This window comes from Scardinius erythrophthalmus, assembly GCF_964197995.2.
Source record: "Scardinius erythrophthalmus genome assembly, chromosome: 3".
Lineage (NCBI taxonomy): Eukaryota > Metazoa > Chordata > Actinopteri > Cypriniformes > Leuciscidae > Scardinius > Scardinius erythrophthalmus.
This window is the reverse complement of record NC_138223.1, coordinates 52,556,034-52,682,385: the sequence shown is the minus strand read 5'-3', so window position 1 is coordinate 52,682,385 and position 126,352 is coordinate 52,556,034. Positions and strand designations below refer to the sequence as shown.

Sequence of the window (126,352 nt, the reverse complement as noted above, 5' to 3'; positions counted from 1 at the left end):
GCCCATCAGCGTACTTTCTGTGTCCTAAAGAAGAACAATCTATGTAGGAAACTGCTCTACTGCTCAGCAATAAAGAGCACTCTAACATACTGCACTGTAAGACCTTACCAGGCTTTTTTTACTGTGAAATACTGGCAACACTGTTGTCAGTAATTTACTGTTAATTGTACAGTTCTTTACTGTAATCTTCAATATGTTACTGTAAAAATGCACAAAATTAAAACTCGAGTTAACTAATTTCACTTACAGAAACCGACTGCCTTAAATTGACCAACTGTCATTTAAACGTATTAACTAAAATTTATAATGCATTAATAACGTGAGAAAAGTATTACTGTGAACTAGTGATGGCAGTCTGACACTGAAGCTTTGATACGTGCTTCAAACCATTAACTACAATTCTATTTGAAGCACTGCTCCGAAGGTTGCTTTGGTACGGAAAAATCACGTGACATATGACGTCCGAAGCAGCAACTGTTTCATTCTCTGAATGAATCACCTGAGTGGTTCGTAGCACATGGTAGGTGCGTGCACTAGATTTATTTCAGTCGTCTTAAAGCCTCCTTCCACTCCCGCGATAGCCTTGGCACTTCACTAGACGAGATCACTGTAACTGAAGCTTTGAGTAATGAACCCATTTTCAAAACAATTCTTCTAAGTGGTTCAGTGCTTCACCAAAGCTTCATTTGCCCATCACTACTGTGACCTTATTTCATTTGAGACCACTAAAAAAATATTGTACATAAAAAGATTTCCACTGGACCAGCAACTACACAGTCACCGCCAGTTAAATAAAGCAACATGCAGCAAATCATCAATGTTTGTAGATCTTCTCCTGGACTGACGCACAGGCTCTACTCTTCTGCACAATGGTGACCCAAAAAACGAAATTTTACAGTAAACCAGTTTCATAACTTACAGTTTATTACTGTTAAAATACAATCCACACTACAAAGAGTAAAAAGTAACACTAAGACAGTGTTGCAGTGAGATAATTAAGTGAATATGGTAGTGATTGTTGAGCATTAGTGATGAACACCTGCTGTTAACAAGCAGATTCACTGAAGGAAAGAGGAACACAAGAACAGAAAATAGAGATTTTTACATTATACATTATTACACTTATTATTACCCAGTATGACTTTATTTCTGTCACACATTTACATAAGTTATTATTGAGATGTTTAATTGAAAATATTTTGTTTGAAGTTACCATTATAGAGATCCGTGTTTGCTTTAGTTGGGATGTTGACTCTTGACTTTTTAATATTAGTTTTTCTCTTGCTGCTTGAACTGTGTTTTAACAGGTCACACTTGTGCTCACACTCATGCAGTTTGTTGTATTGATTATGATGACAAAAAGTCATATAGCCTGTTTATTTATTAATCTCATTCAGAGTTTATTCCTCTATCAAAAGTGTTTCATTACCAGCACTATGAAACTACAGTAATGAGTTACTTTGACACATTGTTTTCACACATTATGCACAACCAAATAAACAAAGTTTTATTGTATTGCAGAAACACAGAGATATCAAATATCTGCACATGAATCTCAACAATGGTGGCTGATAGAAGTCTATAATGTATTATGTGAAAGCTAGGTCAAAGAGATGTGTCTTTAATCTAGCTTTGAACTGACAGAGTGTGTCTGCTTCCCGGACAATGGTAGGAAGACTGTTCCAGAGTTTTGGTGCTAAATAGGAAAAGGATCTACCGCCAGCAGTCGACTTTGATATTCTAGGTATTATCAACTGGCCGGAATTTTGAGATCGTAATAGATGTGAAGGACTATAATGCGTTAAGACCTCGCTCAAGTACTGCGGAGCTAAACCATTTAGTGCTTTTTGCTGAAAAAAAAATGCATTCTGGGTCAAGGGTCAAGAGAACAACTAAAGCAAACACTGATCTCCATCATGGTGATAACTTTATTTTCAATAAAACATCAACAACCAAATATATGTTAATTCTCAACAATAACTTTTGAACATGTATGAAATAAATGTTAAACTGGTTTGTAAAATGGTTTCACACTCTGTGGTGGAAGTCAGTAGTTCTCTTTTTTCTGTTCTTGTTTCTCTGTCCTCCAGTGATTCTGCTTATCAGGTGTTCATCAGTTTCTCAATTCACTCACTTCTTTTCATTCACTCTGTCAAGGGGACTATATTAGTGAACTAATGTAGGGAATAGTGAATGAGGGTATAGGGTGTGATTGGGAAAACAGCCTCTGAGTGTCGACTTTGATCGATGTTAATTCACAGTACATTCCTGTAGGCTACTTTCTCAAAAACGACAAATATGACCCAGAATGTAGAAAAAAATTTTCTACGGTATATTACTGTTTTAATGGAAAATGGTATGATACTGTCAGAATTTGGCCTTTTTTTACAGCAAGAGTTAAAGGTGTATATAAATGTAACAAATTACAAATTATTTACATCTTTCAGTTTAATGTCATTTATTAAATAAGTGAATTTGCATTAATAAAACTCACAATCTGTTGCGTTTTCTGACATTCAAATGAATGACGTGAATGAATGATGTTTGCGCAGAAAGAACTTAAGAGTTTTCTATTAAAACGGTGTTGTATTAGCGGCCCCTAAGTTAATTAATGATTGTTGCTACAGAAGTGAATCAATCAAAACTAACTTTAGCTTGACAATAACTTTATCCTAGAGCTGCTGTAAAGTCAAACAACATCTGTTACTGTAATATCCTATGATCACTGTAAAGCTGCTTTGGAACAATCTACATTGTTAAAAGTGTATAAGGTGACTTGACTTGACATATGAAACAAATCAGATCAAAACTGTCTGGAATCCACAAACAAATGAAAGTGAAAGTTATGAAGGAGAAACTGAAGTGCGAGTCTGAAGCGGCTCCCTCTAGTGTTCAGGTGATGTTCAGCACCACGGACAGCAGCTGATCTGCAGCAAATGACTGATTCATCACGACACACACATTCACTGTCTGTTCAGACGATCTTCTGTTCTCATCTGAATAACTGACTATGAAGAGCTGCGTATGACAATGAAACACATTATATAAATCAACAGATCATTAATGATCATTAAGTGCTTCATCTGGACAGACTTGAGCTGCTGAGTTTGCAAGAACATTACTTTCCAATGAGATTTGATGTTAAAATAATAACTTTGTTGCAAAAGAACAATTATCTTTAGTTATAGACAAATAAATATGTTTTTCTTAAGTATTTTGAGCAAATAACAATCTTAAAACGGTCAATCACTCCATAACATGTATTAAACAGTAGGATAAACTGTATTAGTATCAGAGGGGTTTATGGGTAGGCCTAATTTTGGAGTTGCATAAACTGTTATAACAGAATCAAAGGGGTTTGTGGGTAATTGTGGAGTAGCATAAACAGTGTTACAAGAATCAGAGGGGTTTGTGGGTAATTGTGAAGTTGCATAAACAGTGTTACAAGAATCAGAGGGGTTTGTGGGTAATTGTGGAGTAGCATAAACCGTTTTAGAAGAATCAGAGGGTATTATGGGTAACTGGGTGGTTGTGCAGTCAATGTGAAGTCTGGTGTCTTTAATCTCCTCATACAGCGGTTGAGGAACCTGAGAACAGAAAGACAAATTATTTACAGCTTTTGATGAAGGTCGTTCATTCAAACACACTCTTATGACTTTACACACCGCTTCACTGTTTTCTGTTCCAGGTTTGGATATTTTAGAGGCTGAATCAGGGGCTGTAAAACAAATATAGTACATTAAATATAGCCATAAATAAGAACAATAATAATTCACACTGATTCTAAATATATCAGACTTGCATTGACTAGTTGTGACCAGCAGGGGGAAGCAACATCTTTCTATTCACTCATTCCACAGACAACAATGTAATTGACTGGCGAACAACTATAAACATTATTCTGACAAATAAATGACTATGATAAACTTCTAAACTTCTGAAAACATTGTTGGCTGGTTTACCTCGAGTCTGATGCTTCTTGTAGAGAGTCACTATACATGACATGAATCCAATGATGAGCAGAAGCAGAATCACAGTCACGCTGATGATCAGAGACGAAGATGATGAAGATGATGATGGTTTAGATGATGATGATGATGATGGTGAAGATGATGATGATGAAGATGACAAAGGTGGTGGTGTTGTGTTTTGCTCTAAAAATATAGAAAAGCATTCTTTGTGACAAACAATATGTACATTCTCAAGCTCTAAAACGTACAAGCTTTTTAAAACTTAAAAACTGTTCGTCTTCCAAGCCACCTGTGATGTAGCTACCATGCCTCTTTCATTCATTTGTTAAATGCTCATGTTAAACAAGCTGTTTTTGAAATAAAGCTGTTTTTAATTTTCATTGATTACTGATTATTACTGTGTTCAAACATAGACCTATAATTCATTGTAATCGACCTAAATGTTTTTAGACAATTTTTCAATGAGGAGGAGTAAGCTTCTATATAATCATTGTATTTGACAATGTTAATGTGTTTGCTCTTGGTGTAATAGATCTGCTACACTGCTGCTACTGTTGAGCAAGCCCAGAGACTCTCTCCTGTCAATACACTCACAGACATGCTGCTACTGCACATGTAACATACATGAACTAACCCCAGGAGACAAGACATGAGAAAAGGCCAGAGTCCTCCGCCACACACACATCTTTTCCTAGTAGTTAAAGGCTGTTCAGTCAATGTCACAGTAGCTCAGCTTTACCCAGACGCTCTTCATTTGGAGAATAGAGCACAGTTGTGTAACAACTGAAAGAGACTATTGCTATACATTTGTCACCCTGAACTGATGCACAGGGTAATGGGAGAAATAGACAATGCAACCTACTGTACCTGAAATTTATAATTTATCAACTTTGCACCAGTGAAACTGTTACTTCCCAGTTTATATATATAAATATTATGGCCTTATTTTATTTGATGACCAATTTTCCTGTTCCCTTGTAGTTCATTTCTACTACAGGTACACTTCTAATAAACATAAGCACTTACCCAGTTTAACCAGCAACAAAATCTCTGAGTAGACATCAGTCAAAGGCACAGTCCTCCTCACAACACACCAGTATTGGCCTTCATCCTCTGTTCTCAGATCAGTGATGGTGACGGTGAAAACTCTGTCCGTCGTGTCGTCAGTCAGAGAGAATCTCTCGTCTTTAGCTGGAGATCCTGATTTAACCATGATGTTTTTATTTCCATAGTTACACTCCCCTTTACAAAAATACTTTGAATTTGATTCATATCCAGATTCATATGAGCATCTGATGTCAACTCTCTCTCCTCTGTATCCAGTAATTCTCTGTGGAGCTCCAACAACAACAGCTGAAAACACAAATATCATTATATAGAGCTGTTATGTGTGAGCAAGAGACATAAGCAGGCCAGAATAATAACTGACAAATATCATCCATATGAGTCTGATGATCATGTGATAACAGAGGAAAAACAAGAGAAGATGTCAAACTCTGTGTAAAAGAGCTGAGAGTCTCAAACTCACCTGTACAGATGCTGGAAAAGAGCAGCAGGACGTCCAACATGATGAAATTTGACAAGCGTTTCGCTGAAATAAAAGACCAAACTCTGTGTGACAAACGTTACTGTCGTTCTCTTCCGTACTGAGTGATCAATGTGCGTCAGCAACTAGTATGAACATTTCCTTCCCCTTCTGTATCTCTAACCACATCAGCTCTACAGGACATCATAAAAGAGCTCATTTACTCTGACAAACAGCACATGCTTTGCTTATATACTGATCTAAACAACACAATACTTAGGTTCATTATATGAATGTCATATTTGTTTTAATCAAAATCAAAATTAAGATAAGGTTATTATTTGTATATTTGTAGGTTTTGTAACTGGTTTCATTTTTTTTTTATCCTAATTCTTCCCATTAAGCAAAAGTATGTCCAAAAGACATCTTTTCAATGTATTTGACACAAAAGCATACGTTGAAAAGAGTTCTGCACTTCCAATACAAGGCTAAAAACTAGTTCAAATGTGGTCATTGTGGACATATTTTTATATTTAGACAATTTATATTATATTAAATTACAATTTATTCAAACAAACACTCTCAGGATTCATTCATTTTAAACTTTTATTTATTTCAGTGTATTTTCATTCATGGCAATTTCCATTTGTAAAAGCAGCTCTTCAGAAAGTGTGTGTTTGTCAAAAAAAAAAAAAAAATCCACTCACACATTAAGACAACTTAGCATCTGTAATTCACACATCTTTGGATCATTAGAGAAACAAGATCTGAAGGAAAGACTTTCTTGCTTTGAGGATACAGTGTTTCCCACTGAGCCACTTGTGTTCCTCTTAATCTCATTAATATTTACAGAATATTCCTGTCGGACGTCTACAGAAGTTCTTATTGAGAATTACCAGGGGTTTAAATTATGATATTTGTGTTTCATTTGCATTCACCATGTTTAGCGTCATTTGATAATCGTCTTTGTCGAACCCTCTATTCGCCTATTGTATATGTGGAGTCATTTGAAACAATAGATGAATAACAGAGCATTACTCTAACTCGCTTGCTGCTGAAATCAGCCCGAAGACACACCTGTAAAAAAAAAAAAAAAAAAAAAAAATCAAACTTAATAAAGAAATAATAAAGGTGTATTTGCTGTTGAAAATATTAGCTAACTTCATTAAACATTACACACAAAATTACTAAGAATTGCTAAGAATTTACTTAATTTCATTTTTAATTTCAATTAATAAATAAGTGAATTCACATTAATAAACTCACAATCTGTTGAGTTTTCCGACCTAGTTTTGCTTGAATGACATATGAAACAAATCAGATCAAAACTGTATGGAAACCACAAACAAATGAAAGTGAAAGTTATGAAGGAGAAACTGAAGTGCGAGTCTGAAGCGGCTCCCTCTAGTGTTCAGGTGATGTTCAGCACCACGGACAGCAGCTGATCTGCAGCAAATGACTGATTCATCACGACACACACATTCACTGTCTGTTCAGACGATCTTCTGTTCTCATCTGAATAACTGACTATGAAGAGCAGCGTATGACAATGAAACACATTATATAAATCAACAGATCATTAATGATCATTAAGTGCTTCATCTGGACAGACTTGAGCTGCTAAGTTTGCAAGAACAAGAACATTACTTTCCAATGAGATTTGATGTTAAAATAACTTTATTGTTGCAATAGAACAATTATATTTAGTTATAGACAAATAAATATATATGTTTTAAAAATAAAGAAGAATGATGATGATGATGATGATGATGAAACAACAACTGAACGTCTGCACTATTAAACAGTAGCATAAACTGTATTAGTATCAGAGGGGTTTATGGGTAGGCCTAATTGTGGAGTAGCATAAACTGTTTTAAAAGAATCAAAGGGGTTTGTGGGTAATTGTGGAGTTTCATAAACAGTGTTACAAGAACCAGAGGGGTTTGTGGGTAATTGTGGAGTTGCATAAATAGTGTTACAAGAATCAGAGGGGTTTGTGGGTAACTGGGCACTTTTGCAGTCAATGTGAAGTCTGGTGTCTTGATTCTCATACAGCAGTTGATGAACCTGAGAATGAGAAATTATTTACAGCTTTTGATGAAGGTCATTCATTCAAACACACTCTTATCAACAATTTGACTTTACACACCGCTTCACTGTTTTCTGTTCCAGGTTCAGATATTTTCGAGGCTGAATCAGGGTCTGTAAAACAAATATAGTAATAATGATAATAATAATTCACATTTAGTAATATGTAATAATATTTCACAATGACACGCAAGGTATCAGACTTGTACAGGTTTCACAATGCATTGACTAGTTGTGACCAGCAGGGGGAAACAACATCTTTCCATCCACTCATTCCACAGACAACAATGTTATTCACTCTCAAATGGGTAACAAATAATATGCAAAGCAAACTATCCAACGACTAAGAAGAACATGGTTATGTTTAGATCTGTATAGTTTCATTGTTATTTGGTTTCATTTTCCCTGTGTTCCCAGTCTCCCTCTCCCTCCTTCTCTGCCAATACTAGCAACTTCCTCGGCCTTACTCCACTCTGCTGCACAGATCTGCCTCAGGTCTTGCTGTCTCATCCGGCTGCCGAGTCTATTACTCCACCTCAGTCTGTCGACCAGTCGGCTCCAGCTTGACTCTTCCGTCCCTCGGCTCCACCTGGTGCCGTAGTCAGTATGGCTCCACCGGGCTGCCTTGTCCCTCTGGCTCTGCCTAACTCAGTTTTCGCTTTTTCTGCACCACAGGCATCCGTGGCTTCAGCTGCACTTCGTCCCACCACCCCTTCGGCTCCATCGATCTCCGCCTTCGCTCTGGCTCCACCTTGGTCCTCGTTTCCACCAGCTGGGCCTCCGTCTTCCAGCATCCTGGCTCCACCTCGGCTGCTCGTCACCACGGCTCCACTTTGGCTCCGGGACCTACGGTGTCACATTATCTGTGTGTCTCCTCAGCTCCACCTGGGTCTCCTGGCTCGACCACTGGTGATCAAACATCTGACTCCACCTTGGCTCCCCCCACCATCGCTTTCACCATGTACCTTCGTCCTGGATGTGCTCGGGGTCTTCAGCTGTCTTATCGATCCCAATCTCCTGCCTGGCTTCTCCCTCCTTTGCCTCCTTTTGTTTTCCCTGTTCTCATTTTGACCGAGTTCCCAATCATTGTTAATTTCCATAGTTTACTCATTATTTCCACACCTGTTCTTACCTCTGTTAATTCTTCCCTGTGTATTTAAAACCTGATTTCTGCCAGTTAATTTTCTCCTTGCATCTTCATTGTTGTGCATGCTAGAAGCCACGAATTTAAGTTTTTCTAAAATCTCCATTAAGTTCCAAAAATATATTTCTGAATGTTCTCTGAACTTTCAAAGCATCCGTTTTTTTTTTTGTTTTTGTTTTTTTTTACACGAAAATGATCTAACTCAACTCATCTGTAACTGAGTTACAGATCATTTTCTGTCGCGTTTCAGAATGAACTTCACATTGCGAGAGACGGCAGAACGCGCATCATGTTTATTTTCTTTATTTTACGAAAAACACAATATTTTGTTTTTATTATGAGTGTACACAACAGAAAATGATCTGTAACTCAGCGAATGTTTGTCACACGTACTTGAGATGTATGTCTTTACAAAGCTTGAAGTCTCCATTTTTAAATGTAAAATATATCAAAAACAAATATTCTCTGTTTAAGTAATCCATATTAAAGCAACAAAAACGCACCCTCATTAACTCTAATGTGACCACACCCACGTGCGCGAGATTGACATGCAAATAGTCCACGTGAAGGAATGCAGGCCTGTAAACGCCCATATCACCTTAAAAACAAAGAATCAGAGACTTCAGTAACGTACTCCTCTGCTTTTCATCGAGTTTGGAAGACTGTTTGTGCTGTGCTGTGCACCTTGGATTTACCTCAGAAGAATTAGAAGAACGTGATTTGAAGATGAGAACGATTTTTAAGGTAAGACATTTCCACCTATAATTGTAACCATGTTATTGTAAGCATGTTATTGTTGTATAAACTTTACATGGTACATTTGGATTATGTTGTGTTGTAAATAAATCCAAACAATCAAAAAGCCATTATTTTTTAAATCTCCTCATTCTTTGTGCAAGGTTGCTCAGAATGATAGGGCCTGATAGCACCTATTGAATTTTATTCAATAGGTGCTATCTTTTGAATGTTCTCTAAACAAATATTAAAGACCAGATGAACAAACTTTCTTATGTTACTGGAAGAATGTTTGTTCATAACATTGAGAGAACCTTACCAGAATGTTAGCTAAAGTTCTGAGAACATTTTGTTAGCTGGTTTACCTCGAGTCTGATGCTTCTTGTAGAGAGTCACTATACATGACATGAATCCAATGATGAGCAGAAGCAGAATCAGAAACAGAGTCAAACCGATAAGAGACGAACCTGAGAAAACAGGAGATATAAAACACAACAAGAATCTGATTCTCTCTTAATGTCTGCAGGCAAATGTATAAAAAAATAATTAATCATTAATCACCAGAATACCATTTGAGATAGATGGAGAAGCTGATGTGAAACCAGATGTTGATGGCGGGGAATTATGTAAAATAGGTGATGATGATGATGATGATGATGATGATGATGATGATGACAGAGGTGGTGGAAATGTGTTTTGCTCTTAAAGACAAAGACATTAGCTGTGACAATGATGTACACACTTTCAAACGTTAAACACCATAAAGTTTCCTTTTAGTAAATGGTAAATCCTGTTAATTTTATATTTATTATTATATTTTATTTATTATTTATTATATACTTTATATATTTATTATTTTTATAAACTTAGATTTTTTTGAGAACTCGTGAAAATTAATAGCCTTTTATTATGATCACACTACACCTTCAACTATAAATATCACAAAATACAACTTGGGATTACCGGTATGTAAAAATTTATAAATATGTGTAATAAATGTCTCTAGTAGAACATACACTCCAAATGTGCTTATCACACGATTTTTTAGCTCGGTTCTTGTCTACTTCAAGGGAACATTTAGCAATATATGTGCACATCATGACGTCTTATTGTACCTTCAGTTGTTTTGAACTTCCTGTTGACTAATAAAGTCTATCTTAGTGCCGACATTTGCCCTGTAACATGCATTTGTGCTAAAAACACTGCAAACTAAATTTTCTATTTTTCAATACAAATATCTAAACAATCTTGAATCAAGATACATTTATTTAATATTCAAAATGACATAATTTCTGCAAATTATATACAAATTTAAGTGAGTTTATGTTCTAAACAATAGAATATATCTGCCAATGTGACTTCAATTATAAGAAAAACTATTTTTGCTAATTAAATTGCCAAAAAAATAACAGCATTTGTGATGTTCAAGTTCAAAGTACATCTGGGTTACTCACTTGTTATAATGTTCAGCTTCACTTCAGTGTAGAAATCTATTTCTTTAGGAATATCAACTCCACACTGGTACGTCCCAGAATCCTCTTCACTCAGATCTCTGATGGTCACAGTGAAGACTGATGAACTTGTGTCGTCATACAGAGAGAATCTTCCAGACTGAACCCATTTATCTTTCTCTTCAGCCCTGATGAGGTCAGAGCACCATCCAATCTGCAGTGTATCTGGCTTCTGACCTCTACAAAAATACTTTGTTTTTTGAGTATATTTTTTCTCATATTTGCATTTGATCGTGACTCCGGCCCTTGAACATCCTGTCACGCTCATGTAGGTCATGACACCTACAACAAACCAGCACATTTTAATACATCACTACAATATGTTGATTATGAGGCTTAAATATTCAAACTGCTTGCAAACATTTTATCAGATTCTTACCAGGAATCATCAGCAGAGTGAAAGTGAAGATCTTCATTCTTCTCTTTTGAACCTTTTGTATCAGTAGGTTCAGTTCTTCTGAAGCTCTCTGTGTGTTTCAGGGTTTCCTGGCACTGTTTTCGTCATGAATGTGAAATGCTGACTTCCTCTTCCTTTGTCTTCTGCTGCTGAATGTGTCACAGGTACAACTGAAACGGAGAGAGAGAGAGAAAGAGAGATGCGTAAAAATGCATCACCAACATAAGAACAAACCCTTGATTTCCACATTCTCAATTCATGGATAAATTTAGTTCTGAAGAACCTACAGAAAGCACACTCACATTTTACAGCATGTTTGATCACACTGTTTATGTTTAAGTCAATGATTAGAGTTGAATTAAATATGCTACATTTATTCATTTAGCAGACATTTAGACATGTAAAAATACCAGCAAATTATCAGAAGCCAATAACAGCTAAAGCAGAAGTAAAACTGTGGAACAGAAGTAAAAAATATATATATATATATATACATATACATATATATATATATATATGTCACAGGTCGGGGTGGGCCAAGCCAGACTGCACCCACCCCTGGAAACCGGGTACCACCTCGAGGAACGTGTCAAGGACCAGACAGACAAGGGAATAAAGGAATAACAGTTTTCTTTATTAAGGTAAGAGCAGTAATTTGAAGAATCCTAATTAAAATCTTCTTTCTTGTCACCAAAGGGAATTCGATGGCCCCCTGGACCGTGGAGGGGAGAACGATCGTGGCGGCCCTGCAGCTCGTTGGAGAGGGATCAGAGGGAAACTCACACCGTCTAGGTAGGTCACTGGGTAAGTACTCTTTACAGGACTCAAGAGGAAGTCGTGGTTATACGGATCCCATTTGGACTGGAACCAGGTAAGTACTCATGGACAGGAGGGGAACAAGTCCCAGATGCTGCCCCAGAGGTAAGTACCCAGGGAGCGGTTGCCTCAGACTCGGACGAAGCACAGGGACACAGGTGGCGAGCGGACCGGGCCAGGAGGGGAAACAGGTAAGTATATCCCGGTAGGTGTCCTTTATGCCAGACCAGTTAGAACGGGGGCCTTTAGCCGGGACGTGAGGGAACCTTGGACAACAGGAAGACACTTCAATCGAGGCACGTGCCGCAGCTATTCCTTTTCCTTCTCAACATGGGCAGCGGCTTGCAACGTAGGCATGGAGGGCCACCAGGCAGAAGAACACTTTGAGCGAGGCGCTCCCTTCAGCTGTGTACTGCAACAATACAACAGGGTTCAACGGTTCAGCGGTATACAAGCGCTCGACAGTGATACCTTCTCTCTTTCTGAACAGGGCGGAGGCCTTCAATGGGGCATGTGGAGACCACCAGGCGGGGAGGACACTTTGAGCGAGACACTCCACTTCGGCTGTGCGCTGTAACCAGGTAGCAGGGTTTAACTATTCAACAGCATATAAAACATTCAGTTGAAATACCTTCTCTCTTTCTGAACAGGGCGGAGGCCTTCAATGGGGCATGTGGAGACCACCAGGCGGGGAGGACACTTTGAGCGAGACACTCCACTTCGGCTGTGCGCTATAACCAGGTAGCAGGGTTTAACTATTCAACAGCATATGAAACATTCAGTTGAAATACCTTCTCTCTTTCTGAACAGGGCGGAAGCTTTCGATGGGGCGTGTGAAGACCGCCAGACGGGGAAGACACTCCACTTCAGCTGTACACTGTAACAGTGCAACAGGATTTAACCATTCAACAGTAGATGAAACATTCAGCTGCAATACCTTCTCTCGTTCTGAACAGGGCAGCGGCTTTCAATAGGAGCGTGTGGAGACCACAAGGCAGGAAGGATGCTTTAAGCGAGTCACTCCACTTCAGCTGTACACTGTAACAATGCAACATGATTTAACCATTCAACAGTAGATGAAACATTCAGCTGCAATACCTTCTCTCATTCTGAACAGGGCAGCGACTTTCGATAGGAGCGTGTGGAGACCACCAGACGGGGAAGATGCTTTAAGCGAGACACTCCACTTCAGCTGTACACTGTAACAATGTAGCAGGGTTTAACAGTTCAACAGCATATAAAACATTCAGCATTAATAGAACCGGGCTGTCTCAAAATGGTAAGTTGGGCGCTTGATGTATCCAAACCTTCCTTGGAGACAGCAGGTGAAAGACTGTAAGGAGAGAGTGCACAGCAGGCGAGGCGCTCCCTTCAGCTGTGTACTGCAACAATACAACAGGGTTCAATGGTTCAGCGGTATACAAGCGCTCGACAGTGATACCTTCTCTCTTTCTGAACAGGGCGGAGGCCTTCAATGGGGCATGTGGAGACCACCAGGCGGGGAGGACACTTTGAGCGAGACACTCCACTTCGGCTGTGCGCTGTAACCAGGTAGCAGGGTTTAACTATTCAACAGCATATAAAACATTCAGTTGAAATACCTTCTCTCTTTCTGAACAGGGCGGAGGCCTTCAATGGGGCATGTGGAGACCACCAGGCGGGGAGGACACTTTGAGCGAGACACTCCACTTCGGCTGTGCGCTATAACCAGGTAGCAGGGTTTAACTATTCAACAGCATATGAAACATTCAGTTGAAATACCTTCTCTCTTTCTGAACAGGGCGGAAGCTTTCGATGGGGCGTGTGAAGACCGCCAGACGGGGAAGACACTCCACTTCAGCTGTACACTGTAACAGTGCAACAGGATTTAACCATTCAACAGTAGATGAAACATTCAGCTGCAATACCTTCTCTCGTTCTGAACAGGGCAGCGGCTTTCAATAGGAGCGTGTGGAGACCACAAGGCAGGAAGGATGCTTTAAGCGAGTCACTCCACTTCAGCTGTACACTGTAACAATGCAACATGATTTAACCATTCAACAGTAGATGAAACATTCAGCTGCAATACCTTCTCTCATTCTGAACAGGGCAGCGACTTTCGATAGGAGCGTGTGGAGATCACCAGGCGGGGAGGATGCTTTAAGCGAGACACTCCACTTCAGCTGTACACTGTAACAATGTAGCAGGGTTTAACAGTTCAACAGCATATAAAACATTCAGCATTAATAGAACCGGGCTGTCTCAAAATGGTAAGTTGGGCGCTTGATGTATCCAAACCTTCCTTGGAGACAGCAGGTGAAAGACTGTAAGGAGAGAGTGCACAGCAGACTACTATTACTTCTCCACACGATGAACTTCACTCCAAAACACAAAACGTGTGAATCGTCACTTCAGGCACTGCATTCCACTCGCACACCGTGCATTCGGGCCAGCACTCACCCACCGGTCTTTCTCCTACCAGATCAACTCTCGTCTCTCGCAAGGGCTCAACTTCTCTCCGGAGACAGCAGAAGACGGGTGCAGCAATCGTCACATTCAGCGAGGAGCGGACAAAAGTTGGAGACAGATCAACAATTCACTCAGTGTACTAGTTCACTCGTGCCACACACTTTCCAAACTCTCAACACCACTTCAGTGTTAGTGCATATAAACAACGAATCCGATACTCATCACTTTGCGTCTTCCCCACTGCTGACGATATTCCTTGGGTTTTCGTTGATAAATTCTTCACTCTCTTCTTTCCACTTCTCAGCTTCAATCTTCGCCCGCTTCACAGCCCAGCCTCAAATACAAAACAACCCGCCGACAAACACAGTATCTCACGGGAGGAGAACCACACGACAGTCTGCTTCCTCTCTATTTTTAAAGCCCCATCTGAAACGTGTCCCTCTCACAACGCTCTCTGTAATTACTCCACACCTGCTGTCAATCGGGCAATTGGCCTTGCTGCCATGGCAAAAGATTCACAGTGCAATAGAGACGGGTGTCCACTGGAGGTCTCCACAACAACACGGCATTCACAAGGACTTTAGTCTTTTCTCTAATTTTTGTCACACCGTGACATATATATATATATATATATACAGTATATATATTAGCTCCTCCCTCCATCCTGACAATGGGTGATACCAACACAGCAACTTAAATAGCAAGGCAAACAAGTTTAATGACACACAGCTCAACTAAAAAGTAATAATTTCTGTTAACATGACAAATATAGACTGGTGGGAAAACTGAACAAAGGAAGACAGGAAACTGGTGAAAACTAACTAAAAGTTCATGATAATGAAACTAAGTGTCTGTTACATAACGCCCCTCCCCAAAAGGCGCGACCTCGTGCCATAACCAAAACAGAAACAAACAGGAGATGAGGGCAGGTGGGTGGTGATTTTGGAGGAGGACGAGGTGGTGACGGGAGGATTGGCCAGATGTTGCAGACCCAGAGTGCAGTTTGGATGACAGACCACAACGGAGTCAATGGAGGGAGGAGCCAAGGTGTTGACATGGCTGACGACATCTGCGGGACGGCCAAAGGAGACGGAGTTGATGTTAGGGGATCCCATGGCGTAGACAGAGAGCTGATGGACCTGAGTGACACCGCTGGCTCTGGAGACCAAGGCAAGTATGTTAGACGTGTAACTGGAGTATCCGAGGACTGAGGTGGAGCCAGTGTGACAGAGGACTCAGGTGGAGCGGAGGGAGGGTGAAGCCCGCTAGAGCCAAAGGGGTTGAGAGCCGGAGCGTGGCGATTGGCTCATATGTCCGCAGCGCAGGCATGGTGAGGGCTTACCGAGGTGAAGCCAGAGGGACGAGGGAGCCTGGTGAAGCCGCAAGGCCAGAGATCTCAGGTGGAGCCAAAGGGTGGGAGGAGCCAAGCCACTGGAGGCGGAGCCGGGAGATCATCACGCTTAGGCGAGGTTGGTGAGTGCATGGCCTTATGCTTGACAACACCGCAAGGCGTCAAGGGGGAAGGCGAATGACTGCAGGAAACCAATAGAGGCAGGGCTGAGGGACTGGCTGAGATCTGCAGTGGAGGTGTGAGGGAGGCTGGGTGGAATCAAAGACGATAATACACTGTCTATACAGGATGACAATAATGCCATTATGCTGGGCTGAACCAGCGGCGATGAAGGCACAATACAGACAATTCAGGGTGGGAAAAGGTGGGAAGCAGTACCTCAGAGTTCCAGTCTATTAAACAGTTCTCAGTCTCAAGATCCACCAAGACTCCCACTGGTACGATGATTGCCGGCTCACACCCCTGGCCAGACTCCCTTTGGGGCATCGGCTCCGGGGTGATGTTTGGCACTGTCATCACAGGCGGCTCACTCGCAGCGGTTGGATGCTCTCCGTCTACGGGTGGCTCAGGCATCGTCTCCATGGTGCTGGGTGATGGTGGGCTGATCTCTGGGTCTAGCTGTGAGATATCTTCGAGGTGTGGCTGGACGAGGCTGATGTCATCCTCTGCTTCACCCACTGTGAATAGGCATCCCTCTGTCCACAGGGCGAAAGTGATGTAACTTTCTAGGGTCCATCAGGGAACGCCGCAGGGCATGACGAAGCAGGGATCTTCATCCAGTCCACACCGAAATCCCTCCATTAAGCAGACGTCTTTGCAGGTGGCTCGATGGCAGGTGTTGAAAAACTCATCCACGTACTCCTTAATAGATCTGCTGTTCTGGAACATTAAAACAATCCCTCTTTTCAAAGTTGTTTGTTTCCCCTTCATGGGGAAAAATCAATGGAAGCGATCTCCATTTTCTTGTTTGGTTTGGTCATCTGTCATCTGTAAATGCAACTGTTTAATTGAGCAAAATGTATTGAGCTGTATCCCTGTAAACCCATTTGATCAGACGAGCCAATGCCTGCATTTCAAATAAAAAACAAATAATACACAAATAACACCCGTAATGAGTATAATATGACAACCAATTGCAAAAAACTGCAAACTTTCTCTGAACTTAACTCAACTTTAGCTCCAGTGACTGACATTCGGCATCTGTTCCACAAAATTAAGCAGACGAGGGCATGATTCCTCATTTAAACCCAGATCTAGTTAAAGTTTCTTCTTAAAATATGGGATTGTTTTTGTCCTGTCTCTGTTGCATTTTGGGTTAAACTTCCACTTCACAAAGCTGCTTTGAGACACAGTCAGTAAAAATGTCACTAAGGTCTCTTTGTTGTTGAGAAGATCACTGGATCATCTGGATTATCTGTAGTGGAGTAGATCACTGGATCACCTGGATTATCTGCAGTGGAGTAGATCATTGGATCATCTGGATTATCTGCAGTCGAGTAGATCACTGGATCACCTGGATTATCTGCAGTGGAGTAGATCACTGGATCACCTGGATTATCTGCAGTCGAGTAGATCATTGGATCATCTGGATTATCTGCAGTGGAGTAGATCACTGGATCACCTGGATTATCTGCAGTGGAGTAGTTCATTGAATCATCTGGACTTTCTGCTGTAGTGTAGATAGTGGTGGTGGTGTCTTTGTTCTTGCACTGGAACTCGCTGATTTCCTGATAATTATGTTCATTCCAGTCAATGTCCTGAAAAAGAACTCATGATATAAGATCATCATCACCATCTTCATCATCATCATCGTCTTCATCACCATAAACACTCACCTCTGCAGTGATTTCTGCTCTTGTATTCAAAGGCAAAAGCCCGATGGCGACTGTCAAAACAAGAGGAGAAATAAAGTTACATTCAAACAGCAAACATTAGAAAGAGATGTGTGTGTACCTGCGTCTTTAGATAAACTCAATGACTGACTGTCAACATCTTTTCCACAAGGTCAACCAGATGAAGACATGATTCCTTAAAAAACTCCGGCATAGTTTTCACTGCTCACATAGTATTTATAATTAGCTATATGTGACCCCTCCACCCGGGCCCCACTCGCCCCGCTCTGTGCGGGCCTCGAACCCTAGTCTCCAGCGTGAGAGTCAGGCGCTGTAAAGACTGCAGCTTCTAGCGTCTGCCGCTAGAGCACGTATTGAGATCAGAGGAGTGAGGTTTACTCGCACAGCGACTACTAGCTGGCCTCCGTTACATATATATGAAAGCAATAGATGTCTATGGGAAATCTCCATGTAGAGAGCAGATGTAAGTAAATGTGTTTGTTTAGTTTCCAGAGAAAGGTGCATCTAAATCTGACCGTGCTGGGAAAGTCCTGATTGTGTAACTCTTGGTGATTTCTTGCTTCTCTTTCTACACAACACCATCAGCGCCATGAGGAAGATGATCATGATGAAGACTAACCCAACACAGATATAGATGACAGACCCTGAATCAGAGCCGTGACCTGTAACACACATTTAATGTACTTTAAACTGATATATAGAGGCATCACACTCAAATCCCCAAGAAATAAGAGTCTTAAAGAGTGGCAGCAGATGAACTGACCTGATGAGTTGGTATGATCTGTGTGATTCATGCTGGTGGATTGTAGATTCAGATCTGTTGTACTGAAATATGATGATGTTGTTTTTGTAAAAGAGCTGATAGTTGAAACCTCAGTGGTCTTATTATCTGATGGATGACAGGAAAGATCAACTTAAAGTCAATGTTTCTAAAACACTGACACTTAATCCAACTTAAAATAAATAAACAATAATTTGTTGTATTGTCTTCTGTAGAGCTGCTTTATAAGTGATTTTATAATGTATTAACTTTGCAACAATGAAACTGTTATTTCCCTGTTTATTACTGTGAAGCTGCTTTGAAACAATATTTATTTCTGCCTTATTTATTTTATTTGATGGCAAATTTTCCTGTACCTTTGTAGTTCATTTCTACTACAGGTACACTTCTAATAAATACTATAAGCACTTACCCAGTTTAACCAGCAACATAATCTCTGAATAGTCATCAGGTCCAGTCCTCTCCACAACACACCAGTTTTGGCCTTCATCTGCTGTTCTCAGATCAGTGATGGTGACGGTGAAAACTCTGGCCGTCGTGTTGTCAGTCAGAGAGAATCTCTCGTCTTTAGCTGGAGATCCTGATTTAACCATGATGTTTTTAAATCCATAGTTACACTCCCCTTTACAAAAATACTTTGAATATGATTCATATCCAGATTCATATGAGCATCTGATCTCAACTCTCTCTCCTCTGTATCCAGTAATTGTCTGTGGAGCTCCAACAACAATAGCTGAAAACACAAATATCATTATATAGAGCTGTTATGTGTGAGCAAGAGACATAAGCAGGCCAGAATAATAACTGACAAATATCATCCATATGAGTCTGATGATCATGTGATAACAGAGGAAAAACAAGAGAAGATGTCAAACTCTGTGTAAAAGAGCTGAGAGTCTCAAACTCACCTGTACAGATGCTGGAAAAGAGCAGCAGGACGTCCAACATGATGAAATTTGACAAGCGTTTCGCTGAAATAAAAGACCAAATTCTGTGTGACAAACGTTACTGTCGTTCTCTTCCGTACTGAGAGAACAATGTGCGTCAGCAACTAATATTAACATTTCCTTCCTCTTCTGTGTCTCTAACCACATCCAGCTCTACAGAATTTTAAAAGAGCACGTGACCCTGGACCACAAAACCAGTCACAAGGGTAAATCTTTTTCATCATTCAAGCTGATATACACAAATATACCCGTGCGACTTATGACGGTTTTGTGGTCCAGGGTCACACTTACTCCGATAAATTTAACATGGTTTGCTTATATAGTCATCTAAACAGCACATCTAGGTTTTGTGTCTCAGTTTCTTTTGAGTTTTAATCTTGATTCTTACCTTCACTAGTTCATTTTAAATGGACCTGTGGTGGACAAGTGTTGTTTTTTTTAGAGTACAGATATTCCCTGTAATCTTTAAATCTTAATGTAATGAGCAAACTGCTGTTCAAAATGGTTTCATATAAAATATAACAGCACTGGACAGGTTGAGTATTTCCATGAATATAAGGCTGGAGAGTTTGAGACTAGCCTGTATATGAGTCGTTTCATGAGTTCACTGTCTGTTTGCAGCTGATTTCAGTCAAACAGAGTCATTTCAGATGGAGATTTGAAACATATTAATAGTGACAGGAGCATGTCGAAGCTGTGTAGTATTTTACATCACCTGTAGATGGCGCTATGTAGCGCAGCTCTCCAGTAGCTGACAAATATGAGTTTCTCCACAGAATTGGACTGCTTTAAACTTGGGTTTTTTTCCCCTTGCAAGCTGAAGGTCTGACACATTGTATAAATCAGTGACGGGCAACGTTGGTCCTGAAGTGCCGCTGTCCTGCAGAGTTTAGCTCCAACCCTGATCGAACACACCTGAACAAGCAAATCAATGTCTTCAGGATCACTCGAAGGCAGGAGAGTTTTTATTTATCAGGGTTGGAGCTAAACTCTGCAAAACACTGGCACTCCAGGGCCGACGTTAACCATCCCTGCTATTAATAATGCTTGTATTGGAATAGTTTACCCATATTATATTTATATTAGACAATACAGTGATTTTTCCAAGTTAGAATTGTGTGTGATGCATAACAGTGACTGTAAAATATCTATTTTAGGTATGGAGCATATTTTTGCATAGTTCTGATGTTTGAGCTAGGGAAATTGGGCTAGTATTGTTACATAAATCTGGCAACCCTGACTCTAAAGACGGGCGTTCAGTGTGCGAGTTCGGACACTCTGGAGGTCGCGAGCCATTGCACACGATACTAGTCAGTTAACCTGATAATCATATTAAAGCAGCTGATACACGGCACGACTGTACTGCGTCACATGAGCTTTCACACTAAACACGGACGAGGAGCTTTGCATGTTGCTGCTATAGCTTTGGATAGAAAGACAATATAAAGAGACAAGTGTGCAAATGACTCTGTGAAAAGTAGAGAACAGGCAGCACAGTCAATCCTTTCAATAAAAACGACTAGAGAGAGTCTGTGTGTGTGTGTTAGTTTATGCTGTAGGGTTGCAGCCACTGGGCTATAACACTATATTAAGTTATTGATACTTATACAACCTTCTAGGGTCATAGGGCTGGAGCCTATCCCAGTTTCTTAGGCTAGTGGCAGGGGAAAACACTCTGGACAGATGGCCAGTCCATCACAGGGCTCTCTCTCACACACACACACACACACACAGGCAATTTTGACTCTCCTAAGAGAGACCTAAGAGTCTTTGGAGTGTGGGGGAAACCGGAGCAAACCCACACTGACACGGGGAAAACATGCACCTGGCTCAGCCGGGGCTCAAACCGGTGCTGTGTGACGGGGTTGTGTATGTTAGGAAAGAGAGCTAACCAGTGAGCCACCATGCTGCACATAATACTATATAACCTATATATTCATAGATCTGTGTGACGGGGTTGTATATGATTTGGCAATAGGAGACTATACGCTGGTCAAAATTGGGCTGATTCCCTGAGTATTTTAAACATGTTTGAAAATGATTGGGAGGTTGGGAGATGCTCGTAACGTGCTCGGCTCGACTCGCAATTCCTTTCACACAATGCGAGCCGTGACCATACGAGCATCAACGATTGCCTCGAGAGAGAAAAAAGTCACCTGCGAACAAAAACAAATTGTACCATGTGTGCACAGCTTAAAAATGCTAAAAAGAAAGGTAGGCATATATATATATATATTTTTTATTTTTTTTACTTTATTTAACTAAATGAAGTGTACTAATTACAAAAAAAATGGAAATTCACACCATTTTTTTTCTTTCTGTTATCAACTTAGCAACCTAACTTACTATGAACTTTATTTATACATTATACATTTTATAAACTGTGTTTTGTACAGAAAAGTGTGTCAAAATCTCGATTAATTAAAGCAATGTAGATTTTAGCAGATTTTGACAGTTTTTCATTTATGGTTGATCACGAATATATCGTTTGACCCTCGTTTGTTGAGATGTTTTGTGGATGTGTTACTGTTACGTAGATCAGTTCTGTCCCGCTGTCCTGTGTTGCTTCAGGAGACTTTATATTGGCATAATGATCAGCGGCTGTATCTGTCACCTGATTGGTCGAGTGGGTGTGACTGGGGTTTGAATCAGGCTGCTGATTGGTTACTGTGGCGTAAACAGTAGAGACTTCTGTGCAGTTGCTGAGGTGTGATGCAGCCGTCTGATTGGATGAAGATGGAGGCATCTGATTGGATGAAGATGGAGGCGTCTGATTGGATGAAGATGCAGGTGTCTGATTGGATGAGGACGTTACCGCGGTGACGTCTGTGTTTTGGAATCTCTTCATACATGCGGTCAGTCTGAAAAAAAAACATACATTGATAGTTAACTAGTTAATATAAATAATACTCTCTTTTCTTCAATAAACAATAGTTTTACAGTTTTGATGAAATAAAGCTGCATGGAGCATGAGAATGAAAAGACCAGAGCTGTGTCCGAAACCGGTCCCTATCCACTATATAGTGCACTATATCGGGTGTCGGCCATTTTCTAGTGTGTGTGTGTGTGTGTGTGTGGGGGGGGGGGGGGGTTCTACTTTTTTATTAATCATTACTTGAATAAAACATTAAATTAGATGAATGTTAAATTTAAATGAACTGATATTAATAAGGTATATTATATAGGTATATTATTATTTTGATTAAAATAAATTATTTAGGCATTAACTCAATTTAATGTGTTTTACTATAATCCATGTGTTTTAATAATTTGTGGCATTGTTGTTAACTCATTAAACTGTAATGAAGAGATGATAATTTGGTGGATGATTTAAAAATATTCGTTAATCATCTGTAGGAAACGCATTCATTCGAATGTAATCATGATGGTCGCCTGAGAGCGCTCAACGACCACGTCATCTGTGAGCGTTTCAAACTATTTCAATCGATGAAACTACAAAGCTGGCACAGAGGTATATACAATTACAACATAAAGTCATTATGATTGTTTAATATTATTTTTATTAATATTATTTATTTAATATTATTTTATAAAGTAAGTAACATGTAAGATAAAAGGAGTCTTATCACTACGTGTGATGAAGCCGTTTCTGCGACAGCTCTCTCAGACGCAGTGTAAACGTCAGCGTCCGAATTCACTCACTTCATTTCATTTATTCCTTGCAGATATAGTGCGCTCAAATCCTATATAGGGATTAGTGAATGAGTGAATGAGTGAGCGGTTTCGGACACAGCTCAAGTCAAATTAATTTAAACACTAAAAACATTTTAGGACATTTAAATCACAAATAAACTGTTACCTGTCCCAGATTTCCTCTTCCTCTTCTTCAGGATGATGAAGGTTCCAGAACACAGAGTCAGAACCAGCAGAACCGAACCCAGACCGCCAATATTACCATTACTGTAATATTACAAATATTGTAAATATACAGTTGTTATATTGTGTAACCGAAGTGAAACTGCAATGGTAAACCTCAACTCCACAGAAGGAAACACTTCTCTTTACGGTTGATGTCAAACCAAATTAACCACATGAATTCTGATATGTGTGTTTCTCAACAAATATTCAAAGCAATTTCCTTTCAAAGATTGATCATGTGATCAGAGAATTGCATTATGGGTAGTGTAATTTGTGTACTTACTAGTGTTTGTCTGATAGAGTTGAACTGTAGTGTTTCCTGTTGTTGTTGTTCTTGTTGTTTCAGTTTCTGTTTGATGAGTCTCTGACAGAGAGAAACATCAGTGACTGTGAATCATGCAGTGAGAACATGAACACATATAAACTCTAAAGCTCCACATTCACACACAAACCATTCACATCACGTGAATATGAACAGAAGTTATTCTATTATAACACTGATTACTCTCAACTAAAACATGTTTTAGTGTTCATTTTGAATATTTCTACTCACATGTTGGCTGAAGATAGTGTTATACTATCTTCATCTTCATCTTCGTCTTCACTGGAACTTAAGCGTTGCAGTCACACTGTGAGACTGTAATCATTTGTCATTAGTTCATCTTTCTTACACACATAGATTTTGAATGAAAGAAATGTAATAATATGAAGTTAGTGAACACGCTTCTCACAATTTCACTTGAGTTGAATTAAATGTGTTAAATTTATTCATTTAGTTTAAACATGTAGGAAACACACCAGCAATGTATCAGGAGCCAATAACAGCTAAAGCAGAAGTAAAACTGGAATAGAAGTAAAAAAAAAAAAAAAAAAAAAAAAAAAAAAGGGATCCTGTTATACACAGATGAGCCATCCGTCACAACGCTGGGAAGCTCTTTATTTGTTTATATTTATTTTCATGTCTGTTTCCCGCTCTGCTTTTCATTTAAAGATGCTCTAAGTCAGTGGTTCCCAAACCTGTCCTGGAGGACCCCCAACACTGCACGTTTTCTTTGTCTCCCTAATCAAACACACCAGATTCAACTCATCAGCTCATCACATGGGTTAAAATGAGCTGATGAGTTGAATCTGGTGTGTTTGATTAGGGAGACAAAGAACACGTGCAGTGTTGGGGGTACTCCAGGACAGGTTTGGGAACCACTGCTCTAAGTGATGTCACACATTTTTTAGGCCAAAACATTTTTTTGTCACATCCAGCAAACATCTCCTCAACATCCGCTAGCTGCCTGTCCCCTGAACACACTGTAAACAAACGCGGTCTCTGTAGACACCACAGGCTCCACAAACGGCAACAAAAAAACAAACTGGCCCAGCCTGGACCACGAAACATAACAAACAGTGTTCCAGCCAATAACCGACAAGAATGATTTGGGGGTGGGGGGTTAGTGCGCGTGCACATGAAGGGGTGTGTGGAGTGGAGAGAAGCATGAAGAGGGAAGTTAGCTAGAGGAGAGATGTCCTAGACAACGACAACGACTAAAGTTAGAATTATATTCTCTTGAACTTTGATATGGCCGACACACGACCAAAGAGACGACGTTCCGATGAACAAATAGCAAAGAAGGGGGAAAGGGAGAAGGAATGCGCAAAGTCCCGAATTTACATTGGAAAAGCACGGAAGGGAGGGGGAGGGGATGGGATGAGGAGGAGGGAGGGTCGAGCTAGCCTCCGTTTTGTTTGACAATACTTCGAATGTCAACAAGAAGTGACGTCACCCAACATCGCTTAGAGCACCTTTAATTAGTCAAAGCACTTCTTCCTTTATGTCATTTCAGCTGCCTGACCATAAACGCAACTGTTTAATTCCAATGCCTGCATTTTAAATAAATAAACAAATAATACACAAATAGCACCCATAATATGACACAAAACTTGCAAAAAAACTGTAAACTTTCTCTGAACATTATAATCGATCCACAAATGCTGAAGAGCGTCTTTTGGTTACTCCAGTGATTGACAGTCAGCTTCTGTTCCACAAAATTAAGCAGATGAGGGCATGACTCCTCATTTAAACCCAGATCTAGCCGAAGTTTCTTCTTCAAATAAGGGATTTTTGTTTTGTCCTGTCACTGTTGCATTGTGTGTTAAACTTCCACTTCATGAAGCTGTCACAGTCAGTAAAAACGTCATTACGGTCTCTTTACTGTTGAGAAGATCATCGGATCATCTGGTTTATCCACTGTTGAATCCCGTTCATCTACAGTTTAATCTGGTTTATCTGCTGTGGAGTAAATCGTTGAAACCAGTGCATCTGTTGAATCTCGTTTATCTGCTGTGGAGTAGATCATTGAATCCGGTTCATCTGTTGAATCTGGATTATCTGCTGTGGAGTAAATCGTTGAAACCGGTTCATCTGTTGAATCTGGTTTATCTGCAGTGGAGTAGATCAGTGAATCCGGTTCATCTGTTGAATCTGGATTATCTGCTGTGGAGTAGATCATTGAATCCAGTTCATCTGTTGAATCTGGTTTATCTGCAGTGGAGTAGATCATTGGACCGTCTGGACTTTCTGCTGTAGTGTAGATAGTGTCTCTGTTCGTGCACTGGAACTCGCTGATTTCCTGATAATTATGGTCACTCCAGGCAATGTCCTGCAAAAGAACTCATGTTATCTTCCAAACCCTTACACATTTGAACATTGAACCATTATTTGTTATCACTAGCAGATACATGTTGAGTTTTAGATGCTGGTGAGCAGAAGAGAGATGTTCAGAGTCACCAGCACCAAACCAATGAGCACCAATCAGCTTTTACCAGCACTGACATTACAGCTGGTGTTTTCAATAGCTCACAGATATATCATCATCATCATCATCATCATCATCTTGTCATCGATGGTTGCAGGAAGACAGACAGAGACGAGGATTAAACACAGGACAGCAGAACAGGCAGCAACACACACTAAATATAACGGAGATCGGACTAAGAATGACAGAACAGACGGAACTTAAATGCAAACACAGATTACACTGATTAACAGAACACAGGCGATACAGATAACGATGATGACTAAACAGGTGATACAACTGAACTGACCATAGCAATGAAGGACAGGCGGGAAAAGAACAAAGGAAAACAGGAACAAATCAAAACACAAACTGAAAGACCAAACAAGCATTGACACGTGACACATCTTCATCATCACAAACACTCACCTCTGCAGTGATTTCTGCTCTTGTATCCAAAGGCAAAAGCCCGACGGCGACTGTCAAAACAAGAGGAGAAATAAAGTTACATTCAAACAGCAAACATTAGAAAGAGATGTGTGTGTACCTGCGTCTTTAGATAAGATCAATGACTGACTGTCAACATCTTTTCCACAAGGTCAACCAGATGAAGACATGATTCCTTCTTAAAAAACTCCGGCATAGTTTTCACTGCTCACATAGTATTTATAACGAGCTATATGTGACCCCTCCACCCGGGCCCTACTCGCCCCGCTCTGTGCGGGCCTCGAACCCTAATCTCCGGTGTGAGAGTCACAAGGAGGCTAAAGACTGCAGCTTTTAGCGTCTGCCGCTAGAGCACGTATTGAGATCAGAGGAGTGAGGTTTACTCGCTCAGCGACTACTAGCTGGCCTCCGTTACATGTATATGAAAGCAACAGATGTCAATGGGAAATCTCCATTTAGAGAGCAGATGTAAGTAAATGTGTTTGTTTAGTTTCCAGAGAAACGTGCATCTAAATCTGACCGTGCTGGGAAAGTCCTGATTGTGTAACTCTTGGTGATTTCTTGCTTCTCTTTCTACACAACACCATCAGCGCCATGAGGAAGATGATCACCATGATGACTAACCCAACACAGATATAGATGACAGACCCTGAATGAGAGGCGTGATCTGTAACACACATTTGATGTCCTTTAAACTCATATATAGAGGCACCACACTCAAATATTCAAGAAATAAGAGTCATAAAGAGTGGCAGCAGATGAACTGACCTGATGAGATGGTATGATCTGTGTGATTCATGCTGGTGGATTGTAGATTCAGATCTGTTGTACTGAAATATGATGATGTTGTGTTTGTAAAAGAGCTGATAGTTGAAACCTCAGTGGTCTTATTATCTGATGGATGACAGGAAAGATCAACTTAAAGTCAATGTTTCTAAAACACTGACACTTAATCCAACTTAAAATAAATAAACAATAATTTGTTCTATTGTCTTCTGTAGAGCTGCTTTATAAGTGATTTTATAATGTTTTAACTTTGCAACAATGAAACTGTTATTTCCCTGTTTATTACTGTGAAGCTGCTTTGAAACAATAATGTGGCCTTATTTTATTTGATGGCAAATTTTCCTGTTCCTTTAGTTCATTTCTACTACAGGTACACTTCTAATAAATAACCCTTTTTATAAATATAAGCACTTACCCATTTTAACCAGCAACACAATTTCTGAATAGACATCAGTCAAAGGCACAGTCCTCTCCACACCACACCAGTATTGGCCTTCATCCTCTGTTCTCAGATCAGTGATGGTGACGGTGAAAACTCTGGCCGTCGTGTCGTCAGTCAGAGAGAATCTCTCGTCTTTAGCTGGAGATCCTGATTTAACCATGATGTTTTTATTTCCATAGTTACACTCCCCTTTACAAAAATACTTTGAATATGATTCATATCCAGATTCATATGAGCATCTGATCTCAACTCTCTCTCCTCTGTATCCAGTAATTGTCTGTGGAGCTCCAACAACAACAGCTGAAAACACAAATATCATTATATAGAGCTGTTATGTGTGAGCAAGAGACATAAGCAGGCCAGAATAATAACTGACAAATATCATCCATATGAGTCTGATGATCATGTGATAACAGAGGAAAAACAAGAGAAGATGTCAAACTCTGTGTAAAAGAGCTGAGAGTCTCAAACTCACCTGTACAGATGCTGGAAAAGAGCAGCAGGACGTCCAACATGATCAAATTTGACAAGCGTTTCGCTGAAATAAAAGACCAAATTCTGTGTGACAAACGTTACTGTCATTCTCTTCCGTACTGAGAGAACAATGTGCGTCAGCAACTAATATTAACATTTCCTTCCTCTTCTGTATCTCTAACCACATCAGCTCTACAGGACATCATAAAAGAGCTCATTTACTCTGACAAACAGCACATGCTTTGCTTATATACTGATCTAAACAACACAATACTTAGTTTCATTATATGAATGTCATTTTTTATCAAAATTTAAACTAAGATAAGGTTATTATTTGTATATGTTTAGGTTTTGTAACTGGTCTCAGTTTCTTTTGAGTTTTAATCCTAATTCTTACCTTCACTAGTTCATTTTAAAAGGTGGCCAAATCATCTCTAAAAGTAGGCTACAAACAGACAATCTCTTTTTAAATCTTTTTAAATCTACAGCCAGTACTCCTGTCTCACAGCGTTTCTTTTATCATTCTACAGGTGAGCAAAAACGATTCAAAAACTGGTCGAAACTGATGATAAACACTCTGTTTCAAACATGTATATGTTGATTTTTGGTGGGTTACTGAGAAAGACTGTTAGTTTTATTAATATACATGCAGTAGTATTTAGTCAAATATCAGATTACACACGAGTGACAAATATGTGAATTTGAAGTGAAATGAGAGAAAATACTCATGTGAAAAGAATTTAGGGATGTTTCTAAAGTGTTTTAATGTGTTGATTGTAATTGGATGATAAAGTTTAAGTTGGTTAAATGTACATTTGCTACTGGAGTTATCTCGAGCCAAAATGGCAGTGCATGTATGTGTGAACTGGAGCCAAAATGGCAGTGCATGTATGTGTGAACTGGAGCCAAAATGGCAGTGCATGTATGTGTGAACTGGATCCAAAATGGCGACTTGCATGTAAAACATGAGGTTAGTGTGAAGCCAAATGCGAGATTCATTTATGTGACAGTGTGAAAATGGAATTAATGTTCATGTTAATGTGAAAACACTGTAGCAGGTCAATGTATTGTGATTGATAATAATGTGTTTCAGAACAAGTCAAGTACAGACAAAAGTAACTTCTGAAAAGCATTTATTGAAAAGTTAATTTCATGTCGTGAATACATTGAGAGCTAAGAAAAACGAGAAAGTTAATTAAAGTTTGCCAGAGCTTAGAGCCAGTACTCATGTCTCACAGCGTTTCATTTATCATTCTACAGAGCTGGCAAAAGTGGTTAATTCACCTCACCCACTGATGTGGGTAACATAAACAGGGTAAAAAGAAGGGCATTTACCTTTTATAAGCTTTAACTGTAGATGAGGTTTTCTAAATACAAAAAAAAAAAAATGGAACTTTTTTTTTTTTTTACATTTTTGCATTTATATATATATATTAGGGGTGTGCAAAGCAGCTGGTATTTGTATCTGTATTTGTATTTGTATTTGTTGAGGGGGGAAAAGTATTTGTATTTGTATTCGAGTAAAATTCAAAATAGGTGTAAAAAATCCAGGTTTTTTTTTTTTTTTTTTTTGCGTTACACTTCTAATTTACGTTATAGTGTAAGTATTCTTTAATTATATCCATTAAAATAATTATGGATATTCAATATGTAAAATATTTTTTTTCAAAACTGCATTCATATTTAATTTTAAAAGGGCTTTTTAAACCTGCTAAGAGTTATCCAGCCAAGAATACGCCTAGAACTGCTTTTCTGACGGACTGATATTAATGACATAATGACGGCTTTTTATTTAATTTCTCATCTCCATAAATATATCTAAAGCTAATGCAAGGGCTATAAACAAATTAATTATTTGCTGATACTTCCTCGTCATCACGAAGAGCGCAGTTCGCACAGCTTTCTCCTTTTCACAAGCGTTGTTCTCTCGCGGCGTCTGTTGTTGCTATGCAACCGCGGCGCTGGCTTCTTTTATATAGCGCGCTTACCGCGCGCCTACATTTGAAATCTGCACGCGCAAAAAACGTGCTATGTAAACGGCCCCTTATGACAACGTGATATTAGCCTAATCCAAAATATTTCCATATGTGTGGTTCTTTCCTCCTTTCTTATCAACAAGTGGATTTACCACCACCACATCAGCAGCACCGACGGTCGCCATGTCTCATGAGGAAACGCAGCTTTTTGATATAAAGTTTTTCTTGTTCCCGAATACAAATATTTTTAAAGTATTTGTTGAAATAAGTATTCGTAAAAAAAACACATTATTTGTGCCTTTCCGAATACCGTATTCGGGTTCGGCTCCACCCCTAATATATATATATATACATATATATATATGTTTTTGTTTTTGTTAGCAACATATCTTGTCCCGCTGTCCTGTGTTGCTTCAGGAGACTTTATATTGGCATAATAATCACCGGCTGTCTCTGTTCTGCTCTTGAGTCTATGGCGGCCCATAGAACCGTTCATATGAAAGTTTAATATAAAAAATAAATATAAAACTTGGCACACAGATAGAGGACGCTCTGAACATTATCCACATGTGAAATCTCTAACTCAAACCCTTCAGTGCCACTATCTTATCAAAGTTGTGCTTATGTTTATGCTAATAGCATTGAAATATGCTACTATTTGTTAGAAACAAAATTTGGTCATGAAAACTTTTCTGTCATTTTGAATTTTCTGAAACCCTTTTTCTTTTAACTCATTTCTGTGGCCATTTTATGGCTTTATTGGACAGGAAAGTATATATCAGACAGGACATCATGGGGTGTAGAGAGAGGAATGGGATCGGAAGAGGATATTGGCTCCGACAATCCTGCTGTTTTTTTTTTTTAATTTTTGGAGACAGTTGGTCCAATTTATAAAGTCAATTAGCCCAGATCCCAGGTCTTCAGACCGTGATGGCAAAAAGTTATTAAAAACTTTTGATAGACCAGACCGTACTTGTAGGACGCTTCAACAAATTTGATGGCGAGTTTGCCACAGTGGATGTGAGGCTGTATCTCCAACACTGGAATATTCAGACAAAACTTGGCACACTTAATAGCCATCACACCCTAAGGGTTCGTGAGGAGTTTTGGCACAGCGCCACCTAGTGTTGCCAAATAATGAAACATTTATATTTTTGCCTATAACTTCAGAATAGTTTGACCAAATATCATACCACTGATCTCTTTACATTCACTGTGTGGCATATCGAGCTGAATGAAACCCAAATTTCTCATGTCGGCCATTTAGAATTGTGTAGAAATACGCTGTATTTTCTGAAAGCAACAGCATATGGTTGCGAAACATGATATGTGTCATTAGCACCGAGGAGCCTAATAAGATTGGGATTATCACTGCTCAAAAGATGATCAAATGTACAAATATGCTTCTAACCTTTGTGAATTGTGTTTGATGCTATAAATCTTACCTCTTTGTGTTATTTGGGGCTTACAGAATCTAATGATAAACAGTTTTACAACACAATACACACATAAGCATTGTGAACTCCTGCTAACACAATTTCACACAAATCATCATCAAATTATGCAGGTAAAAAAGTTGTTAAAAAACTTTTTAATACCTTAAACCAGTTTCACATAACTCATTGTCAAATTTAATATAAAAGAGCCACATATAGTGGCTTACATATAGCTACTAATTTTCACTGCTTGTTTTTTTTTTTTTTTTTACATTTTTATTGTTTTTATTAAACTATATAAGAGGTGTTCTAATTACAAATAACACTGAATTAAATGTATTTTTTCATTCTTTCCCTTTTTTTAATTTTAATGGTTAGTAACTTTCCTTGTGAACAATATTACATACAGAAGAATACTGATAAAAAAATGTTGATGATTTGACCAAATTCTGACATTCTTTTTCATTTATCAGTGATCACTGAATATATCGGACCCTCGTTTGTTGAGATGTTTTGTGGATGTGTTGCTGTTACGTAGATCAGTTCTGTCCCGCTGTCCTGTGTTGCTTCAGGAGACTTTATATTGGCATAATAATCACCGGCTGTATCTGTCACCTGATTGGTCGACTGGGGTTTGCATCAGGATGCTGATTGGTTACTGTGGCGTAAACAGTAGAGATATTTGGGCGGGTGTTGAGGTGTGATGCAGGCGTCTGATTGGTTGAAGATGCAGGCGTCTGATTGGATGAAAATGTTACCGTGGCGACATCACTGTTTGGAATCTCTTCATACACGTGGTCAGTCTGAAAAACAACACATACATCAATAATTGAATAGTTTACATAGATTAACCACTCAATCAATCATTTAACATGTATGTCTGATCTTCTACAGGCAAAGATTTGAACACTCACCTCTGTATTGTGCTGCATGTTTTGCTGAAATAAAGCTTTATAAAACCAGAGAAAAGTCAATTCACACCAAAAACAAGAAAATAATAATAAAAATTCTCACAAATAAACTGTTACCTGTCCCAGATTTCCTCTTCCTCTTCTTCAGGATGATGAAGGTTCCAGAACACAGAGTCAGAACCAGCAGAACCGAACCCAGACCGCCAGCAACAGAAGCCAGATCTGAAGGCAACGCTAAACACATGATATGTACATGATGAAACACAAACTGATTCTGATTATACTGGAAAATCAACAATAACATTCGAATAACTAATATAAATTCCTTTGATTATTGTACCATTAGGAATATTGTAATATTGTAAATATACAGTTGTTATATTGTGTAACTGAAGTGAAACTGCAATGGTAAACCTCAACTCTACAGAAGAAAACACTTCTCTTTACGGTTGATGTCAAACCAAATTAACCACATGAAATCTGATATGTACATCATTTATATTTATACAGTAGAAAATGTGTCTCCACAAATGTTCAAATCAATTTCCTTTCAAAGAGTGATCATGTGATCAGAGAGTTGCATTATGGGTAGTGTAGTTTGTGTTCTTACTAGTGTTTGTCTGATAGAGTTGAACTGTAGTATTTCCTGTTGTTGTTCTTGTTGTTTCAGTTTCTGTTTGATGAGTCGCTGACAGAGAGAAACACCAGTGACTGTGAATTATGCTCATGCAGTGATATAATAACACATAAAAATAATAATAGACAAAAACACACTTTACATTGTTTGCTATTGTTGAACAAATTTGTTTTCTGTAATCACAAGAACATCACAACATCTAAATACAATTTTGATTTATATTTCACAGAAACTGAAACTTTGAAACTTTGATGAAATTCATGAATGCATCATTAAAATTGTGTATAGAAGCTTTATCTCTTTATTCAGTATAATCACAGTAACTTTACATGAGTGCAGATGTCAGCGGGTGCAGTGTGCATGTGTGTGTGTGTGTGTGTGTGTGTGTGTGTGTGTGTACCTGTGCTGGTGTGTTCAGTGCTGCTGTTTGTATTCGGACTAATGCTGGATGTTGAGATCTGGACATGTGTTGTTGTCTCTGGAGCTGAGAAATGAAGAAGAACTGTAGATAGCTTTTTCATTGTCATTCAACTGTAAATTTAGAGTGCACATATGAACAAAATTCCATTCCACTGGCTCATAAAATATAAAAATAAAATAAAAAAATGCTACAACGTGCATTCAAATATAACACTAAAAAGAGTTTGACAGCAGCATAGATATAATGATGTTGCACATGATAATTGGCGGCATGTAAATCCAATCGTTTGCCCTTGTTAAAGGGATACTTCACCTCTGGGAAGATGAATGTTAATTCCGTGTGTTATTAAATGTTATTAAAATAGGTCATTTAAGTATAAGAAATGTGAAGAAATTTTTGAATTTGGAGCTTTCTAGACTGAGAAAAGCCAGAAAATGTATTTTTGGCTTATGTGGATAAAAGACAACAACTCCCAGAATGCACTTGCTTCGCTGCCTTAAGAGGCCACGCCTACCGGTAAGGCAGCGCAGTTGAAAACAAGAAGGCTAGCCTACGTGATGAGTTCGCCCAAAATGTCCGGGATTCGGCTTTTGCGTTCTACAGTCGGCATTCATCATGTTTACTGTGGCGAGCAGGACGAGGCTGACGGCCGCGGGAGAACGATGCGAGGCCGGTGGCGTCATTACATACTGAGACGCGCCGGGTCTCGCATCGCTCACGGAGGAGAAGGAATTTTCTTAGCAATGGTAAAACGCACATCAACCGATCACTTGTTTAGCGTTCATGTAAACACTACATTCAGATTCACCAATCGGAATGAATTCAGTTAGATTGAAACAAGAGGTGTGCATGTAAACAATGAATGGCGACCGCAGAAAGCAAAAGCCCGAATCCCGGACATTTTGAACGATCTCGCCCGCCGGACAAGTCCGGGAAAAGGAGGATGTAACCCCTACTTACTCAGCTTTCTCCTACTATTCAGCTTTCTCCTATTATTCAGCTTTCTCCACAGAACAAGAGCCTGCTAGCTTAGCTTCCAAAGAAAGACGTCTGACACTGTGTACATTCTGTGAGTAAGATCCAATCCTCTATGGGCGGGCTGAAAACATGCGGAACAACGCCATCTACTGGCTGTAGTCTTTAGTTTCTGGCCAGAAAATCCTCCGATGATGCAAAATGACGATTTTTGCGTCATCGGAGGATTTTTTACAGACAAAAAATGCATAAATCTCTTGTCTCAGGGGGATATGAGAGTGGAAAGCATGGTAATTCGAAAATATTACAGGTTTTCTACTAATACAAAGCTTAATGCTAAATCCTGAAGTAACCCTTTAAGTGGTGGCATAAATAGTTATTCCACATTAAAAATAAATACTATAATTGTAATAACCCGGTCCAGTTCACATGAGGCTCACAGCAGAGGATTCAGTGAGATATAGTGGTTAAGTTTTTTTGAGTTCAGGAGTCTGACAGTTTGTGGGAAAAAGCTGTTGCATTTATCTGGCTGTTCTGCCCCGAATGCTGAGAAACCTCTTGCCAGAGGGCAGCAGAAAAACACTCCATGATAAGGATGGGTGAGGTGTTATGTAATGTTTTTGGCTGGGTCAGACAGCGTTTGAGTGCAGTGAAGAGCCTATGATCTTTTCTGCTGTCCTCACCACTCTCCGTACAGACTTCCAGGCTGAGGTTTGCAGTCCCCAAACCGAGATGCAGAGATGCAGCTGGTCAGTGTGTTCTCCATAGTGCCTTGGTAGAAAGTGCTGAGGATGGGAGGGGGAAGGTGTGCTCTTCTCATCCGGCACAAAAAGTATAGATGCTGCTGAGCTCTCTTTAAAAGAGAGGCAGTGTTGAGGCTCCATGTCAAACTCTCTGTGATCTGCACCCCCAGGAACTTCGTGCTACTGACTACTTCCACCACAGTGTCGTTGATGAGGAGTGGTGTGTGGCTGTGTTGCTTTCTCCTGAATGTCGACAAAATGTAGAAGATCATTGTTGACTTCAGGAGAGCTTGTGGACAGGTTGTTTGTGTCGCACCAGTCCACAAGCTGTCTCACCTCCTCCCTGTAGGCCTGTTCATAACCAGAAATATGGGGGGAATACTCTGGGTTCAGGGTATATCTGGGAACTTTTCTCTGATATGATTATTTGTAAGTGTGAACTCGTGAAGTGGTTTGTGCTGAACCTGGCATCACAGTGAACAGTAATGGACTCAGGACACAGCCCTGAGGGGAGCTGGAGATGCTATTTCCAAAACTTACAGACTGAGGTCTGTCTGTTAGAAAGTCCAATAGCCAGTTAAACAGGGGGGTGCTATGGCACAGGGGTCCCAGTTTACTTAGCAGATTCTGTGGGATGATTGTGTTGAATGCCAAGCTTAAGTCCACAAACAGCATTCGCACGTGAGTGTTCTCCTCCAGATGGGCCAGGCTACAAAGGAGCAGAGAGGAAATGGCGTTGTGGAGTTTGGTGCGGTAAGCAAACTGGAAACACTCATAAGGGTACAAAAGCTGTCACTAGGACGGTACCCTTCAACAAGGTTCAAATATGTACCATTTAGGTACTAATATTTACACTTTTGGTACCAATATGTATACCTTTTGAGTATGCACTCTTTAGGTACAAAGGTGTACCTTTTGAAAAGATACCGCCCCAGTGATAGCTTTTGCGTGTTTTTTTCTGAGAGTGGAGGGGAGTTTTGAGATGATATGGTACTTTACCAGCCTCTCGAAGCACTTCATCATTATAGAAGTGAGTGCAACAGGACAATAATCACTGAGGAATGTAATTGTGTATTTTTTGGGCACTGGTATTATGGCAGCAGTCTTGAAGCATGAGGGAACTACAGCCTGATTCAGCGAGGTGTTGAAGATGAGGACAGGATCCAGCTGATCAGCGCATTCCTTAAGCACCCGTCCTGGGATGTTGTCATGAGGAACACTTTTTCTCACAGGAGTGGTGTTTAGTGCTTCAAACCATCCAAAATATGTGTTGAGTTTGTTGAGAAAGCATGTGTTGTCCTCACAGGGTGGTGGAGTCTGCATACCCTGCCACATGCGCTTGATGTTCGCAGGGTTGCAGAAGAAACCCTGTATTTTCTGGCTATGGGCATGTTCTTCAGCCCTAATGGCACGGTTCAGGTTGGCTCCAGCTGTTCTGAGCGCCCCCCATGTGACCAGCTTTAAACGTAGCGTTTCGTGCCTTCAGCATTGCACCTACCTCGCTGGTGATCCAGGGCTTCTGATTGGCTCGTGTGGTGATGTTCTTGGTGACACATGCATCCTCCATGCACTACTGAATATATGTGGACACAGGTGCAGCACACTCCTCCACATTGATGTGTATCCCAATCAGTGCAGTCAGAGCGGCCCTGTAATGCTGACATAGCACCCTCAGGCCAGACCCTCACCTGCTTCACTGTAGGTTTTTCCTGATAAGCAGTGGCCTGTGTGCAGGAATTAGCATCACGGAGAAGTGATTACTTGATTACTTTGATTACTAGAAAATTCCCAACACAGAATTTGAGGAAAACAAAACATTTCATAGAAATATTTTGTTTTTATAACTAAAATTGTTGTTTTTATTAATATTAAAGCATCACAGATGAGGGCAGACTCTATCATTATGTCATTATGGTCGCTGTGACCAAGGCAGCTTTGGCATAATGTCAATAACACTTCTACAAATGAATTAGTTTCTTCACAGTTATTGAGGTCTAAATTACCAAAAAAAGGTATTGTTGGATACCGGCACCGAATCTCAGGTACCGCACCGGACCCAACCACTGTGGCATGAGTGATTCTTTTCCCCAAACCAGTTAAGCGCAAACCACGCCCCTTAACCGAAAACTCTTGTGCATGTGTGTTCGTGTGTGTGTGTGTGTGTGTGTGTGTGTGTGTGTGTGTGTGTGTACCTGTGCTGGTGTGTTCAGTGCTGCTATATGGACTAATGCTGGATGTTGAGATCTGGACACGTGTCATTGTCTCTGGAGCTGAGAAATGAAGAAGAGACGTCACACCATAATAAACATATTCATAAAACAATAAACATGAATGATGAAGTAGATTTTGTGTGTTTGTGTGTGTGTGTGTGTGTGTGTGTGTGTGTGTGTGTGTGTGTGTGTGTGTACCTGTGCTGGAGTGTTCATTGCTGCTGTTTGTATACAGACTGGTTGTTGAGATCTGGACACGTGTCGTTGTCTCTGGAGCTGAGAAATGAAGAAGAAACGTCAAGCCATTCAAATTAAACAAATATATTAATAACACAATCATTAACCACAGCATGAAACATAAACATGAAGGATAAAGAAGATTGTTGTAAAACTACATGAAATGTCCCGTGAGAGCTATTACAGTTTTTCACGGTATATAATAAGGGTACATACTGTTAAGCAATTAACATGTCTTTACCGTTGCTTTTTTACAGTATTTTACCGTTTAAATTACGAACATTTTTTACAGTGTAGCCACCCTCAGGCCAGACCTCACATCAGTGATCTCAAATTCAATTCCTGGAGGGCCACAGTTCTGCACAGTTTAGCTCCAACTCACACCTGCAAGGAAGTTTCTAGTAATCCTGAAGACCTTGATTAGCTGGATCAGGTGTGTTTGATTAGGGTTGGAGCAAAACTGTGCAGAGCTGTGGCCCTCCAGGAATTGAGTTTGAGATCACTGCCTCACATGCTTCACTGTAGGTTTTTCCTGATAAGCAGTGGCCTGTATGCAGGAATTAGCATCACAGAGAGGTGGAGCCAATGTGGGGGCAGGGGACTTCCTCAAATGCCTTCTTGGTGTTAGTGTAGGCTAGATCCAGTCTGTTCATGTTCCTGGTAGCAAAATCCACATACTGATGGAAATGAGGGAGATCTGTCTTCATTTTAGCCAAGTCCCCTGCCACAATGAAAACACCCTCCAGATCTTCATTTTACAGATCACTGATGGAGCTGTAGAGCACGTTCAGGGCCTCCTTACTGTTTGCACTGGGTGGGATGTATAATGATGTAATGATGATAGTTGTAAATTCTCTGGGCAGATATAATGGTCTGCATTTTATAGTCAACAACTCTATGTCCGAAGAGCAATGACTTGAGACCACTGTGTAGGGTTGGGTTCTGAGCTCTACTTTTAATGGCACCGACAGAATTACGTCAGCACTACCAAGTACCGATTCACATTAAATCAATAGGTGTCAAATTTTAGTACCTGAAAACGCACCTGGGCGCGAGAGTAAGACGAATCCTGCATGTTCTGCGTGTCTCTGTGTGAATGAGTGACGCAGACCCTCGGTTTCATTTACCTTACACACAAACACACACACTGAAGCACGCATGATGCTTGCGGTGCCTCTGCATTCTCACTACATGAGAACATGAATGCATGAGTCACTGAAGCTCATCAGCTTATTACAGCATTTTACAGTTTCATTTAAGAAAAACTATCATTATATCATTAACACACGGAAACTCGCACAACCCATCAAAATAAACTTTCAATTTAACTTGATAATATATTACTGTTGTACAGTAGAATTTAGATATCTCAATTTAATAATAATACTAACACTAATAATAATAAAAATTATCAAAAAATATATATATTTTAAGGAATTATCACACTTTTTTCTATGTTTTTTCTAAATATAACAGTATAAAGTTGTGCCACATGTTCCTTGACAAAAAAAGTTGAATTTCATATTAAAGATCAATAAAAAAAAATGTTATGTCTTCATTTGATTACTAGAAAATTCCCAACACAGAATTTAAAGAAAACAAAACATTTCATAGAAATATTGTTTTTAATAACTAAAATTGTTGTTTTTATTAATATTCAAGCATAACAGACGAGGGCAGACTCTATCATTATATCATTATGGTCGCTGTGACCAAGGCAGCTCTGGCATAATGTCAATAATACTTCTACAGATGAATTAGTTTCTTCACAGTTATTGAGGTAAACATGACTAAATTACAGAAAAAAGGTATTGTTGGATACCGGCACCGAATCTCAGGTACCGTACCGGACCCAACCACTGTGGCATGAGTGATTCATTTCCCCAAACCAGTTAAGCGCTGTGGGAATCCAGATTTATTAAAATGTTTAATTTAGGTTTACATTGAATTTAGCATGTTAAGGTTAGGTATAAATTATGATTATCAGAGTTTTCTAGCAAACGACTCTGGTCAGTCCTGTTTTACTGAAACTCTTGGAGTTTGTGTTTTAGCAAGAAAGTCCAGCCAGTCCTGTACTCAGGTCTCAGTGTTTGAATAGATATGCTGAGTGGATTAGGGTGGGCAATGCTCTGTCTAAAACCGGTTCCTAAACCTGTCTTTTTCGGTTCCTGCCCCTAAATGTATATAAACTGTAAGAAAACATTTCATGTCAGACTTGGTGACTGCAGCTACCGACAGCTCGTGTTCTCAATAAAGAATCCTGCTGAAGAAACAACCAAGTCTCCTGGTCTTTCGATTCTAAGTTCACAACAAGTATGTTGCTCCCGAATCACTGCTGCCATATTTGGCTCAACAAATACACAATTTGGGTCACAGTGGTCCAGCAACGATGAATCACAGGTTCTCAAATCAATGGTGGAATCCAAAATTCAGAAATGTAGCCACAGAAACAGCCAAAAGGTGTGTTACATGTCAGAAAAATAATGATGTACCAGCAGCCATTACACCAGCAGCACATACCCCAGCTCAACCAGGACCATTTCGTCATTTGCAAGTTGATTACATATCGTTGCCTCGTTGTAAGGGAAAAACTGACGTTTTGGTAGTAATAGACAAGTTCTCAAGATGGATAGAAACTTACCAACCCTAGTGTTGGTCATTTGGAAAGTTAACAATAGTTAAGCTGTGTTAACAAGTGTACCCTCTATTGTAGACAGTAGAGAGACGTTTTAATGTTTTGTGGGAACAGAAATTCACAAAATGTTTAGGAAAAGTACTAGACAGATTACACCTTTTTGGACAGATAGTGAATTCAAGTCTTTGTTATCAGAGCACATGGACTCCATCGTGACTGAGCCAGTCAGATTGAATTTAACAAATAAATTTGGCATTGATCCAGAGAAAGTGTGGTCAATTGAAGATTGCAAGAAAGTGTTGGGTGCATGTATCAGGAAGAAAAATATGAAAGGCATCATCTGTTGTCACCGAGAATTTAGTTATCCATTGCACAAGAACAAGCTCGTTGTATTGCTACTTTAAACGATCAGAACAAACAATTGCACACTTACATGTTCTGTCTCAAGACAAAGTTGGGCCATAACAAAGCCTCAACCAAATGTGATTTAGAAGACCAAAAGTCAGATGAAAGTTATCCTGATTTACAGTCTTTTGATAGTATAGAGGACAATGTCAATGCAGATGTAAATGCAGTTGAAGTGTGCGTAGCTAGACAAAAGCCTCAGGGAAAAGGTGTTGATACAGTTCCATTTGCAACCCCCATATTGCAGCCACAAGCAGTCAAAACATCTTTACGTCCGAAAGATATTGAGAGAATTGCTGAAAATTTGCCATCAGTGCAAAGAAATTTTTCTGAGTTTAGGAGAGCATTGTTAAGTAAAATGCATCTTTACGACATGTCGTTGCCGGAAGTTACACAGCTGATGTCACAAATTCTAACTGAATCTGAATTCAACAATTTTGAGTCTGCTGTTACTTCCGAACTGCAACCTGTCAGTAAAGGCGATTTGAGAGAAGGTGTTTTGAAAATCCTAAAGAAAATCTTAGGACCGAAAATCGATTGGTCAAAAGTTACTAGCTGTGTACAAAAGAAAGAAGAAACTGTGAGTGAATATACTGAGAGGTTCTGTCAGGTAGCGGTAACGTACAGTGGAATAGTGGATGATTCCGAAAGTGTGTTAGCTGACAAAGGAGCTCTAATCCGAATTTGGGCAGATGGTCTTGTAGCTGAGTACAGAACAGCCTTGCCATTCCTAGATATAACGTGGCCTAAAAGAACTCTCAGAAGTAACCTAGAAAGTTTAGCTATTTGGGAAAGAGACTCTGATGTCAAAGAGAGAGTAAGAATTGCAGCAGTTTCTGTTAAGGTCAACTCAGAGAAGCCAAAGAAACACAAAAGTCCTAGAGAAGCCAGTTGTTCTTTCTGTGGCAAGCAGGGACATTTTGGAAATGAGTGTAGGAAAGGCAAAAATAATTTTAAAGATGTAAATAAGGTTACTCAGCTTCTGCTAAGCCTGCTTGATATTCTGAAGCAGCCCCTCCCCTCCTCGTTAAACTCGTGGGGCAACGTGATACAGTGTTAACCATTTGGGCTGTGAGTGCTTAATTTCCCCAGTAAATCACAACAAAGGTGAAAGGCTTATTTTTGTTCAATAGAACAAAAGGAAAGTGACTGTCTCAGCCTTTGTTTGGGGGACATTAAGACTCACAGCCTTAAAATGTTATACTGCAGAACACTACAATCAGACACCATCCTCTGTTAATGATGTTTATTAGGACTGATGTTTCACTGGAGAATGGAAATGTGCCAATTTTCTCACACTGTACAGTGTGTACACAACACAGGGATAGGATAGGACACGGACCAGTGATGTGCCCAGGGGAGAACTGGAAGCAACAGGCTTTCGGGGGCCAATCCTGCGGTGAAGATTCCCTTATAGGCCCTTCCCAACCATAGTCCATCCTCACCTCACTGTTCCTTTTTAGGTGTCTCATAAATTAAGAAATAGGGAAAGAAGGAACCACAATTAGCAGACTCAGATTGAATAGAGGATACAACCCTAATGTTTGTAGTCTTTACAATGAATACTGGTCTGTTGCAGTTTTTCTTTGTTTGTTTGTTTTTAACCATATGCACTGACCTACACACCCGCATATGAAGAACCAACCTCCAGAAAACAACTAGACCAACTGCAGAGACTCCAACCAACACAGAAGAAAAAAAAAAATACACAACGCAGACTCACCTACAGGGAACTTCAGTCATCCCTCATCATGATCAAGATTGTCGTACTACTACTAACCATCATGGACATCGCACAAAGTGTGGACCCCAGAAACATCTTCTTAGAGCTGATGAATATGTCCTTGTTTGGTGGAAAGAACGTTTGCATGCCACATGCACCTTCAGTAGGAGCCGGAATCCCATGGGTTGCACCCCCTATCTCTGTCTACAGCATCCTACCCAGCCAATTCAACGGCAGGTGCACCCTGGTTTATGTTCTACCAGCTATCAGAGAAAATACACACTCCACCCCAAGCTCTCCACAGCTACAAAATTCAGCTCCTTCTATCAACAAAGATGGCTGCATTCCAGGACTCACTTGTGTTCAAACGTGGTGGTCAAGAACTCTTGGAACATTAATCTTTTCGTATGGTGTACCTGAGTGATGCACCCGGTTAATGGATCCAACAGAGAATTTGAACAAAATCCAACAAGACATTCTTGATTTTTCAACAAAAATACACCAGATGACTGAAGACAATTCTTCATGGTTCGGAAACTTGATAGGTAAACCCTGGCTGTGGATTAAAGAAATAGCAATGCTGCTGTTATTTCTCCTACTGGCATTCTACGTATGCTTCCACAGTATCAAGTGTTTCATTCAACAAATGACTCACGCCTCGCACAAGAAAATGACTGGTCCAACCATAAAAGAATATTACCCGTAAGAACTTCACGGACCCTAATTGCATGTTTTGTTTCTGTGTCAGCATGCAATTACAGATGAACAACACAGAACTTGCTATGTGCCTGTAACTTACACAAGTTACAAGAATTAACTTTTAAGTGTATAAATTTGTATTTTGTGAGAGTTTTTTTTAGACTCTCAAAGGGGCAAGTGTGAGAATCCAGATTTATTAAAATGTTTAATTTAGGTTTACATTGAATTTAGCATGTTAAGGTTAGGTATAAATTATGATTATCAGAGTTTTCTAGCAAACGACTCTGGTCAGTCCTGTTTTACTGAAACTCTTGGAGTTTGTGTTTTAGCAAGAAAGTCCAGTCAGTCCTGTACTCGGGTCACAGTGTTTGAATAGATATGCTGAGTGGATTAGGGTGGGCAATGCTCTGTCTAAAACCGGTTCCTAAACCTGTCTTTTTCGGTTCCTGCCCCTAAATGTATATAAACTGTAAGAGAACATTTCATGTCAGACTTGGTGACTGCAGCTACCGACAGCTCGTGTTCTCAATAAAGAATCCTGCTGAAGACACAACCAAGTCTCCTGGTCTTTCGATTCTAAGTTCACAACAGCGCAAACCACGCCCCTTAACCGAAAACTCTTGTGCGTGTGTGTTCGTGTGTGTGTGTGTGTGTTCTTGTTCTTCTATCCCGGTGGGGACTTCAACCTGAATGCACACAGACTCATGGGGACTCGTGTCACCGTGGGGACCTAAATTGAGGTCCCCACCGGCAAAGCCCCCTAGGCACCTCCCAGACAGTGTCTAGACCCGCCCCATGCAGTTTTTTCTGAAGTCCTCATGAGGACCGTTTTCAAGACAAAAATCTGTGTGAGTGTGTATCTATGCGCCCCTGGTGGTCACACAGAGTATTGCTGTCCCCACGAGTCACATTGTTCTTGAAAAGTGTGTCACTCTCTAGCGCCCTATTGGGGGTATTGGTCAATAATGAAATTAAAGTATTTAATAATAGTAATAGTAAGATATGAGTTAATAGGGTATATATATATATATATTTATACTGGATATTAGTATACTATTTAGTTATTTATATTACTTTATAAAATAAACATAATTAAATAAATTTACTGTTGATACACTAGAATGAAGATTCTGGATAGACTGAGCCACAAACTAAATATTATTTTTTTAATTTAGCAAATTCTTCAAATGATTAGAATACAACAGATCTCTTAAAAATGCCATTCATGTAATTAATCAGGGATCTACAGTATCTATATTCATATACTCATTATTGATGACAATAGGAAAGAAATCAAATGAGGTTTGCCAACTCCAGGGTTTCAGTCTCGCCTCTCCGTGGACTGTTGTATTGGGGGGGGGGGGGGATTATATACTAAATCTAAATCAATTAATTAAATTAATTAATAATTAATTAATTAATTAATTAATTAATTAATTAATTAATTAATTAATTAATTAGTTAAAAACACTCCAAAGTGATTTTGTTAATGTAATTATAATACATTATTATATCATTACTATAATATGTAATTATCATTTAATTCTAAACTAATTAAATCATGATCAGTAAATGATAATAGATTTTCCACTCTGGGATACCCTTCTGACAGAGCCTTTCTGCATACATTACACAGAATCAAAGAGGAGCATATATATATTAATAAATGAACAGGCCCTGACAATATACAATCTTTGTTTCTAAAATTGTCAGCTGCTGTTATTTCTAATCTTCTGGCTTTTTTAATTAAGTATATCACAAATGGGATTCAACATATTTTGGTCTGTTTTTGTAATTCCTTTGCACAAATGGTGTGATATTTGATACACACATTCTCTGTGCTCTCTCAAAAGCCTTAAAAGTGAACTACTAACACACTATTTATAAAAATGTTTCATGCCTTTATTATCTGGTAAATGCTAGCCGCTAGGCTAACAGAGCAGCACATGACACCCTTATCATACCTCATATCTCACAGTATATCAGTAGTCTTCAACACCCTGTGCCTTACCTCTCCCTAACCCTAACCCTAGCAGCACATTACACCCTCATCATACCTCATATCTCACAGTTTATATAGTCTTCAACCCCGTGTGCCTTACTAGATGCTGTGAGCTAGCAGAGAGAGACTGACACTGCTTTAGCAGAACTCTCAGCAGAAGAGTGCTCAGTGTGAGAGAACGGGCCAGACACAGCTCTTCTCATGAAGCTAACGGAAGTGAACAGCACAGCGTGAGAGATAAACAGATGTAGAAATAATCTACTGATCCAGCATCCAGATGTGCTGCTGTAAAGCAGAAGAGGGGCAATGATGGCTAGCTAAGAACATGGCTAATGCCCCTGTGCTGCTGAGGTAAGCATGTGCCAGCGTCTGCGCTCCCGTTCCCAGTGTCACAGCAGGAGCAGCCACAGGCCACAGTGGAGGACTGACCATCACCAGCAGTCCTGTTAGCAGAGCAGATAATAGAACCAGCAGGGCATGAAGCAGAGGTGCTGTCAGCATCTGGATGTGGTGGACCAGTACCCTGACCCTAACCTGACCCGACCCCACCCTAACCCTAATGCTGTCAGCATCTGGATGTGGTGGACCAGTACCTCTCCCTGACCTTAACCCTAACCCTAACCCTAACCCTAGCTGCACATTGACCTCTGGGTCCAGATGTTGGTGAGAGCAGGTGCTAAATCATTATGGCTAATCTGACCAGGTGAACTCAGATCCTGGACATGATGAGCACTGTGTCATAATCACTAGTCTAACACACACCAGTGTATGGATGTATGCAGTACACATGCAAACGTAAATGTCTACAACACACTCTTATTTCTGTTTAAGTTAGGTGTTACTCTAAGTAGTTTCATGTCATTGTGGGAGAATCTGCACCAGTGCTGAGCCGGAAGGGTTCCCAGTGTGGAGAAACTGCTTCAGCGTTTGTTGAATTATTTTTACTATGTGTTATTCTTACCATAAATGAAATCACGTGATAGTGTTTTTAACTTGAATTGACAGTTAATTTATGTAGTTTGCAAATAAAGTCTCTCTCCATTCTCCTCTACCTGGCGAACTGCTGTTTAGGTGAGCGCATTTACATGTACATTTATTAATTTAGCAGACGCTTTTATCCAGAGCGACTAATGAGGAATACAACAAGCAGTGTGTCTGGAGAGAAAGCAGTAGCAGGAGAAGTGCTAGCAATACATGGTGTCAGTCATTATCTTGAACAGCAAGGAGAGCACTTTCTGTGAAGATGTTTGTTGTTATTTTAACAGTAGTGAGGAGGAGAATGCAGTTAAAGAGTTTCAGAATCAGTATAGACAGTTTCTAAAGGACGTTATCGTGTGCGGAGGCCTCGTATCCATAATAAGCCTCACTGCTTTCAAACCTATTTTATTTATTTGATCTCCTCTCAGAGGGTAAAAATAATATCTGTTCTGGTGAGTACAAGGTCTACTAATATTTTTTTTATTTTTTTTTATTTTTATGAATGTCAATCTTTTTGTGAGTTGTTTTAAAAGTTCCAAATTGGTTCCATTCATTAATGTGTTTTTTTTAAATATCACATTTAATATGTATTTTAACATCTACATTCTGAAATTTTATTTGTACTTAAAAAAAAACATATCTGAATTTGAGCAGAAAATGTATTTCTTTTATAACATAATATATCCTATACACTATATTATCAGAGCATATGTGCATACATCATTTTTTAAAATAATACAAAAACTGCACAAGAATTTTTTTTTTCGCGGGTAATAAACATAGCTATATATATAGTGCGCCGAGTGAATGTCAGTAATGGCGGACCCAGATCACACAGAACCTGAGGTTCGAGTCCCCACCGCGACCGTCCCCTCCCCCACTCTCCCGGGTCTCCCCCCCCCCCCCCGCGTCTCACACCTGCGACACTCAGATGCTCGAGAGGCAGGGATGAGACGGACACGGCGAGATGGAGACGAGAGGAGACGAGACATCCGACGAAAAAGTAAGTTTTTGACTTTTTGTACAAGGTTCTCAAAATAATATGGTGCTGTTTATTTAACTTATTGTTTGCACATATATCGTAACGTAAATGTCACGTCATTTTATTTTCCATAGCGCTTTTCACATTAATCATAATCTCAAAGCAGCTTTGCATAAAGTATAGATTAATCTACCAAAATGAAAATAATGATAGTCTAACAATAATATATTAATTAGGGCTTTAGATTCCTAAGAGTCTTAAGCTCATGTTTTAAGGCCACAGTTAGGATTGCATGGGTGACTGCATTTTTAGCGGTAATCCGCTTTTAAACTTCGCCTAATTTAATATGTTGTTGTCTTTGTTACTTCTGAAAGACATATTTTGCGTCCCTGTTACTTCACCTAGATGTTTAGCTCACTTTTGGTAACATTAATGTGAGATGGCCAGGAGTTGGATCTTTTGCGGCCTACACGTGCAGCCATGAGGAGTCTGAGGCCAGGCCTGAGATTCATGCGTTTTATCACTATAAACACTAATAATGGGTTTCAAAAAAGCAAGAGGGAAGTTAAATTCAGAACAATTTTTTCTACTTCTGTAATGCAGTTTTCAAGATCAGACAATAAATGGCATTTATTTTCAGTATTGTATTGGCTTATGTTACAGTGTCAATTACTTTAATACATTGCCAAATTTTATCATTGCAGTTTTAAATACAGTGTAATGTGATGTTTGACCATGATGTCTGACTGTCTATGACACATGTGCTTGCAGACTAACGTTACGAATGGCAGCTCTGGATGCACAGGTGAGATAATGCAACGCATTCTCACTCTAGGGCGTCAGTTGCTTTTGACGTCGCGTCTACATCGAACGCACATGGCATCCTAGGGCGTCATATACTGACGCGCCTTCTGGCCCATATATATCTGCGTCTCATATTGACGCTAAAGGGTGCCATGTGCGTTCGATATAGAGGCGATGTCAAAAGCGTCAGTATATGACGCCTTGGGCATTCTCATCCTAGGGCGTCATATACTGACGCGCCTTCTGGCCCATATCTATCTGCGTCTCATACTGACGCTAAAGGGTGCCATGTGCGTTCGATATAGAGGCGATGTCAAAAGCGTCAGTATATGACGCCTTGGGCATTCTCATCCTAGGGCGTCATATACTGACGCGCCTTCTGGCCCATATCTATCTGCGTCTCATATTGACGCTAAAGGGTGCCATGTGCGTTCGATATAGAGGCGATGTCAAAAGCGTCAGTATATGACGCCTTGGGCATTCTAATCCTAGGGCGTCATATACTGACGCTTTTGACATCGCCTCTATATCGAACGCACATAGTAGGTTACAAAACACATTTTACTCATTTGTGGTAGGCTATGTCAAATTGTAGTGCGTCATTTATTACTTAAAATAGCCTAATTCTTAAAGCTTATATATGTAGCTTAATGAGCCAGAGTAACCAAGGTTTTTAAAAGCACAATCTTGGAGAAAAAGAAATATCCAACATAGCCCCCCATGCGCCCTCCTTTCATTCTCTTGCAACACCATGCCAAGTTCATGGATGTGCATGAAATTCAATTTTTTAATCTGCTATCTTTTGTTTAGGTAAATAATGTTTTAATTAATAACCGGTCAGTTTAAATAGAAGTTTAGAGGCCACTACATTATCACAAAGTAATTAAGGGATGATTGTAGTAATTAATATAATCTAAGGTTGATTTTTGTAAACTTACATTTTTTTTTGTTATAACTTGATCTGTACATTTTCTTTACGGTTTGATAAAAAAATAAAACAGATCATCTGTTAGAAATTAAAGTCAAGTAGGTGATTATATCTGCTTATTTTAGTGAAAAAGTTCATTTAAAAAAACATTTCAGTATTTTTACTTTTTTGTTAAACATTTGAGACGCTTTCAAAGGACAGAAGATTTGGTATTGTGGCATTAAACGAGATAAATATGTCTAGCCATATGATCATGTTATTGTGAAACCAAGTGTACTTTTCTTCATGTTCAATATAAAGATAAAAAAATACCTCGCTGATATCTAAAAAATGTATTTTACATGCATTCATCGTTGGTGAAAATGAATTTCTAATGGCTAAATAAATTTGGCCAATTATCCCTAAACTTGACATGTTAGTAATGTCCAGTTACTGAACCACTGATATAATTAACTTCGTGCTGAGGAAATACAACATGTTGTCCTGTGTACTGTCAATTTCAGCCGATACGATAGTTAAGTTTTTGTTGTAATTTTTTATCATTGTATGAAATTAAAAGTCACAGTTCACATTAAATTTGTGGTAAATACAGGTTTTGCTAAATTGGTGTCATTGATATCAGCCTTATTTTGATATACTTATTTTAAATGTATTAGTTTGTTATTCGATACTGATGATTCTCTTGTTTAAGCCTAATCCTATAGACCTTATGTAGCTCGTTGTCTTTTGTCTTCCGGTCTGTATTTTCACAGCGATCTTGTCTATTTATGAATGAACGGCTCGTTTTAAAATCTTCCCGTTCTACTGACATTTGTTAAGACATCTTCGTTAACTTTACATTAAGAAAATCCACTTCAAAAGCTAATTACTCCTGGAGAGCGAATGCCAGAGAGATATACAGAGCGTCCGCAAAAACGGAAGTTCAAAGACAATATTCTAAAGATGCAGCGCGCTTGTTTCTCTGGTGCATAAGGGCTATAGTAGGAGGAAGTAAAATGGAAAAATATTTTAAATAACAATACTTTTTTTGTCTTTGTGATTTACATTGCAGTGAATGATGTGACAGATGATGTGACAGATGATGTGACAGAAGAGAAGACAAAGGTAGGCTATATCCACAGATAAACATATATATATCTGCCATCTGAAATTTTCTTATAGAATGATCATTTTTATCAAGCTTGTATATTTAAGTTCTGTAATTTCACTTAAATTACAATTAATAGGTAATCTTCATTGTCATTTAAGTGAAATTATTGAATTTAAATATACAAGCTTGATAAAAATGATCATTCTAGAAGAATCTGCCATCTGCCATCAGGGTTATATAAATAAAACTGTTGGTTGAGGTAAGGGACAAAACAGTTTTAGAAGTTAGTTTTTAGTTTTTATTATTTAATACTACATTATTATAAATTGATATATTTCTAGATTAAGGTCTCAGCTAATGACCCATATAAGGGAACAGGTTTTTCTGAAAATGAAATAACTTCGTTAGACGCATTAAAAAGCATGCTATTTTAATTTGATTCATCCAACAGCAGTGTAAAGTATGTTATAATGTAATTATTGTGTTCAGTAAAGGAGCTGACTGACTAACTGATTGACAAGACAACAAATTTATCAACTAACTAACTATATAGTTGGCAACCAACTGAACCTATACCGGACAAACACAATTGTGACGCTGGATCACAAAACCAGTCTTAAGTTGCACGGGTATATTTGTGGCAATAGCCAACAATACACTGTATGGGTCAAAATTATCGATTTTTCTTATGCGAAAAATCATTAGGATATTAAGTAAAGATTATGATCCATGAAGATATTTTGTAAATTTCCTACCTCAAATATATGGTTAATGAGGATAGGAGCAGGCTTCACTCAATTTTTGATAATACACTTTTTAGAGTGCTGGCCTAAAAATATAATACATAAGAATAGGACAGAGGCCGCACTATGCATAAACGTTGTGCAACGAATAAAAAACGTTTATGCATAGTGCGGCCTCTGTCCTATTCTTATCTACCTCAAATATATAAAACATTTATTTTTGTGAGTGGATGCAGCACAATCGCCAATAGAAATGGACAACTTTAAAGGCGATTTTCTCAATATTCAGATTTTTCTGGACCCTCAGATTCCAGATTTTCAAATAGTTGTATCTCAGCCAAATATTGTCCTGTCCTGGCAAACCATACATCAATGGAAAGATTATGTATTCAGATTTTTGTGGTTTTGTGGTCCAGGGTCACAATTGTGTTACAGGACACTGTATCCATAACTAAGACATTTCTAATTTGAGAAATTCTATTTTAATTCTATTTTATCCTTTTATTTTGCTGCTCTTTATGAGTTGTTCCGTGGAATATAGGGGATCCCCTGTGGCTCACATGGTAGAGTGTTTGCTGTCAACTAGGGCTGTCAATCTTCCTCTATAATGCTATTCGAATTCCATTCCTTATTTTATTCAATATTCGAATAATATTCGAATATTAAATGCTCAAATGTATCCTATTATTAATATTTACGACATTACACAGTCTTATGGATCGCCAATGCGTGATGTTGATCGGTCTCATATCTTCACAGATAAACCGTGTCAGTTTGTCTGTTATTGCCTTTTATTACATGGCTTGGTTGAATTCTAATGTAGAATGCTGTCAAAGAGTATAGAAGTACTTCTATACTCTTTGATGCGGTCTGTTATTTCTTGATAACAGACCGCTGCGAGTGCGAAGTATAACACGCATTGCCATGAAAAACAGCGTTGCTATGGACGCGGAACGGTCTATGTTCTTTAGCGGAAGCAGTACAATCGTTTTTAAATCAATAAACTCCTTTTTAAATCAATATTTTGTGTCAAATTGTTTATTTATTTTGTATAGCCATGTAATAAGTTCAGCCTGTCGGGGTTGTTATTCGCTATAACAACCGCCTCGCTATAATCCCTTAACGTGCGGACAGCTCGTAACCGTGATGAGGAGAGAGGTAGAAAAGAATAATTCTTGCCTGTTTTAGCGGCGGTTCCTCGGACAGATCGCCTAGCTTGTCAGGGTGTAACGTTGTCAGTTTTTCCATTAAGGGTTTGAAATCCAAACACCTTCAACACATCGCTTCTCAAATTGTCAGGAGTGGTGATCTCCGTTTTCGTGCATACATTGCTCTCCGCGATTTTTGACAGTATTGTTATGATACTGCGTGCGTGGATAACGTGCACAATTGTGTTACGATTCAAAAACGTTATTGTTCATCTGACGAAACAAAAGCATTTCATTTTCACATGCGCACAAGAAAGGCAAGATTGCATTTTTTTTTTTAATGTACAAAAGCAATATTCGAATAGGAACTTCAGCATTCGAATAGTATTGATTTTTTAAATATTCGAATTATATTCGAATTTCGGAATTCGTTCCAACAGCCCTACTGTCAACAATAAATCCTTATTTGAAGGTTCAGTTCTGGAGGTAGCATAAATGGCAAAAGAAAAGCTTCCAAAAACCTTTTTTGTTTGTTTGTTTTGTAGGTTCAAAGCTGTCACTTGGGTCACCTCCAGAAACTTAGAGCACATCACAATGCTTGTGAATACCGATACATGAAGGCGCACACAAAAACTGTAAATGATGAACGGGAGAAGACCATGTTTTTATATCAGAGCATGAAAACAAAGGTTAGTTGTATTAAATGCTTTCGTTTATATACCTTCGGTTGCTAGGTCATTCTTATGTTCGTAAAACAAGTGAACGTTGGGGCATTTTTCAACATCATAACATTGAGCTTGCCGTTTTCAGTCAGCAGGCCCTTCTAGTCAGCAGTTGGCCCACACATTGGTAATTTGTTGGCATGCAGTAGAGGGCCTGGGTTAGATTTGAGCCCAGGTCACAGTGCTCAGTCTGTACCCTAGACAGTGAGCCACAGGGTTCCCCAAAATAAAGCCACAGATCCGCCCATTGCAAGGCCTCTTCAGAAGCCTCATGAATGTTCTTGATAGCTCTTCTTCCCTTTAAAACCGAGAAGTTTTAGAGTCTGCTGAACTAATTTCCCAGCAAAGCTCTGACATCCAACTTCAACTGGCTCGCACAGAGATCTCCCGCCATTGCTCCAACACATTGAGACGAGCTCTTCATATTTTGCTGTATTATCCTGTCAATCCTGTCTTTAGAGCACAGTTAGTTAGAATATTACTGGAAGAACAGTTTGAGTGTGCTTACTGATATTTAGGATTGCTTGTTTAATATTCTTTTACTAAGAGAGCTATTATTTGTCCAGACAAATCAGTGGAGTCCACTAATGAAGTTGAACAACCATCCAAAGGTAATACGATTTAAATTAAACAGGAGGATTATGAAGACTTCTGATATTGTTTTCCTTTTAAAGAACCAGTACTTTATGATTTGCATGGTTTCACTTGCTTTTATTTTTTTTCATATCATTTCATATCAAAATAAACCCCAATATATTTGGTAAATTAGATGTATGGCACAATTACTGGTATCCATTTAGTCAGCATTTTGTGCCATTACTGTATATTATCTGTATTTAAAGTCTCCTCTGTTGTACTCATATGTTTTATAACAGGCAAGGATAAAGAACTGCAGCCAATTGGCAAGCACTTGGACAAACCACACACAACAAAGGGTAAGCTGTTTTTCAAATGTCTTATGAAATGTCACACTTTCCATTTTTTTGTGAAAGTCAGAATTAAGTCATTTTAATTGGAATCTACAAAGAGACCCATTTATATTGACAACAGGGTTCCCTTAAAGGGTTAGTTCACCTAAAAATGAAAGAATTCTGTCATTAATTACTCCCCATAATGTTGTTCCAAACCCGTAAGACATTTGTTCATCTTTGAAACACAAATGAAGTTATTTTTGACGCAATCTAAGAGGATTCTGATCCATTCATATGCAACAATGCCATTGCAACTTTCAAGGCCCAGAAAGTTAATAAAGACATTATTAAAATATGTGCACAAAAGGTTTTCTCATCGCTTCATAACTTGGACTATTTAACAATGTCTTTACTTCCTTTCTGGGCCTTGAAAGTTGTAGTGACGTTGCTGCCTATGTAAGGACCGAATCCTCTCGTATTTCATCAAAAATATCTTCATTTGTGTTTTGCAGATAAACTAGGGTCTAACAGGTTTGGAACGACATGAGGGAGAGTAATTAATGACAGAAGTTTCATTTTTGGGTGAACTAACCCTTTAAATTTAATGTGGAGGTCAAATTTGGTGAAAAGTGGAAAACGTCTTTGTTTCAGTGATCTGTGCTGATGGAGCTTTGTAACAGCAGCATGGCAGATCCAAAGTGGAGGAAGTGCTTATTTTACTGGCTACTTCTCTCCATACAGCGACTGTGTACGGACCATTTCTTAATCTACAAGTGTTGTATTGGACAGAACTGTCTGAGAATTCAGGCTCGCGACTAGATACCCTTACGGAATGAAAATATATTTCCAATATTTATGATCAATATATTATGATAAGTATATGGTGTAAATATACTTATTGGAGAAATGTATTCACAATATATTTACACTGTAAAATGTCATTAGTTGAGTGTACTTCGAAAACGTGGAAAACATTTATGGATTTGCTTAAATTTCAAGGGCGTTTTAATCAAATTTGAAAGTTTCTAATAGAATGACATACAAAAGAGTGTCGGGACAATGACTGTGAATTTATTTGTATTTATTCACTGAACTTTACTGAATAAATACAAAAAAACATCAACTTAACATAGAAGTTAATAGAAATCACTTCAATAGATTTCTACATTTTAAATAAAGCAACATGCAGCATATTCTCAATGTTTCTTGTTCTTCTGCTGATGTTATAATGTTATAAAGTCGAGAGCCCAACTAAAATCAAACACTGATCACAATCTGGTGACTAATATTATGTTATTTTCAATAAATCATCAACATCTAAATCTCAATCTAAATCTAAATGTTAATTCTCAGTAAGAACTTGTGTAGACGTCTGACAGAAATAAAGTCAGTCTGGTTAGTAATAAGTGAAGTTGGTAATGCTGTTTGTGGAGCTGTTTAACCCTCCTCTGCTGAGATCTTCACAGACCTGTTAGTGTTTAATGTTCTGTTGGGGTTTAAAGGGTTTGTGCTGAAGAACAGAGCCTGTGCTTCAGTCCAGCAGAAGATCAAGAAACATTGAGAATATGCTACATGTTGCTTTATCTAAATTGTATTGGAGTTATTCTTTTTTAAATGCATATATTCAGTGAAGTTTCAGACATGCACAAAGTATTTACAGTTTAATAAATAGAAATAAATACAAAGTCTATCATTGTCCCAAGACTCCCAACACCCTTAAGTCTTTGTACTAGTAACTTACAACTTTGATTAAAACACCCCCTTAAGAAATGTAAGGAAATCTTGTTCCTCGTGTTTTTGAAGTACACTCAATTAATGACATTTTACAGTGTAAATATATTTTAAATATATATTTTTCATAAATGAAAAGTGGCAATTCCTTGTGTATTATTCAATATATTGTATTTCATATATTTTTCAGTATATTTACACCATATAATAAATTGATCATAAATATGTAATTATATTTTCATTTCCAAGCAAAATCCTTATAATTGTGTTTTTTTTAGATCTGTTGCCGTTGGTCACCGTGGGCCAATATAATTTAAGCTTGGGTAAACCCCTCCCATTATGTGCAGCTTTAATTAGGTCCTATATCGTAAATGTTTCATTTCTAAAGGCTTAAACATGTAAAGAAAAGAAAAGGGAAAGGTCCTACAAATTTACTTCTTCAATTTCCCAAGCAGTCATTTATGGTTATGACCAATAAAACCTAAATATTTTGTCATGTTTGGCTTGGTCCATTTTCAGCCCAGATCCAATACACATCTTAGATAGTGACTAAATTACCAGCGATATTTTTGTCAAAATAGTCCTTATTAATACAGTATCACTGTTTATATTGTTACTAGGTATCATGCTTGCAAACATGTGCCAGAATTTACAGATTTTCAACCATGCGAACTAGATTTTAGCAAAAAAGTATGTATAAAACTGTGAGACAATGAGAGAAAAACTGAATACCATGTATTTATTTGATGTTATTCACGTTCATGTCGTGTGGGTTAACAATTACTTTTATCCCAATCACAATTACTAATAGCCTATTTATTTTTCTTTTATTCAGTATCTACACAAAACCCACGGAGAAAGTGGTCTAAAGAAGAGATCCAGGCTGTGGAAAAAACTCTGATGGACTACATCCACTCTGGGAAGGTTCCTGGTAAAGCCCAGTGCATGGAGTGCATTGAAAGGTCACCAGCGGCACTTCGGGGGAGAAGTTGGGAGGGGGTGAAATTTTATGTTAAGAATCGTATTGATGCCTTAAAGCGAAAAATGTAGAAGAAAAGGAAGATGTTTGTTGAAGGCAACAAGATGTTCAAAATGTGTTTCAAAACACAAGTTAAATAAATGTTCAAGAGCATTAAGAAATTGTAGATTCTTATTTTTGTTGTAATTACCCAAATTTCCAAACTTTTCTTGGGGAGGTTTATGGGGGGTTGTACATCAAATGTCTTCTACTCAAAAGAATTCAGTGTGGTCCAAAACTGTGGCACGTTTGCATACATTTTTTTAAAAAAAAACTAAATATTGCGAATTATTCCACAACGCATTAATACACATCGCACTCATTGGGTTTCATAGGTTTCTGTGCGTGAAATATTTTTAGGATGACGAATAAGAAAAAACACAAATAGCAAATAGCAATATATCTTGCAACCCTGTTGAATGCCAGCATGTGCTCTTGTTTTAATTCAGAGTTGATTCCAGTATGCACAAATAATTATTCAGCAAACACAATGATACCCGTGAACATTTCCTGCTTGCCATACAACATGACTGTCTTATTTATCCAAATGTAAACCTTTTCAGATTCTCAGTTGAAGAATAATAGATTCCTGTTAAACAGGAAGTGAGGTGAGGCTGTTGTCACTGTTTACATCCATACAAATGCTCTATTCAAATACAAGAGTTTATGGGAATTTGTAAATTGTAAAATAAAGTAAAAATCCATAAAAATATAAATATAGACAATTCTCCCTTTTAAACAACTCTTTAATGATGATGTAAACTTAATATTTATTGTTTATCTGGTACAAGTTTAAATTTGTATTAAAATTAGATAACCAAAAGCTAACTCATAATAGCGCCCCTCGGTGGTGGTTTGGGGTAAGACACAATAGGCAGGTCCCCACCGGAATAGAAAAACCAGACAAATATTCACCTTTTTAAAATTAAGAATTTCTGAAAAAAAAGTTGATTTTTGGGATTCAAAAATTCCCCCAGACACTTCTGACTAAAAATTATGGCTTTATTGTATTTAGAAATTGGTGTCCCCACGTGTCACCTTCTAGTCAGGAGTCCCCACGACGTAGCAAAAACAAGTATGTGTGTGTGTGTGTGTGTGTGTGTGTGTGTGTGTGTACCTGTGCTGGTGTGTTCAGTGCTGCTATACAGACTAATGCTGGATGTTGAGATCTGGACACGTGTCGTTGTCTCTGGAGCTGAGAAATGAAGAAGAGCCGTCAAGCCATTCAAATTAAACAAATATATTAATAACACAATCATTAACCACAGCATGAAGCATAAACATGAGTGATGAAGCAGATTGTTGTTCAATAATGAATATCAGGCACCTCTGATCACATTTAGCTGGATTTGTTGGTAGTTTTCATGTTCAGCTCCAGCTCTACATCCGTACGGTCCAGCATCTTCCATCTTCAGGTTACTGATGGTCACTTTAAATGAACTGGTCTGAGGATTATCCTTCAGCGAGAATCTGCCACTGATATATACAGTCTTTTTCCCATCAGTTTGTAGTATAAGGTCCTTCTTTTTAGAAGGTCCTCTGTAGAAGTATTTGAAAAATTCTTTATATCCTTCTGGATAAGGGCACGTAATGATCACTCGTCGTCCCTCTGTTCCTCTCACTGTAATGACCTCAGACAGTGAACTGCTCACTATACACACACACACACACACACACACACACACACACAAACTGCTTTACTCATGTACACTGATAACACACACCATAATGTTAGATAATAAACACTTTTAGTAGAGATCTTCAGCTCTTACCCGTCAGCAGAAACACAAACTATCAGTGGAAACTTCATTTCTTCATCAGTTCAGTTCAGAAAATCAGTCTGAAACTCTCAGTAGTTCCTCACACGACTCTCTGAAACTCAAACAGCAATAATACTGCTCTCATCTATATGTGGAGAGTAAAATAATACGCTTGTTTCTCGTCTCACGTGTTGAGAGTCAAACTCATACTGTTCACTGACTGTGTGTCTGTGTTTCCATGTGGCGTTAGATGTGAAAACGCATCACAGTTTTGACCAGGAAATCAATTCTGAATTCACGAATCACAACCTGTTTCCTGTCCTCTCTGTTTCTGTTCTGTCTTTAATATGTTTGAGTGCTTTCTGTTTTTTTTTTTTTATACATTGTTTTTAAATTAAATTTGTAAGCAATAATCAGATTTTAATAATGAGTAACAAAGAAACATTAAACATGTCCTTAACCAAATATCTGTGAGTAAAATAATGTAGCCAGGAGAGCAAATGAAGAGAAGAAGTGAGAGAGAGAGAGAGAGAGAGAGAGAGAGAGAGAGAGAGAGAGAGAGAGAGAGAGAGAGAGAGAGAGAGAGAGAGAGAGAGAGAGAGCAGAGCAATGCATGAGCTTTTGCCAAAATTTATACCAAAGTTCAGATCAGATCAGGAAGAGTATTTTAATCATGTCAAGAATCAGCTCTGGCCTCTTGGTTTCATATTCTGCAAGCGTAGCTCAACATTGTGGTTTTAACACTATAGAAGCAGCGAGAGCCAAATAAGTATTTTCATAATGTCTGGACTTTCTGCTAAACTCATGCGACAGCTAATATTACACCAGATACCAGACTTTGCAGGGGAACATGTCTCACTTTATAGAGAAGTGATAGCAGAATGTAGACATGTACTCTGTCAGAGCGGAGGTCTGGTTTGAATAGGATATATGAGTATATTATATCAAAATATACAATAGACAAAAAAGATTATTCATAAATTAATTAATACAAGAATAATATATTTGAAAGGAATAATCCTGCAAAATAACCATAAAAGAATAATCATAATAGACACAAGCATACTTTTTTTCTTATACACCAATTTCAAAACATGTTAATAACATATTAAGCGCTTATGAAAAAAAAGTAAAACATTTTAAAGAAACAATCATTGCCAAACCCAATTTCTCCATCATATAAGTTCTGAGAAGAATTGTATTGTGGAAATGTAGTGTGTTTAGCTGAAGCCTCAAAGCTCTTCCTGTGGCTGTAGTTTCACTTCCTGTTTGCCCAGTAATGCCACGAACATCACATGATTAACTGAAGCTAAAGGCCTCCTAGTATTATAATAATAAAGTTATTCTTTAGTTAAAGCTTCTCAATAGCAGTTGTTTTTAAGATCCTCCAAAAATCTGTGGCAATTAAACATTTACACGTTGTTTTCAATGATTTATCAGAATATGCAGCTTCTTTTGATGGTCATGAATGGAGAAGAACGCTCTTTGGCTGCAGATTATTGTAGTTACAACATCAGCCAGCAGGAGTGAACAGATGAAACTATCCAGACAAATCCATATACACATTAATAATGAAACAAAATGTATGCTTACTTGCAATTCAGAATAAAATGGTGAAATGTGTCCATTACACTAAAGAATATAAACATCACATGAAGATTCAGCTTTAAACATTGAATAGATTTAGCTTATTTCTATGATCCATATTTCTGTATGTCAGCTGTAAACATATCAGGATCAAATATGACACTGTTACATGACTGATAATTACATTTAACAAGACCATAATCAAATCATAATGAATCTGGTCTTTCTGAATTATGAATAGAAAAGACAAAAGGAGATTGGTGAGGACCCAGTTTCAGTACAACAATGAAAATTATGAGAAGGATGAAGATTTCTCGTGGTTCTTAATATGTTTATGAACGTTTATTATATAATAGGCTTATTAGTTAAAATGAGCTCATTTGTGTTGTGGTGTTGGTTGAGGAAACACAGCTGATGTAAACCACTGTTGTTTCTGTGTCCTTGTCCTCTGGATTACAGTGACGTCCAGTGTCTTTGATCTACAGTCACAGGAAACTTCAGTTAATTAGTTAAAGTGCCTCTATTATGCTTGTTGGAATATTCCTCTCATGCAGTGTGTAATAGAGCTGTCGGTGAATGTAAACGGTCTGCAAAGATCTGAAGTCGAAAGTGCACGATAAATAAGTTACTGTCTCCCAAAAGAAAGAATCGACTCTGAAGCACCTAAACGAGTCGTCAGTAACTCCAGTCTCACTTCTGTGACATGCATACATAATGCAGTAACACATTTGCATAATGCCTGCCTATGGTTTTCATTGGCTGCACCACATTCAAAATGTGGAAATAAACATATTCCTTTGTGTCTGAAGAAAAGTCTTGAGGAAATAAAACAACTGATTCCCTCCACACTGACCTCTGATGGACAACATGAGAAAATGAACCAATATTACACTTTATTACATCTTTATTGCATCACTGAAGCGACAGAAACAAACTAGATCATGACAAAGTGATGCAGTCTAATGTTAACCTGCTGAAGACTTCATAATGACTGATGTGACAGACTAAGTGCATGTATGAAAGACACACTGACCTTTCCATTCCTTTAGGTGTGTAATTGTGTTTTAGAAAAAAAGCTTTTGTTGTAAATCTATTACATGTACAGCATCTCCACTAATCTCACAATACAATTATAAGTCATTTAAAGGGGTGGTTGATTATGATTTCACTTTTCTAACTGTAGTTAGTGTGTAATGTTGCTGTTTGAGCATAAACAACATCTGCAAAGTTACAATGCTCAAAGTTCAAAGCAAAGGGAGATATTTTCTTTTAAAGAAATTGCTTTTTAAGGACTACAACAAACGGCTGGCAGGGACTACAAAGCATTCCTCCTGGGTTAGTGACATCACCAACTCTAGAATTTACATAACCCATTAGCCCCTGCTGGTAGATGTCATATTAACCCATTAACCCCTGCTGGTAGATGTCATATTAACTCTACTAACCCCTGATGGTAGATGTCATATTAACTCCATTAACCCCTGATGGTAGATGTCATATTAACCCTATTAACCCCTGCTGGTAGATGCCATGTTAACCCATTAACCCCTGCTGGTAGATGTCATATTAACTCCATTAACCACTGCTGGTAGATGTCATATTAACCCCATTAACCCCTGCTGGTAGATGTCATATTAACTCCATTAACCACTGCTGGTAGATGTCATATTAACCCATTAACCCCTGATGGTAGATGTCATATTAACCCTATTAACCCCTGCTGGTAGATGTCATGTTAACCCCATTAACCCCTGCTGGTAGATGTCATGCTAACCCCATTAGCCCCTGCTGGTAGATGTCATATTAACCCATTAACCCCTGCTGGTAGATGTCATATTAACTCATTAACCCCTGCTGGTAGATGTCATATTAACCCCATTAACCCCTGCTGGTAGATGTCATATTAACCCTATTAACCCCTGCTGGTAGATGCCATGTTAACCCATTAACCCCTGCTGGTAGATGTCATATTAACCCCATTAACCCCTGCTGGTAGATGCCATGTTAACCCACTAACCCCTGCTGGTAGATGTCATATTAACTCCATTAACCCCTGCAGGTAGATGTCATATTAACCCATTAACCCCTGCTGGTAGATGTTGAAACTAGAGGTCTTCATGGGTCCAAAAATTCATGCCTGAACCCGAAAGAGACCCATAATGTGCTAAACCGAACCGACTCGGACCCGTCTATTATTTCAAAAGCTGGACCCGGACCCGTGCAGATCCGAGAAATGCCTAACCGGACCCGACCTGGACCCGTCTATTATTTGAAAGCTGGACCGAAACCGCCGCGAAGACACAGACCCGATTGTCACATATTCCACATTAAACTGCTATTACAAGTCAATAAACCTGTTGCGAAAAATACAACTTTTTGTCTTACCTAATTTAAGGAGCCGTTGTAGCGTAGTAGTCTCCTCTCCCTTCCTTGTAACGTTAACGTTACCAGACTGGCTGTGATCATGCATTACAATCCTCCGACAAGAAAGTTATTCATGTTATTCCTCTCGTTATTCCAAGTCCAAGCTTAATCCACTCATTATTTCAGCTTCAAAAGTCCACTTGATGTCACGGTGACGGATGACAAATGCAACTTTGCACATGTAACTTACATTCTGACTCGAGTTAACTCGCATAATAACTTTGACTGTTTGCCCTTTTGAACTATAATAACGATTGCTCGTTCAGTGCCATGGCCGCTGACTTTATTTATTTGCTATCATCTCCGTGCTCTCTGCTCTGCATCGAGTCTGAATCTGAACACTAAAACTTTAAGATTAAACAAGACGGTTAATTTATATTGTAAAATCTAAAGCGCGGTTTGGCGGTCCCTCACATAGACAGTAGGTCCCTCACTGAAGCGGTAACTGGTTGCCATAGAAACATGACACGTGCTTGAGACTGCACATGCACGCTAGCTGGATCAACCTAAAATATGCTTTTTAACGCAATTTATTTTGAGTGTCCTAATTTTACAAGTTGCAAGTTACAAAAAAACACAAGCAGTGTCTAATCACGGCCGGGTTTTCTCCAAGTCTGATCTGATGACTCCGATCGCACGGGTATTACACACAATGTTAAACAGACCCGGGACCCGAAGTAATAAATTCGGACCCGACCCGGACCCGGCTGATCATTTGAAATATAGACCAACCCGTACGGTTCCGGGTCGACGGGTCTCAGGTTCACTGTGAAGACCTCTAGTTGAAACTACACTATACGGCTTCAACAGCATCTTTCTCCATTGACGTCCATTCAAAAAAAAAAAATCTTTATCGTTTGTTATATATGAAGTTATATATGAACTTTATTTATACATTATATACTTTATAAGCTGTGTTTTGTACAGAAAAGTGTGAAAAAAGATTGAATAATTAAAACAATGAATATTTTACAAAGAGTCTTTTTCATTTATGGTTGATCACTGAATATATCGGACCCTCGTTTGTTGAGATGTTTTGTGGATGTGTTGAGATGTTTTGTGGATGTGTTGCTGTTACGTAGATCAGTTCTGTCCCGCTGTCCTGTGTTACTTCAGAAGACTTTATATTGGCATAATAATCACCGGCTGTATCTGTCACCTGATTGGTCGAGTGGGTGTGACTGGGGTTTGAATCAGGCTGGCGATTGGTTACTGTGGCGTAAACAGTAGAGACTTCTGTACAGTTGTGGGGGTGTGATGCAGGCGTCTGATTGGATGAAGATATTACCACGGTGACGTCTGTGTTTGGAATCTCCTCATACATGCGGTCAGTCTCAAAAACAACACATACATCAATAATTGAATAGTTTATGTAGAAAACTCTCTCTGTTGATCAATAAACAATCATTTAACATGTATGTCTGATCTTCTACAGGTAAAGGTTTGAATACTCACCTCTGTATTGTGCTGCATGTTTTGCTGTAATAAAGCTGCATGAAAATAGAGAGTAAGTCAATTTACACACTAAAATAGAGCTAAATAATAACACTAATAATCACAAATAAACTGTTACCTGTCCCAGATTTCCTCTTCCTCTTCTTCAGGATGATGAAGGTTCCAGAACACAGAGTCAGAACCAGCAGAACCGAACCCAGACCGCCAGCAACAGAAGCCAGATCTGAACGTATTATATTGTATAAAACACAATGCTGATTCTGATATTACTGTTAAGTGAACAATAACATTCTTATCATTTATATAAATAATTTGTATTATAGTACAATAGAATATTATATTGTGTAACTGAAATGAAACTGCAATGGTAAACCTCAACTCTTCAGAAGGAATCGCTTCTGTCTGTGGTTGATGCCAAAGCAAGTTAAACACACGAGTATGTGCCTCTACAAATGTTCAAAGCATGTGATCAGTGAGTTGCATTATGGGTAGTGTAGTTTGTCTTCTTACAAGTGTTTGTCTGATAGAGTTGAACTGTAGTATTTCCTGTTGTTGTTGTTCTTGTTGTTTCAGTTTCTGTTTGATGAGTCTCTGACAGAGAGAAACACCAGTGACTGTGAATCATGCAGTGAGAAGATGAACACATATAAACTCTAAAGCTCTACATTCACACAATATTGAAGAAATAAGAGTCATAAAGAGCGACAGACAGAGGAACTGACCTGATTGTGAACTCAGTTCTGTTGTACTGAAAGATGACGGTGTTTCTGAAGAAGGGCTGATGGTTGAAACTTCAGTGGTCTTTTTCTCTGAAGGGTCACAGGAAAGATCAACTTAAAACACTGACACTGAAGTTCATTTACAGTAAAATACATACAATCTTTCATTCAATCTCTGTTTTAATCACTCTGTTTCTTGTTGTGCCAAAGAAATCCAGTAAAGTCACTGTAACGCACTACCAAGTCATAGTTATAGTGACAACTGGACCCTAATATGAAGTGTGACCAAAACATGGGAAATCTTTTCTTTGTACTTTTGTCAGTAAAATATATAACAATTCTTAATTTGTATTGCATTTTACAAAATGATCCAACTTTTCTGGATCTTGATCTCTCACTCTCAGTTTGTTTCCATGCAGTTCATCTCTGCTATTAACAAATGTGATCACTTACCTTCTTCAACCAGCAACATGATCTCTGAATAGACATCAGTAAAAAAAAAATCAGAAATAAAAGTCCTCCTCACACCACACCAGTATTTGCCTTTATCTGCTGTTCTCAGATCAGTGATGGTGACGGTGAAAACTCTGGCCGTCGTGTCGTCAGTCAGAGAGAATCTCTCGTCTTTAGCTGGAGATCCTGATCCAACCATGATGTTTTTAGGCAATAAACACTCCCTTTTACAAAAATACTTTGAATGAGATTCATATCCAGATTCATATGAGCATCTGATGTCAACTCTCTCTCCTCTGTATCCAGTAATTGTCTGTGGAGCTCCAACAACAACAGCTGAAAACACAAATATCATTATATAGAGCTGTTATGTGTGAGCAAGAGACATAAGCAGGCCAGAATAATAACTTACAAATATCATCCATATGAGTCTGATGATCATGTGATAACAGAGGAAAAACAAGAGAAGATGTCAAACTCTGTGTAAAAGAGCTGAGAGTCTCAAACTCACCTGTACAGATGCTGGAAAAGAGCAGCAGGACGTCCAACATGATGAAATTTGACAAGCGTTTCGCTGAAATAAAAGACCAAACTCTGTGTGACAAACGTTACTGTCGTTCTCTTCCGTACTGAGTGAACAATGTGTGTCAGCAACTGAAATATATATTTCCTTCCCCTTCTGTATCTCTAACCACATCAGCTCTACAGGACATCAGTGATGATTCACCAAAGTATATTACATATATAAGCAGTGTTTTTATTTTAGCAACAGTACAACTTCTCAAGTATCAGTTCTCTTCCTGTGTTCATCGTCATAAGAAAGAAGAGTCTTACACTTGTAGTCCAGCCGGCAGTTCACATCACACTGATTCCCTCGACAAAAACACAATAGGATTTCCCCATAGGCTTTTGGATTATTGCAAAAAACAGCGACAAAAGTTCATGATACACACATGTTTCAGATGAACACAACTTTTATGAATATTGAAGCCTAAATGCAGTCGCCAGAAGTGAAAAGCTAAAGGTCGGCTATAAATGAACTACATCACGATCACATGACTTCAACGTCACCATCACTAAACTTCAGAAAACTCTTTCAGTTTCGATCTAGAAATATTTTCCCAGAAGGTTTGAGTTAGAGTAGTTTATAAAATCTCAATGATAAGCATATCGATGCTGTAAAAGCACTGAGTTTACATGTTCGGCTGATGGCGTTTAATCTCCTCGACTGACTCTGTCGTCACATTTAGACACTTGTTAGCAACCGCCTTTTTCAAGACAAGTAACAGCTTCAATAAATCACAAGTGGGGAAATACTGATGTGTTTTATGTCGTAGAATAAAGCGTGTCTTGAGCTTGTGTTCACCACAGACCTTATTTCAGCCATTTAACCAAAACCCATTTCATAAACCCACTGACTTCGGGACGATGAAACCACAAGTGCTTAAACTCGCTTCCAAGATTTGTCCTACAATCTGATGTCAAACCTGCACCTCTACAGCCATCTTACCCTGAGGGAACGTGAGGAGCTTCGGCACAGCGCCACCTAGTGTTGGCGGATAATGGACAATTTATATTTTAGCCTATAAATCGTTTGAACTTCAATAGTTTAATATCAAGCTGAACGACACCCAACTTTCCCATGTTGGCCATTTACTATTTTGTAGTAACATGATGTATTTTATGAACTCAATAGGATGTTATTACGAAACTTGGTTTGTGTGATCATGTCCTGAAGGAGCATGAGAAGATATAAAGAGCTGTGTAGTGTTTTATACGATATCTTGTCAAAGCTGCTGCCTTTTGCACTTAAACTTCATCATTGCTCTGATTCTCTGCTTTCTTAATGTTGCCTCTTGTGTGAATTGCCTCATAATCGCTGCTTGCTGCTGTATTTTACATTTTTAATAGCTTTATTGAACTTTAGATGAGGTGTACCAAAGAATATTGAATTTTGTGTCATTTTTACATTTTATTTATATAATTTTTTTTAGTTGTTAGTAACATTTCTGGTTAGTATATACACTTTGATAAGTAATATTATACACTTTATAAACTGATAATTACGGAAGCCCTGAACCGTAACGTAAAAAAAAAAAAAAAAAAAAAATTCTGAAAAAAAATGCTATCATTTCTAGATTAAAGTTGAAATGTTTCGAGATTAAAGTCGAAATGTTTCGAAATTAAAGTCGAAATGTTTTGAGATTAAAGTCGAAATGTTTCGAGATTAAAATCAAAATGTTTCGAGATTAAAGGGGGGGTACAATGGTGTTTCATGTATTCAGAGTTGTTTACAGTGTTAAAGAGATGGATTCTCATGCTAAACATGGCCAAAGTTTTAAAAAAATATTTTGGACGAACAACAGAGAATTTCTGTGCCGAAAATCTTACTTCCGGGTTGGTACAAGTTTCGGCTGTTTTTTTTTCGATCGTGGATCTAATGACGTAGACGAGAGTGGAACTCCTTATATGAGCATTTCTCTCGGAAAAGCGCGCCCGCGCACACGTCGACCAGAGGAGAGCGAGACCGCGCACATCAACGCGCTTCAACAGGAAATCATCGGCAGCGCTGCATAGGTTAACAAGGCCCAGTTCGACGCCGGATTTGCAGATCGTCTAATGCTTAAGGATGGAGCAGTCCCAACGATAAAGGTTCACGGTCGTGCGTTGGAACCGCAGGCGGTGAGTAAAACTGCTTCAAATGCCTGTGTGTTGTTAGCTATCGGCGCTCCGCCCACACGGCACACCTCCAGCCGCTCGTTTTTTTCCGGAAAGACTCGGTACAGCCTATCTTTCTTTTATAAATATAATTAAACTAAAGACTTTTTGGAGATATGAAGGATGCAATACTACTCTATAGGTACTCAAGATTAACATGAGATTGACTGAAACTGAGTGTTTCATCCCCCCCCTTTAAAGTCGAAACATTACGAGAATAAAGTCGTAATATTTTTTTTAGTAAAGACCTGCGCTCGTGAAGTCGAACTGCTTTTGACATGGATCTAAACATAATAGTAGCTTTTTACTTTTATCTGGGCTTTCAACAAAAGGAAATTCTACAGGTGCTAATCTACCAACATGGCATTACCATTTGTCTTAGGACTGTAGCGACTGCGAGGATGAACCAAACACAAACTAATCTTCTTCCAGAAGATTAATTCAAACTTTCCACTTCCCGCAGAACAAAGGGGCAGATTTGGTCAGGACTTCGCATCCTCATCAATCTTGTCATGGGGTCCAGGCGCCACCAGTCTGGCAATTCAAAAGAGCCCCCCAGCACTAACGAAATAACTGGCCAATGCTAGCTTTGTTGCCAAACACTGATTGGTTAGGAGAATGACCGAGACCAAGGTCCCATGAGAGATGAACAAAACAGCTTTCAGCAGGAAATATGCATGACCTCAGATTGGAATGTCTTAGACCCCATCTTTCGTAAGGACCTCTGAATGACACAGAGTAAAATCTCTTCAAACCACGAGAACTGAGATTTTACCCATAACAATAAATAAAATCATTCCAGAACAATTCTCGATGGACTAATAATCAAACATCATGCAACTATATGATTCTATTTTGTGTCTACAATATGTGTGTTTGTCTAATATGCTTAGATCCCATATAATTCATGTAATTGTTATAACTATTAGATGTGTGAATGAAAGTGTGTACTGTTTCATATCAATGCTATCTTACGAACACAACTAGCAAGATGGCTGGAATTAAATCTGTGTAAAATGTTTCGTATTCTGATAATTAGAAATCATGCCTAAACTGTTGCATCTGGTCTCCAATTAAAGCTAGAGAACTGACACCCCCAGAGAAGACATGATTTACGACTTTGAAAACAAAGCTGCAGTCAGAACTCCCATTTGTAGGAGTAACAAACCTTTTTTTGTTGTTTTAAAAAACCCTTTAAAAACCCAGCGCAGAGCGTTAGTTAAGTTGGGCAGAACAAAAATGCAGCGGGAGATGAAGATCTAAACCAGATCAGTAACCATGTAGACGCGAAGAGACAAAGAACCCAAATTAAGATCAGAAGAACGGGTTCAACAGCTTTTTCAAGCCTTCTTACTACTCTCGTCTCAATTTTCTTTCTTTTCTGAGTTTTCCTTTATTTTCCGTTGTGAGTCTCGGTTCTAAGTTAAGTTTTGCAGCAAGATTTCGGTCCACGTTTCTTCTGCAAAGCCACCTTCAACAAAGACTTTCATTCACACCACATGACTGGCCGCCCCATCTATCCAAGCACGGGGACACCAGCCAACGAACGAACTCGGGAAACCCCCGTTGACACCGACCAAAGGAATTCCCAAAAGCAAAACGAGCAAGTAACCTCCAGACTCTAAAGCTGAACTGGTGTATTTTGATATAGCTTTAATAACCTACGAAACGATAGAAAGGTTAAATTAATGTTTGATGGTTCGTTCAGGTCATGTCTGTAACACACAGCAGATGGTCAGATCACCAGCTCTATCTCTCTATATGTTAATGTACTGAAATTAGCCTGTCTTCTGCTCTGAGACCTAATTAAATCACTGGTGTCCTAATCCACAAACACCTCTATTGCCTCAAGATTCTGCCTTCCTGGACACCAGACCCAACGGCGCCGATAAATGGCGCAAATCATTAACTGCCTAATCTGAAAACAGAGATTCCTTACTGCTGACCTCGGAATTATGGCTTGGCGAACATCCGCTGACCAATAAGAGCAATCTCGAGAGAACCCCAAGGATCCTCTCTCTGACATTCATTTACATTTAGACACTCAGTCAACACGTAAGAAAACAACCAGACTCTGTTTGACCGCTAATCTAATCAAAACTAGTAACACATAGACTCTCATCCCGTGCTCGGGGACAAAAGTTCAACGCAGCAGGATGAACCTTCAGTGACTCTTCCAGCACACACACACAAGGAAACACACACAGAGGAGCTCAAATGCCCGGACATTGTGATCAAAAATCACCCTTTTCCAAATGTATTCTTGAAATGTATTTGTGTTATATGTCACGGTCCCTATAAATCAGACCGATATAATCTAGTTTTATGATATACTCAAAGAATGAAATGCTTGATATAGTGAAAAATCTTACATTTTCATGACTTTAGACCATAGCATGGTCGTTCGCGGTATTGTTCTCTTCCAAAAATCTCAACGGTGTTGAATCTTTGACCCAAAATCTCCGAAGACGCATTCTTTTATTAATTCCAGTGTTATTAACGTTAGGAACAAATTTAGCTTCTCCATAACTATTAGGAAGGGGCGTGAGCCTCCGCAAAACGTCAGGAGGTAGTCACAATCGCCCTTCCAGGCGATTGGGTCATGCACCTAAAGAGGCTGGGCTTAACCCCTTCAAAATGCCGCGCTTCTCTGATCTCAGGGCACATCGCCAGAGAGAGAGAAACGACACGCCTTCTTCCATCCTTGGAAGCTTCGTTCGCGTTTATTTTCATTTTTCTTCCAAGTTTTATTTTCTTGAAACTACTTTTACTTCAGTTGATAGTCTCCTTCAACCAACCAACGAAATCAACTTAAAGCTAAAGTCATCTTGCTAAGTTTTCGCTCGTTTCCAGTCGCCATAGCAACCAGACGCTGTGACCTCTGTTTCGGTGACCACGTGACCAGACGCTTTGTCTACTCCGACTCGACGCACGGACACACAAAGGCCGAGCTTCACCCCGAGTAACGTAGATTTTAAATTTACAATCTGAAGTGCTGTTTAAAGTGTCTAACATTACTATGTCTATTGGGGTTTCGTGTGAATGACTGAACTGTTCTACCTATCTCTAATTTCTCTTCACTCACACTTACACACTCTTTGACGCACACATCTGCACATACACGCCCACCTATTCACGTGGTCCTAGACAGCAACACACGGCCACGTGCTGCTAAAAGCGTGCTCCTACACACACACACACACACACACCTCTCCTTACCACGCTCTCAGTGTACACACACAAAACCCATTCTTAAAATTCTCTCTCTCTCTCTCTCTCTTATATTCTCCCTTTTTCTTCCCCTGCTCTAACCTTTGATCTTACGTTTATTTTGTTATATTCCTTATTTGCGATCGTATATTGTTTTGTTTATGCATATTTACTCCTGTGTGATTTAAAATTAGTATATGTAACCAGTAGCTCGTTTGAATAAACTTTGTTAAATCATTTGAATTAAGTTTGCCTGTTTGTTTCAATACTGAGTCCCTGAGTAGTGCAGATCTTTACCTCTTAACGCTCTACGATAAATTTTACTATTGAAAGAAATCTCAAATGGTCTAAAACACTAGGATAAGTTATTTTCTTGTGGCCACAGAAAAGAAATTGTCTATCAGTGTTAAAGACGTGAGATTTCCGTTCAGATATTGTACCTTTTGTGTGCTGGACATACAGTTCGTACAATAAATGAACATTCTCCAACTTATACCTACAATTTCCCCAAATTGAACCTATTCTACCCGTCTATATCAGGGAGTACTACAAGTAATTGTGTAATCGCTGATATAAGCCGAGGTTTTGACCAATTCCCTATTTGGTAATTCTTTAATTCATGTAAGCAACATATGCATATTCACATTAAGGCTAATTTGAGCTAATTAATTCCCTAACATAAGTCATTGTTGTTACATGTCTTATAAGTGCATATAGAAACTTGGGATTTCATCATCTCACTCTTAAAACTCATTTTTCCTCACTCTCTTTCTTGCTGCAACTCGTATGAATGTGTGTGTGTGGGTGTGTTTGTGTTAGATATTAGTTTTATGTGTTAGTAGCCTATATAATCAATAAAGTATTGTTTGTATTTGAAAAGAGAAGTATTACTTGTGTTATGTGCTTACGAATTTATTGTCTTGAACTGTGATCTAAGTTACCTATGCTTTTACCCTTGATTTATTTCTTAATTTACTGTTGGCTGGGGATTATTCTTTCTTGGCCAGGAAGATATTATATTTCCTAGAGTTAATAATTGTTTATGCTTTCTGTTCATTGGATGAACTGATAAACTGATCATACTATTGATTCTGCTACAGTAAATTCTGAAAATAATTAAATTATTAATTATTGATATAATAATCCGTTATGAATAATAATTAATTATATTTATACGGGCGTATAAACGCTACATTTTTGTTCCCCTGATTTTAAAGTAACCCCTTGAATTTCTGTGTTCTGCCTAATCCACTGGGCTAAGGGTTCAATAAACAAAGAGAAAAGTAGTGCCAATGTTCCACAACCCTGGCGGGTTCCTCTTTCTAATTTAATAGATTTGGATAAATCCCCGTTTATTTTAACTCTGGAAGTAGGTTTTTTGTACAGTGCACAAAATGTCTCAACCAAGTCAGAATGAAAGCCAAATTCATCCATTACTTTATATAAAAATGTCCATCGTACTGAATCAAACGCTTTTTCTGCATCCAAACTTATTTTTTCTAATTTGCATTGCCTGACATGTTTCATTATCAGAAGCGCTTTCCTAATATTGTCTTGCGTCTGTCTCTGTCTAATAAAGCCTGTCTGGTCTTTATGTATGAGTTCAGGTAACATTACCTCGAGACTTTTACATAATATGGAAGTAAATAATTTGTAATCGATATTGAGTACACTCACTCGATAGTTTACACAGTCTAGTTTGTCTTTATTTTCTTTGGGGATAATATAAATGATGGCTTCTCTCCACAATGGAGGAATAGTCTTCGTTTCAAGTACCCCGTTAAATGCTTTCATTAATGTCGGTGCCAAGTGATCTTACATGAGTTTATACCATTCGGAATTGAATCCGTCTACACCAGGGGCTTTTCCGTTTTTTTAATCTCTTAATTGCGGATATAATTTCTTCCTTAGTAATTTTGGAGATTAGCTTCTTGTTCTGGTCATTTGTGACTTTAGGTAAATTTAGTGGAGATAAAAATGAATCAATTTCAGTAGCACTTCTTAATTGAGGCTGAGAATATAGTTTCCGATAATACTCCTCAAAACACTGTTGTATTTGTTCTAGGTTAGTTTCGGGATGTTTAATTTTGAATATTTTTCTCTCTGCCTGTTGTTTCCTTAATCTATATGACAAAAGTTTAAGGGCTTTCCCTCCAGTATCGTAATATTGTTGTTTTGTAAAAAGAAGCTTTTTTTGAATGTCCTGTGTGTTTATTTATTTTATCTCCTTCTTTACTTCGAACATTTTTACTTTCACTGAGTCCTGTAGAGAAGATGAATGTTCTTTCTGTACTTCTTTAAGTTTAGTCTCGAGATCTAGTAATTTTTGTTTTTTTCAATTTATTTACCGTAAAAGAAATTGCAATAATTTCCCCATGAAGCACTGCTTTTAAAGCATCCCATAATATAACTGGTGAGACTGCATCATTGTCATTGTATTCCAGATAGGATTCAATTTCAAATTTCAATTTATTCATGATTTCCTTGTCATTCAGAATATTCCTATTTAATCTCCATAGAGTAGACTTTATTTTACCATTAAGGTTAAGATACAGATATACCGGATTGTGGTCCGAGAGTGCACTTATTCCTATGTCACAATTTATCACACGAAACATATCATTTTTAAACAGGAATAAGTCTATTTTGGAGTAGACATTGTGCGCCCCAGAATAGTGAGTGTAATCCCGCCCTGTCGGGTTAATTTCCCTCCATATATCTACTATTCCCACTTCTTTCATGAAATTATTTACTTTTTTATACATTTTTTTGGTGTCGGGTTTGCCATTTGAACTGTCCTTTTTCGGATTTAATCTAATTTTAAAATCTCCCCCACATATTAGAACGCCCTGACTCTTTGTTGTCAATGTTTCAAGTACTTGTTTGTAAAATGACCAGTCACTCCCTGGTGGAATATAGACATTGAACAGACTCACTAAGGTTCCCTCAATTTTACCAATTACCATAATGTACCTCCCCTCTTTATCTTTGTGTTCAGATATGTATTCGAAATTTACCGCACTGCACAACAAAATCGCCACTCCTCTACGTCTACCTGAGTCATGTGAGGAGAAATATACTTTTGTGTACCCCATTTTGTTTAATTTAGCATGTTCATAATCACTAAGGTGGGATTCTTGTATGTATGCTATCTGGACCTTGTCCCTTTTCAGCTGAGATAACATTTTTGACTTCTTAACTGGGTTAAGTATGCCATTTATGTAAAGTGATACAAGTTTTATAGGTCTATTAAACATGTGACTGTATTAATGGTTAACCAAACAATTAGACACGGTACTCTTCCCTTCTCTGTGCAGAACAGCAGAGTATAACAAACAAAGAAACATACGCAAAATATGAACATACAGAACAACATAAAATATACCAAAATGACAAAGAGGTGACTTCCTATGTAGGGGTCTACCCTTTAGACCCTAATAGGTCCACGGGCCGTTCTAAGGCAAAACCCTTCAACTGGGTTCAATGAAGGGGGTCCTTGTTGGTTCACAGCATCTTGAAAGCTCTACCTACATAACCCATCTATTCAAAAATCACAATCTACTCACCACCGTGTCTTAATAATAACTAAAATCGCTTGGAGGTTTTCCACATCACTTCGTTTCAATTTAATCCGTTGTCGTTCCTGGGGTGGTCCTCCGAAATGTGCGAAGTTTCTCCTTGTAGCTGGTGTCTCGAGTGGGGTCGTGTGTAGCCTTCGTAGCGCGCCGATTCACTCGATTCACAGGACAACTGTTTTATCCGTTCAGTCAATGATGCCGGTGGCAGTGCTGGCATTGTTGTGATCACGTAGCCTCTTTTCACAAGATCTTTGACTGCTTCAGTCGATGAATCGTATACCGGTTCCATCTTCGTGCATCACGCGTAGCCTGGCGGGGAATAGAGTTTGAAACTTCAGATTATTAGCTTTCAGAACCTTCAGAACTTCCGCATATTCCTTCCGTTAAGCAATGATGGATGGCGGATAATCATGATCGAGGTTTACATGATTGTCTCTCCACTTGAATCCTCTTATTTGCCACGCTTTATGCTGCAGCATCTCCTTCACTTTAAAACTCAAAAACTTGACCACAATAGAGCGAGGCGGTGCACCAGCTGCTGGCTGAGGGCCTAGCAAGCGATGTGCCCTCTGAATTTGCAAATCAGGTATTTCTTCAGACAGTTGAAGGCCCTCACAAAGAAGTTTGTCTACAAAAGATAGCATGTTAACGGAATATTATCGCGTCTGCTGTGGCTCTCCATTTCTGTTAGCTTCTCATCTAGCCTCATATGTGGCTTTAGCCTCTCCAATGCTGCGTCTTCTGAGGTACGTATCCGTTCTTCGGCCTTTTCGATCCGGTCTTCGGCCTCTCCCAGTCTTTTATTGAGACCTGATATGTCGCTTCTCAGTTCCTCAAATTGCTGTCTGTTCTCCTGGCGAAATTGCCTCAGTTCTTGCAAAATCTCTGCATCTGTCATATTTTGCTAAATACTATTAGATGTTAGTTAGCCTTGATCGTCGAGGATAAAACTGCATTTCACTGCTCAAATCGCCTCAGAAAAAAATTAAATGTTCACGGTAGTGTCTTGCCCTGTCTTCTAAGTTAAACTGTATTTTATCATCTTTATAAAAGGGGCTTTTGTTCGAATTTCGCAGGTTCTATCGAGAGCTCTCTACTGTGCGACCGTCATGGCTGATGTTCCAACCAGAAGCCCTCGGTAAGATTTTTTTTATGTTTTTAAAAGAAGTCTCTTCTGCTCACCAAAGTTGCATTTATTTGATTAAAAAATAATAATAAAAAAATATTATTACAATTTAAAACAGCTGTTTTCTATGTGAATATATAGTAAAGTGTAATGTATTCCTGAGATCAAAGCTGAATTTTCAGCATCATTACTCCAGTCTTCAGTGTCACATGATCCTTCAGAAATCACTCTTATATGATGATTTGATGGTCAAGAAACATATCTCATTATTATTCAATGTTGAAAAGGTTATTTACATTTTTATTTCAGGATTATTTGATGCATAGAAAGTTCAAAAGAACAACATTTATCTGAAATGGAAAGTTTTTGTAACATTACACACTACCGTTCAAAATTTTTGGGGTCAGTAGGAATTTCTATTTTGTTTTTTGGGGAAAATAAATAAAATAAATCAATACTTTTATTCATCAAGGATTAATTAAATTGATCAAAAGTCCTATTCATCAAAGAATCCTGAAAAAAAAAATACACAACTGTTTTCAATATTGATAATAATAATGAATGTTTTTTGAGCATCAAATCCACATATTAGAATGATTAATGAAGGATCATGTGACACTGAAGACTGGAGTAATGATGCTGAAAATTCAGCTTTGACCACAGGAATAAATTACATTTTAAATATATATATTTTTTGTATTATTTTATTTTAAAAATATTAAACAAAACTTTTGACTGGTAGAGTATGCATATATATATATATATATATATATATATATATATATATATATATATATATATATATATATATATATATATATATATATATATATTAGGGCTGGGCAAGTTATCGCGTACATACATACATATACACGTGTGTGTGTGTGTGTGTGTGTGTGTGTGTGTGTGTGTGTAACTGGAGAGATGGTTACTGAGTGAAATAACTATGTTTCTAAATATGATCCATAACATTAACGTTACTGTTAAAGGATTCATTTTAGTATGGCTAATGTACCTCTACATCCTTTCAAACCATTCATCAGAACACACACAAATACACGCATACGATGTACTGTGTACAGTATGTGTACATGTAAATATACTGAAATGAATCCCATTAACAGTAACCTAACGTTAATGTTATGAACATAGTTATTCCACTCAGTAACCATATCTCAAGTTTTTTTTTTTTTTTTACTAACCACAATGTTAATGTAATGCCGTCTCTCCAACATACATTTACAGAAATTTGCTGCAAATGGTCGTTGCTGTAACTGTATTCTACGTTATGGGAGCACCCCAATTCCCTCCAAAATTCAACACAAAATTGTATTAATGCTGTGTTTCTGCTACTCCCCAGATAAAAAAAATGCTATCATATGCAAGTCATTTAAAGGTATAGTGGAGGATTTTCCCAAATTTTAGATAAGAACCGCCCTCTCCACTTTTTGAAAAAATACACATGTGCAACACTCTACCTGCTCCCGAAAGGGAACGCCTATTAAACGTGTACACGAGCAACGCATTCTCATCCTAGGGCATCATATACTGACGCTTTTGACATTTCGTCTACATCGAACACACATGGCACCCTTTAGCGTCAATATGAGACGCACAGAGCTTTGTTCGGTTATGGGTAGGTTTAGGTCTAGGGTAGGGTTAGAGTTAGACCGCTAAGAGGCGCCCTCTGGCCCATATCTATTTGTGTCTCATATTGACGCTAAAGGGTGCCATGTGCGTTGGATGTAGACGAAATGTCAAAAGCATCAGTATATGACGCCCTAGGATGAGAACGGGCATGCACGAGCCTAGTTCTCTTCGTGCACGCTCTGTTTACAAGTTGCTGTCGGCATGCCTCATACAAGCCTACTTTCCAAAAGAAGATTTGCACATCGCTAAACATAGCTTAGCAGTGATTTTAAATGGATTTCTTCAAATAGCATGCCAAACTTTACCTGTCGAGTAGAAACTTCGCGACTGAGGCATCAGTGGGAAGCCCAACCTGTGCTTTTAGCGCATGCCAGCATGTGAAATATTCTCCCAAAAACACTCTGGGCTTGTTTCTTTCTTCAGAGGCCTTTCTCTTCTTGTCATACAATTCATAGACACTTTTTATCTCAAGCACTCAAGCAGTAATCCTTGAAACAATAATCTTATCTATTTCAATCTATTTTTCTCTCTCTAGCAATCTCAGTGTAATGGCCTTTAATATTTGTTATGCTGTTATTCTAATTTATTGAATGTCAGAAAAGTGTGGAATTTTACAACTAGAGCCTTATTGTTTTCTAACTTTTATTGGAAACATGAACAATATGGATACCCAAGTTTTAAAACATTAATAGTCTCAATGAAGTAAGATTCATACATCATAAAAAAAGCATAAAGAAAAACACACTATAGTGATTACACACTTTTACATAATTCGTAAACCATTTACTTTCATTATCGCACATTAATCTTTAAAATGATCGCCTGATTACTTCAGTCACACGTCATCATGGCACTCCTGTCAATCATTCAGGGCTCCTCCCACAAAGAGATGCATAAAGGCTGTAATATTTACTGTGTCCAAAACACTACAGCCTCTTCTTGTTAGGCTGAAAAAGAAAGAAAAAAAAAGAAAGAAAGAAAGAAAGAAAGAAAGAAAGAAAGAAAGAAAGAAAGAAAGAAAGAAAGAAAGAAAGAAAGAAAGAAAGAAAGAGAAAACATTAATATTTAAATATTTAAATAAAAGCATCAACAACATATGTCAAGAGGAAAGGCTAATATATTGGGTTTTGTCTCTATCTAGTGGGTATTTTTACTTACTGGAAGATTTTCATACAGAGACGAGTCCAGTTCGGGTTTACAATCATCAAGTTGAGCAGCCTTTATGAATGAAGATAAAGTAAAAACAGGAGTGTGTTATTTAAATCTCCATATACTTAGTCAATATAGATATGTTCACACTGTTCACACACTGCTTTTAAATAAAAGTATCAACAACATGTGTCAAGAGGAAAGGCTAATAGATTGGGTTTTGTCTCTATCTAGTGGGTATTTTTACTTACTAGTAGATTTTCATACAGAGGCGAGTCCAGTTCGGGTTTACAATCATCAAGTTGAGCAGTCTTTATGAATGAAGGCAAAGTAAAAACAGGAGTGTGTTAATTAAATTCCCATATTCTTAGTCAATATAGATATTTCCACACTGACATTGAGCGTTTAATTCCTTTTGGCTAAAGGTGAAGAGAGTTTAGTCTTCTGTAGGAAACACTTACCGTTACATTCTCATACACAGGATCACTCAATTCAACATCATAAGCGTTGCATCTGTCATGATCAGGTCTGTAATCATTCATCTTTGCCATTAAAGAAAAAAACAGAATAAAGAGAAAATAAATAACGTCTATAAACAACTCACTAGAAAAAGTCACTGCTACATTCAGACTTTCAATCATTTAGATACCAAATCATTTCCCTGATCAGTAAACTTCTGATAATTATTCTCACCTGAGATTCCTGAGTGTCATTTCTCTTCTTCATCCTCCTGATTCCCCTTTAAAGACAGTGATTTTACACAATTACAACCAATCAGATACAGAAATGATTTTAAACAAAAGAAAAACTCCAAGGCACTCTCCTGGAATATTAAAAATGCCTTTATTTTATGGCATAGTCTCAAAAAAAAAAAAAAAAAAAAAAAAAACTATGCTTTTTTTGACTATGCCATAAAATAAAGGCATTTTTAATATTCCAGGAGAGTGCCTTGGAGTTTTTCTTTTGTTTAAAATCTACTCTACCTCTTCCAAAAAGCACCTCTACCAAGATAAGTGAATCCGGGAAGCGCTCCTGATCTACATGTTTTAAGATTCAGAAATGATTTGATGTTTAATACACAGATATGATTTTAACTGAAGGTATTTCTCTGTAGGACATGGCACTGCCACTTTGAATGTGATGAAATCTGGTCCATCTTCAGGATTTATGGAGTAATGATGTGAGCTTCAGATTTCATTATTCAATAACTAACTGAGTAGCCGTCAGTGTGGAAAGAAAGAATGGGAAATTTTGCCTTAAGTTCACGTTCATCACGACCAGAGATGAACCTACATTAGAGGGGACCTATTATTTATTGAGGTTTCACATGCTTTTTTATTATATCCAACAAAGCAGGAAAAACAACGAAGAATAATGAATAACAGAACTGTAGTGACACACTAGATGTTGGCAAATTACAATTTAACAACACTCCCACTTAATTTTACAGTAGGACTAAGCCATCTCTTAGTAAATTATATTAACACACACACACACACACACACACACACACACACACAAAAAAAAAACATTTCTTAGTCCTTTTTTTCCATGTTAATCGTTTTACACCCATAACATATTTAACACTAAACACAGTTTAGCAATTTAAGATCAGACTAAAGAGAATTAAATGAAACCGAGTCCAATCTCACTCCTAAGATACTCAAACTTCTGTCTTACCAATGGTTTGGTCAAGATATCTGCCTTCATGTCATCTGTGGGACAATTCTGCAGTTGTATTTGTCCATTCTGCACACATTCACAAATGTAATGGTAGCGAATGTCAATGTGCTTGGTTCTTGAATGATCAACTGGATTCTTTGCGATTGCTATTGCTCCTTGGTTGTCCTCCAGGATCACCACAGGAGTAGCATCCATTCCAAGATCACTTAGTAGTCGTCTTAGCCAGACACATTCCTGAGCTGCTTGGCTAAGTGCCACAAACTCAACCTCTGCTGTTGAAAGAGCAACAGTTGACTGTTTCTTGCTGAGCCAACTCAGCGCTCCTCCACCCAGTAAGAACACATTACCGGTTGTAGAGCGACGATTGTCCTGGTCTCCAGCCCAGTCAGCATCTGAGAAACCGACCAAAGTTTCAGACTCTGACCGCTCATACTTGAGAGTGAGTTTCAGTGTTGACAGTCAGATGTGCAACACTTGGATTTGCATTGAACTTTGAACTGCTTGTGCTATGTCGGGTCGTGTGCCAGAGGTCCCCAAGATATACAGTAGGACAGTTATCTCATGTCCTTCATCTTGTAGTGCTTCTTAAGAGCGAGTTTCATCTCTTCCATGCTTTCCATCGACTCTATGATCAGAATTAGATCATCAAAATACGCCGCTAATATCTCCAGCTCCTGTCGAGATCTCACGAACACACGGGTCTGATGTACTCTGTTTGATGCCAATGTTCCTCATGAACTCTATGAAAGTTTTACTCCAGCAGCGAGGGGACTGCTTCAAGTCCATATACTGACTTCTTCAGCTTGCACACCAAACTTTCCTCCCCTGGTCTGATGTATCCCTCTGGTTGCTCCATATATATTTCCATATATATATATACTTTAAACACCCATCTCGATCCTATGGCCTTCCGATCCTTTGGCAATTTCACTAAATCCCACGCCTTATTTTCCAGCAGTGATTCATGTTCCAAGTCAGCCGCCTCTTGCCATTCTTTTGCATTAGGACTCATCATTGCCTCTTTCAGAGTGCTTGGTTCTGCAACACAACAAACACTTGCATAATGATCCACAGTCACCAGGTCGGCAAACTCATCATAACCATATCTCTTAGGTGGTTTTCTGATTCCGCCACCTTCTCTAGCAGTTTCATCGACAGTAGCATCGATTGGTGTTCTCTCGTCGGTTTTCACAATAACTTCGTTCTCCGAACAAGAAATGCCCACTTCTTGTTTCAAGTCAAAGTCTGATTTGTTAAAGATCACATCCCGACGAATTAGAATCCTCTTTTCTTTATCGAACAAGCGATAGCCCTTGGCATTGTTGGCATATCCCACGAAACGAAGCTTCACAGCCTTCTTGTCCAGTTTTCTTCTTTCTGTGTCTAGGACATGTGCATAAGCTACGCAACCAAACACTTTCATGTGACTCACATTTGGCTGTTTGTCGCACCTTCTCTGGTAGGGAATCACTTGTTTCAGTACAGATGTGGGGAGTCTGTTCTGTATGTAAGCTGCGGTCGCTAGTACAGCCTCTGCCCAGTACGACTTTGGTAATTTAGCGTGAGAGAGCATGGTTCTCGCCTGTTCAATTAATGTCCTATTTTTTCTTTCTGCAACACCATTTTGCTGAGATGTGTGAGGTACAGTTGTCTCATGGTGGATACCTTGAGCCTTCGAGTATTCTTGAAATTCTTTGGATGTGTATTCCCCACCATTATCCGTTCTTAGTCTTGCTATTTTCAGTCCGCACTTATTGGATAATATTTTCTCAAATTCCTTGAATTTGCAAAGAACTCCACTCTTCTGTTTCATAAAGTATACCTTGCAACATCTAGAATATAGTCATCAATAAAAGTCCGAAAGTACTTTGATCCACCTACAGATTCAGTCTGCATGGGACCACAGACGTCACTATGAACCAACTGTAGTTTATGTTTGGAACGGATCTCTCCCACTAGCTTATGTGGCTTCCTAGACAGCTTGCCTTCCACACATGCTTCACAGAAGGGAACTTCTTTCTCAGCAGGAAGGTCCACTCCATTCACCAGTTCTTTAAGTTCCTTCAACTTAGTGGTGTGACCCAGTCGCTGGTGCCACAAACTGGCTGCTATTAATGCACTTGATGCACAGTGACAGCCTGGCGAACTTCCCTCTTCATCCAGCTGAAACAATCCATCAGATCTTTGTGTTCCCATTCCTCTGAGATTTCTACATTTTTATCACGGATGGAACAGCGAGACTTCTTGAACTGCACCGTATTTCCGGATAACTTGGGAACATACAGCACATCAAACATTGTGACATTTTTTACATCACTGATTTTTAATGTCATTCTTAGTTTAACGTTACCAAGTCCTAGAGCGTCAACCACTCTGCCATCACCGAGTTTCACAGACTGTGCTTTTGGAAATTGCTGGTAGTCTTAAAGAATATCTTCATGACAGGTCATGTGCATTGAGGCTCCAGAGTCGATTAACCACTCGACCTGTTGTGTCATCTTATCCTTATCCTTATCCATCTTATCCTCTCTGGCGACGAAGGCACTTTCAGATGAGTCTTCATCATGTTCATATGTTAAATTTTTGGCTTTGTGTGTTTTAGTCTGTTTTTTTTTTCTTATTTGGACAGTCACGCTTGATATGTCCTTCTTTCCCACACTTGTAACATCTCCACGATCTGTCTGCTCTCACTGCGTTGGTGTTAGCCTGCATATCACTATGAACTTGTGTTGACATCGCTGACGCGCCACCGGACGCAGCACCAATGGACATAGCACCGCCATAGTTACCATCAGCAGACACTCGCTTTTGTTCTTCATTTATCAATGCTTGCTGAACAAACTGCAGCGTTAAACTGTCCAACTTAGTTTTCAGTGCAGTGGCAATTGTTGTATAGCTTGGTGGCAAGCTACCCAGTAGTGTTACAATCTGGTCCTCCTCTTCAATCATCGCACCTATTGCCCCTAGCTGGACAGTTAACTCCTTCATTCGTTTCAAATGTTCAGTTATGTTTTCTCCTTCCTTCATTTCACATCTGAAGTATTTTTTCTTCAGAAACAGTTTGTTTGCAAGAGTGTCTTTATCAAAATGTCCTTTTAGCGTGTCCCACGCTTCCTTAGGGGTCTTACAACTTGTTATCAGGTACAACTGGGGCGCACTCACATTCAGCACCAACACAGACAACGCCTTTTCTTTCTGTTTTTCAAATTCTGCTCTTGCCTGTGCATTTGCTCCTCCTGCCACAGCGTCAGTCTCCATCACCATGCCCCATAGTCCAGTTCTCTGGCCCACTCAGCTTTTCAATAAACAGTTTATCCTCCATTGTGAGTTCCACAACACTGTCTATTTCACACACACACACACACACACACACACACACACACACACACAAAGAACCTGTGTAAAAGTACCTCTTCTTTGCTTTAGCGAAGATCTGGGCCCATAACCTATTGAAGTTTCACATGCTTTTTTTATTATATCCAACAAAGCAGGAAAAACAACGAAGAAGAATGAATAACAGAACTGTAGTGACACACTAGATCAGGGTTCACCAATCTCGGTCCTGGAGGGCCGCTGTCCCTGCAGAGTTTAGCTCCAACCAGCTCCAACACACCTGTTTGAAAGTTTCTAGTATGCCTAGTGAGACCTTGATTAGCTGGTTCAGGTGTGTTTAATTGGGGTTGGAGCTAAACTCTGCAGGACAGTGGCCCTCCAGGACCAAGATTGGTGAACCCTGCACTAGATGGCAATACAACAGTGACATCTATTGGCAAATTACTAAATTACAACATTATGCTCCTTTTCACAAGATGTAAAATAAGTCTCTGATGTCCCCAGAGTGTGTATGTGAAGTTTTAGCTCAAAATACCCAACAGATCATTTTTTACAGCATGTTTAAATTGTCATTTTTTGGTGCTCAGAAAAATGCACTGTTTTAGTGTGTGCCCTTTAAATGCAAATAAGCTGCTGCTGCACGGCACAGGGGGCGGAGCTTCATGAGCTCGCGCTCAGTCTCTCAGGACAATTTCATCTCACGGGATGATGATAATATCAGAAACTCTCAGTAACGGTGTTCATTTCGACCCAGAGTCGGAGAATAATGGCTACAGAGTCAGAGTGCTGTATGGAGATGGAACAGGTATAGTTTAGTTTAATTACGGTTATAACGTATTTGTTATCTGCTTGTATGTATCCACTATTAATAGCCTACAATTCTGCTGTTTCGGACCAGCTCTAAATGATGATCAAACATACTGTATACTGATGAGTTTAATAAAGTTTATTGTAGATCACACAAAAGATGAAGCGTCAGTTTTACTTCAGAAAATCACCGTCAGAGCTGAGTAAACACAGTATAAGAAGTGCGTAAGTACATAAATGAATTTCGGTAGAGTTGAGGAAGCATTTTCATTGAAAACAAAGTAATTCTACCTCGTCTTCAGCGGCTGCCTCAGATGTCGGGAGTAAATAGAGAGAGCTATGTGGATTAATACATCCAGCCACACAACACCTACAACGCTTGGGAGACATTCTTGTCAGTGCAGCAATGGCGGATGTGTACAACTCGCAGTGAACTTGATCAGGGCGGGGCTATGTTGAAACGGCAGTGTCTGTCAACACTCGTGGGCGGGGCCTGTGCTTAGTGATGTCACTAAAACAGCATTCTGAAAACAAGTCGTTGGGAGACACTGCTGATGATTTATGGGAATTAATAAAAAAGGAGTGAGTGGATTTGTATCACTATTGGCTGGTTGTGTACACACACTGCCAACACACATTTATGTCCAAACAGCATGCAAAAGTGAATATTGCATAATAGGTCCCCTTTAAGTGTGTGGGTCACAGGGAAAATTAGTTAATGAGGCCCTTTTAAAAGATGTTTTTAACATAAACATAAAGCTTATTTTTTAATTAACAAAATGTCAATCTTCATCTTTATAGAAGAAGATACAATACATCTGATAATCTTCATATTTATGATGGACTGTCACCATAAAAACTGCGCTTTGTGTGGTGGTGACAGGAACAAGCTGTTTAATCTCTATTTTATTATTTGATTAGTTCATGACGTCTCACTGAATTAGCAACTTTCTTATTCAGTCATTCATTCACACACACACGAGAGAGTACCACAGACACACATCTTACCAAATCACTAACATCGTAATGATCACTGCAGCTCCACAAACTCCTCCAATGGATATGTATAATATCACCAGACGTCCTGCAACTGAGACAAAAGAGTAAAACGTCTGAATAGATTAATTTGCTTCACTATAGAAAGAGTAATGTAAGTATATGAGCCACTCTACCTTTAACAGACACAGTTACAGCGTCTGATCTCTGAGATCCATGTTGATTGTGAGCCTGACAGTAGAAGCGTCCACTCTGTAGTGCACTGAAACTCTGTCCAGATCCAACAGCTGAGGTTTCATTCTCCTTAAACCAGCTGAAGTTCAGAGCAGGAGGGTTTGAGTCACTGATGCAGTTCAGAGTCACTGAATCTCCCTCCACTATTACACCAGAAACAGACACTAAGACATTCTTTGGCGGGTCTAAAGCAGGAAAAAAAAAAAGAAAAAAAAAAGAAAATCACATCACTGACAATGTTTAGAGGATTTAATGTCACATTTACTGAACCATCATTAACTCACACATGACATTTAAAGTCACATTATCAGAGTATTTCCCTCCATATTCATTGATGGACTTGCACTTGTATTCTCCACTGTCATCAGAGCTGATCTTTGAGATGCTGTAGATTCTTCCAGATCCTACAATCGTTCCTCCTTTAAACCAGTCGATTAATGCAGGAGGGTTTGAGTCACTGATGCAGTTCAGAGTCACTGAATCTCCCTCCACTATTACACCAGATGGACTGATGGACACTGAGACGCTCCTGGGAGGATCTGTTGAAACAAAAAAAGTGTAAAATGACATGCAGTGAGACAAATTATTGCAAAAATACTCTTCCAGAAATAAAGGCAGACTTACACATGACATTCACATTCACAGCAGCAGAAGCCTGAGATCCATGATTGTTTCTAGCAGAGCAACGATAGCCTCCGCTGGCCTTAGACTTAATATTAATGATGCTGTAGGTTTCACCAGATTGCAAAATATTCCTTTTTCCTTTAAACCAGCTGATTTCTGCAGGAGGGTTTGAGTCACTGATGCAGTTCAGAGTCACTGAATCTCCCTCCACTATTACACCAGATGGTCTGATGGACACTGAAACACTCCTGGGAGGATCTAACACAGAAAACAAAATTGTATAATCTTTTTTTTTTTCTGTTCCAGGCTGTTTTCCCCAAAGCATTGTAAGCCTAGGTAGATTGTATAAATCACTGGTACCAATGGTCTATGCGACTGACTTTAGACCTGTTAAATCCAACACAAATCTTATACATGAAAATTCAGTCTTATTTTGTATACCAAAATGTCTTTTAATACTGATGTGGAAAAAAAGGCAGATGGGCTGAATGAAATGCAAATTCAAACACTGAAAATAGGTGGTCCTTACAAAAAAGAAGAAATAAGAATTTACTCTATTACTCTGGTACCAGAAGCACAAACTTTTGTTTTAGTGTGAACAAGAACAGATCTTCAGACTCACAATGCTTCGGGAAAACACAGTCCTATTTCTACAACTGTTACCGAACCATCAATAACTCACACATGACATTTAAAGTCACAACATCAGAGTATTTCACTCCATGTTTATTGATGGACTTGCACTTGTATTCTCCACTGTGACCAGAGCTGATCTTTGAGATTCTGAAGATTCTTCCAGATCTTACAATCGTTCCTCCTTTAATCCAGCTGATTTCTGCAGGAGGGTTTGAGTCACTGATGCAGTTCAGAGTCACTGAATCTCCCTCCACTATTACACCAGATGGACTGATGGACACTGAGACGCTCTTTGGAGGGTCTAAAAAGGACAAAAATTAAAACCCTAAATCATCTAATTCAAAACCAATCTCCTAGTTTTAAAAAGATCTAGTTTTTAAAAGTCAATCTGTACTTGTCACAGACTGGGTTGGTGAAAGGAGCAAGGACTCTAGTGCAGAAAACAAATGGGTATTTATTAACAAAGTAAATAAAACAGCACTAGAAACAAAAACTCCCCATGGGAGAAAACAGGACAGGCATCAGCAGGAACAGGAAACACAAAGTAACTTAGACAACAAACCAGCACAGGACTGCAAACACAGGGAGACTAAATAGGAAGAAAACAAAAGAGGGTAACGAGAAAGGCAGGTGGGGCAAATGAATCAATAATCAGGGGCCGGTTGCACCAGCTGTGCGTAAGTTATAACTTAGCCTAGTTTTGACGTAAATGGACACTAAGTTACGACTTACGCACTTCTAAATATTTTTGCGTTGCACCATTAAACTTAGTTGAAGCGTAACTCTACGTTTAAACTAAATATTTACGGCAGCCTCCGATCAGGAGTAACGGCTGGAATAAAATATCAAACACACTGAACTGCATCAATAAGCTATTCTTTTACCTGACAGACTTCAATTCTTAATACATATATAATGCAGACATTTACACTCGCTTACATTTTAAGAGAGAGAACATTATGTGAAAAGATTACTTTGTCAGAGGCTATCTTTAACACGAACCCATCCCAAACAGCGCGCCGCTGTGTGCATCGGTCCATGGTGTGCATGTCAAATAGCCTATCAGTCATAGTCAATAAACGTAATTTCTTATGCTTTTTGTATCAATATTTATTTATTGATCCTTATTCATTTCATTTCAAATAAAGTTTCTGAATGTTACATATAAAAACACTTATGCTATTCATGATCAAGTATCGTATTTAATGGAAACTTATTTTTACCGTTAGTAACGTGAGGCAAAAGAATGAAGGATAAACTGAAATTCACAGCATTTCAACACAACATCTGCTCACGTGTTTGAAGGCTGCTATTGGATAACCGAGGCTAAACGTCATATTATGCGACTACGAATTACTTTACGGAGAGCTTACGACCTACTAGCTACGTTCTGCCTTACGAACAAATGGTGCAACGGAATAAAGTACAGAGTTAGTTACAAACTAGCTAGTAGTTACTAAGCCTCTAGTGTGGACTTTACGTTCCAATTTAAGAAAGAACTTACGAACGGCTGGTGCAACCCTACCCAGGTAACAAGATGGGAGGGGCCAGACAATTGACAGGAGAGCACATGGCACAAGGAAATACATGATAAGCCATGTGCTCACAACAAGGGAGTTCAGGGAGTCCTCTGACCTTTCATGAGCACCATGAAATAGCAGAGAGTCAGAGGACAACAGCAGCAGCATTAGGGAACGTTCACACAGTTTAGGACTGTGAGAGCTAAAATATCCCCCCTGTGAACAGAGCAGGCAACATGATATTAAAGCAAAACGCCACGTTATTCATAAGGAGGAGCTGGGGAGGTGGCGGGCAGCAGTAGCAAGCAGCAAGCATGTATGAGCAAACTGAATGTGCTTTAAATAGGGCGCCTTGTTTGAGCTTGGCCATTGAGCAGCAAGGGGAGTTAACGAGCTAATGCAGCTCAGCTGGAGCAGATCAGCTGGCGGGACAGTGTTGAAGCTATAGCATTAGCAGCATCTTGACTACCTGGCCTGCCAGAACTGACGCTGACGCTCAAGATATAACCCAAACAGAAGTGACAGAACTCTGACAGTACTCACACATGACATTGATCTGAACATCAGGAGAGATGTGAGTGTGTCCGTCTACAGCACAGCTATATCTGCCTGAATCCTCTCTTCTGACTGACTGCAGCAGGAGTTCATTGTTTCTGTCTCTTCTCTCAGTTAATGGCTGTGAGTTTCTGTACCAGATGAATGTTGCTCTGTCAGTCAGAGCGCAGCTGCTTTTACATCTCAGAGTGACTGAATCTCCCTCTGTCACTCTCTCAGGAGACTCCACCTGAAGATCTGAACACAACACACACATTATATCTAGTGCTGCTGTCATACACTGATTATTATTCAACATAATGCACAGAAGAAGAGATAAACCTCATCAAAGTCACCTGTGACAGTAAGAGTCACTCCAGGATAACCAGTATATTTTCCATCATCTTTATCAGTGATGAATCTGAAATAGTACATGTGTGAATCCTTCAGTGTCACATGATGTAGTCTGATGTTGCAGTACGTCTGTGTATCTCCCAGATACTGAAGCCTCTGACTGTATTCAGGGTCCTCGGACAGATCTGAAGGCTCTCCATTATCTTTTACCTCTGTTTTGGTCCAGAACACTTTCTTGATCTGACGTTCAGTAGGGTATGTATAAGTGCATCTCATTATCACTGATGAGTCCTTTAGTGCACAGATGTGTGAAGGACTGTAACTCACACCCCAATCAACACTAGAAACCCCTGAAACACAGAATTCATCTCGAACAATTTAGCAGCAGCTTGTGCATATAAAATTGCAGTATCAAATGTATCTTGAGTGTTTCTGAAGTGTTGCATTGACTAACCATGAATCATGAGAAGAACGATCAGAGGAAGAGGAGGAGCCATTCTGACTGATGTCATTATCAACACCTACAACAAATGTACAGTGGCTTATTTTTCAACTTAATGTCTTGTCATTGTGGTCTCATTGTTACACATTTAGTTTTTCATATTCTCATTGCATTAAAAGTTTTATCAAATATATGATATATGTGTCAGGGGGCGTGGTTCAGTGAAGTCTACAGTGGGAGAGATCTGCCTTGTCCCACACTTATCCACACTTGCGGTCTTTGCACTTGACCACTTGTCTACTTGCATGACGTATTTCCTCTATTTGGCCTTTGTTTACAGAGCTTTTTTTATTTTAATACTTTGCATTTTAAAATAAATGTCTACATGTCTGTTCAGTAGTTGATATGTAACTAACAGAAGACACAAATTTAAAATTGTGTGCTTCTACACTCTAAATAATAGTACAGTACCGTCCAGTAATATTACAGTAATATTTAACTTTATTAACTTAACAAAAATCTCTGAATATCGTTTACTTGATTGTTTGAGTTAAACATCCGAAAAATAACTGACTTTTTTACTAAAAGAATTTAGTATTTGATTAACACATTATTTATTTATAATACACTTAATACATTAGTGAAATTTATATCAAAATATTTGAGGATGGAGAATTAAACTGATCTGTTTCAAGAAACAAAATTATTACTTAATTCAAATCAATATTATTAATATATTTAACACACTCTTAAGAAATTGAGTAAGTTTACTCAATTAAAACAATGAACCCCTCCCCCACCCTTGGTGCATTTCCTCTGTGAAATTCAGGTTTGTGTATGTTTTATTTTATCTATAAAATCATTACTGTGCTTTAAATCATTTTATTTAATGCAAAACATCATACAGAGGCGTAACTTGACACCTGAACGACAGTCGTGCCTGTCTTTTCGCGTGATTGAAACGATTTGCTTAAAAAAACAACTTTATTCCTAATTATAATGAATATAATTAATTTGGATGCTAAAATGTCCTCACAGCTGTCACTGTTTGTTTATTGGCAGGTTATGGAGTCAGTCGCGCGCAGAATCTTTCGGCTATGAATGAAATGCAGGACGGCGGTGGAAGTTCACCCGCAGAGCGTGAGTCCGTCTCTGGCACGAGAACCAGCGGAAATTGGATAACCGACTGGTTGATTACACTTGAATTAGGCTACCTGAATGTATGTTTCATTTTTACTTCTAAAATGTTTGTTAAATGAGTTTAATTCGACAATAAATGCCAATGTCATGTATACTGGTGGTTGTATGGAAAACTATTTACAAAGGTTTAGAGGAAATAACAAGTTAATATTACTCATAAATAAAATAAAAAAGTTAATATTACTCATAAATATTGTTTTTTAAATGTTTAAATGTTAAATTATTTCTACTCAATTTGAATCGTTAATATACCAGATGCAGTTACTCAAACTATTTTTTTTTTTTTTTTACTTGCATTTATTCAATTCATACAGTATATTTCATTGATTTCACAGCTTTAAAATTGAAAAAAAAATTTGGAGTGTAAAAATGTTTCACCAAAAAAATTTAGTAAATCATATTAAACCTTTTAGAGTGTAATTAAGTGATAAAAACAGTTGCAAATGTTGTACAAATTAGGCCTACACATGTCACCGGGTGACATAGAAGGAATTTTGGGAGTGGAACGAGTTGCCCTGGGGGGAGACTTCCGGTGCGACACTAAACCGGTTCCGGCGGCCTGTCATGGCCGACCGTGTTGACAAGTGGCAGCTGCAGTGGCTAATTCAAGCCATTGGAGCGCGTGTCTCCAGTGGGGGATTTAAAAGTGGCGGCTCGAAGATGCACGACGGGGGCAGAGGCAGAGCGGCCCCTACGGTAGGCAGAGGGAGAGCAGCCGCGATCAAAATGTGAGTCCCAAGAGCAAGAGAGGCAGAGCGGACACGATCAAAGTGTGAGTCACGAGAGCAAGAGAGGCAGAGCGGACGCGATCAAAGTGTGAGTCACGAGAGCAAGAGAGGCAAAAGCGGTGGGTCAGCAGCAGAAGTAAAGACGGTTGTTATTGTGAGAGAAATGAGTGGTCTTTGAATTTCGGATCGTTTGTCAAACCTGATGTCCCCCTTTGAAGATCATAACGGTGGATTTGCCGGTCCCAATGAGCTGGAGTGAAGGTACACTTTTCACTGTGAAGTGGTGTGTCATTGCAGTGTCTGATGATTGAAGTGAGCACGTGTGAAGATTTAAAGTGGTTTGATTCATGCATGAGTATGGGAAGATTAAATGCTACCAGCACTCTGAAATCTTCGTCAGGGATCGTCTAGCCCGGTCGGACGTCAGGGAGTAATTCGAACTGCTGTGGGTAAAGCTCTGTACAGGTGTCCCAGTTCATGCCGCCGTGGTAAAGAAAGGACAAGTTTAATTCTGTGTGTCGTTGTGAAGATATGCATTCTGTCATTGCTGTCCGGTGGTAAGAGAAGACTCAGTTATTAACTGCTGGATTCTGTACTCACTATTGTTGTTCTATGAACAGAGAAATCCCGATATCCGCCACTGCATTTTGCCATTGCTGTCCAGTGGTAATAGAAGACTCAGTTATTAACTGCTGGATTCTGTACTCACCATTGTTGTTCTATGAACAGAGAGATCCCGATATCCGCCGCTGCATTTTGCCATTGCTGTCCAGTGGTAATAGAAGACTCAGTTATTAACTGCTGGATTCTGTACTCACCATTGTTGTTCTATGAACAGAGAGATCCCGTTATATGCCACTGCATTCCGACTGCTGCTGCCCTGTGGAAGAAAGGTGACACTCAGTTATCTGATGCTGTCCTGTGAATAGAGAAAGCCCACTGTCTGCCGTTACCTACCTGTAGACCCTTGTCCCTGCACCTTATCTGATGGCCATTGCCCTCTACCCAGCACAAACTGTTGTCTGCTGTTCTTCATCGGAAGGTCCTGGCCCTTTGTCTAACCCCCCCCCCCCCCCCAACTGTGGTTCTACGAGCAGAGATACCCAGTCATCCGTTGCTACTTACCCGAAAGCTCACGTCCTTTGTTCCCCCCACACTGCTGTTCCGTACGAGTAGATGGCCAACTGGCGGCTGGCCTAAGTCTTCCTCCATCCAAGACTCCTTCGACCTGTTTCAACGAGCGGCCCCTACGAAGAGTTCTGCGTCAGTGACATTCCCTTTAAGTTGTTTTTAAATTCAATAAAAACAATCAAGCTTTTATATCACGTCGGTGCCTGGCCTCTTGTTGTGCTTTGGTGTAGCTCCTCCGGAGTGGTGGCTGTTCTCGGCCCGTGACAAATTTGGCGTAGTCAGCAGGATTCCACTTGGAGTTGAGCAGTCAAAGACCAACTATGGCGGACGAAAAGAGTTGCCGGCCGTCCGGCTTCCAATTACACCCGTGTTTATGGGTGCTATGTGGGCCCAGAAGTACGGTGGGCCCGGATCAGAGTTGAACCTTACCGAATGGAGAATGGGTGTCCTGCTCCAGTTCTAGGGACTAGAATGGAATGGCGAGGGAGGGGTCACCGGGTGACATAGAAGGAATTTTGGGAGTGGAACGAGTTGCCCTAGGGGGAGACATCCGGTGCGACACTAGGCTGGTTCCGGCGGCCTGTCATGGCCGACCGTGTTGACAAGCGGCAGCTGCAGCGGCTAATCAAGCAGCCATTGGAGCGCATGTCTCCAACGGGGGAGTTAAAAGCGGCATTTTGGAGAGGAAGGACACGCACCAGGCAGCAGGCGAGAGAGAGAGGCCGAAGCAGGGAAAGGCGGAGGAGGGGGAGAGAGGCATAAGTGATGGGGTAGCAACAGAAGCAGTGACGGGAAAGATAAAGTGCGGCTGAAGCACGGGGCACAATTGAGATCGAGAACGGACAAGAGACTGGCCAGTAGGACTTGGAGAACGGAACTGTAACTGTAGTTCAGCAAATACTGTCAAACAGGCATACAGACACACAGGCATGAAGCTTGAATTCTCTTCTTTTAAATGAAGTAATTTATATAAAAAACAAATATTCTCATCTTGTGAAATCTGTATTAAAAGAGAGCGATTCCAGTCGACCTAATTACAGCTGATTCAGATGTAATGTGACTCCGCCCACGGAGAGCGTGCGCTATTCAAACATAAATGGCTGAGGCAATCCACGCAATCCTGTGAATGCCCCCATCAGCTCGAGAAAACACACAAGTTTTTTCAGATCATTACTTGTTTACACCGTCTTGCAGCTGTGAGGAATAATAATGGAAAATGTCCCCCAGAAGTGCGGGTATATCGAGGAGCGAGCTGAGGAATACTAGTAAGTTTTTTTTTTCCTTATCACGTGAATTTCTTCACGTGGGTTTCTGTTTATGAATGAATGAACGGCAGAGATGCGCGCTGTTTACCACATCTGGCAAAGACAGTTTAAATTTAAATCGCGTGTGTGAATGAATGATGATGTTTTAGCAAACTGTATTGCTATACTGAGATGAGTAAAAATCGACTGAAATATGTTGAAATAAAATGTAGGCTATTTGTATAAGCAACGTATTAAACTGCAAATTAACAATATGCCCTAATATTTCATGAAAACAACGTTACAGTCAGGCGAAATATGAAAGTTTATAAAGTTTAAGAAATATACAGTATTTACTGTAGAATATACTGCCTCATCAAATAAGCTTTTGTTTAACAATTTCTATATATAAAATACTATTTTTGTCAAAAATAAAGTCATCAACTAAGATGTTAGCTGTTCCAATGTTGGCTATATTCAAACTAATGAATACATATAGATAAAATGTAGGCCTATAATCATTTTTTTACAAAGAAAGAGTACACTTGAAATATTGTTGAAATTGTAATTATTGTTGTAATTGTAACCTTTTTAATAAAATAGCAAAACATATTTACAAGATAGATGTAAGCAAAATCTTAAATGGTCAATATGAGTCTTCTTCTAAATATATCTTTTGTCCTTGCATTTGTGGCTCAGTCAGTTTCACACCTGAATGAATGGCTCATTATGCAGAGTCATTATCCAGAGTTTGTGGGACATTGTATTCTCAGGTGTAAACCACTCCTCTTTCACGCCCCCCTCGCATATTGGCTTTGCAAGCAAAACCTGTTTTACATCAATTTAAATCAAATGTATGGTTTTATGTGAACAATAAAGCAAGACTATTTTCACATAATTTTGAAGAAAAAAACTATAGGCAACGACATCCATTAGTCAAAAGTTTAGTTTTGTGGCCTTATTTCAAAAATTTTAATTTTTAGTTTTTTCGATAACCACGCATAAACATTATTCTCTCAAAAATGAAAACATGTACATACACGTGGCTCACATATTATTGTAGTCCTGTTTGTGCTATATAGAGTGAATTTACACCTTTGCCATTAATATGTTTATAAGCAACTGAAAAAAACACAAATGTCAGAGCATGTCAGAACATCTCAAGGGCCCCAAAAACAGCCCAGACCCCAGAGGGTTAATAAAGTTTTTTTTTTGTGTGTGTGTGTGTGTGTGTGTGTGTGTGTGTGTGTGTGTGTGTGTGTGTGTGTGTGTGTCAGTGTTGGGATGCAAAGATGAAGTTGACGATGCTCACTCTTCGCAGTGAACGCGCCTAGAGAGAAATGCACACTTCATACAGAATACATAAGCATTATGCTAATCGTTTTTTTTTCGTTTTGAATTGTTTTGTTTAAAAGTAGACAATTCAAGCTTTCTATAAGGAATTACTAATGGAATATTTTTAAATTCGCTGATAATCGGGTGACCAGATCGCAAACCAGAATTCAAAGCCGACAAAGCTTAAGCTTATGGGCTCACGTACAACTCTCTCATTCATCATGAATTCAAACTTTTCCATGGCTGCGATATAACATTTATTGCTAACCTATTATTTCTTTTGTAAACAAAGCTTTGTGTGTCATAATATTAATGTAAAGCAGCATTCATATACAAAATATTTTTTAGGCGAACCACTGCCGGTACTACTCATCAGCGGTTGTCAAGTTTACCAGCACAGCCCTACATGGGACCGTATTACACACTTACTTTCTGTCACGTGCACGCGATCTTAAGTGCCCAAGAACACAAGTGTGGGTATTTGGACAAGGCAAGAGAGATGGTGAGTAAGTAAGTGCATAATGATAAACATCTGTGTCTTGTTGCAGTAATTGGCATGGAGAGACCGGATAAAAGCCACTGGGAAACTGGGAGATTCTGAGAGAGAGTGGACTGAGGACTTGTGCGCTGTGTCTGTTCCAGAGCAGACTTTATGCTACTTTGATCTACTGAGAAATGTCTGTAAGCTCAGAGAACACGTGTTTGTTTTTGGTTTATTTTAAACTTATAATAGCACTAGCCTCAGCCTAATCTTGGACCTACAGACACTAGCTCAACATAAACCCCTTGTATCTTGATTATAGCTGTGCATGCACATGTACAAGTGTGTGGGTTACCTAATGTAGCATCAGTGAACTCATCTTCCTTTTCTTAAATTGAGCACCATCTGTTTTGAGATTGAACAGAGAACTAAAAGAGAAATACGCTGAGAAATCAATGAAATACTTTTATCTTTTATTTATGCAAGAAAATGACAGCAACCATCATTTTTGCACTGCTTGAGTACGGAACTGTCTAAAGCCTTTCCCCGTCCCCTTTGATTGACAGCAGCTTTCATTAAATAGTCAGCCTGTATTATACAGTTATCTGTTGTTAAAAGATTAAAGTTTTAAGGTGTTTTTCACCAACATACAAAACACTGCTAGAGAAAACATTGTGCTATTGGACTTTTGATTTCAAACCATATAGTTACTGAGACACAGCCCTGTGACAACTAGCCCCAACCAATCTCCCACACTTAAGATAAAATCATGCTCTTACCCGTTTCACCAACACCCGTGACCAGCGACAGCACTACAAATGATCAGGATGAAACCAGTATAGGTATTTTTACCCTCTGAATGACACGTGATTAACACCTCATACTTTCACATGAGCTTATGACACCTCACCTAGTGCAGATCGAGCAGAGGAAGAGTTTATCAGACAACATTAGACTAAGGCATAAACATTAAACTGAGAGCAACTTTACATCAGTCCATAAAGATGCTCATGTAACAATGTTTTCAAACTTGGGAATATCTATATTTAATCTGTTGCATATAGATAGTAATGACAAGTAACTTGTTCTTAAGAAACAGAGAAAATAATTGCATGAATAACTTTACTTTAATTTGCATATGCAGACCTTCCATATGCAGGAAGGTATTGCAGTAGCAGTGACGTCAAAACACACATTTCATCGCTAGCATCACCAGCTGTGCATTTGATAAACCTCCAATTTACTGATTCATTAATACCAATCTGGAAGTTAAATAAACAAAGAACTTAAAACAGAAACAGAATTGATTCATCTGAATGTTTTTATCATGAGAACTTCAAAGCATTATTTTTTTCAGCAGCCTTGTTCTTCTTGAATGCATCACGTCTCTAAAAATATCGTTTCCTCTTTAGTAAGTGAGACTTCAGCATCACAGTGTTGATCACGTGACCTTCATAAGCGATGGAGAGACACTGAGAGACATCACACCCAAGAGGAAGAGGAAATCAGTCCTGTCAGAGTAAAGCTTGAGGCCATCATGAGATGTGTCTTGTGTGACACCTTGGCAATGAGACCTTTTTGTAGGCCATCCGTTAGGACTGAACCAGCTGTTATTAATTTCCACTGACGGGGCTGGATTGCTTTTTAATTACTAGTTTTAAGCTGTTGTCTTGGCTTTCCATGCCTTTTTGTGCCTCCCTTTCTTCATGTGTTCAATACTTTTTCCCTGTGTCATTTCACATTATTACACATAACTTAATTTCTGAGCTTATTTGTTTTGGTTTCTTTGTATGTACTGATTCCTTGGGTTGTTATCAACATCTGGTGAAAATTTCATGTCAATAGCACCTTTGGAAATATATTTACTAAGAAAAATGGTGATGTGTTCAATATTTATTTCCCCCGCTGTATGAACAAAATTCCATTCCACTGGCTCATAAAAAAAAAAAAAAAAAAAACAATGCTACAACATGCATTCAAATATAACACTAAAAAGAGTTTGACAGCAGCATAAAATGATGTTGCACATGATAATTGGTGGCATGTAAATCCAATCGTTTGCTCTTGTTAAGTGGTGGCATACAGATGGTGGTCAACCAGAATGAGACTTTTACCGCCGCCGTTCCCGCGGCGGCAAATTTGGGATGTGTATTTGCTGCCTTTTACCGCTGAGTGGCGCTGTAATCACAGACTTTGAAAAGTGTCAGTTTATTCTCTTTATGACGTAATCTGCCGCGGCAGTAATTTGAGCTGAGGTCACAGATAAATTCAAGATAAATATTGTGGTTAAACGAATTCAAATTCATTAAATTTAAACAAAGTAGACACACGTTAACATTGTGTGCCCAGTTTTTCTATAATTTAGAAAGGCTATGTCAATAGGTTACTTGTCATTTTCTTCGTGTTATTTTAATGTGTTTGTAGATTTATTAACTGAAACATAACAGTGAAATAACTTAAAATAATTTACCGTGAAATTAAAACATTTTCAGGACTTGCAGCTCCTAACCGATGTAGTCGGTTTAAGCATTCTTTGTTATATTCAGAACTAAATAGCCTTACATGTTATAAACTTTTAAAACAGAGAAAATAGTAGACGTTGGCGATTCAGAAGGTAGCTCTGTGGTCAAAGCATTATCAAAAGCCTCTCGGAGCTTCAAACGATCTGAGATCGAATCTCAGTGTAGCCGACAGTGTTTATGTTTTTCCGTTCTTGATGCTTAAATATGCATCTGTTTATTAAAGTCAATCATCTTGTTTAATTATCAATTGTACATTACAACATAAATTTGCTACATTCCAGTTGAGCCGCTGCAAAGACGACACATCTGATGAAGGAAGACTGTCAGCCGATTGCACCAGAAAATGAAGATGATTCGTCTTTAATCTGCTAAATAATTTTTTTGTGTGTGTGTGAATCATTCACGAGATTGAGATGACTGACAGTGATACCCGGCCATAGCAACGGAAGACATTTTTTCAAAACAGATCGAACAAATCAGAAAAATACTTTCAATACAGTATTGCTTTCAATTAAAAAATAAACAATGAAAATGTAAAAGAAAAATAAAATTAATTAAGTTTGAAAACCCATCGCACATTTTAAGATATGAATAAAGTGTCGGGACAGTTTATTTATTTAAACAGGGTTGCATCGATAGAGTTTATTCCCTTTGTGATGCAAAATAAGAAACACAGAATCTTAGGCCTATTCTTGCAACATTTTAAATTTCTATTGTCAAAGAAATTGCAGCTAAATTAAAAAATTAAAACGGTACAAAACGGAAAAAGTTCAAAGCAACATAAATTAAGAACAGGCGTTTTTCTTTGCCTCTCTCGCGATGGATATTTTTTTAGTAAGTTTGGTCTCCCTCACTGCGCGCGACGGGTCTTTCTCGAAATTAAGCATTTCAGCGTAAAAAAACACCATACAGCTGATAATACTGTATATGTCGCTGTGTGTCATCCACACAAATCACGAAAGAAAAAACTGTAACAAATAGCTTTTGTTCCTTCAAAGATACAACATGCCTTGCTGAATTCACCTCACAATAAAACGAGGTGGGTCGCCAATAAAAGAGCTCTGTATCTGCTAAATTTAAATTGTTTGTGGAAAACCTATACAATCAATAAAACTACAATATATAATTTAATAAGATATAGGGCCTACTGTACATAGGCTATGGACTTTTGGAGATTTTGAGATTAATCCTTAAAAGAATTTTGCCTTTGCCTCATCAGGCTGGCCCCGACACTCTCCATATGAAAGACGGAACATTAACACCTCTGTCCTGCACCCCCACGATAAAGCAAAGTATTGCCTTCTCCAAACCTCCCACAGGCTAGCTGAGTTTGCAAAACAAAACAAAGAGTTTGCCACTCGTCGTGCCAAACAAATTATAAACTTCAATATTTAATTCAAAACAATCTCAAAACGCTTTGAGACATTTTGAAAAGCCGTGGATGCATTACTGCCACTGGAACCATGAACGCAACAGAATACTGGTTCTGATTTTATTGTTTGTCGTTTAAACGTCATATATATGAATTATTATAGGCTACAGAAGTAAAGTCATTGTATAATATTTGTTCCTTAGTGTAAAATGGAAATGCATGGCGATTTTATTTTGTAAATAGGAAAAAAAAAAATGTTTTAGAAGACAAATCTCTCTGCATCAACAATAGACTATAAAATGCATTAATGGGCTAATATAAAAACACCAGTAGTCCAAGTTAGTTCGGGATTCGAACCCGTGTCATCTAAATGATCGTAACGTACGTTCAACCACTCGGCCACTATTCACTCGTTGCGATACGGCCTAACGTTCCAGTGTGTGTTCGCTCGCACGAGCGAGAAACGCTCTTCATTCAAATGAACGCGCCGCCGCATTTGTTGAACACTAATTCAACATGCCAGAATAAAACCTGGCTTTAGAACAATGCATAGCGCCACTCGTCGTGGTGTGCCAAAAATTACAATAATTTAGTTTAATTTATTTCAGTGTTAATGTTTGAGTTAAAAAATCCTCTACAAATTAAATTAACCCAAAGTCGGCTATAAGAGTCCTTTAGGCTACGTAAAAAGCAAAGGGCTTACAGTCTTAACATTTAGGCTACTTTGCTTAAATTCGATACATTTATTTTCAGTAGGGCCTAATACATTTGTAGGGATGTAATTTCAGTATGCTTTACCAACGCTATGTATTCAATTAAAGTTCCAAGAGGTCTGGTCTCTATATTTCCCTCCCAGCTGACACTTATATGCAAGTGCACAGCAAAAATCACAACTTGTGCTTGCTGCGAACGCAAGTTATTTAAGGTGTCTCAACTGTACACAGTCTACCCTACAGTGTGAATTCGTTACAAGGTTTCATTTAATTACATTAACGTGCAGCAATTTGTACAAATAGAGTCTATAGGCCTACTGTTGTAGACATTAAATAATCTCATTTAGTATCATATTTGTTAAAATATTATAATGTTTTTTTTTCAATCTATGTTGAATATGAAAAGTGAACAGCATGAGTAAAATAAGATGCATTATATCGAGAGATGGATATGGAGTGGGTCAGACATGATTTTGACCACTTCATTAAGTTTTGTTTAGTAGAAACCTTTTTTTAAAGTGAATTTCGTTTTCTATAAATTGTATCTTAATTTTAATCATTTTTTCATCACCCAATTGTCTGGATTCAATAAGAGAAGCAAACAGACACTAATCATGGAGGCGCCCGCGCGGTCACTTGCATTGCACGTCAGCTGGAGCGCATCTCATCCTCCTAACTTAACGAAACTCAGCGTATGCCTCACACAGACATGATAAATACATCAAATACACAAAGCTTGAAATGTCTTCAAACGAAATAATTCAAAACGAAAAAGAAAAAGGCTACTCTCTGATTATGTCTTTGTGCATTTCTCTCTAGGTGCGTTCACTACAAATATGGCGATCGTCAACTTCATCTTTGCAGTCGACACTGTCAGAAAACACTAGTTCATTGATAAAAATCATATGAAGACAAGGCATATATTAAGTTATTTTAGCTGTTATGAGAAAAATAAATCTAACAAAACCTAAAATCTAAATCTAATAAATAAAAATAAAAAATATTAACGCCAATTCAACATGCCAGAATAAAACCTGATTTTTAGCAATGCGTAACGCCACTCGGCCTGGTGTGCCAAAACACTACATTTTAAACCTCAATGTTTAATTCAAAACAATCTCAAAACGAGTTGTGATTTTTTTTTAAAGCCTAGCCTATATACATTAAGGGCATTGAAACCAGGATCTTAACTAAAACGTGTTCCGCGTAATCTCTCAAAAATTATGCCACACTACTCCATGTAATTTTTTTTTTTTTAAGGACTGCTTTTGAAATCACTATAAATTGTATCGCTCACGAGAGCTCTTCGTTTATCTAATTCCTCAATAGAATAGTAAAAATATTCAGCGTCATTGCTCCTAACATCGTCTCTATTTTTAACTTTTGATTCTATTTTTTCAGCTGTAAAATTGATTCTATCTTTGGTTCTATTCTGTTGTAGCCTAATAGGCCTATTTATATAAATGAAAAATATGCCTATTATTTAACCCACTTACATTTTAAAATACGGCAATTGCTGCTGTTTTGCACAATGTCCCTTTGCGCCACCTGGCGGTCATTTCGGGAACGACTTTGAAATGCGGCTGGTTTATTTTCGCCGCGGTAATTTCAAGAAGTCCTGGCTGCAGCCTGAAGCACGATGACGTAGTTGGATCATGATCCAATACGTACTGAATGGGGAGGTTCGGATCATTTTGCTGACTCTCTTGTTCGATCTCGTTCATCAAAATGAATGAATCTTTTTTTGAGTCATTTCGTTCATTTAAGGGGCTTTAAATGTTATAGCCTACTTTTAACTGGCAAATTCCCCGAACACATCCACCTACGCAATCTTGATCATATTCTGAATTAAGAAATCATTATAATGCAGTCAAAAATAATTTACAGGGAACATAATAATTACTAAGAGTCTTTTGTTCATTTGTCACGTTCATGAACATAATTCGCATGCGCTGGTCTTAAGTGAGATGATGTTCTAACCTGTTTAGTAGCCTACTGATAAATAGTAATAAGTAGCCAAATTATTGATGAATAAGTAATTATTTAGATAAATGTGATGCTTTCCTAGTTTCTCTCTACATACATGCAAAATAGTTAATTTTACAACATTTTAAATTTAATGCGTGTATACAGAACATTTTAAAATAAAGCCATTTTATTTTATTCAGGTCATATTTTCTGTTGAATGAAAGCAAAAATGAGTCAAGTAATTGTCTCTGTAATTTTAAGAGGTAGGCCTACAATAGCCTACGGTCTGTAAACAACTTAAAATACCAGTAGGCTACACATTCGCAAACGCAAAACATAATAGCATCAAGAAACTAAATCTTGTCAGAAAAAAAAGTGCTTAATGATATTTTGCCTGGTAAGTTCCTTCTTTAATGGCTATATTTTTCCACAGTGCTCTGTAAGGTCCCTTAAAATACGAAATCGTCCCGTACAAGTAAGATGATGTGTCCCGTATCAAATCAATAATGGACAGGATTTGTCCCGTATTTTTCATTAGGCCCACACATAGTTGAATAAAAACATAAGGATTTTACAGTATGGATAATAATACTAATAGCAAATATAAAAATATCAATTTCACAATAGGTAACGTTAGCAGAGGCTCATTGCATGATTGCATTTTAGCGTCTTTGTTTCTATAGCAACGGAGTTTTATACATACATCATGCCATGCCTACATAAAAAATAAAAATAAAAAAACCTGAATTTAAGTTTAATATACAAACTGATCACATCAGTCAGATCACGCAGTTGTCACTCAAGTGATCATTTATATTTAACTTAAATTCATTTTTATTTTATTATTATTATTTGTAGGCTACAGACCAAAACGCACCACCGCGCATGCGCGTCCAGTACGTATTGGATCATGATCCAACTACGTCATCGTGCTACAGGCTGCAGCGAGGGGTGTCTCGGTAATTTCGCCGCGGCGGCTGGCGCGGCGGTAATAGGCATTCTGGTTGACCACCATCTGTATACTGGGTTATTACAATTATAGTATTTATTTATAATGTGGAATAACTATTTATACGCCACCAAAGCTGTTGCATTATCTGGCTGTTCTGCCCCGAATGCTGAGAAACCTCTTGCCAGAGGGCAGCAGAAAAACACTCCATGATAAGGATGGGTGAGGTGTTATGTAATGTTTTTGGCCGGGTCAGACAGCGTTTGAGTGCAGTGAAGAGCCGATGATCTTTTCTGCTGTCCTCGCCACTCTCCGTACAGACTTCCAGGCTGAGGGTTGCAGTCCCCAAACCAGACAGAGATGCAGCTGGTCAGTGTGTTCTCCATAGTGCCTTTGTAGAAAGTGCTGAGGATGGGAGGGACGGCACAAAAAGTATAGATGCTGCTGAGCTCTCTTTAAAAGAGAGGCAGTGTTGAGGCTCCATGTCAAACTCTCTGTGATCTGCACCCCCAGGAACTTGGTGCTACTGACTACTTCCACCGCAGTGTCGTTGATGAGGAGTGGTGTGTGGCTGTGTTGCTTTCTCCTGAAGTCAACAATGATCTCCTTCATTTTGTCGACATTCAGGAGCAGGTTGTTTCTGTTGCACCAGTCCACAAGCTGTCTCACCTCCTCCCTGTAGGCCTGTTCATAACCAGAAATATGGGGGGAATAAAGTCCACAAACAGCATTCGCACGTGAGTGTTGTCCTCTAGATGGGCCTGGCTACAAAAGAGTAGAGAGGAAATGAGCTCTTGTGGAGCGATTGGGGCGGTAAGCAAACTGGAAACACTCTCAGAAATAAAGGTACAAAAGCTGTCAATGGGACGGTACCCTTCAAAAAGGTTCAAATATGTACCATTTAGTTACTAATATTTACACTTTTGGTAATAAGACTTAAGACTATTTAAATACGAATCCTGCATGTTCTGCGTGTCTCTGTGTGAATGAGTGATGCAGACCCTCGGTTTCATTTCATTTACCTCACACACAAACACACACACACTGAAGCACGCATGATGCTTGCAGTGTTTTTCAGCCTCTCTCACTATATGAGAACATGAATGCATGAACTTCAATTCCAGAGCCGCTCTGAGAGTCACTGAAGCTCATCACCTTTTTACAGCATTTTACAGTTCCATTTAAGAAAAACTATCATTATATCATTAACACACGGAAACTCGCACAACCCATCAAAATAAATGTTCGGTTTAACTTGATAATATATTACTGTTGTACAGTAGAATTTAGATATCTCAATGTAATAATAATACTAACACTAATAATAATAATTATCAAAAAGGAATAATCACACTTTTTTTCTATGCTGTAATTTTTACAGTTTAAGTATAACAGTATAACAGTATAAAGTTGAGCCGCATGTTGCTTGACAAACAAGTTGAATTTCATATTAAAGATCAATTAAATGTATGTTTTATGTCTTCATTTGATTACTAGAAAATTCCTAAAACAGAATTTGAGGAAAACAAAACATTTCATAGAAATATATATATATATATATTTTTTTTTATAACTAAAATTGTTGTTTTTATTAATATTCAAGAATCACAGATGAGGGCAGACTCTATCATTATATCATTATGGTCGCTGTGACCAAGGCAGCTTTGGCATAATGTCAATAACACTTCTACAAACGAATTAAGTTTATTTACAGTTATTGAGGTCTAAATTACAGAAAAAAGGTATTGTTGGATACCGGCACTGAATCTCAGGTACCGTACTGGACCCAACCACTGTGGCATGAGTGATTCTTTTCCCCAAACCAGTTAAGCGCAAACCACGCCCCTTAACCGAAAACTTGTGTGTGTGTTTGTGTTCGTGTGTGTTCGTGTGTGTGTGTGTGTGTGTGTGTGTGTGTGTGTGTGTGTGTGTGTGTGTGTGTGTGTGTGTGTGTGTGTGTGTGTCTGTGTGTGTGTGTGTACCTGTGCTGGTGTGTTCAGTGCTGCTATACGGACTAATGCTGGATGTTGAGATCTGGACACGTGTCGTTGTCTCTGGAGCTGAGAAATGAAGAAGAGCCGTCAATCCATTCAAATTAAACAAATATATTAATAACACAATCATTAACCACAGCATGAAGCATAAACATGAGTGATGAAGCAGATTGTTGTTCAATAATGAATATCAGGCACCTCTGATCACATTTAGCTGGATGTGTGTGTAGTGTGTATATCCAGCTCTACATCCGTACGGTCCAGTATCTTCCATCTTCAGGTTACTGATGGTCACTGTAAATGATCTGGTCTGAGGATTATCCTTCAGCGAGAATCTGCCACTGATATATACAGTCTTTTTCCCATCAGTTTGTAGTATAAGGTCCCTCTTTTTAGAAAGTCCTCTGTAGAAGTATTTGAAATATTCTTTATATCTTTCTGGATAAGGGCAGGTAATGATCACTCGTCGTCCCTCTGTTCCTCTCACTGTAATGCCCTCAGACAGTGAACTGCTCACTGCACACACACACACACACACACACACACACACACACACACACACACACAGCTTTACTCATGTACACTGATAACATACACCATAATGTTAGATAATAAACACTTTTAGTAGAGATCTTCAGCTCTTACCCGTCAGCAGAAACACACAAACTATCAGTGGAAACTTCATTTCTTCATCAGTTCAGTTCAGAAAATCAGTCTGAAACTCTCAGTAGTTCCTCACACGACTCTCTGAAACTCAAACAGCAATAATACTGCTCTCATCTATATGTGGAGAGTAAAATAATACGCTTGTTTCTCGTCTCACGTGTTGAGAGTCAAACTCATACTGTTCACTGACTGTGTGTCTGTGTTTCCATGTGGCGTTAGATGTGAAAACGCATCACAGTTTTGACCAGGAAATCAATTCTGAATTCACGAATCACAACCTGTTTCCTGTCCTCTCTGTTTCTGTTCTGTCTTTAATATGTTTGAGTGCTTTCTGTTTTTTTTTTTTTATACATTGTTTTTAAATTAAATTTGTAAGCAATAATCAGATTTTAATAATGAGTAACAAAGAAACATTAAACATGTCCTTAACCAAATATCTGTGAGTAAAATAATGTAGCCAGGAGAGCAAATGAAGAGAAGAAGTGAGAGAGAGAGAGAGAGAGAGAGAGAGAGAGAGAGAGAGAGAGAGAGAGAGAGAGAGAGAGAGAGAGAGAGAGAGAGACAAGAGTAGAGCAATTCATGAGCTTTGCCAACACTTATACCAAAGTTCAGATCAGATCAGGAAGAGTATTTTAATCATGTCAAGAATATATTTTCTAAGAATCAGCTCTGGCCTCTTGGTTTCATATTCTGCAAGCGTAGCTCAACATTGTGGTTTTAACACTATAGAAGCAGCGAGAGCCAAATAAGTATTTTCATAATGTCTGGACTTTCTGCTAAACTCATGCGACAGCTAATATTACACCAGATACCAGACTTTGCAGGGGAACATGTCTCACTTTATAGAGAAGTGACAGCAGAATGTAGACATGTACTCTGTCAAAGCGGAGGTCTGGTTTGAATAGGATATATGAGTATATTATATCAAAATATACAATAGACAAAAAAAAAAATCATAAATTAATTAATACAAGAATAATATATTTGAAAGGATTAATCCTGCAAAATAACAATAAAAGAATAATCATAATAGACACAAGCATACTTTTTTTTTCTTATAAACCAATTTCAGAACATGTTAATTAGGCTACATGTTAAATGCTTATGAAAAAAAAAAAAAAGTAAAACATTTTAAAGAAACAATCATTGCCAAACCCTGTTTCTCCATCATATAAGTTCTGAGAAGAGTTGTATTGTGGAAATCTAGTGTGTTTAGCTGAAGCCTCAAAGCTCTTCCTGTGGCTGTAGTTTCACTTCCTGTTTGCCCAGTAATGCCACAATCTTCACATGTAAACTGAAGCTAAAGGCCTCCTAGTATTATAATGATATAATGATAAAGTAATTCATTAGTTAAAGCTTCTCAATAGCAGTTGTTTTTAACATCCTCCAAGAATCTGTGGCATTTATATGTTGTTTTCAATGATTTATCAGAATATGCAGCTTCTTTTGATGGTCATGAATGGAGAAGAACGCTCTTTGGCTGCAGATTATTGTAGTTACAACATCAGCCAGCAGGAGTGAACAGATGAAACTAACCAGACAAATCCATAAACACATTAATAACTATAGACATACAAAATAATAATAATGAAACAAAATGTATGCTTACTTGCAATTCAGAATAACATGGTGAAATGTGTCCATTACACTAAAGAATATAAACATCACATGAAGATTCAGCTTTAAACATTGAATAGATTTAGCTTATTTCTACACAGCAAAATCCCCAGAGTAAAATTAACTCTGTTCAGAGAACATTTGGTCCCTCTCTACAGAGAGTTAAAATAACTCTGAATCAGAGTTAAAGTTAATGAGATACTTAAGTGATTAATTAAGTGATGATTGGGCATTAATGATGAACACCTGCTGTCAACAAGTTCTCAGCAGAGGAGGATTCAACAACTCCATAAACAGCATTACCAGCTTCACTTATTACTAACCAGGGGTGCGTTTCCTGAAAGCATTGTTGGCCAACTATGGTCGCAAGTTCATCGCAATGTCCATTGAACTCTATTGGTAACGACGGAACTTGCGACCATAGTTGGCCAACGATGCTTTCGGGAAACGCACCCCAGACTGACTTTATTTCTGTCAGACGTCTACAGAAGTTCTTATTGAGAATTAACAGAGGTTTAGATGTTGATGATTTATTGAAAATGTATGATTACCATTATAGTGATGAGTGTTTCCTTCAGTTGGGCAGTTTGACTCTTCTTGCAAGTTTGTGGTTTTTGTAACAGCTTTTACCAAAACATGTAATTTGTTACAAAGAAAGCCAAAAAAAGATGATTGTGTGATATAGTGTTTAACAGCAGATAGTAAAAAAATGCACTTATATCATCACTGTCCAAAAGTGGTCATTTGATGTTAATAGATTATATTCACTAACAATACTCTCTTGCCACAGATTGGACATTTTGAATTTTTAAAATACATAATGGGGGAATTTTTTTTTTTTTTAAATAAAGACATCAATAATCAGCTTATGAATCTCAACAATGGTGACATGCTTCATGCTGCAATGCATGCTGGGAGCCACAATAGTATAAAACTCATGGCTCCCAGGATGCATTGCGGCATGAAACATGTCACCATTGTTGAGATTCATAAGCTGATTCTTGATGTCTGTGTCTTAGAAAAAAAAAAAAAACTGTTATGTATTTAAAAAATTCAAAATGTCCAATTTGTGACAAGAGAGTATTGTTAGTGAATATAATCTATTAACATCAAATGATCACTTTTGGACAGTGATGATATAAGCGCATCATTCTACTTTTTGTTGTTGAAACTAGATCACCTGAACATCTTCGCTTCTGGCATTCTTGGTACAAGCTGTTACAATAACCACAAACACTCAAAAAAATAAGCTAGAGTCAAACTGCCCAACTAAAGGAAACACTCATCACGATAATGGTGATCATACATTTTCAATAAATCGTCAACATCTAAACCTCAATTCTCAATACGAACTTCTGTAAACGTATGACAGAAATAAAGTCAGTCTGGTTAGTAATAAGTGAAGCTGGTAATGATGTTTATGGAGTTGTTTAATCCTCCTCTGCTGAGAACTTGTTAACAGCAGGTGTTCATCATTAATGCCCAATCATCACTTAATTAATCACTTAAGTATCTCATTAACTTTTACTCTGTTTCAGAGTTATTTTAACTCTCTGTAGAGAGGGACCAAATGTTCTCTGAACAGAGTTAATTTTACTCTGGGGATTTTGCTGTGTATGATCCATATTTCTGTATGTCAGCTGTAAACATATCAGGATCAAATATAACACTGCTACAGGACTGATAATTACATTTAACAAGACCATAATCAAGTCATAATGAATCTGGTCTTTCTGAATTATGAATAGAAAAGACAAAAGGAGATTGGTGAGGACCCAATTTCAGTACAAATATGAAAATTATGAGAAGGATGAAGATTTCTCGTGGTTCTTAATATGTTTATGAACGTTTATTATATAATAGGCTTATTAGTTAAAATGAAGTAATTTGTGTTGTGGTGTTGGTTGAGGAAACACAGCTGATGTAAACCACTGTTGTTTCTGTGTCCTTGTCCTCTGGATTACAGTGACGTCCAGTGTCTTTGATCTACAGTCACAGGAAACTTCAGTTAATTAGTTAAAGTGCCTCTATTATGCTTGTTGGAATGTTCCTCTCATGCAGTGTGTAATACACTCAAAAAAAAAAATTGTGTCTAAAAATAAGATTTATGTATTTGAATTGCATAACAAATTCCCATGCATTTGGATTACATAGTTTTAACATAAACCAATCAATAATCTGAATGTGATTCATATTTTTAAGTCATATCTAAATGAAACAGATAAGATTTATGTAATTGTATTAATAAACTGAATGTGTTTTATATTTGTCAGTCATATGTAAATGAAACGGGTAAGATTTATGTAATAGTACACAGAAAAACGCCCATGTTAAATTAACACTGCTCAGTGTTCATATGTGTGCACACTACAGAGTTAAAGCGGTGTTGAAGTTAATGAGATAATTAAGTGATGATTGAGCATTAATTATGAACACCTGCTGTTAACAAGCAGAATCACTGAAGGAAAGAGAAACACAAGAACTACAACTGACTTCAGCCACAGCCTTAGATGAAATCAACTGAAGAGAAAAGAAGACATTAAATCTGTGAAGATCTCAGCAGAGGAGGATTAAACAACTCCACAAACAGCATTACCAGCTTTACTTATTACTAACCAGACTGACTTTATTTCATTTCCGTTTGAATGAAATCAATAGTTGTATTTTAAAGTCACCATGATGGTGGTTAGCGTTTGCTTTAGTTGGGCTCTTGACCCTTGACTCTTTAATATAACATTTTCTCTGGCTGCTATAATTATGTGTTTATAAAACACATTTGTTGCAGCGAAAAAGCCAAGAGAAAATGAGATCAAGTGATATTGGCTGTTTATTGATGAAGGTGTAATCATAATATTGTGGCCTGAATCACTTATCTTTTTCAGTGTCTAATGCTTTGATTATTGGGGTCATGTGGTTTTGTTTTATTTATTATAGTAGCTGTGTGACCTGACAGCATTAGATCCAACAGTTAATCAAATAATATAAAGAATTTTAAAAACATTTAGTGCATTAAACTTTCTCTTCTACATTATTACTTAGACATCAAGAATCAGTGTATGACTCTCAACAATGGTGACAATCAATGAAATGTTTCATACTGCAATGCATGCTGGGTACCACCAATCAAAACTCACCCATATCTCCCAGCATGCATTGCGGCATTAATAAATTATGCATCAGGATTTTTTGTATCTTTTGTCACCATTGTTGAGATTCATATGCTGTTTCTTGATGTCTGTGTGAGTCTAAGTAATGCCATAGACGAAAGGTTTTTGTGCACTGACTATATAAAAAAAGTATATTATTTGATAAACAACACTGTTAGATTTCATGCTGTAAAATCAAATGGCTTCTGTTATGAATAAAACAATATTAAAAAGCATTAGACACTGAACAAGATCAGCGAATGAGGCAATTACATGATGATGACTTTGACATCATCATCATCATCATCATCAATAAACAGCCAATATTACTTGATCTCTTTTTCTCTTGGCTTTTTCGCTGCAACAAATGTGTCTTATAAACACATAATTATAGCAGCCAGAGAAAATGTTACATTAAAGAGTCAATGGTCAAGAGCCCAACTAAAGCAAACGCTAACCACCATCATGGTGACTTTAAAATACAACTATTGATTTCATTAAAACGGAAATGAAATAAAGTCAGTCTGGTTAGTAAGTGAAGCTGGTAATGCTGTTTGTGGAGTTGTTTAATCCTCCTCTGCTGAGATCTTCACAGATTTAATGTCTTCTTTTCTCTTCAGTTGATTTCATCTTATGCCGAGTTCAGACTGCATGATTTTAGCCCCGATTTTGGCTCGCCGACAGGTTTTGAGAAATCGCCGACAAATGCCCGAAATCACAGGCAAATCGGTGCTCGTTCACGCGAGTGACAATCACGCAGTGTGAATGAGCAAAGACGCGATCTGAGAGAATCACCGACGAGTCGCCGACGCTCATGAGATATTTGGCATGCTAAATATCTGGACCTGTCGGCGATTCCAAATCCTGCTGTGTGAAAGTGTTCTGACTGAAAACTACATCGGCGATGACCAACAGCCAATGAGAGAGCAAGATACAGAGCAGCGGGGAGTTCGGGGAGGAGTTATAGGCCTCAATATCAGTATTTTAATAGATATATTTACAATTATATCAAACAGAAACAAAGCACAAACATTTGCTTGACCAGCAGCAACAGCAGCACATTGCAACATTATTTATTTACCCCAAACTCTCTTTGCAGAACACACAGTCCTTGCTCCCCTTGTCTTCCCATCCATTTCCTCACGCATAATGTTTTTCTTTTTCTCATTTTCGCTGCAAATCAGTGCGCAGACAATTTGGATCGCAAGCTTCTTGCAGGCTATCATTTTTAATAACATTTTCAAACTCGCGCGAGAACTGCGGTCTTACGCACGCGGGATTTTGCGTTATTTCCTTATCACTTCTCGCGTGTGTTTGGTTGCGAAACGTAGTTTGCGGGCCAGACAGGAGTTGTCGGCGATTCTTCCTCCTGAAAGTCATGCAGTGTGAAACCTCCTGTCGCCGATGCATCGTGGAGTGTGAACACACCAGCAACTGAATGTTACCCTGGATAGTCATGCAGTGTGAAAAGAACAGTGACCCGACTACTTTGAAAATCGTGCAGTCTGAACTCGGCATAAGGCTGTGGCTGAAGTCAGTTGTAGTTCTTGTGTTTCTCTTTCCTTCAGTGATTCTGCTTGTTAAAAGCAGGTGTTCATAATTAATGCTCAATCATCAGTTAATTATCTCATTAACTTCAACACCGCTTTAACTCTGTAGTGTGCACACATATGAACACTGAGAAGTGTTAATTTAACATGGGCGTTTTTCTGTGTACTATTACATAAATCTTACCTGTTTCATTTACATACGACTGACAAATATAAATCACATTCAGTTTATTAATACAATTACATAAATCTTATCTGTTTCATTTATGTATGACTTAAACATATGAATCACATTCAGGAGTATTGATTGGTTTATGTTAAAACTATGTAATCCAAATGCATGGGAATTTGTTATGCAATTCAAATACATAAATCTTATTTTTAGACACAAATTTTTTTTTTGAGTGTAGAGCTGTCGGTGAATGTAAACGGTCTGCAAAGATCTGAAGTCGAAAGTGCACGATAAATAAGTTACTGTCTCCCAAAAGAAAGAATCGACTCTGAAGCACCTAAACGAGTCGTCAGTTACTCCAGTCTCACTTCTGTGACATGCATACGTAACGCAGTAACACATTTGCATAATGCCTGCCTATGGTTTTCATTGGCTGCACCACATTCAAAATGTGGAAATAAACATATTCCTTTGTGTCTGAAGAAAAGTCTTGAGAAAATAAAACAACTGATTCCCTCCACACTGACCTCTGATTGACAACATGAGAAAATGAACCAATATTCCACTTTAATACATCTTTATTTCATCACTGAGGCGACAGAAACAAACTAGATCAAGGTAAAGTGATGCAGTGGAACGTTAACCTGCTGAAGACTTCATAATGACTGATGTGACAGACTAAGTGCATGTATGAAAGACACACTGACCTTTCCATTCTTTTAGGTATGTAATTGTATTTTAGAAAAAAAAGCTTTTGTTGTAAATCTATTTCATGAGTACTTCAAAGCAAAGGGAGATATTTTCTTTTAAAGAAATTGCTTTTTAAGGACTACAACAAACGGCTGGTTGGGACTACACGACATTCCACCAGGGTTAGTGACATCACCAACTCTAGAATTTACATAACCCCTGCTGGTAGATGTCATATTAACCCATTAACCCCTGCTGGTAGATGTCATGTTAACCCATTAGCCCCTGCTGGTAGATGTCATATTAACCCATTAGCCCCTGCTGGTAGATGTCATATTAACCCCATTAAGCCCTGCTGGTAGATGTCATATTAACCCATTAACCCCAGCTGGTAGATGTCATATTAACCCATTAGCCCCTGCTGGTAGATGTCATATTAACCCCATTAACCCCTGCTGGTAGATGTCATATTAACCCATTAGCCCCTGCTGGTAGATGTCATATTAACCCATTAACCCCTGCTGGTAGATGTCATATTAACCCATTAGCCCCTGCTGGTAGATGTCATATTAACTCATTAACCCCTGCTGGTAGATTTCATATTAACCCATTAGCCCCTGCTGGTAGATGTCATATTAACCCCATTAAACCCTGTTGGTAGATGTCATATTAACCCATTAGCCCCTGCTGGTAGATGTCATATTAACCCATTAGCCCCTGCTGGTAGATGTCATATTAACTCATTAACCCCTGCTGGTAGATGTCATATTAACCCATTAGCCCCTGCTGGTAGATGTCATATTAACCCATTAGCCCCTGCTGGTAGATGTCATATTAACCCATTAGCCCCAGCTGGTAGATGTCATATTAACCCCATTAACCCCTGCTGGTAGATGTCATATTAACCCTCTGAGGTCGGCAAACGCGCGGGCGCGTTTTGCTGGATTTTCTCCACATTGTAGCACTATAAACTTAAATTACTCCGTCATTTATGGTCATACAGAAAAAAAGAAATATAGAAAAAGAATCTGTGATATTTCTACTTTTGTATGTGTCCACTTACAATCAAATCAAAACATTGTGCTTTTGTAAAATAAAGAAAATAAACAGGGTGTGCGTTCTGCCTCTCCGTCACGGTGAACTTTTTTTTCTTGAGCACGTCTATAAACTGAAACAAAACTCAGCGAATACTTGTCACACATTTATGAGCCATATACCTTTATAAACATTTAAGTGTGTACTTTTAAATGATCGGATTCAAAACGAAAACAAATATTCTCTGTTTAAGTAATTTGTATAAAACCAACAAGATGTCCAGCTTCTCAAACGCATCCTCATTACAGTTAATTTGGCCATGCCCACTCGCGCAAAAGATATTCACATGCAAATCTCCACATGGAACGTGAACGCGCTCATTACCTCAACAACAAAACACCAAAACACTTCACTTCACTTTTCGTCGAGTTTGAAAGACGCGCCTGAGCTTACATTGGATTTAGGCTACCTCAGAAGAAGAAGAACGCGATTTGAAGACAAGAAAGATGTAAGGTAAGAAATTCTTACATGTTTGTTATTGTTGCATAAATGTCACATTGCAGTTGAACTGTTGCTAGATATATGGGGAATATTATAATATTTAGACCCGTGTTTACTGTTAGGCCTACTGTGTTTGTGGATATCTGGTCAAACGTAGATATGTATATGGTAACCATAATGTTTTATATTTGAGCGCGATTGCATTTGAATGTATCAGATTTCGCAGCGCGATCGCGTTTGAATGTATCAGATTTCGCAGCGCGATCGCGTTTGAATGTATCAGATTTCGCAGCGCGATCGCGTTTGAATGTATCAGATTTCGCAGCGCGATCGCGTTTGAATGTATCATTTGAAAATTTGAAAAGCAAAACACACCAAACGGCTTCATGTTTTTACTATTATCTCATTTCATATCATCATAACGAATGGAAACATTTGAAGTAACATGATAATCAATATATTTTTCTCTAGCTTGGTTGTTACTGAAATATTTTGGAAGATTTATACTGCTATCTATTGTTATTATTATTTTACCCAGCACTGCGCATAGCCTATGCCTACAAGGCACAACAGAACTGGTGTTCATTATATTATATATTGTTGGAAACATTTGTGTGTGTGTGTGTGTGTGTGTGTGTGTGTGTGTGTGTGTGTGTGTGCAAGTGTGTATTTTGTGAATTTTAAAAAGCAATTTTAACCAGAAAAATCTAATATTTATTTCCAAAATCGTGCAGGCCTTTCTCTTGATATCAGTATGTTCACTTTTTTTTCAGGGCCCAGATGCCACTGAGTCCTGCCGACTTCAACATTCACATGAGTCTCTGGAACATGAACATGGTAAAGTGAAAATCAAACACCTTGGAAATGAAAGGTATGTACAATGTTTTTAGGAATGGCACAAAGGTCTCTGTCTTTCAATAAGTGCTTTTTTGCCATTTGTTGTGTCTATTTGGATTATGTTGTGTAAATAAATCCAAACAATCTAAAAGCCATTCTTTTTTAAATCTCCTCATTTACAGTATTGTGCAAGGTTGCTCAGAATGAAAGGGGCCTGATAGCTCATAATAGGGCCGTTAGGGGTGGGTCTTTGTCTTTCTCAGGTGAGAAAAGCCATACATATTAATGAGCTCTCGCATAAGGCTTATTCACACAAAACACGTCGTAAAAAATTTAAATCAATATATTGTCTTCTCTGAATGAGCAGTCAGGGTGATTTTCACATAGTTTTGCAGCAAATATTCTAGGCTACGTCATACAATTTTCAAAAGTCTTGTGAAGAAATAATCATTATGGGTTTCATTGCCTTATTTCAGTGAGAATTTTTTTTTGTATTTTCACAAACCACGCATAAATGTCATTATCTCAAAACTACAAACTTTTACATACATGCTGTTGATATATTATTGTAGCAGAGTTTGTGCTGAATACAGTGTAATTAGACTTTAGCCATGAAAATGTCACAAGAAACAGAAATAACCAGAAATGTCAGAGCATGTCAGAACACCTCCAGGGCCCAGAAAACAGCTCAGACCTCAGAGGGTTAACCCCATTAACCCCTGCTGGTAGATGTCATATTAACTCATTAACCCCTGCTGGTAGATGTCATATTAACCCATTAGCCCCTGCTGGTAGATGTCATATTAACCCATTACCCCCTGCTGGTAGATGTCATATTAACCCATTAGCCCATGCTGGTAGATGTCATATTAACTCCATTAACCCCTGCTGGTAGATGTCATATTAACTCCATTAACCCCTGCTGGTAGATGTCATATTAACTCCATTAACCCCTGCTGGTAGATGTCATATTAACTCCATTAACCCCTGCTGGTAGATGTCATATTAACTCCATTAACCCCTGCTGGTAGATGTCATATTAACTCCATTAACCCCAGCTGGTAGATGTTGAAACTACACTATATGGCTTTCTCCATTGACGGCCATTCTAAAAAAAATTCTTTATCGTTTGTTATATATGAAGTTATATATGAACTTTATTTATACATTATACACTTTATAAGCTGTGTTTTGTACAGAAAAGTGTGTCAAAAGATTGAATAATTAAAACAATGAATATTTTACAAAGAGTCTTTTTCATTTATGGTTGATCACTGAATATATCGTTTGACCCTCGTTTGTTGAGATGTTTTGTGGATGTGTTGAGATGTTTTGTGGATGTGTTGAGATGTTTTGTGGATGTGTTGCTGTTACGTAGATCAGTTCTGTCCCGCTGTCCTGTGTTGCTTCAGAAGACTTTATATTGGCATAATAATCACCGGCTGTATCTGTCACCTGATTGGTCGAGTGGGTGTGACTGGGGTTTGAATCAGGCTGGCGATTGCTTACTGTGGCGTAAACAGTAGAGACTTCTGTACAGTTGTTGTGGTGTGATGCAGGCCTCTGATTGGATGAAGATGTTACCGTAGCGACATCACTGTTTGGAATCTCCTCATACATGCGTTCAGTCTGAAAAACAACACATACATCAATAATTGAATAGTTTATGTAGATAATTCTCTCTGTTGATCAATAATCATTGAACATGTATAAATTTGAACACTCACCTCTGTATTGTGCTGCATGTTTTGCTGAAATAAAGCTGCATGAAAATAGAGAGTAAGTTAATTTACACACTAAAATAGAACTAAATAATAACACTAATAATCACAAACCAACTGTTACCCGTCCCAGATTTCCTCTTCCTCTTCTTCAGGATGATGAAGGTTCCAGAACACAGAGTCAGAACCAGCAGAACCGAACCCAGACCGCCAGCAACAGAAGCCAGATCTGAACATATTATATTGTATAAAACACAATGCTGATTCTGATATTACTGTTAAGTGAACAATAACATTCTTATCATTTATATAAATAATTTGTATTATAGTACAATAGAATATTATATTGTGTAACTGAAATGAAACTGTAATGGTAAACCTCAACTCTTCAGAAGGAAACGCTTCTGTCTGGTTGATGCCAAAGCAAGTTAACCACACGAGTATGTGCCTCTACAAATGTTCAAAGCAATTTCCTTTCAAAGAATGATCATGTGATCAGATAGTTGCATTATGGGTAGTGTAGTTTGTGTGCTTACTAATGTTTGTCTGATAGAGTTGAACTGTAGTAATTCCTGTTGTTGTTCTTGTTGTTTCAGTTTCTGTTTGATGAGTCTCTGACAGAGAGAAACACCAGTGACTGTGAATCATGCAGTGAGAACATGAACACATAAACTCTAAAGCTCTACATTCACACACAAACCATTCACATCATGTGAATATGAACAAACGTTTATTGATTTACACTGATTACTTTCAACTGAAAGTATTTTAATGTTCACTCTAAAGACACTCTTATCCAAAGCAATTTGTGCATTTTAATAACCAGGAGCAAACATCTGAGGACTGAACCTTCAGTCTTCAACAACTTTAACACATTTAATCTCAAAGGAATCATCTAATATATATAAATGATTTCAAGTACATTTAGAAGCACAATATTCAAGAAATAAGAGTCATAAAGAGCGACAGACAGAGGAACTGACCTGATTGTGGACTCAGTTCTGTTGCACTGAAAGATGACGGTGTTTCTGAAGAAGGGCTGATGGTTGAAACTTCAGTGGTCTTTTTACCTGAAGGGTCACAGGAAAGATCAACTTAAAACACTGACACTGAAGTTCATTTAAAATACATACAATCTTTCATTCAATCTCTGTTTTAATCACCCTGTTTCTTGTTGTGCCAAAGATATCCAGTAAAGTCACTTTAACGCACTACCAAGTCATAGTTATAGTGACAATTGGACCCTAATATGAAGTGTGACCAAAACATGGGAAATCTTTTCTTTGTACTTTTGTCAGTAAAATAAAGTTGAAACAGAATTAACAAATCACAGATTCTTCATTTGTATTGTGTTTTACAAAATTATCCAACTTTTCTGGATCTGGGGTTGTACAAGATTAATGACTTGATCTCTCACTCTCAGCTTGTTTCCATGCAGTTCATTTCTGCTATTAACAAATGTAATCACTTACCTTCTTCAACCAGCAACACAATCTCTGAATAGACATCAGTTATAGACACATCAGTAGTCAAAGCCCTCTCCACACCACACCAGTATTGGCCTTTATCCTCTGTTCTCAGATCAGTGATGGTGACGGTGAAAACCCTGGCCGTCGTGTTGTCAGTCAGAGAGAATCTATCGTCTTTAGCTGGAGATCCTGATTTAACTATGATGTTTCTAAATCCATATTTACACTCCCCTTTACACAAATACTTTGAATTTGATTCATATCCAGATTTATATGAGCATCTGATCTCAACTCTCTCTCCTCTGTGTCCAGTAATTGTCTGTGGAGCTCCAACAACAACAGCTGAAAACACAAATATCATTATATAGAGCTGTTATGTGTGAGCAAGAGACATAAGCAGGCCAGAATAATAACTGACAAATATCATCCATATGAGTCTGATGATCATGTGATAACAGAGGAAAAACAAGAGAAGATGTCAAACTCTGTGTAAAAGAGCTGAGAGTCTCAAACTCACCTGTACAGATGCTGGAAAAGAGCAGCAGGACGTCCAACATGATGAAATTTGACAAGCGTTTCGCTGAAATAAAAGACCAGATTCTGTGTGACAAACGTTACTGTCGTTCTCTTCCGTACTGAGAGAACAATGTGTGTCAGCAACTGAAATATATATTTCCTTCCCCTTCTGTCTCTCTAACCACATTCAGCTCTTCATGACATCAGTGATGATTCACCAAACTTTATTAAATATATAAGCAGTGTTTTTATTTTAGTAACAGTACAACTTCTCCAGTATCAGTTCTCTTCCTGTGTTCATCGTCATAAGAAAGAAGAGTCTTACACTTGTAGTCCAGCCGGCAGTTCACATCACACTGATTCCCTCCACAAAAACACAATAGGATTTTCCCATAGGCTTCTGGATTATCACAAAAAACAAGCTCTGTGATCAACAAAAGTTCATGATACACACATGTTTCAGATGAACACAACTTTTATGAATATTGAAGCCTAAATGCAGTCGCCAGAAGTGAAAAGCTAAAGGTCGGCTATAAACGAACTACATCACGGTCACATGACTTCAACGTCACCATCACTAAACTTCTGAAAACTCTTTCAGTTTTTATCTAGAAACATTTTCCCTGAAGGTTTGAGTTATAATAGTTTATAAGATCTCAATGATAAGCATAACGATGCTGTAAAAGCACTGAGTTTACATGTTCGGCTGATGATGTTTAATCTCCTCGACTGACTCTGTCGTCACATTTAGACACTTGTTAGCAACCGCCTTTTTCAAGACAAGTAACAGCTTCAATAAATCACGAGTGGGGAAATACTGATGTGTTTTATGTCGTAGAATAAAGCGTGTCTTGAGCTTGTGTTCACCACAGACCTTATTTCAGCCATTTAACCAAAACCCATTTCATAAACCCACTGACTTCGGGACGATGAAACCAGAAGTGCTAAAACTCGCTTCCAAGATTTGTCCTACAAACTGATGTCAAACCTGCACCTCTACAACCATCTTACCCTGAGGGAACGTGAGGAGCTTCGGCACAGCGCCACCTAGTGTTGGCGGATAATGGACAATTGATATTTTAGCCTATAAATAGTTTGACCTTCAATAGTTTAATATCAAGCTGAATGACACCCAACTTTCCCATGTTGGCCATTTACTATTTTGTAGTAACATGATGTATTTTATGAACTCAATAGGATATTATTATGAAACTTGGTTTGTGTGATCATGTCCTGAAGGAGCCTGAGAAGATATAAAGAGCTGTGTAGTGTTTTATACAATATCTTGTCAAAGCTACTGCCTTTTGCACTTAAACTTCATCATTGCTCTGATTCTCTGCTTTCATTTTTACATTTTATTTACATTTTTATTTTAGCTGTTAGTAACATTTCTGGTTAGTATATACACTTTATAAACTGATAACAGTAAAAAACAAATATATATTATCAGCAGTAAACGTAGAACAAAAAGGTAGGGATCAAACACCAGCAAAAGAGATATCCAAGGCTGAACACAAACGGACACGGTAAAAAATTGCTGTAAAATTTACAGAAACTTACTGGCAATTTTGGTTGTAAAGCCTGTAAATGTACAAGAGTACTGTAAATCATAAACTACAATTATACAGCACACCTGTAAAAGCAGCAAAAAATGATCAGCTGTGAATTTACAGTTCTTCAATGTAATCTTTACAGTATGTTACTGTTATTAATAACAGGCAGAGTTTCAGGGTGTCTGGGCAGAACAAGACTTCGCAGTGATGGAGTGGAGAGAGACTGAATAAATAGTCGGAATGATGAGCGGCAGGTGTGCAGATAACCAGTGCCAGGAACGGGTCATGGGGAACGGAGTTTAAATGGATAATGTCAATATTCTAGTGATGGCCGGTTCGTGAACGAATCGTTCTTTTGAACCGGTTCTTTTTAGTGAACTGGTCGAACCAGTACACTAAATCGGACTGAATCGTTCGAAACAGTTCGCGTCTTGCGTCAGCGCTGATCCACAAGTTAAGTTACTCACTTTCGGACATGCCTGAGTCCTGACAGTCCCTTCGACTCAAAATAAACCAATATCCCGAAATAGGCATATATGTTACTCTAGTAAATCCAACAGTTCACTGAACTGAGACATGTTGTGCTGAGAGAAGTGATGAGCACGAGCAGTTGATACTGAGCATGCGCGCACTACCGAACGTCCAGGTATACAGCGGTTCTCGGATCACCAGTACAGAACTGAGAACTGTTTCTTTCGGACACGTTCGATACGGAGAACCGGTGAGCTGATGAGCTGAGCATGCGTGCAATTTTTTCAGAGGGACGAAATGCATGTTTCTTAAGTATTTTATTGAACATCAATAAGTGTAACAAAATAAAACATGTTAGAAACATGTTTATCACATAGGCTACTACCTTTTCACTGTATTATTTTAAAGATTGGAAACAATGAATGGATTATAAAACTAAACATTTATTATTATACTAAAACATTATTTTCAGGAACAGATCATTTAATTTCTAAGTAAGTTGATATACATTTTTGACGTAAACTCTTTCCAAGGTTTTAAAGGGTGCAAATTAAATGTTTATAATGTGTTAATCAAAACATAACGTATTAAACATAGCCTACTGGAGTCAGACATGCATCGAGTTTTTAGTTTTGTCGACTGAATTAGCCTAGTAAGGTTTCAGTAGTTTTCAGCTCACACACAGGCATATGCTACGGTTCTCGAGTCAAGAACTGGTTGTTGCAGCAGTTCTCGGATCACCAGTACAGAACCGAGAACTGTTTCTTTCGGACACGTTCGATACGGAGAACCGATGAGCTGGAGAGACTGTGCATGCGTGATCGCACCGTCTCTGAACCGAACTTTCTTTTGGCCAACTGATGCTGTGTTTATATACTGCGTGCTGTGCTGTTACATGAGCACGGGTGAACCAAGGACTTGAATGAGGGGCCGAATGTAAGTTTAAGCGGCGAAATGTAAGTTTATTTAATTACAAATAAAATAAAAATGATGAAGACCAGTTTATTCACTTTAAGACATGTAAAACATCCGCGTTTGCGCATTGCCTTGGGCCTACTGGGTTCATTTTCAAAACGTAAATGTAAGAAACCTATCCAAGATGATTATGACGATGAGTACTATTATTTAACTGAAGTTATGATTACAAATGCCTTTATTTGAATGTATATTTATACGCCGGGATGATAGAATTGACGTCATTACGTGATGACGTAAAAGAACTGGTGAACCGTTTTTTTGAACCGGTTCATTGAAACGAACTGTCCGAAAGAACCGGTTCGCGGAAAAGAACCGGACTTCCCATCACTACAATATTCGGGAGAGGGAGCGCTCTGGAGGCGAGTAGGAGGAACCACAGAGGCTCGATTCGTGACACAATGTCTGTGGACTGTCTTTTTCATTTACGGTTGATCACTGAATATATCGGACCCTCGTTTGTTGAGATGTTTTGTGGATGTGTTACTGTTACGTAGATCAGTTCTGTCCCGCTGTCCTGTGTTGCTTCAGGAGACTTTATATTGCCATAATAATCACCGGCTGTATCTGTCACCTGATTGGTCGAGTGGGTGTGACTGGGGTTTGCATCAGGATGCTGATTGGTTACTGTGGCGTAAACAGGACAGACATTTGTGCAGTTGTTGAGGTGTGATGCAGGCGTCTGATTGGATGAAGATGCAGGCGTCTGATTGGATGAAGATGCAGGCGTCTGATTGGATGAAGATGTTACAATAGCGACATCACTGTTTGGAATCTCTTCATACATGCGGTCAGTCTGAAAAACAATACATACATCAATAATTTAATAGTTTACATAGATTAACCACTCTGTAGATCAATAAACAATCATTTAACATGTCTGTCTGATCTTCTACAGGTAAAGATTTGAACACTCACCTCTGTATTGTGCTGCATGTTCTGCTGAAATAAAGCTGAATGGAGCATCAATAGAGAGAAAAAGACTAATCAATTTCAACCCTAAAAACAGGACTTTATAATCACAAATAAACTGTTACCTGTCCCAGATTTCCTCTTCCTCTTCTTCAGGATGATGAAGGTTCCAGAACACAGAGTCAGAACCAGCAGAACCGAACCCAGACCGCCAGCAACAGAAGCCAGATCTGAAGGCAATGCTAAACACATGATATTTACATGATGAAACACAAACTGATTCTGATTATACTGGAAAATAAACAGATATAAATTCCTTTGATTATTGTACCATTAGGAATATTGTAATATTGTAAATATACAGTTGTTATATTGTGTAACTGAAGTGAAACGGCAATGGTAAACCTCAACTCTACAGAAGAAAACACTTCTCTTTACGGTTGATGTCAAACCAAATTAACCACATGAAATCTGATATGTACATCATTTATATTTATACAGTAGATCAAATGTGTCTCCACAAATGTTCAAAGCAATTTCCTTTCAAAGAGTGATCATGTGATCAGAGAGTTGCATTATGGGTAGTGTAGTTTGTGTGCTTACAAGTGTTTGTCTGATAGAGTTGAACTGTAGTGTTTCCTGTCGTTGTTCTTGTTGTTTCAGTTTCTGTTTGATGAGTCTCTGACAGAGAGAAACACCAGTGACTGTGAATGTGTCGCTCATGCAGTGATATAATAACACATAATAATAACAGACGAACACACACTTAACACTGTTTGCTATTGCTGCATATCAACAAATGTTGTGTTTTCTGTTCACATCACTGAATATTGATAATCAGTATTAATAAAAGGTCAATTCTCTTCTTTTTACCCTGTTTATCCTCTTCTCCTCTTCTGTAGGCGCTGTGTGAAGTGATCCTGGTGTGTTTCAGAGGCAGGGTCGCCAGATCTGGGTAACAAAATAATAATAATAGACAAACACACTCATAACATTGTGGGGGTGGGGGTGGGGGTGGGGGTGGTGGCGCAGTGGATAAGACACATGCCTTTGGTGTGAGAGACCTGGGTTCGAATCCACTGTGAGACACCAATGTGTCCCTGAGCAAGACACTTAACCCCTAGTTGCTCCAGAGGCGTGCGACCTCTGACATGTATAGCAATTGTAAGTCGCTTTGGATAAAAGCGTCAGCTAAATGAATAAATGTAAATGTAAATGTAAATTGTTTGCTAGTATTCAGTTATTGTACATTTGATTCGAGTGTTGAGGAACATCACAACCTCTAAATGTTCAGTGTGATGCAATTTTGGTTTATTTTTCACAGAAGTTGAAGCTTTAAAGTTTCCAAGTTGATGCAAGTGTGTGTAAGACATGAATGATCTTGAATGCAGCATTACAATTGTGTTTAGAAGCTCTGATATCTCTGTGTTCACTATAATCAGACGAACTATTAATGTTAGGATGGAAGTTAAGTTCTGAAAAGTTGTTTATTCATTATTACTGTTCACCATAACAATTCCTTTAATTACGTAAATACTAATACGTTTATTACATTATTACAGGCGCATCTCAAATTTTGAATATTGTGGAAAAGGTCATTGTGCTGCACCACCAGAATTATAATATTAGATGTCAGGTCGTATAAAACATTCTTTGTTCTAAAATTCTAATACTACATTTTGAGATAGGCGTACTGGAGTTTTGATTTCCATGAGCTGTAAGCCCTTATCATCATGATTAAAACAATAAAAGGCTTGAAATATTTTACTTTGTATGTAATGAATGTAGAATATATAAAAATTTTACTTTTTAAATTAAAGTATGGGGAAAAAAAGAACTTTTCCACGATATTGATGCATCTGTACTTGGAATTGTTGTCATCAGGAGGAGGAAATATATTTTCTCATGTCTTTCTAATCTTCTTTATCACTATATTATCAATTATCCCACTAATGTGTCGAGATTAGCTGTAAAACATGCCCTGAGATAACTTGATACAAGCTGTGTGTTTTGGTTTTACGAGCCCCCCTCCCCTCGGTTACGTCCATATTAACTTCAGCCGGTTAGCCAGTAAGCTCGCTACGACGCCGGTGAAACATACAACAGCCCGCCAGCCCCTGATGACAACGACGAAGAAGAACATTTATATTCTTCTTCGTTAGTTTTTATTGGCAGTTGGCAAACAAGCTGATAGTGATGCGCGATGCATTACCGTCCGCCACCACGCACGGTAATAGAGCTTTTGTTTCATTTTTTGCCGCTCCAGTCAGAAAGACTGAGAGGAAATGAAACAAAGTTGAAGTTATTTTAAAAAAACCTAAAAGATTTGGGGCTTTTGACAAAACATTAGGGGCTTAAGCCCAATTAGCCACCCCCCCGCTCCGCCCCTGTTCACAGTATTAAATTAAAATAATACATCAATGTTTGTTTCTAGTGGAAAACGTCCACGTTTGGTAATGCTGATCAATAGTATTGTTGATTGATTAATTAAATTAAATATCCCCAAATATCCCCAACTGAGCAAGCCAAAGGCAACAGTGAGTGTGAGCTGTTGTGTGCTCACAAAACACATGTGAGTGCAGATGTCGGTGTGTGTGTGTGTGTGTGTGTGTGTGTGTGTGTGCGTGTGTGTGTGAGAGTGTAGATGTCAGTATAAATATATATGATGTGTGGCGTGAGAATGTGCGAAAAGTGTCAGTTGTGTGAGTCTCACGGTGAATGCGTGATTGACAGCTCTGGTGCAGATATCAGTGTGTGTGTGTGTGTGTGTGAGAGAGAGTGCAGATGTCAGTGTGTGTGTGTGTGTGTGTGTGTGTGTGTGTGTGTACCTGTGTTGGTGTGTTCAGTGCTGCTATACGGACTAATGCTGGATGTTGAGATCTGGACACGTGTCGTTGTCTTTGGAGCTGAGAAATGAAGAAGAGCGTCACACCATAATACATATATTCATAAAACTATAAACATGAGTGATGAAGCAGATTGTTGTTAAAGCTGCAGTCCGTAACTTTTTTGTGTTCGAAATTTACTAAATGTATAGACACAAACAGAGAGAAGGAGCTCCGGCTCAATGTTCTTCAGACGCAGCAGTTTATTAACCTCTAGAGCGCCAACAGTTTCAGACTGCAGATTTAAGTGTTGAGTATCAGGCACCTCTGATCACATCTAGCTGGACTTGTGTGTAGTGAGGAGACGCCCATCCAGCTTTACATCCGTACGGTCCAGCATCTTCCATCTTCAGGTTACTGATGGTCACTGTAAATGATCTGGTCTGACGATTATCCTTCAGTGAGAATCTGCCCTTGATCACTGAGGACTTTCCTCCATCAGACTCTAGTATAACGACAGCTTCTCTGTAAACTCCTCTGTAGAAGTATTTATAAGAGTTTTCATATCCTCCTGGATAAGGGCAGGTAATGATCACTCGTCGTCCCTCTGTTCCTCTCACT

General features: G+C 38.5%; 9 protein-coding genes and 1 long non-coding RNA gene across 12 annotated transcripts in view; 1 reads left to right on the top strand and 9 right to left on the bottom strand.

The window, feature by feature from the left end:
- Positions 1–1,910: 1,910 nt before the first annotated feature.
- On the bottom strand, positions 1,911–5,619 carry LOC308687695 (uncharacterized protein). The gene is made up of 5 exons (XM_081360406.1): positions 5,500–5,619; positions 4,998–5,324; positions 3,963–4,154; positions 3,666–3,718; positions 1,911–3,587 (listed from the first exon to the last, which is right to left on the bottom strand). Exons 1-5 carry the CDS (start codon positions 5,537–5,539, stop codon positions 3,264–3,266), a joined length of 936 nt encoding a protein of 311 aa, XP_081216532.1. The 5' UTR covers positions 5,540–5,619; the 3' UTR covers positions 1,911–3,263.
- A 1,538-nt stretch (positions 5,620–7,157) lies between these two features.
- LOC308688458 (uncharacterized protein) lies at positions 7,158–11,869 on the bottom strand. Its single transcript, XM_081361494.1, has 6 exons — positions 11,354–11,869; positions 10,918–11,256; positions 10,033–10,164; positions 9,829–9,930; positions 7,646–7,698; positions 7,158–7,563 (listed from the first exon to the last, which is right to left on the bottom strand). Exons 1-6 carry the CDS (start codon positions 11,388–11,390, stop codon positions 7,294–7,296), a joined length of 933 nt encoding a protein of 310 aa, XP_081217620.1. The 5' UTR covers positions 11,391–11,869; the 3' UTR covers positions 7,158–7,293.
- Positions 11,870–17,153: 5,284 nt separating this feature from the next.
- On the bottom strand, positions 17,154–19,648 carry LOC308688457 (uncharacterized protein). 2 transcript variants are annotated; one of them, XM_081361492.1, is made up of 6 exons: positions 19,529–19,648; positions 19,033–19,353; positions 18,603–18,728; positions 18,355–18,501; positions 17,822–17,871; positions 17,154–17,743 (listed from the first exon to the last, which is right to left on the bottom strand). In XM_081361492.1, the coding sequence occupies exons 1-6, from the start codon at positions 19,566–19,568 to the stop codon at positions 17,354–17,356; spliced, it is 1,074 nt and encodes a 357-aa protein (XP_081217618.1). In that variant the 5' UTR covers positions 19,569–19,648; the 3' UTR covers positions 17,154–17,353. The 2 variants fall into 2 exon arrangements, with proteins under 2 accessions (XP_081217618.1, XP_081217619.1); XM_081361493.1 differs by having other exon boundaries at positions 17,239–17,743; positions 18,355–18,483; positions 19,529–19,639.
- A 5,580-nt stretch (positions 19,649–25,228) lies between these two features.
- LOC308688283 (uncharacterized protein) lies at positions 25,229–28,517 on the bottom strand. The gene is made up of 6 exons (XM_081361248.1): positions 28,383–28,517; positions 27,881–28,207; positions 27,448–27,573; positions 27,200–27,346; positions 26,662–26,711; positions 25,229–26,097 (listed from the first exon to the last, which is right to left on the bottom strand). Exons 1-6 carry the CDS (start codon positions 28,420–28,422, stop codon positions 25,711–25,713), a joined length of 1,077 nt encoding a protein of 358 aa, XP_081217374.1. The 5' UTR covers positions 28,423–28,517; the 3' UTR covers positions 25,229–25,710.
- A 3,566-nt stretch (positions 28,518–32,083) lies between these two features.
- LOC308688293 (uncharacterized protein) lies at positions 32,084–105,415 on the bottom strand. The gene is made up of 8 exons (XM_081361265.1): positions 105,274–105,415; positions 105,064–105,141; positions 57,564–57,641; positions 37,673–37,750; positions 33,315–33,392; positions 32,822–32,938; positions 32,708–32,742; positions 32,084–32,596 (listed from the first exon to the last, which is right to left on the bottom strand). Exons 1-8 carry the CDS (start codon positions 105,347–105,349, stop codon positions 32,405–32,407), a joined length of 732 nt encoding a protein of 243 aa, XP_081217391.1. The 5' UTR covers positions 105,350–105,415; the 3' UTR covers positions 32,084–32,404.
- On the top strand, positions 52,609–56,562 carry LOC308687638. Its single transcript, XR_014029773.1, has 4 exons — positions 52,609–52,753; positions 53,353–53,397; positions 53,662–53,721; positions 56,264–56,562. It is a non-coding gene; the product is annotated as an uncharacterized lncRNA (long non-coding RNA).
- Positions 63,080–65,527, bottom strand: LOC308688288 (uncharacterized protein). Its single transcript, XM_081361257.1, has 7 exons — positions 65,356–65,527; positions 64,845–65,180; positions 64,395–64,481; positions 64,183–64,263; positions 63,791–63,895; positions 63,673–63,707; positions 63,080–63,550 (listed from the first exon to the last, which is right to left on the bottom strand). The coding sequence occupies exons 1-7, from the start codon at positions 65,393–65,395 to the stop codon at positions 63,203–63,205; spliced, it is 1,032 nt and encodes a 343-aa protein (XP_081217383.1). The 5' UTR covers positions 65,396–65,527; the 3' UTR covers positions 63,080–63,202.
- On the bottom strand, positions 77,762–89,272 carry LOC308688878 (B-cell receptor CD22-like; the record flags this gene model as incomplete). Its single annotated transcript, XM_081362317.1, has 11 exons — positions 77,762–78,073; positions 78,285–78,344; positions 78,527–78,586; positions 78,737–78,817; positions 78,969–79,014; positions 85,107–85,188; positions 85,271–85,513; positions 85,613–85,867; positions 85,953–86,210; positions 88,652–88,900; positions 88,999–89,272. The coding sequence occupies 11 exons, from the start codon at positions 89,270–89,272 to the stop codon at positions 78,053–78,055; spliced, it is 1,629 nt and encodes a 542-aa protein (XP_081218443.1). The 3' UTR covers positions 77,762–78,052.
- A 10,649-nt stretch (positions 105,416–116,064) lies between the features above and the next one.
- On the bottom strand, positions 116,065–119,137 carry LOC308688284 (uncharacterized protein). Of its 2 annotated transcripts, XM_081361249.1 has the most exons (7): positions 118,997–119,121; positions 118,483–118,821; positions 117,994–118,080; positions 117,547–117,624; positions 117,135–117,239; positions 117,017–117,051; positions 116,065–116,918 (listed from the first exon to the last, which is right to left on the bottom strand). In XM_081361249.1, exons 1-7 carry the CDS (start codon positions 119,034–119,036, stop codon positions 116,547–116,549), a joined length of 1,056 nt encoding a protein of 351 aa, XP_081217375.1. In that variant the 5' UTR covers positions 119,037–119,121; the 3' UTR covers positions 116,065–116,546. The 2 variants fall into 2 exon arrangements, with proteins under 2 accessions (XP_081217375.1, XP_081217376.1); XM_081361250.1 differs by lacking the exon at positions 117,547–117,624 and having other exon boundaries at positions 116,391–116,918; positions 118,997–119,137.
- A 1,235-nt stretch (positions 119,138–120,372) lies between these two features.
- Positions 120,373–126,352, bottom strand: part of LOC308688287 (uncharacterized protein) — a 74,721-nt gene continuing 68,741 nt past the window's right edge. The window contains exons 2-8 of the mRNA XM_081361256.1: positions 126,057–126,352; positions 125,735–125,812; positions 123,510–123,587; positions 123,032–123,148; positions 122,913–122,947; positions 122,329–122,790; positions 120,373–120,869 (exon numbers count right to left, since the gene is read on the bottom strand). The exon at positions 126,057–126,352 is cut by the window's right edge and continues 28 nt beyond it. Of these exons, the coding sequence (XP_081217382.1) occupies positions 122,416–122,790; positions 122,913–122,947; positions 123,032–123,148; positions 123,510–123,587; positions 125,735–125,812; positions 126,057–126,352 (979 nt within the window). The 3' untranslated portion in view covers positions 120,373–120,869; positions 122,329–122,415. The remainder of the gene's footprint in view (positions 120,870–122,328; positions 122,791–122,912; positions 122,948–123,031; positions 123,149–123,509; positions 123,588–125,734; positions 125,813–126,056) is intronic.

What these genes read in the sequence shown, in the direction of transcription:
- LOC308687695 (XM_081360406.1), bottom strand. Translation starts at nt 5,539, where the DNA reads ATGTTGGACGTCCTGCTGCTCTTTTCCAGCATCTGTACAG. An exon ending in TTTGTTGCTGGTTAAACTGG is followed by an intron (nt 4,155 to 4,997) that starts GTAAGTGCTTAT and finishes CTATATTTTTAG; the next exon opens with AGCAAAACACAACACCACCA. An exon ending in GAACAGAAAACAGTGAAGCG is followed by an intron (nt 3,588 to 3,665) that starts GTGTGTAAAGTC and finishes TTCTGTTCTCAG; the next exon opens with GTTCCTCAACCGCTGTATGA.
- LOC308688458 (XM_081361494.1), bottom strand. Translation starts at nt 11,390, where the DNA reads ATGAAGATCTTCACTTTCACTCTGCTGATGATTCCTG. An exon ending in TTCTCCATCTATCTCAAATG is followed by an intron (nt 9,931 to 10,032) that starts GTATTCTGGTGA and finishes CTGTTTTCTCAG; the next exon opens with GTTCGTCTCTTATCGGTTTG. An exon ending in CAAGAAGCATCAGACTCGAG is followed by an intron (nt 7,699 to 9,828) that starts GTAAACCAGCTA and finishes TTTGTTTTACAG; the next exon opens with ACCCTGATTCAGCCTCGAAA.
- LOC308688457 (XM_081361492.1), bottom strand. Translation starts at nt 19,568, where the DNA reads ATGTTGGACGTCCTGCTGCTCTTTTCCAGCATCTGTACAG. An exon ending in CTTTTCCAGCATCTGTACAG is followed by an intron (nt 19,354 to 19,528) that starts GTGAGTTTGAGA and finishes TTGTGTTTTCAG; the next exon opens with CTATTGTTGTTGGAGCTCCA. An exon ending in GAGCAGAAATCACTGCAGAG is followed by an intron (nt 17,744 to 17,821) that starts GTGAGTGTTTAT and finishes GTTCTTTTTCAG; the next exon opens with GACATTGACTGGAATGAACA.
- LOC308688283 (XM_081361248.1), bottom strand. Translation starts at nt 28,422, where the DNA reads ATGTTGGACGTCCTGCTGCTCTTTTCCAGCATCTGTACAG. An exon ending in CTTTTCCAGCATCTGTACAG is followed by an intron (nt 28,208 to 28,382) that starts GTGAGTTTGAGA and finishes TTGTGTTTTCAG; the next exon opens with CTGTTGTTGTTGGAGCTCCA. An exon ending in TGTGTTGCTGGTTAAAATGG is followed by an intron (nt 27,574 to 27,880) that starts GTAAGTGCTTAT and finishes GTCATCCATCAG; the next exon opens with ATAATAAGACCACTGAGGTT.
- LOC308688288 (XM_081361257.1), bottom strand. Translation starts at nt 65,395, where the DNA reads ATGTTGGACGTCCTGCTGCTCTTTTCCAGCATCTGTACAG. An exon ending in CATGTTGCTGGTTGAAGAAG is followed by an intron (nt 64,482 to 64,844) that starts GTAAGTGATCAC and finishes GTGACCCTTCAG; the next exon opens with AGAAAAAGACCACTGAAGTT. An exon ending in GAAGAGGAAATCTGGGACAG is followed by an intron (nt 63,708 to 63,790) that starts GTAACAGTTTAT and finishes ATTTTCATGCAG; the next exon opens with CTTTATTACAGCAAAACATG.
- LOC308688293 (XM_081361265.1), bottom strand. Translation starts at nt 105,349, where the DNA reads ATGGAAGATACTGGACCGTACGGATGTAGAGCTGGATATACACACTAC. An exon ending in CACTGAACACACCAGCACAG is followed by an intron (nt 37,751 to 57,563) that starts GTACACACACAC and finishes TTCATTTCTCAG; the next exon opens with CTCCAGAGACAATGACACGT. An exon ending in GAAGAGGAAATCTGGGACAG is followed by an intron (nt 32,743 to 32,821) that starts GTAACAGTTTAT and finishes GGTTTTATAAAG; the next exon opens with CTTTATTTCAGCAAAACATG.
- LOC308688284 (XM_081361249.1), bottom strand. Translation starts at nt 119,036, where the DNA reads ATGTTGGACGTCCTGCTGCTCTTTTCCAGCATCTGTACAG. An exon ending in TGTGTTGCTGGTTGAAGAAG is followed by an intron (nt 118,081 to 118,482) that starts GTAAGTGATTAC and finishes GTGACCCTTCAG; the next exon opens with GTAAAAAGACCACTGAAGTT. An exon ending in AGAACTGAGTCCACAATCAG is followed by an intron (nt 117,625 to 117,993) that starts GTCAGTTCCTCT and finishes TCTCTCTGTCAG; the next exon opens with AGACTCATCAAACAGAAACT.